This window comes from Arvicanthis niloticus, chromosome 14 (assembly GCF_011762505.2).
Source record: "Arvicanthis niloticus isolate mArvNil1 chromosome 14, mArvNil1.pat.X, whole genome shotgun sequence".
Lineage (NCBI taxonomy): Eukaryota > Metazoa > Chordata > Mammalia > Rodentia > Muridae > Arvicanthis > Arvicanthis niloticus.
The window spans coordinates 28129957-28256095 of NC_047671.1; the positions used below are offsets into that span (position 1 = coordinate 28129957).

The 126139-nt window shown below is 49.0% G+C and overlaps 2 protein-coding genes across 14 annotated transcripts; one reads left to right on the forward strand and one right to left on the reverse strand.

Annotated features, from left to right (window-relative positions):
- Positions 1 to 17045: 17045 nt before the first annotated feature.
- On the reverse strand, positions 17046 to 49583 carry Rps14 (ribosomal protein S14). Of its 2 annotated transcripts, none has more exons than XM_076912597.1 (5): positions 49448 to 49583; positions 19632 to 19782; positions 19034 to 19195; positions 17727 to 17803; positions 17046 to 17163 (listed from the first exon to the last, which is right to left on the reverse strand). In XM_076912597.1, exons 2-5 carry the CDS (start codon positions 19778 to 19780, stop codon positions 17096 to 17098), a joined length of 456 nt encoding a protein of 151 aa, XP_076768712.1. In that variant the 5' UTR covers positions 19781 to 19782; positions 49448 to 49583; the 3' UTR covers positions 17046 to 17095. The 2 variants fall into 2 exon arrangements, with proteins under 2 accessions (XP_076768712.1, XP_034374553.1); XM_034518662.2 differs by lacking the exon at positions 49448 to 49583 and adding an exon at positions 21549 to 21699.
- Ndst1 (N-deacetylase and N-sulfotransferase 1) lies at positions 47994 to 109580 on the forward strand. Of its 12 annotated transcripts, none has more exons than XM_076912586.1 (15): positions 47994 to 48142; positions 82293 to 83190; positions 87875 to 88369; positions 90724 to 90811; positions 92004 to 92162; positions 92884 to 93131; positions 94243 to 94371; positions 95025 to 95207; positions 96233 to 96329; positions 97583 to 97706; positions 99325 to 99499; positions 102263 to 102433; positions 102900 to 103009; positions 104116 to 104218; positions 104863 to 109580. In XM_076912586.1, the coding sequence occupies exons 2-15, from the start codon at positions 82678 to 82680 to the stop codon at positions 104980 to 104982; spliced, it is 2715 nt and encodes a 904-aa protein (XP_076768701.1). In that variant the 5' UTR covers positions 47994 to 48142; positions 82293 to 82677; the 3' UTR covers positions 104983 to 109580. The 12 variants fall into 12 exon arrangements, with proteins under 12 accessions (XP_076768701.1, XP_076768702.1, XP_076768704.1 ...); XM_076912587.1 differs by having other exon boundaries at positions 47998 to 48142; positions 82290 to 83190; XM_076912589.1 differs by lacking the exon at positions 47994 to 48142 and adding an exon at positions 48189 to 48338.
- Positions 109581 to 126139: the final 16559 nt, after the last annotated feature.

Genomic DNA, 126139 nt, shown 5'->3' on the forward strand with positions numbered 1-126139 from the left:
AAATAAATAAAACTTTTTTTTTGAAAGGCATGTATTAATCAACAATCATAAGGATTTTCCCCCAATTTCCAGGAAAGTAGTTTGAGAAAGATAAAAGAAAAAAAATCAGAGGGAAAAGGTTAAAAAAAAAAATTAATGACCAATCTAGGAAGGCCAACAGCCATATGCCAGAGTTCTAAAAACAGAGAACAGAGAAAATAGAGGTGGATAAATTACCAGTGATGTAATTCAATGCAATTCCCAGAAGTCAAGAACTTAAATTTCCAAACTGAAAGGACCCAGTGAGTACCAAGTACAAGATAAAAAATAATAATAATTTCACAGTGGAGCGGTGGTAGCACATGCCTTTGATCCCAGCACTCCAGAAGCAGAAGCAGGCAGATCTCTAAGTTTGAGGTCAGCCTGGTCTACTGAGCAAGTTTCTGGATAACCAGGGCTACACAGGGAAACCCTGTCTAAAAAAAAAAAACATCATCATCATCATCATCATCATTTCACACTAAGGCATGAAGTTTCAGAAAAGTAAAGACTAAGAATATTCTGTGAATTTTCAGAAAGATAAAATAAGGCACACACAAAGATTCTGACATCAAAATGCCTTTAGGCTTCTTAACTGTGACTCTGGAAACACAGGTAATGGAATAATGCCTTCAAATCCTATGGAAAAAAAAGAATCTCTTCTTTTTTTTTTTTTTTTTTTTTTTTGTTGTTGTTGTTGTTTTGTTTTTTTCGAGACAGGGTTTTTCTGTGTAGTCCTGGCTATCCTGGAACTCACTCTGTAGACCAGGCTGGCCTCAAACTCAGAAATCTGCCTGCCTCTGCCTCCCAAGTGCTGGGATTAAAGGCGTGCGACACCACCACCCAGCACCCACATAATGGTTTCTATTCTATTTCTATTCTAAAATTTCTATTCTAAAATCTTCATGGATACAAATCATCACAGAGTATATTAGCTTACCAATATTGTGACAAAATGCCTGATGAAAGTAACTTAAGAAACTGTTAACAGGGCTGGAGAGCTGGCTCAGCAGTTAAGAGCACTGGCTGCTCTTCCAGGGGACCTGGTTTCAATTCCCAGCACCCACATGACAGCTCAAAGTTGTAATTCCAGTTTTAGGAGATCAGACACTTCATTCAGACAAACATGCAGGCAAAACAGAAATGCACATAAAGAAAGAAAGTGTGCTGGGCGGTGGTGGCGCACGCCTTTAATCCCAGCACTTGGGAGGCAGAGGCAGGCGGATTTCTGAGTTCGAGGCCAGCCTGGTCTACAGAGTGAGTTCCAGGACAGTCAGGGCCACCACTGCAGAATTAAACTAGGTAAACTTTGATACAAAGTAAAACTAAATTTAAAATGAAGACAAAATGTATCAAAGTCAACAGAGTCTGGGCTGATCGTGGTAAGATGCAACACAAACCCTTCTCTCTGTGAAGGAACTTTGACCCCAAGGTCAAATGAGTCCAGTCAGGAGATTGGGTTCCAGCACCCCTCCAAGATTCCTAACAGGATCAGAGGTCACAGACCTCCAGGGGTCATACAGAATTATCGCCCAGTGTGGTATCCCTACTTCAGAGGCTCCCGCCTACATGGAAGGCGGGAAGACTTGGATGTCACACCCTCATGGGGAGACAGGCAGAATCCAGTTCTCCAATGTTGTAGGAAAGCATCTGATTCAAAAGGGGAAAAACCACTGACTCCTGTCACACTGCAAGATCCATAGAGCAGGGAATGGCCTCCACAGTGTGTGGGGTGGGAAGCACACAGGAGCTCTGTCAGAGTCCCTGGACCACAGCCAGGACTGGCTGGACAAGAGAAAATGCAGCACCCTGCACCATCTATGTTCCCCACAAACCCCCAAATGCTCAAGCTCCCGGGTCTTATCGAAAGGACCTAGGACCACCCTGAAGGGCCACCTGCCAGTCACATACAGAGTAATAGCATACCCCAGTAGAATAACTTGCCTGCTTCTGTGGACAGAGTTATGGCTCCATCCAGTTGACCAGGGAAAGCTCTTTATGGAGACAAGGAAGGAGAGGGAAAGGTAGACTGTGAGGACCCACCGGAGCTCAGCTACCACAGCATTTGTCTCGTGTGCATGAAGCTTGGCAGCATTTGACCCCAGTACCCCATAAATAACCAACATGGTGGCACATTCCTGTAATTCCAGAATTCAGGAGATAGAGGCAGAGAGTCAGAAGTTCAAAGCAGCCACCAGGTGTGGAGCCACATGCCTTTAAATCCTAGTACTGGAGAGGCAGAGGTAGGTGGATCTCTGAGTCCAAGGCTGATCTGGTGTACAGAGGGAGTTCCAGGACAGCCAGGGCCACACAAAGAAACTATGCCTCAAAGAAACCAAAAATACAGAAGAAGGAGGAGGAGGAGGAAAAAGAGGAGGGGGGAGAAGGAGGAGGAGGGGGAGGAGAGGAAAGAGAAGGAGGAAGAGAAAAAGGAGGAGGGAGAGGAGAAGGAGGAGGAGGAGGAGGAGGAGAAGGAGAAGGAGAAGGAGAAGGAGAAGGAGAAGGAGAAGAAGAAGAAGAAGAAGAAGAAGAAGAAGAAGAAGAAGAAGAAGAAGAAGAAGAAGAAGAAGAGGGAGAAGAGAAGAAAGAAGAAGAGGAGGAGGAAGAGAAGGAGAAAGAGGAGGAAGAAAGGAGGAGGAGGAAGAAAAGAAAGAAGAGGAAAAAGGAAGAAGAGGGGGAAGGAGAGGGGAGGGGAGGAGGAGAAAGAGGAGGGAAATAACAAGATTAAAGCCGTCCTCAGCTAAATAACAATTTTTAAATTTTAATTTTTTAAAGCAAGGTCTTCCCCACATGGTCCTGACTGACCTGGAACTCTGTGTAGACCACTCTGGCCTTAGACTCATAGAAATCTGCCTGCCTCTCTCTTCTCAGTGCTGGGATTAAAGGTGTGTTACCACGCCCATATCATAGTTATACTGATATGTGAGACAGTGCTCTGCCACAGCATAGGCAGAAGTTGTGTGCTTTAACCCTCAGAGAAATTCTCAGTAACCATCAGCTTTTCTTTTGGCAGAAAACAGCCTCAGCTCCATCATCTATAGATACAGGACTTGGAACAGGAACGTCAACCCCTCTGTGCCTTGGTTTGGTTTCCCTACCAGTAAAACAGGCGTGCTAAGACCTATGTCATTGGGCTGCTGCACAGGTTGAACACACATGTGTCTGACATGGAGAAAGCATGCCCTAAGACTTAGTCTGCTCAGTGATGCAATTTTCTTCCTGCAGATTTGTAAACACTACTCAGCAGAGAGAGAGAGGGAACCTTCCTCTTCCTCTCTGGACCTTCCTAGAGTCTGGTCCTGTGCTCCGCAATAGTGTGAATGTCTTCTTGATGTGCCTGTCTTCCCAAGTGCATCTGGACACTTGGGCTCCTGGAAGTATGGCTTCCCTCCAGTGTACTTTGGGTAGGTTTAGCAGTTGGCATGTCCTATGACACCTCTCTCTCTCTCTCTCTCTCTCTCTCTCTCTCTCTCTCTCTCTCTCTCTCTCTCCTCTCTCCCTCCCTCTCCCTGTGCTTTGGTTAAGGGGTTAAGGTTTCTATTGCTGTAACAAAACAGCACAACCAAAAAAGCAAGTTGGGGAGAAAAGGGTTTATTTGTCTTACACTTCCATATTGCTGTTCTTTATTGAAGAAGTCAGGTCAGGAACTCAAACAGGGCAGTATCCTGGAGGCGGGTGCTGCTTACTGGCTTGCTTTATTGCTCAGCCTGCTTTCTTATAGAACCCAGAACCACCACCCTGGGGATGGCACCCCACAATGGGCTGTGCCCTCTCCAGTTGATCACTAATTGAGAAAATGCTTTACAGCTGGATCTCATGGGGGCATTACCTCAGTGAGGCTCCTTCCTCACTGATGACTCTAGCCTGTGTCAAATTGACACAAAACCAGTCAGTACACCCCGTATCTGATATATCTGCCCCAGACAAGGGAACATCTCTCCTTTGGTCATTTGTTCAATAACTATTGAGTATCTTCTTTGTGCCTGACACCAATCCAGGTGCTTGGGATACACAGGAACATGGTGTTCCTATCCATACAGAGGCAGGAAAGCAAGCAAATTATATTATGTGTTACATAAGGGTAAGTGTCGGTGCAGAAAAAAATGCTGAAGAAGCAAGATTGGGCCAGGTTGCTGTATTCACAGGGAGTGAGTGGGCCTGGTTGACAAGGGTCAGATTCAAGCTCAGGCTTGAAGGAGCTAAGGCAGTTGCAGCCTGTCTGCAGAAAGCAAGTTCCAGGTGGATGTTTCAGCCAGAACAAGGGCTACATGTGATGCTGTGGTGTGATTGAGAGAAGAGTCAGGAGGCAGCGTGGCTGCACCGACCATCCACATTTCTTTGGCTTTACTCTGCAAGCAGCTGGGGGAGGCCATGAGCAGAGAAGAACGTTTTATCAGACTTGTACTTTAGACAAAGCTGGCCGTGTCTAAAGTTGCATTGAGAATCTGAGGTAGCTGAAAGGTCTCATGGGACAGCAATAATGGTCAACGGGGAGAACTGATTAGGGAGCCTCTGTAGCAAGGGGCCTCTAGGTAGCTATGCTGTTTCTGGGAGAGAGAGCTGTCTATTCCCATCCAACTGGAGGGGCTGGGCTGCTGAGTCCAGGTCACTGTTTGAATTTTCCCATAGCTGTATACTCTATATAAACAATTTACAACCTGGGAGTCCCCAACTTTTCCCCAGTGGGAGGTGCCATCTGGCAGGTAGGAAGGAAGAAGGCGCAATCCTCCAGACAACTCCTGAACCTCTGGGATTCATTCATTCAACTGGAGAGGCAGCAGTTCTATGCCAGCACTGAAATGGACCAGAAGCAGGGTCAGGAGGCCCCAGAGGCCCTTAGAGGCACAGGCATCCTGGTGGGGTAATACCTGAGTGTGTCCAGAAATTAAGTACTAGCTGTGGCTCAGGTTCCAGGGGCCAGAAATCAGAAATGGGCCTGGAAATCAGAAATCTGTCTGTGGCTCCTCAAAGCTAGGGAGCCTTCGGGAGGCCTTGGTGAGAGGCTTCCATTTGGAATGCAGAAGGGAGGGAGAGTCTAAGGTCAAGCAGACCGGCAACAGAGACAGAAAGTGGGATCTACACTCCACTGCGTCTTCTTGCTTGGGTGATGGAGAAGGTGATGTTTACGCAAGCCGAAAGTCCTCGCCATATTTGAGGAACAGAAAGCAGTGCTGTGGGTTTGTATGAAGCAAGCCACGCAGAGGAAAGTGGGGGGGGGGGATGTGAGGGGAAGTCTTGGGTATTACCAATCCAAATCTCAAGCCTTGAATCCCTGCTAGACTATTTCAAAAACAATTGTAGATAGAGGAGGTACTGGGCATAAAGGTTCTGGGTCTGCTTCGTGTGTGAAGTAGATAGATGTATGTGACAACATATAGTCCAAAGAGGGCTAGAGGGGGAGCCAGGCACTGGAGAGATGGTGCTGGATTCAGGTGGAGATGGAGAGACCTGGGGGAGGGGTGCATAGGGGAGAGTAAGGGAGGGGGAGGGGAGAATGGAGGTCCATGAGGTGGGGAGGACTGGGGCAGTGGTAATGGGTGGGACCCAGAGTTTTGCTCCATCAAGGTTCTGCTGCGACAGCTGTGTGCACTCTTACACTATGGATCAGACAATGGAGGGTAGATACCACGATGAAACTTGAGAAGAATGAGCAGATCCCTGCATGCTGTCACCCTGCAGATTGCCTCTGAAGCCATGAGAGAGGAGCCTCTCTGCCTTGAGATTGGAAAAGTAGACCTGAGCAGCGATGAGGGAGGGGACAGGGTATACTCGGGAGTCTTCACACAAGCCCCAAAGAGGAAATGGTCACCTGTGTCAAATACTGCCCAGAGGACAAGCCAGGCAAGCACAGGGAATGCCTATTGGACTTGGCCACTTGGTGACAATGATGAGGGCGTGTCTGAGAGCAGTGGTGAGGGATGGGAGGAGCAGGGATGAGGGATGGGAGGAGCAGGATGAGGGATGGGAGGAACAGGGATGAGGGATGGGAGGAACAGGGGTGAGAGATGGGAGGAGCAGGATGAGGGATGGTAGGAGCAGGGATGAGGGATGGGAGGAGCAGGGATGAGGGATGGGAGGAGCAGGGATGAGGGATGGGAGGAGCAGGGGTGAGGGATGGGAGGAGCAAGATGAGGGATGGGAGGAGCAGGGATGAGGGATGGGAGGAGGAGGTGTGTGATGTGCTCATCTGTTTGGAATGCATCAATGGACTAGATGGTGGCTGAAAGAGGGAGCTCACAGGTAGATCATAGGCTCTGCTGGGAGGGACCTGGAAGAGCTCTAGTTGGGCCCTGGGGTGTCTTTCCCAGCAGCCAAGCAAGATGTCTGCCACCCTCCACATTCCTGCTCCTAGGACTCAAAAATCTCTCCATGCCTCATTCCCCACGCTGCCCGGAAGGTTGGAGGGACAGGCTATGGGCTCACGCAGGCCAGCTCTGGCTGTCGTTTCTTTCTGGAGAGCTCATGCCTGCTCCTTGGCGGCACAAAAAATTACTCCCATGTGATCTTTTCCTTTCCCATCGCCACAGCCCTGTGGCTGTCAGTGGTACAGAGCTAAGCGCAGGAAGCAGTGAAGCAGGCATCATCGGAGGCAGGGATGAGGGATGGGAGGAGCAGGGGTGAGGGATGGGAGGAGCAGGGGTGAGGGATGGGGGTGGTGAGGAGCAGAGGTTCTGATTAAAATTGTCTTCATACTTGCACACCGAGCTCTCTCCCCAGCCCTAAGCTGTTATTTATCGCACAAGCATGATTTCCCTGAGATCATGATTCCTTCCTCACGGAGTCTCTGGTCGTCTGCCAGGCAAGCTCAACTTTGCCAGATACATGAGGTGGAGAAGGGCAGCTTCAAGGCCTCCTTCCTGCCTTCACAAGCCTGCCTGTCTGTTCCCAGCACCTGCAGTCCCTCCTTGGAATCTCTGCCAGCAGGCCCCATTGACTGCATACCCCAAGCAGCTACTGTCAGGGCCAAACTATGCTAGGATAATAATAAATAAAATTAAATAGCAAATTCAAAACTCAGCTTCACGTGGTAGTGCATGTCTTTAGTTGCACTTGGCAAGCAGAGGCAGGCAGATAACTGAGTCAGAAACCAACCTGATCTACACAGAGTTCCAGGATAATCAAGACTATAATAGCGAGACCCCCCCATATCTCTCTCTCTCTCTCTCTCTCTCTCTCTCTCTCTCTCTCTCTCTCACACACACACACACAATTTATTTATTTATTTTTGGTCACTACCGCCGGCCTCACACACATAATTTAAACTCAAAATAAGTCGGGCAGTGGTGGCACACACCTTTAATCCCAGCACTTGGGAGGCAAAGGCAGGCGGATTTCTGAGTTTGAGGCCAGCCTGGTCTACAGAGTGAGTTCCAGGACAGCCAGGGCTACACAGAGAAACCCTGTCTCGAAAAACCAAAAAAAGAAAGAAAGAAAAGGGGGGTGGTCACACCTTTAATCTCAGCACTTGGGAGGCAGGGGCAGGTGGATTTCTGAGTTGGAGGCCAGCCTGATCTACAGAGTGACAGGACAGCCAGGGCTATACAGAAAAACCCTGTCTCGAAACACCAAAAAAAAATTTTTTTTTTAAAGATTCATTTCATTTTATGTGTATGAATGTTTTGCCTGAATGTATATCTGTGTGCCATATGCCAGCCTGGTGCCCTCAGAGGTCAGGAGAGAGGGTTGGATCCTGAATGGCTATGAGCTGCCATGTGGGTGCTGGGAATCAAACCCAGGTTCTCTGCAAGAATAAGTGCTCTTGATCCCTGAGGCATCGCTTCGCCAATCCCCTTTTCTTTCTTTTTTTTTTTCTTTTTTCTTTCTTTCTTTCTTTCTTTCTTTCTTTCTTTTTTTTTTTTTTTTTGTTTTTGTTTTTGGTATTTTGTTTTTGGTTTTTGGGTTTTGGTTTTTGTGTTTTGTGTTTTGTTTTTGTTTTTCAAGACAGGGTTTTCTGTGTAGCCCTGGCTGTCCTGTCACTCTGTAGACCAGACTGGCTTCAAACTCAGAAATCCACCTGCCCCTGCCTCCCAAGTGCTGAGATTAAAGGTGTGACCACCCCCCCCCCTTTTCTTTCTTTCTTTTTTTGGTTTTTCGAGACAGGGTTTCTCTGTGTAGCCCTGGCTGTCCTGGAACTCACTCTGTAGACCAGGCTGGCCTCGAACTCAGAAATCCGCCTGCCTCTGCCTCCCAAGTGCTGGGATTAAAGGCGTACGCCACCACCGCCCGGCATCCACCCCCCTTTTCAAAAAGATTTTATTTTATATTATGTGTATGAGTGATTTGCCTGTTTGTCAGTATGTGCACCACATGCACCCGTGGTAACTATAGAAGTCAGAAGAGGAAATTGAATTCCCTGGAACTGGAGTTATAGACAGATGTGAATTGCCGTGTGGGTGCTAGGTACAGCAAACTACTGAAGCATCTCTTCAAACCCTTCTCGCTACTTTTATAGCTCAACCAAAAGGGCTCTTTGGATATTACACAGCGCCAGCCTCCTCTCTGAAAAGACGGGAAACTGAGGCCCAGAGAAATGGCTATGCACCACAGAATCTGCGCCACGGTGCTGTCCAGCACTGCAGACTGTTTCCTGTTAGAACAATGCTGCCATCTGGTGGTCATCCACAGAAAACGGATAGATGCACAGAGCAAGGGCTCCTCCTTCAGACATAGAACTTCACTCCCTTTATCTCTCAAACCACTCAGATACTGGGTCACCAAAGGTCTCCCTCTTCCGTGAATTCCATGGCAGATTTTCCTCACTGAGCCCAAGCCTGCTAGAGATGAGCTAGTATGATCCGTATCTATGAACACAGAGGTTTGAATTCTGGCTTGCTCTATTTCTATTGGTCATATTTCTTTTTGTTTGTTTGTTTTGGGTTTCGTTTTGTTTGTCTAGTTTTTGGCTTGAGGTATTTTTGTTGTTTTGTTTTGAGGCAGAGTTTCTCTTAGCTGTCCTGGAACTTGCTTTGTAGACCAGGCTGGCCTCTGTCTCCCAAGTGCTGGAATTACTGTGGCACACCACTACTGCCTTGAAAAACAAAGAGAGAGAGAGAGAGAGAGAGAGAGAGAGAGAGAGAGAGAGAGAGAGAGAGAGAGAGAGAGAGAGAGAGAGAGAGAGAGAGAAAGGAAGGCACATCTTCAAGCCTTTCCCCCAGAGCTCTGAAGGCAGAAGCTATGGCCGAGACTCAGGGATCAGGACTGCAGATATGCTCACGAACAAGAAACACTGGTCTTAGTGAGACAGCCGTGTGTAGCAGGTAAGCTCACACACGGGTTTTTTTGTTTGTTTGTTTGGTTGGTTGGTTGGTTTTTTTGTGGGTTTTTTTTTTGGGGGGGGGTTCGAGACAGGGTTTCTCTGTATAGCCCTGGCTGTCCTGGAACTCACTCTGTAGACCAGGCTGTCCTGGAACTCAGAAATCCGCCTGCCTCTGCCTCCCAAGTGCTGGGATTAAAGGTGTGTGCCACCACTGCCCGGCTTACACACGGTTACACAGGCAAGATGATGGGTAAACTGCCTAGGAATGATGTGTGATGGTCAAGGAGATGCCTGCTAAAATGACAAGTTCAAAAGAAATCTGAAAGCAAAATGGCAAAGTGTGTGTGTGTGTGTGTGTGTGTGTGTGTGTGTAAGCAGACACAAGTATTTAGAGAACATCAGGTGTCCTGCTTCGCCACTCTCTGCCTTATTCTCCTTAAACAGGACCTCTCACTGGACCTAGAACTGGGCTGGCAGTCAGCAAAGCCCAGTGATTCTGTCTCTGCCCTGATCTGTACTGTGATTACAGGTGTTCATGGCCATGACCTGCTTACTCGGATGCTGGGGATTTGAACTTAGGTCTTCATGCTTGTGCAATACGCACTTTATCCATCTCCCTAGTCCAACAATGGCTTAGTTGGAGCTATACCTAGCTGCTTGGAGAGATTGAGAACAGCAGTCTTGGCATTTTGGCATTCGGAGAAGGGATGTAGTGATCAAACCCAGTGCTGTATAACTGAGCTCTACTCTAACCTGCGGTCTTTTGGATTAGTCATTGATCCAGTTAAAAATTGAGATTCTTGCCAGGCAGTGGTGGTGCACACCTTTAATTCCAGCACTTGGGAGGCAGAGGCAGGTGGGTTTCTGAGTTCGAGGCCAGCCTGGTCTACAGAGTCCAGGACAGCCAGGACTACACAGAGAAACCCTGTCTAAAAAAAAAAAAAAAAAAAAAAAAAAAAAAAGATTCTTGTCAGGGATAGTGGCATGTTTCTCTAATCCCAGCACACCAGAGACAGAGTTTGAGGCCAGTCTGGTTTATATCGTGAGATTCAGGCCAGCCAGGGCTACATAATGAGACCCTGTCTCAAAAAAAAAGGGGGGGGGAAGGATGGGCAGGAGAGAAAACAAGAAGGAGGGAGGAAGGGAGAGGGGGGGACAGGACCTATTTAAGATTTTGTATTTGACAAGTACACTGTAGCTGTCTTCAGACACCCCAGAAGAGAGCATCAGATCCCATTACAGATGGTTGTGAGCTACCATGTGGTTGCTGGGAATTGAATGAACTCAGGACCTCTGGAAGAGTCATTGCTCTCAACTACTGAGCCATCTCTACAGCCCAGGAAGGACCTATTTTCAATAGAAGATAAAGGATTGTCTCTGCCACACCACTATTTCTGAAGTCACTAGCCTTCGGTGACCTGGACTACCCTAGTATCACTGCAATAATGGTGACGTCACTGTCTCACAAAGTGATTTTCTTCCAAGAAATCAAGTCTATGCCTCTATAAACTCCTGTCTATGGCAGGTTTCTACCACTTTAGGTCCGCATGCTATCAGGCTGCTGTGTTTCTTTTAGGCTACCTGTTTCCATCGCACACTCATCCTGTGTAGAAAGACAGACAACTTTGATAGTGTTTCTCTGGATTACAGGGGGCCTTATGCACCTAGGGAACTGAGGCTGCGTGAAAGCCAGGTGCAGCCAGCATGCCTATTCCAATTCTATTGCAATCTTCTATTTTATTTCCAGTTAAGCAATTCTTCTTTCAGCTAGCTCTAATCTACCATTCAACTCATCCACTGTGTGTTTAATTTTTTGTATGTGTGTATATTTAATTTCAATCATATATTGTTCTGAGACTTTGCTTTGGTCTTTTTCAAATATACTTCATTTTTTTTCTCTTCTCTTCTTCCTCCTCCTCCTTCTGCCCTTCCTCCCTTTCTTCCCCTTCCTCTCCTTCTCCTCTCTCTCCTCCTCCTCCTCCTTCTTTTTCTTGAGGCAGGGTGTCACTGTGAAATTCTGTATGTTCTGGAACTCACTGAAATCTGCCTGCCTCTGCCTTCCAAGTGCTGAGATTAAAGGCATGCACCAACATGACTGGCTTAGATGTCCTTTTTCTCTGATTTCTTCAAAGTGCTTGAAGGTTTCCTTTACTTTTCGTGAGTTATGAAATGTATAGGTTTTTATGTTTGTCTGTTTTCTTTAATTTTACTGGAGATCTAGGGAAGTCCTTCATAGTACTGACTTGGCTGAGAACAAAGGTGGGAGCCCTTTCTTCTGTCCTTTCCACGGCTTACCAATCTCTGTCAAACCCCTACTTTGTGCAGACTAGGCTGGAAGCTGCAGTGACAAACATGGTGCGGGATCTATCCCTACTTCCAGAGACAACACAATAGTGGGTGAATGGGCTATTGCAATAAATAGGTGGTCAGTGGGCCACTCAGGAACAAAGAGGCATTGTGGGAATTCAAGAGAGGAGTACCCTGAGGAGCCTCTAGACCAGGGATCCTTAACCTTCCTAACGCTGTGACCATTTATTACAGTTCCTCATGATGTGCTGGGTGACCCCCAATCATAGAATTATTAGTGTTGCTGCTTCATGACTGTAATTGTTCTATGGCTATGAATTGTAATGTAAATATCTGATATGCTGGCTATCTGATAGGAGACCCTTGTGAAAAGGTCATTTGATTATTAATGGGGTCTCGACCTACAGGTTGAGAACCACTGCTCTGAACCCTGGCTTTGAACAATAAAGGAAGAAAGTAAGCATGCTAGACCATAGGCTGGAGCGGTTCCATGAAGAGACGAGATTCTACCCTGGAGAAAAGCCAAAGGGGATGACTCAGTGGGACAAAACAGTTTATTTTGCAGAGCTGGGAGATGAAGACTGGGGCTGTCGTCTTAAACCCTCCACTGAGCACCCCAACCCCTCGGTTTCGTTTCCATGGGTTACAGGGAAAATGGGGTGACTAACTAGGAGAGAGACCATTCCATGAAATCCAGTGAGCAGGAAGCCAGAAGCAGGAAAATGCTGGGTGGTGGTCATCTCCAGAGGGACGGTAGGGTTGCCAAGTTCAGGCTGAGCTTCTGGAGTTGGGCTCCCATGCTCTGTAGAGGTCAGGTCAATAATAGTGTGTCTCAACTCATCTGTTTCAGAATCCCACAGACTGCTAGGGTCCAAGCTGACCACAGCTTAGCTGTTCTTGAAAAAAAAAAAATACCAATTCAAAAACCAATCAAACCCCGAAAGAATTGCTCAGTGACCCAGCTGCCCGCATCCCCGGTTACCAGGGAACAGGACAAGTTGCAATGTTCCATCACAGGAAGTAAGGAGAATGCTCTGGGAACTGCCAGCATGTTTCCACCAGGCTCCCAGCCAGCTGTCCTTTATGTGCTCGGCACAAGAACTGAACAGGCTTAAGAATAGCAGCAGCTTGCCTGTGCTAAACACTTCATCCTGTGATCCCTTCCGAGGCACAGCGTCCCCAGCAGTTTTCACTAAAAGGCTGAGCTGAAGTTCTTAGTCCCAACATTGCAGACTGAAGCGGTGGAATGGCCACCTCTTGACTGCGTGTCACATAACAACACCTAGAAACCGGATCGTCGGATGGGATGAGACCACATCCCTTCAGTCATTTCATTTGGCAGTCGGTTAAAGATAACTTGAGTGTTCTCATATATGAGACTCCTGTCACTCCCATCTGTCGATGCTGTGATATATTCATCAAAAGAAATGACACCGGTACATGTCCTCAATCTCCTCCGGTCTTGTCTTTGATGTTCATGAATGTAACTACAATGCTCACGAGCATTTTGTAGAGCTAATTCAGTTTCAGGTTTGTCTTGTCTAGGTGGAGGCTATGAGTCCTCTGGAAGAATTCTGTGGCGAGTGAGGCACTCTTTTCATGTTGGTGCTCTCGTATCAGACCGGAGGACCCACCCATGCAGGACATGATTTCCCAGGTGCTATGGGCTTCCTTGGTTACTTCTAATTCCCCTCTGCCATATTCTATTTGCTGGGATGTGCATCAGCCAGCACAGCCTACTATGAGAGGGAAGAAGTTCTTCCCAGTGAACTGATTTTAAATTACTTTCAATTCTTTAATCAAGGAAGATTTGTGCCCACCCACTCCCACTTTTGGAAACTTAAGTTCAGCCCGGATTTATTTTATGACCTGGGTTTAGCCACACACTATTTTTGTAAATGTGCTATTACATTTATTTATGTGTGAATGTGTGGTAGTGCACATGTTCACAGTACTCTTCTGGAGGTCAGAGGACAATTTGTGGAAGCTGGGCTCTCTTTCCACCATGAGAGTCCCAGGGATTGAATTCAGTCAGCAGGACACCAGTGCCTTTACTTGCTGAGCCATCTTGCCAACCCACACCAAATTTAACATTTTTAAACATTTAACTATTCATTTATTTTTATTTTCATGTATGTGCCTACTTACATATCTATGTACTACTTACTATCCATGGAGAATAGAAGAGGGTTTCAAAAGGCCTTGACACTGTGAGCTGCCATGTGGATGCTAGAAATTGAACCTGGGTCCTTTCCAAGAGCAAGTGCTCTTAACTGCTTGGTCATTTCTTCAGTGGCCCCAACGTTCCCCAAATGTAAAAATTTTTATTTCCTGTGTGTCTGAATGCACATGTTTATGAGGGCATCAGGACTCTAGAGCGGGAGGTAAAATCAGAAAGGCTTCTGAGCCCCCACACTCTATGAAAACTGTGAACTTTGATTCTCCACAGGAACAACACATGTTCCTAACCTGAGCCATCTCTTTATCCCATTTGATTATTTTTCTCAAGTTTTATTTTGAAAATTTTTTAATGTGTGTTTTGCCTGAATTTATGTCTGTACTCCATGTGTGTACAATGCCGTTGGAGGCCAGAGAGGTATCAGATCCCCTGAAACTGAAGCTGCAGACAGTTGAGAGCCACCATGGCAGGGTTAGAACTGAACCTGTGTCTTCTGAAAGAGCAGCCAGTGCTCTTAACTACTGAGCCGCCGGGCGGTGGTGGCGCACGCCTTTAATCCCAGCACTTGGGAGGCAGAGGCAGGCGGATCTCTGAGTTCGAGGCCAGCCTGGTCTACAGAGTGAGTTCCAGGACAGCCAGGACTACACAGAGAAACCCTGTCTTGAAAAACAAACAAACAAACAAAAACTGAGCCATCCCCCACCCCCAGCTTCCATTTAAGCAAAATGTGTAGTAGTTTATGCATTCAGATAATTCTGTATTATCCAACAAAAGAATGGGGGGCATGCACACATCCCACCATATGGATGGATCTTTGAATACTATGTCATCAGGACACTCCAATAATCCCAGCACCGAGGGGCCAAGCAGGAAAATCCAGACCAGCCTGGGCTACATAGGGAATCCTGTCCCCCTACCCACCCACCTTTGTCCCCCCGCCCCCCAATCAAAACAAAATGAAGCACAACTCAGGAATCAAATATTTGGCAATGGGCTTGAGAGAACTCAGCAGTTACGAGTGCTTATTGCTCTTTAGAGAAACCTGAGTTCAGTCCCCAGCACCCAGGTTAGGTGGCTCACAACCACCTGCAGTTTCAGCTCCAGGCTAGCAACCAACACACACAGCAGATGAACATACACACACAAAGAAAACCAAAATGCCTTTGCCAATGTGCTAGAGGCTTTTATCTGTAACAGGGTCTCAGTATATAGACCTCAATACAGAGTTCTGCCTACTCTTTCCTCCCAGAGTGCTGGGCTTAAAGGCATGCTCCCACATCTGGCTTTTTTTTTTTTTTTTAATTTTATTTATTTATTTTGAGATAGGTTTCAAATTGTAACCCAGGATAGCCCCAATTGTGTGGCAACCCTAACTTTACTAGGATTACAGGTAAACAACCAAGAACAATTCCACCAAATTACTTTTTCATACTGGCTTTCTTAGCTAATAGGAATATGATCTTTAAGACTCAGTACATGGGGATGTTGGGAGAGATGGCTCAGTGGTTGAGCACTGGCTGCTCTTCCAAAGTACCTGGGTTCAATTCCCAGTAACCACATGGCAGCTCAAAACTGTGTCTAACTCCAGGCTCAGGGGATTCAGCACCCTCACATGGACAGGACATACATGCAGGCAAAACACCAATGCACATTAAAGACTCAGTGCATGGGCATGCATGGTGGCACACACCTTTAATCCCAGAACTAAGAAGGCAGAGGGAGGCAGTTGGATCTAAGTTGAGTTCCAGGCCAGCTAGGGATACGCAGTGAGACCATCTCAAAGAAATAAAAAAACAAACCCAGAACACTCAGTACCATCTGATAACACTGTGTCCTTGGAGCTGGATGAAAGCTTCTGGAAAGCAAGAACCGTTATCTGTTTTATTGCAGATGAAAATAGGACTTGGTATTTGTGGGGTGACTGATTCTTAGGTACTTTATGTACCAATGTGGAACAACCTCAAAAAACTGCTAAGGAAAGCAACAGAAGTACAAGCTACCCATCTTGCACAGCCGGTGGGGGGGGGAAGAAACACCCACACAGGTTTATATATGGCTCGGGTCTGGAAGGCTGCTCTTCAGCTCAGGCTACACTTGGATCAAGTTGCCCCTGCTCTGGCCCTTTTAAGAACAAAACAGAAAGCTTGGTGGTGGTACGTGCCTTTAATTTCCACCTATTGGTGGAGGCAGACAGGCAGATTTCTGTGGTCCAGCCTGGCCTATAGAATTTATTACAGGGCTGGAGAGATGGCTCAGCGGTTAAGAGCACTGACTCTTCCAGAGGTCCTGAGTTCAATTCCCAGCAACCACATGGTGGCTCACAACCATCTCTAATACAGTCTGGTGCCCTCTTCTGGTGTGTCTGAAGACAGCACAGTGTACTCATAAATAATAATCTTAAAAAAAAAAAAAGTATTACAGGAGTCAGAACTACATTGTAAGATCCTGTTTGAAAAAAACCAAATGGCTGCTAATTTACACCTGTAACTCCAACACTACAGTCAAGATAATTGAGTTTGGGGTCAGCCTGAAGCATGGTGAAATCAGTCAAGAGGCATGGTTCACATGTAGACCATCCAAAGAGCTCCACCTCTGGTGTCTTATTTTCCCATGTCACCTTGGCCTAGAGGTCCCTAGGTAGACCATACTGGCTTCCAACTTGAGACGCACTAGCCCCAGCTTGGGAGGGTTAGAAGGTGTCTCATGATGCCTGGGCTATGAACAGCAACAATCTGGAGACTGGCTGGCTAACACCACAGAGCTGCAGTCTCAGCATCTAATGTTCTCAGGTTCCCTTTCACAGAAAACCAGTCTATAAAACCTATGTTTGCTCAACCTACACCAGAAGCTGAGACAACCCCGCTGTACACTAGTCTTCAAGTCCTCCCAAATGATATACATTTGCCTTGCTCTGTACCCTGGTGACAAGAGACAACACCAGAACTGCCAGACATGGTGGCACACACCTTTAATCTCAGCTCTTGGAAGACAGAGGCAGCCAGATCTTTGGTTTGAGACCAGCCTCACCTACATAATTAGTTTAGTAATAGCCAGGGATATGTAGAAACCCGTCTCAAAAACAAACACCAGGGACTGGAGAGATGGCCCAGCAGTTAAGAATACCGGCTGCTCTTCCAGAGGACCCTGGTTCAATTCCAAGCACCCAGGACAGCTCACAATGGTCTGTAACTGCAGTTCCAGGCCCTTACATAGACATACACGCAGGTGAAACATCAGAGTGTATAAAATAAAAATAAATTATTAAAACAAACACCAGAACCAAAATAGCTTACACAAAGCAATTTATTAACAGAAAATAATCTGAGAAGTCCTGTTCACAGTCGGCGACCACGACGACCCCCCTTTCTTCGAGTGCTGTCAGAGGGGATGGGGGTGACATCCTCTGTGAGAAGAAAATAAAATGTCACTGTGTGTAGCCACAAGTCTCAACTAGCAGTAGACTTCATTCTTCCCCGAATGTATCTACAATGGTCAACAATAAGGGGCTGCCCCACCTGCCAATTCCTCATCCCAGCTCCATTTCAGAAGGGCACACAGGCTCTGGGAAGGTGCACAATCACAAGGGAAGGACACCAAGTTCCTAACTCAGAGCCCACTGACTCTAGTAAAGTGACCCCACACTGAGCAACTGTGGCTGGCTGTTCTTTACACCAGGTGTCAGGAGCAGCTCTGTTGTAAAGGCCAGCAGGAAGAGACCTGAGACAATCAATGGAGTCATCTGGTAAGAGACAGAAGGCTCTGAAATCAGAGTCAGAAATGTTTTAAGTCTTCCCAATATAGATAGGGAGAAAACTGTATCTGTTACAGAGATGAACTCTCATAATGTCTTTTACACACTCCTTAGCAAAAGTAACCAGACAAAGCTGACCCATTAGGCACATTGCACTGTTTGGAAGGGGTCAATGCTTCAAAGCAACCCCAAGTGTTAACCAGAGGGACACTCACCAATCCGCCCAATCTTCATCCCAGAGCGAGCAAGAGCTCTGAGGGCTGACTGGGCTCCAGGTCCAGGGGTCTTGGTCCTAGAAAAAAATCAAGGATTGTTGGCCTAGTCAGCAAGATTTTTTTGAATTTTAATCTCTTCTAATAGGGGAAACCAACAGCTAAATACTTGCATACTGTGAGGGAAGCTACTTTGTGGGCCATACTTAATCTCCAGCTTCACAACATAAAACCCTTTTCTAAATTGCTAAATGAGGGCTGGAGAGACGCTCAGTAGAACTGCCATTCTAGCAGGGGGCTGGACTCTGTAATTACAACCATCTGCAACACCAGCTTCAAGAGATTCAGTGCTTTTCTGACCTCCAAGGGCACCAGGTATGCACATGGTACACTCATGTAATTTTTTTCTACTTTATTTGGGGGAAGCAGACTGTCAGGAGGACAGGGCAGAAATATGCTGGGAATAAAGCTGTGTGCCACAACACCTGTAAATCCTTAAAAGAAAGGAAGGGGGCACACAAGACACCCTCACTGGGCCCGTGGTTAAACTCTTCCCCTGCCCTCTTCAATGCTGCATCTAAGATGCCACTTTCTCTTTCCTGTGCTAGTTTTCCCGCCACACCTTGCTCTGTCCCGTTAGGACCTAAGACCCAGTGAGACTATCCCATTCTTGGATCCAACCTGAAGCCACTCATTCCTCCAATGCCCAACTTCTTCCTCACCTCAGCAAGTTTCTCTCGTAGTTGTCTCTACTGGACATGACCCCACCTCATCATGTAAGCATCAGTGCTTAGCGCATGTCAGCCTCAAAATCATGCAGACAATAACTGACCCAACTCCTAACTCCCCTGCCTCCGTTTCCTGGTGTGCACCACCACACCCAGCCTATGTGGTGTTGGGGAAAGAACACTCTACACAGCTCTGTCCAAGTCACCCCTACCCCTATGCCATACTTCCTAGTATGTACCACAGACTCAAGTCATGCAACCTTCTGCATGTTGATTAAAGCCCGAGTTTCCTGCAAGGTAAGTTGCCACCCAAAGCCATCTCAGTCTTGCTCACTGCCTGGTATGCCGTGGTTATTCAATAAACACAAAAGGATAAACATAAAGGAACAAATTGCCCATTTTTTTTTTGAGGAACTGTGTGGCCCAGGCTAGCCCCAAACTCTAGTTCCTCCTATACCTGTTCTTCCACGACAGGATTACAGATTATGAGCTACTCCCTAACTAGGAACATATATACATACACGCCTAAAATAGTTAGCTCTCAGACAATCAGGTCTCAAATGCACCCCCAATCTTCCATACCTGTTTCCTCCTGTGGCCCGGAGTTTGATATGCAGGGCAGTGATGCCCAGCTCCTTGCACCTCTGGGCCACATCCTGGGCAGCCAACATGGCTGCATATGGAGAGGACTCATCTCGGTCAGCCTTTACCTTCATTCCGCCAGTCACTCGGCAGATGGTTTCCCTGGGGACAAAGGCAGGACCATGTTATTTTCCAACAAGGATGTACAGAGCACTCACTGAGCCCCAATGAGCATAGTGTAGCAGCATGTTTGTGACAAGGCTGGCTGACCTGAGCATGTATCATGGCTCTGAACAAATGATAGTTATGGGTTGTGTTTACAGGGGTTCAAAGATCCCTATATAGCCAACTTCTTTGTGCCAGCCAGCCCTGGGTTAAATCTCTATGGTTACATAAAATCACAGCAGGGGGTAGAGGAGACAGGAGCATCGTGAGTTCAAGTTGATCCTCAGCTCCCTGAAACACAACGTGCTTTCTTATAACTCATGGGAAATTAAGCAAAACAGTAATTCTTTAGGGCAAATCCCACCAACTGGTATACCCCCTTCTTTCCAGCTCAGCCCCTTCCTTTGAGGCCTGTTTTATGCCTAGTACTCACTTGCCAGAAAGATCTGTAACATGGACAAAGGTATCATTGAAGGATGCAAAGATGTGGCAGACACCAAATACATTCTCTCCTTCAGCCACCTGAGGTCCAAGGCTGATGACCTGTTCTTCCTTCTTTTCCTTCCCCTTGCGAGGTGCCATTTCTAGGTGGAAGAATCTCAATGTTAGCAAAAGGTCCCCAAAACATTTTCTTTACCCACAAAACTTAGGAAAACCTAAGTTTTGCTCCTAGTATCCTGTCTGTTCTTGACATCTATCAAGTCCTAACTTAAAAGGAAGGTGCTGTAAGAGACAATTTCTCAAAGGCGTCTTCAGGATAGATAAGCCTATGGTCCCAGCAGCGAACCACATGCACACATGTACAAGTAGCTATTCAAAACAGCATGCAAGCCAGGCACGAGCTTGAGTTAACAAACCCTTCCCTTATGCCCCCACTTTGAAGTTTCTTTGCGACCTATAGGCAGTTGAATAGCAGAAACCACAACCAAATTAGAGGGGTTCTCTGTCCAAACACAATACTTAAACCCAAGTTTCCTGGGCCCCAGATACCACTTACAGTTTAGAGTTGAGGCCCAAAGCAGCCTAAAACGTCAAAGAACTTTCCAGCTATCCTTGAAAACACAACTTTAACAGCCCACCAGGTGTCTCCAACACAAGCCCTTCAACAGCCTTTTTAGAAGCAAACCTTTCAACTTTTACTAGTACCAAGCATTAAAAGCAAAGTGTGGTGTGTGTAACTTTAACTCCAGCACTGGGGAGTCAGAGGCAGGAACAGCTACATAACAAGCCCTGCGACAGGCGGGGGCATGCCTTCCAGGAAGTCTAAAGGGCTACAGACCGGTGTTCCGATACCCTAACTCGAGACTATAATCAAAGCGCACTCATGGAACTATCGAAAAAACACAAACGAGGCTGATTATTTTTTTTCCTTGCCTAAGCCCCAGGGAGTCGTTTGGCAAACCCGAGGCGAAGTAGCACAACAAACTATCACCATTTTCAGAAGAACCTAGTTACTGAGTAGCACTCAAATGAAATTAGGCTATCTCCCTGCAGCTAAGAAAACTAAACAGGATAGTCTATCTAGGATGATACGGCGCCAAGGCCTGCCTTGTATTCTCTCCCTAGTATCAAGGTGCCCCCACTACACACACACACCCCGAAAAGCACCACAGGCCTTAGAAGTAGGTTTCAAGTGTCACTGGCATCTCCCTTGCGCCTTCCTCATACACTACTTGGGGTCCAATCGCCAGAAGCACAAGGGCTGGTCTCGAATGTACAGTCACCAATTCTCACCCTCAAATTAGGCTAACACGATTCTGCAAGGGTTCAAATCGTCTGGGCATGATGGCTACTCAAGGCAGCTTCGCTCTCCAGGGTGGGAATGATTGTCCAGAAGAATATAAACATATGGCCTCAGTGCTACTCCACCACGGAGGAACCCGACAGGCAACGTGTCCGACACGGGAGTAGCCGCCATAGATCAGGACCGAGGTTTTACGGCAGCCCTTTTAACCTCCGATTTACGGAGGGGATCGGTGCGAATCCTACTCATGGTTCTCCACGAGAGGAACGAGGTCAGGTGCAGGCCGGGGACTGCCCGTTTCAACCTAACAGGATACAGGCGACGGCCCACACGCGACCAGGGGCCCCCGCTCCCCGAACCACTCTGTGCGACGGCTGCGGCGAGAGGCCCAGGCTCAGGGCAGGACCCGCACCCACTCCCATCTCAGCCCAGAGGCCGCCACCGGGACACGGCGGAGCCCTGGGTCCGGATGGGTCGGGGCGGGCGGGCGCCTGCTCGTCTCTACCACGCACTTGGCTCGGCTACAGCACACAGACCCCGGCCCCGACCCCGCAGAGGGCCCTGATCGAAGGATGCCGCACGATTCTCACGGCCCGATCTCCCTACCTGAACGTCGTCTCCAGACTCCTCCACCGGAAAGAGAGAGGCGGAAGGGGCGGGCAGACGGGTCACTTCCGTGTTCCGGAAGTGTACCTCTGAGGTCACGGAGAGAGAGGCAGGCTCCCGGAAGAAGTCTCTATCACGGTTTCCAACGAAGCTAAAACCGCCGGTAAGGAAGATGGCCTATTAAGGATGCCGGTGCTACGTGTTGCTGTGACCGGATCTGCCTATGAGAACTTACGAAGCGGACACGCGTGGGAGAAGAGGCGGGCTCTACTCTAGGTCGCGGTTGCCGCAGGTAGACAGACTTCCGTCTTCAGAACCTCAGGCCAGGCAGCCTGGAAGCCACAGCGCCCCTCGTGGTATGGAGGTGAATAACAACAACAAACGACCTTATAATGCAACTTTACCCCATTTTGCACTCTACAGAGCAGCTTAGTAAAAAATTAGTCAAGACTTCTCTGCTACCCTGCACTATGCATTTTATATTCTGTGCTTCAGTTAATGCTCGCAACATAAACTAGATTGATTTTGATTTCCATTGTATAGACAGATGTATGAAATGAGACCATATGTGTGTGGCCGATTTGGGGTTATGACATAAAACTCCCATATCTAATAGTCATTTCATATAAGCCTCTAATAACAATATTGCAGCACATTGAATAATCGGGAAACTTTGTAGATGGTAACATGGAAGAAAGCACAGACATATACTTAGTAGAACTTGAAAAACATAGGTACAATATTCACACACATACTGGCTTGCACATACATCTCTAGAGTCATATTACATATATAATAGCATGTTTATATTTCAAAGCATGGCAAACAGTAGAGCTACATGTATATACTATATATTGCATATATCCATTCTGAAAGACTTAGATAAATTTAGGGAAATTTTATTCTTTGTTGTTAATTGGTTTTAGGTACAGGGTTTCACTGGCTAGCCCTGGCAGCCCAGGAACTCACTCTGGAGGTCAGACTGACCTTGTGGTTGGAGATCTGCCTGCCTCTACCTCCTCAGTGCTGGGATGAAAGGCATCATGCCTCACCACCTCCCAGCTAAATTTTTATATTTTTGAGACAGGGCTTCAGTGTGTCACCATTACTGGCCTGGGACTTGCTACGTAGACCAGGATGGCCTGGAACTCCCAGAGAGCCAAGCCACCTCTGCCCCTAGACCACTAGGATCAGAGGCTTGCCCGAAGGAAACCTTCCTTTTAAAGAAAGGATCGTTTTCTTTCTGCCTTATTTAGGTTTTCAGCTACAGAAACCTATGAAACAGACACACTAAAGGAACAGGAAAAGCAAAGCGAGGAAGCCAAGTGTGATGTAGTTCAGCACTTGGGAGGCAGAAGCAGACAGATTTCTTAAGGCCATCTTGGTCTACATAGTGAGTTCCAGGACAGACAGAAATATCCAGTCTCAGAAAAACAGAAGGAGAAGGAAAGAAGAAAGGAAGAAAGGAAAGAATAGTCTTACCCACTATTGTTAACTTATATTTTATATTTACCTGTCGTCCTTTCCTGTATCACTTAGGCATATACATATGGGGAAGGATTTGGGGGAGGGAGACAAGGTCTCCTGTTAGCTATGTAGCTGAAGATAACCTTGAGCTCCTGACTCTTTTGCCTCTGCCTCCTGAGTGCCTCCACCATGCATAGTTTTTTTTCTCTCCTTTCCTTCTTGTTCTTCTATTAAGATTTATTCTTCTATTAAGATCTATTGTTTAGCTGGGCATTGGTGGCACACGCCTTTAATCCCAACACTTGGGAGGCAGAGGCAGGCGGATTTCTGAGTTCGAGGCCAGCCTGGTCTACTGAGTGAGTTCCAGGACAGCCAAGGCTATACAGAGAAACCCTGTCTCAAAAAAAAAAAATCCCCAAAAGTTTAGATTTGTTACTTTATTTTACATATATGAATATTTTGTCTGCATGTGTGGCTGGTGTCTGTGAGAGTCAGAGGGGTGTCAGAGCCCATGGCACTGGAGTTATGGATGGTTGTGAGTTACCATCTGGGACTGGGAGCCAAACTGAGTTCTCTGACAGAGCAAGAACAAGAGCAAATGCACTAAGTGCTCTCAACCACCAAGCGGCTCTCCCGCTCCCCGGCCTGAGAATCTCAACATAGATTTAAATGAAGTCAATAGAAAGCAAGGAGTTCAGAAAAGGAAGAAGAGAGGACACAGCACAGAAAAGGAAGAAGAGAGGACACAGCATGTGTGTGTGGCTTCTCAGGAACAAGTCATTTGTACTTTGGTTTGGGTTGTGTTTTGTTGAGATGTTTGTTTAAGACAAGTTCTTTTTTCCCCATTTGTTTTTTGCTTGTTTGTTTGTTCTCTGAGTAGCCCTACCTGCCCTGGAACTCAGTTTGTAGACCAGGCTGGCCTTGAGAGTACTGGGATTAAAGGGTGTGCCATCACTGACAAGGTCTCTGAACTCCTCATTTTTCCTCTGGCTCCTGAGTGGAGTGTTGTAATTGTGGGTGTGTGCCACCCGGTGTGTAGCTGAGACTTCTCTTTAAAGATTGGTTTGTCTGTTTACCTGAGCTGTTCCTATTCTTTAAAAGTTCGGATTTTTGGTTCCCTGATAGTGTGTTGCTCCATAGAAGGAGGATGTTAGCAGAGTTGAGAGGTGGGGAGTGAGCTTCTGCTTTGAGCCCAAACTATATGAAAGTATGCTGTAAACATCAGGGAGAGACAGCTTCCTGGGGGGAGCAGCCTAGGCTTCCTGGGGGGAGCAGCCTACAAGGTCACCCAAACTGGCCCCCAACTCCCGAGTCTCCCTCCTCAGCTCCACGAGAGCTGGGAATACATGCATGCACCACTATGCTTGGTTCTTAACCTCTTCTCACTATCTTGCCATCTTGCCCACTGAGGCCACCCATTTACGTGTTGTCAACATTCATGACCTGTTGGTCTTCCCCAAACCAACATCATACTCTTAGGCCCTAGACCCCGATCAAAACCAACAGGCAGTGCATTGACTTTAACCATCCCTTGGTGAGTATTCCACTTAAACAAGTAATGTCTTCTTCCCACTCTCTCCATGCTGTCCCTCGTGCCCCTGACACTCCTCCAGCTTCCCAGCATGCTCAGTTACTCTTACTGTTTCCTTATTCTCACTTTCTGTTCCCTTGTCTCCTCTGAGAAAAACCATAGCCTCCAAAATCTATGAGTTGAGGAGATCCGCAGATCTGAGGGATACACTGCAGAGGGCCTGCCAGGGACTAGCATGTGGGCAGGTAAAGGTACCATGAGACTAGTGAGCATGCTCAGTAGTGGGACTGCCGAACCCCCGTCACAGCCAGTGACTTGCATGCTCACCTAACTAAACTTTCCCAGTGACCAGAGAGGCTGTGTGTTTCGGTTCCCTCATCTTACAACCTAAGAAACAAAAAAATGCAGTGAGGGTGTGGTGGCCTGGGCCTGTGCTCAAGTACTTGGAAGGCTGAGGGAAGAGGATCACTATGAGCCTCAGGCCAGTCTACCCTGCACAGTGAGCTCCAGGCTAGCTAGAACGACACAGCAGTCCCTGTCAGAACAATAAAAAACAAATGTCTTAGCTTCTTTCTGTGCTTCTGGGATTAAATATCCTGACAGGCCAGGCAGTGATAACACATGCCTTTACCTTTAATCCCAACACTCAGGAGACAGAAGCAGGTAAATCTCTGAGTTTGAGGCCAGCCTGGTCTATAGAGAGAGTTCCAGGACAGCCAGGGATACACAGAGAAACCCTGTGTCAAAACAACAACAACAACAAAACAAAAACAAAAACAAAAAAACCCACCAAACCAAGACAAAAACAAACAAAACAACAAAAACAAAACAAAAAGCAACCTAAGGAGGAAGGGTTTATTTCCTTCCACAGCCCACAGAGGTGTGGACGTCACGGCAGCAAGAACTGGAAATCACTGGTCACATCGCACCTATGTTGTAAGGAAGCAGAAAGCAGTAACTGAACACACACTGCCACCAATCTGCCCTCCACACTTATGGAGGCCGAGGTCCCCAAGCCCAGGTTCAGCACGTGGGAGGCAGAGGCAGGCAGACATTTGAGAGTTCAAGGCCAACCTGGTCTACATGTGAGTGTCAGGCCAACTAGAACTACACTACACAGTGAGATTCTATTCTTAAAAAGAAAGAAAAAAACAAAAACAAAAACAAAAAAACCCTTTATCAGTACACTCTCTGGCCGGCCTCTCTCTCAGGTGTGTCAAAATTGACGATTAAAACTAACCTAACTATCCTAACTCCATCCCTTATCAACCTGACACGCTACTGTATCACTTTAAAAAAAACAGCCCCTTTGTCCCCATATACTCATGGACAAAATACACCAGGCAAAGTTTTAAAGTTTAATAGTTTAATACCATAATCGTTAACAGTATTGTTGAAAAGTCCAACAGTGTTTACTTTAAAAGTCCAAAATTTCCCGAGTTTCTATAAAATCAAACCACAAGTTAAATCCTTCCAACATTATAATGGCACAGAGTACACATTTCTGCTCCTCAGTGAAAGAACCAGGATATAGGAACAATCACACCACAGCAAAGCCAGAGTCTGTAAGGCAAACACAAAGTCCTAAGGCTCTGTGTTCTGGATATGAGCCTTGTAATATAAACATCTGGGCTCTGAAAAGGCTTCCATTGCCTGGCTACTTCATCTCCTCTGCCCTTGGCACACACAGAGTTTCTCCTTAGTACTGTCACATGCAAATCTCAGCACATGGTCCAATGGTCCTGGCATCTCCAGTATTCTGGGGTTACCAATGTAGTCTTAGGCTTTAACTTAGGTTTCACACAATAGCTTCTTAGGGTCTCTCGCCAGAGCCACCATGGCCCACCCCCAAATCTTGCAGCTTTTATGCCTTTGAAACCAGTAACACTTGGACAACAGATATAACCCGGCTCCCTTGGACCATAGCTGCATCATCTTATGTGTGTTGACACCAAGGAAACACTTTCTTGTCTCCTTAAAAAGAAAATTACAGCCGGGTGGTGGTGGCGCACACCTTTAATCCCAGCACTTGGGAGGCAGAGGCAGGTGGATTTCTGAGTTCGAGGCCAGCCTGGTCTACAGAGTGAGTTCCAGGACAGCCAGGGCTGCACAGAGAAACCCTGTCTCGAAAAACCAAAAAAAAAAAAAAAAAAAAAAAAAAAAAAAAAATCACATGGGCTTGGTGGCACATGCCTTTAATCCCAGCACTTGGGAGGCAGAGGAATAAATCTGTGACTTTGATGACAACCAGGTCTTGATAGCAAGTTCAAGGACAGCCAATACTACATAGAGAAACCCTGTCTAAAAATTTTACATTGCTATACTTTGTTTGTGTGCATGTGTATATATGAGTGCAAATACTGTGTGCAGATGGGGTGATCAGAGAAGAGCTTGTGGGAGTTGGTTTAGTTCTCTCCTCTCACTGAGTGGATCCTAGGAAGTGAACTGAGGTAGTCTGGCTTTGACCTTGTCCCACTGAGCTCTCCTGTCAGCCCTAGGTTTCTCTTTAATGGTACTAACCTCCCTCCTCTCTCATTCCTCTCTGAGACAGATACTTATGTAGCCCTGGTTGGCCTGGAATTTGCTATGTAGATCAGGCCAGCCTCAAACTCACAGAGATCCGTCTGTCTTGCCCTCTTTTTTTTTTTTTTTTTTTTTTTTTTTTTGTTTTCTGAGACAGGGTTTCTCTGTGTAGCCCTGGCTGTCCTGGAACTCACACTGTAGACCAGGCTGGCCTCGAACTCAGAAATCTGCCTGCCTCTGCCTCCCAAGTGCTGGGATTAAAGGCATGCGCCACCACCACCCGGCTAATTTCTTATTTAATAGTTATAACTGTTTTGTTGTCTACACTTACCTTGTCTGAAATGTTGAACTTGCCTACACTACATCTCCTTTTGCTGAACAAATTAATTCATTATCTTTATATTCAAATTCACTCAATTCTAAGGATATAGGCAAAATGCAGTCACAGTCATCTCCAAAACATTACACACAAATCGCCTCTCACTTGGTTCCTGATGCCATCCACCCCTCTTCTCTTCTGAAACCTCATGAGCTAGGAACCCACTATCTGAATTTATGTCAGAGTTTTTAATGGGCATTGGTATTTTGCCTTAATGTCTATCTGTACGTAGGAGAATGTCAGGTCCCTTGGACCTGGCCTGTTAAGCTTTGCTTCTAGCATTCACTGCTTTTCTAGCCCACTGTTCCAAACTGATCCTCATTTCTCCCCCAACAGTTCCAAGGGCCCAAAAGCCCATGATTAGATTTATCACAATACCCACTCCTAGTAACAATTTCTGACTTTGTTTATTTTCCTGTTGCCATAATTAAATTCCCTGATAAAGGCAATGTAAGGGAGAACAGGTTTATTTCTTCTCACAGTTCAAGGTGTGGTGAAAATGTCAGGAAAGCAGGAGCTTAAAGCAACTGATCACACTAAATCTACAGCAGGAAGTAGAGGACAACGAATGTGTGTGGTCTGGTGCTTACCCCCCTCTACACTTATACAACCCCAAATCTTCAAGCCTAGGGAATGGTGCCACCCACAGTAGACGAGTCTTCCCAAATCAATTGGTTTAACTAAGCTATTCCCTTACAGACACTCTCAGAGGCCCTTCTTTTAAGTGACTCTAGATTGTGTCAAGTTGATGACTAAAATTAACCCCCATAAAAATAAAGCAAAGCAAAATACAAATAACTGTAAGTTGAGCACCAGGATCAGACCTTTCAGTGCTTGAAGATGTGAGGCCAATGATTGGAAGTCTCAAAGACACAGGAGCAGGGCTTCTTGCAGGGCCCTTAGCTGCAACTCTGAGAGCTGAAACTCAGAGCAGTGACTCTTATTGCTGTGTCCTGCCTAGTACCTAGCAGGTCCTGGGTTCAATTTCTGGCAACAAAACAAACAAAAACCCAAAGACATAGCAGGATGCACTTGTAATCTCAGCACTTGGGGAGCAGAGGAAAGGCCAGGGGAATCATCAGTTCAAGGCCTGTCTGAAATACATAGTGGTCAACCAAGGCTGCATGAGATCCTGTTTCAAACAAAACGAAAGATTGTCAGTGAGTACGACTGACATAAAGATTATAGATGAATGGAAGCTAGGACAGTGGGGTAGGAAATTCCCGTTATTACTCAAGCATCCACTAGATGGCGCCTGGCTCCACGATGCTGGTAGTAGGACCTGGTACTGGTCATAGCTCTGGAGTTTGTTTATCCATCGGGAACAGGGCACGCTTACGACACGTGACGTGACCAGGGCTATAGCGGAAACTGAAGAGTACCCAATTCCACTCACCCACTTCAGAGATGAGAAAGTGGAGATGTTTTTACATCCATGCCTTTGTGCACTGTCAAGTCACAGGCTAACTTGCAGAAGAACCAGCCTATACTCTTTCAAAGCGAAGAACCACACCCATTGGGCTGAATGTACTAGAATGTATTGCCAGGACCACGCACTCGACCTGCACATTCAGTGAACCCTCGTTATGTGATGAATGACAAAGCAGAGGATTGGGAAGTTGTATGTATCTCCCCCCATGGAAAGAGCTGTCTAATGTGATTGGTAACAGGGCATTGTGTAAGTAGCCTGGCCATAATCATTACAGACTGTGGGAAGTGCTGGGAGGGAAGATGACCAGACAGTTGTTGCCCGATATTGGAAAAGGGCAAGAACTGCGGGGGCCAGGGAAGCCTTGTAAAGGCTACGAGGAGGGAGACAGAGTTAGGGGAGGGGAGACCTAGGAGGGACAGGAGAGAGAATGCTAAGAAGTGAACCCAGGCACTGTGCAAGAGAAACAAGTGCTCTTAACCACTGGGCCATCTCTCCGCCCCCCCCCCCAAATGGTGTCTTTATAGGTCTGTCCTGGAGGCTGGAGATGAAGTTCGGTTGATAGAGTGAGTAGCTAGAATATATAAAACCTCGGGATCAGTCTCAAGTGGCAACATCATCCAACCACGATAGGGCAGGGCTGTAATCTCAGTCTTGGAAGGTGGAGGCTAGAAAAGTAGATCTAAAGTTCATGATCACTCCTAGCTAGTATGTTTCAAAGATAGATAGATAGATAGATAGATAGATAGATAGATAGATAGATAGATAATAAAGTAAATAAATCCTGGCTTTGTTTGGAGAATGAGTGTCAGTAGAAGGGGAACAGGAATGGAGCCAGAAGAGAAGATGAGCTGGAGAGCCCTGCCTGCTCTTCCAGAGGTCCTGAGTTCAATCCCCAGCAACCACAGGGTGGCTCACAACCATCTGTAATGGGATCTTCTTTCTGTAATGCCCTCTTCTTTCATGAAGACATACTTGCAAATAGAGTGCTTACATACATAAAATAAATTAACAAATCTTAAAAAGAAAAAGAAGACAAAGAGAAGGAGGAGAGAGGAAGATGGGAAGACAGCTGTATAAATGGGAGATCACAGTGGCTCAGACCGTGACAACAGCTACAGAGAGAAACAACGCAGATTTTAGGGGGAGGTAGAGGCGACATAGTGCTTGGAGCAAACCCAGAGCCTCAGAGGCAAGTGCTCTATCATGAAGCTACACCCCCATAGCAATATCCATATTTGAGACCAATTTTGGAAGCAGACTCTAACCTTTTAAGATTAGTTGGGCTAATCCAGGGCTGAGAGGATTCAGGCTTGAGGGATGGGTGAAGCTTGAGACCTTGTGCCAAGGCGAGGAGGCCTAGGTGAGGTGCTCCCTGGGTAAAGATATGTATTGGCTAGGCCCTGCTATGTTTGGAGTATCACTGTGACACCCTAGCAAAAAGACAGTGGCCTAGCATTTGGAGGTTACTGGAAAGACTAAGGCTGCTGAAATGTATCAGCAGCCTTTAGATTATACTCCATACCAGGGTATTAGAGGAGACCTCTTTAAACACCCCATAATCTAGATACCCAAGGGGTAGGTGGGCAGTGAGGACCATTACTATAAGTAAGTAGCAGGGGATGGCTGATATTGGTCAAGGATGCTGGAGAGAGGAGGCTTCTTGGACAGGAAGTAGAAGAAAGCCACCCAAAGGATGTCAGAAACCCTGTGACTCTTGGGCAATGTGGAGGGGTTGGCCATACTTGCTCTATCTCTTTGTCTGGTTACATCTTCCTTCGGTGGTACCCTTCCCCCATTGCCATATGGCAGGGCCCAGCTGCTCACAATTCTGGGGAGGGATGGAGACAGGGCAGACTCAGGGACGGGGCTGTAATTTCAGCTGGAGACAAGGCTCCTACATTTCAGCCGTCTGGTTCATGTTCTTTCCAGCATTTCTCATGTGACTATCTGGGCTTCGAGACTCCCACCCCACCCCCACTACCCCAGAAGCTTCTTCACCTCTCTACAAGGAAGGCCCAGGGGGTGCCACCTGCTGACTCCCACCCGGAAAGGCATTGAGTCAGGTGGCACAGTATCCCTAGGGACCAGGGGATAATTGGAGGGGGCTGCCACGTTTAATTAGTGGTTATGAGGTGTTAGAACCTGCATCTGAAAGTCCCCACACAGTGTCTTTCATCTTCAAAACTTCCCCACCAGGCTGGATGAAAGGGGCCAAGCAGAGGCCAGGTATTAATAATAATAATTAGTTTCACTAATAAAGTAAAGAAGTGGGACTATCAGCAAGCTCCTTCCTTCTTTCTCCTCCTTGTCTTTTTTTCTCCTCTCTGTTGCTCCTCCTCCTCTCCCTCTTGTTTTTCTCAACACTTCAGTTTGTTCTTTCTGTTTCAGGGCCTGGGGCTCTAGCTCTTGGTCTCATTAGTATTGGGGTGCACTAGGACAAATGGAGACTATTCCTATGCTAGTCTGGGTGGTAGAGAGAACAAGAAAGTAGGAGATGTGAGGCAGAAGGGTGTATGCTTTTGAGTATCATGTTCCCTCACTCATCGGGTCCCATTACAGATGGTTGTGAGCCACCACATGGTTGCTAGGAATTGAACTCAGGACCTCTAAGGAAGAGCAGTCAGTGCTCTTAACTGCTGAGCCATCCCTCCAGCCCTCTTTACTTGGTGTTAATAGAGCTTATATGAGATAGTCCTGCTATGTGGGGCTGACTGTTACTATGCAACCTAGGTTGGCCTTGAACTTGCCCAGTCCTACTGCTCTGCCTCCTCAGTGCTGGGATTAGGTGTGTGCCAACAGGCTCAACAACCATCATTAAAGGAAGAGGATGCCAAGTGCAGAACAGATACAGACTTACTGTCACGACTGAATACTAGGGAGGGGGGCAATAAACAGGAACTGGCAGACACAAGTGATGTCATAGATCAGGATGCACCCTGTGAAGGGAATGAAGTGCCGGTTTTTGTGGCATGGTTTGATTTGGGGTGTTCTTTCATGTGGGGGCTTTTGGTTTTGTTTTTAATTGTTTTGGTCTGGTTTGGTTGGTTTGGCTTTTTTGAGACAGGGTTTCTCTGTGTAGCTCTGACTGTCCTGGAACTCATTCTGTAGACCAGGCTGGTCTTGAACTCAGAGATCTACCTGCCTCTGCCTCCTGAGGGCTGGGATTAAAGGTGTGTGCCATCACTGCCTGGCTTGTTTTTTTTTTTTTTCCCCCAGGGCTGAGACTTGAACTCAAGGTCTTAAGTGAATGTTAGGTAAGTGCGCTAATACTGAGCCAAACTCCAGGCTCTAAATAGAAATTCTGAGGAGAGCTATGTGGGTGGCTACTTTAAATTAGGGAACCGTGTTGGTGACATTTCGGCAGAGTCTTGAATGATAAGAAAGATCAGTTATTGTGGGGTGGGGGTGGTAATTGGAAAGATCGGTAGGCAAGTTCAGCACGAGGGTGTAAACCTTTGGCTCTCAACCTTCCTGTGCTGCGACCCTCTAATGCAGTTCCTCACGTCATGATGACTCCCCCTCCGGTCACAAAATTTTTGTTGTGACTTCATAACTGCAATTTGCTACTGTTATGAATCATAATGTAAATATTTTTGGAGATAGAGGTTTGCCAAACAGATGTCGACCCACAGGTTGAGAAGTGTCGCTGTGAAAGAAGGGGGAGGGCAGGAGAGGTGGCTCAGCAGTTAAGAGCCAGTACTGCTCTTTCAAAGGACCAGAGTTCAGTTCCCAGGAAGCCACACTGGGCGCTTGACAACTACTTGACTTTGGTTCTAGGGATGTGGTGCCCTCCTGTGGCTCTTCAGGTATCCTGAACAAATGTTCACACACACAAATAAAAAGAAAATGCTTCCTTTTTTATTTTAAGGATTTTTTAAAAAGTATTTGTTGGTGGAGGCTGGGTACAGTGTGTCTTCTAGCAGTTGTAGGTGGCTGAGTTTGTTCTAAACTTCTTAGTTTTTTTTTAGTAAGAAAAGGCCTTTTTTCTTTATTTTTTAGGAGTGACGACTTTGAGTTAGGGTCTCTCTAGGTAGCGCAGGTTAGCCTGGAGCTTGAGGTAATTTTCCTGCCGTTTTGTGCTTGGGTTTCTATACCTTATTATATATAGTTCCTGGCTTGAACTGGGCTCTGCAGATAACGGAGTTGGCCATAGTAGGAAAAGCTGGCAAAAGGAGTGGGTGTCCATGCATGGAAGTGTGTGGGCCAGTTGGCTGGTGTTTGATGAATGAATGAGCGAATACGTGGGTGTATACATCTAGGAGCATGCATGGGAAGCTTGGCTGGGAGACTGTCAGAGAGCCACATAGACCAGAGAATGAAGCCATGTGGAGACCTTCACAGGCAGACATGGCCCCCTTTCAGTAGCTCCCAACTCTGCAACAATGTTACATCCCCCCCCCCCAAGGACTATATAGACACTGCCTGAAGCAGTACAGTGGATAACTAACTAGTGGGGTTCAGGTTTGCCCTAGTTATTGTCTGAGAAATGGGGTAACCATTCACCATGGGTGATAGTGGCCATATCTTGGCTAAGAGGTCTGAGACTTTGGAGCTAAACAATCTTGACACCGTGTAGGTGATTTACTTCTCTAGGCCTTGGTTTCTCACCTGTGAGATGGGGCTCACTACGTACAACTAACTGTTGAGAGGATGAAGTAAGGTAACAAAAGGAAGGTGCTTGCAGTCAGAGCCTGCAAGACTTTTGTTAGTAACAAGATTCTTGTTTGAACAGCAGAGCTGACCCTGGTGGTGGAGGAGCAGGTAGGAGAGAGGGAGAGCTGGCCCCACTTGTCTGCTGTGAGGTGGGGTCAGTCTGGGAGTGATATTCTTCTTTCCCCACCCCTCATCCCCTGTGCCAGTCAGGATTGCTGACCCCCGGGGTCCTAAGAGTGGATGAGATGGTCCTGTCTCTAGCTGTCTGTAGCACATGGGAGAGTGGCGTTGATGGACAGAGTGTAGGTGAGCAAGCCCTGAGGGCAAGTGCACCAGAAAGCTGGCCCTGCCACTCCTCTGCCTTGAGGTGGTGTGGGGCCTGTTGGATTCCCTCCCCCTCTCCTTGCTTTCCACCTACGGTAGTCTGGAGAGCTGGCCCTAGGGCTTGAGATTAAGATCGGGAGACCTAGCCCTGCCCCCTCGGTGGTGGTGGCTGCAGCAGGTGCTGCACATTGCCTGGGCAACACAATGAAGCTGGCCCTGACAGCAAAGCCAGTGGCCCCATCCCAAGGGTGTGAGAGTGGGCAAGCTGGCATAGCCCCTGGCGAGCTGCAGCCCTGGGAAAGTGGGCTGGCGGCTGGCATTGGGTGGCCTAGCCTGAGCAGTGCTAGAGGACTTGTCCTTGGTGGTATGGATAAGGGAGAGGCGCCATGCTGACCAGCTACCACCCAGGCCCAGAGCCAGGGCTCTAAGTTGGCCCACACCAAAATCTATATCATCTTCGAACAGTTGAGACCCGTGAAAGGCCAGTCCTGCTGATCCAAAGCTGCAGGGTCTCCATGACACAGAACAACAGCAAGATAACCAAGAGGAATTTGGGTGAGGATCCAATGTTGATGGTGTTACAGAAGCCAGAGATCTCGAATCAGACTAGTGACTCCCTGCAATGAACATTCGCTAGTGAAGACGTGTGGACAGAGGGATATACTGTGGAACACACTGGGACACACTGCAGCTTCCATAATGTGATGTTTTCTATGTTTTGGTTTTTGGTCTCTCTCTGTCTCTCTGTCTCTGTCTCTGTCTCTGTCTCTGTGTGTGTGTGTGTGTGTGTGTGTGTTATTTTGGGGGGAGGTGGCAAGAGCAAAGGGTGGATATGAGGAGGCAGGGAGATGAGTGGGACTGGGGTGTATGGTGTGGAATTCACAAAGAATCAATAGAAATTTAAAAAAAAAAAAAAAAAAAAAAAAGATTCTTGCTAGAATGTGGCTCAGTTGCTAAAGATGAATTCGTGAAGCCCTGGCTCAGCAGATCCAAAACACTGAAGTGTGGCGGCACATGTCCATAATCCCAGCACTTGGGAGGAAAAAGCAGGAAGTTCAGGATCAAAACAACACAAACAAAATAAAACCACCAACAAACAAACAAACACCAGCTATCATTAGCCTCCAGTTTCTGGAGACTGGGCTGAACAGTAACGTTTATCCCTAAATGTCTGAGTAATTATGAAGAGGTCCCTTTGTCTTCCTGGTCTCACTTTCCTCTTGTGCTAGGTCAGGGTCATCACAATCTAACCCACATCGACTCTGGATGGCTGAATGATCCACCATCCTCACTATGAAAAGTCCACAAATTTTGAACATATGTGAGCTTCACATGTGCCAACAACCTCCACCCCTCCCTTTTGGGACAGGCCTTTTCCAGGTCTGTCCTCTCAGAAAGAAAGTGCCTTGCATTTCCTGTCAGCATCTAGAACTCACTCCCTCACTCTGAAAAGGGTGAGACTCAAGCACCAAGTCTAGAGTTGGGTGAGAAAGAGGAAGGTCCTGCAGTTGGGGGAGGGGAAAATCAAAGGTGGGGGGGTGGTAAGAAGTTGAAGCCAAAATCTCCAGTGGCTTTCTTCCTGCCTCTCTTTGGGGCAGGAAGCAGTGGAAAGCTGCAGAGAATTAGTCTGACAAAGGGCCTACTTTGTTTCCCACATCTGCTCCCCAGAGGCAGATTTTCAGCAGCCTTCAAAACTCTTGAAGCAGTGCCCACCATGGGCCTTGTTGGTGAGGAGGGCTCACAGGCGCTCAGAGCCAGCCTAGGGTGGAAAACATTAGCTTTGGGGTCAGGCTGTTTCAAGTGTGGTTTAGGCTGCCAAAAAGACCTCGGGGTTGCTCTCTTGTGTCTCAGTTTTACCATCTGAAACATGGGGACAACAGTCATGCCTTTCTCAGCCTGGGCGGTGGTGTCACATGCCTTTAATCACAGCACTCAGGAGGCAGAGGCAGGTGGATCTCTGTGAGTTTGAGGCTATCCTGGTCTAAAGAGCATGTTCTAGGACAGCCAGGGCTACACAGAGAAACCCTGTTTCAAAAACCAGACAAACAGCCATACATTCTCATAGCGCTATGGGAAGAAGCGGGTGTTCTCAATGCCCAGCAAAGCCTAATGCCGAGTGGATGCTGTGGGAAGGTGACTTAGTAGGGTGTTCTTGCAAAACTGATGCTATCCAGCAAGTTGGGAAGGAGTCTGCCTCATCTTACATACCAGGTCAAAGCCTCCCTGCCCCCTTCCTCCCTCCCTCCCTCCCTCCCTCCCTCCCTCCCTCCCTCCCTCCCTTCCTTCCTTCCTTCCTCCTTTCCTTCCTTTCTTTTTTTCTTTCTCTTATTTCCCCTACAGTTGTCTTGCAGCTCGAATGCATGCAGGCATGCATTTTGTTTGCTTATTTAACTGCATGTAGGAAGTATATGGTAGCATTGTGTGGCAGATGGTCTCTGACAGGTTCCTGGAAGGGTGTCAGAAGCCAGGGTCACTCTTCACTGCAAAGTGACTTTAAGAGCCATCAAGGGCTATATAAGACCTTGTCTCAAAAAAAAAAAAAAAAAAAAAAAAAAAAAAAAAAAAAAAAAAAAAAAAAAAGCTATTGTTATGTTAGACTCCAGTTTCTGGAGTCCTAGGCAAACAACAGCTTCTGCCTCTAATTGTCTATATAGTCATGAACAAGTCACTCACATTTACTTACTGTCTGTGGGTCTAGCTCCGAGAACTTAGATTCTTGCTACCCTGGACACAGGCACTGCAGTTAGAGGAGGGAGTGGGGCAACTGAGCACCCCAGACCATACAGCTCTGCCAGAAATTCCGAGTACTTGATGCTACACCCCTCCTCTCTGCAGCGTTTGTACTCCAAATCTAGATTTAAAGACTGCCTTCCTGCTGGACACCCCCCCCCCCACCGCGCGCCAGCTTTCTCCCACCTCTGCTTGGTCAGATCTTGATCTATTGAAGCCCCAAGCTGAGCTGTTTTCTGTTGCCTTACACAGGATTTTTGTCATTTCCTCCCTGATTGCTGATCACAAAGAACCATCCTGGGGGTTTCCTTGCATGGGAAAGCCCAACCTGGAGGCAGCCCATGGAACGTGCAGCTGTGGGCCACTCTGGACATTTGTCTCCTTAGTAACAGAGCACAGGGTGCCTGGGAATAGAGTGGTGAACCTCTTGGGATGGGTGCCTAGCCAAGGTCTTCTAGGTGCCTAGACAGTGTCACTGGCTCTGAGACAAGTTCTTTGCCTCAGGGGCTCAGTTTCCCTATCTGTCAGAAGAGGGGACATAATAAAACTCCAGAGCTGGTCCTCAGGCTGGGTTTTATCTGCAGATGACAAGTTGTCCTGCCTGCTTCTCCTCCTGGGTGTAGATGTGCACAAAGGGACTGTGGCTAGGAAACACCTTGGGCCAGAGATGGATACGGGGGCAGATGCAGAAGCTGGTTTCTGCTGCCAGAGAGCCTCCTGTTCAAGCAGTCACCTCTAGCTTCTTGCCTCTTCTAAGATGGTGACCAAGTCCTGCTGAAACTGAGCTCTGGGCTCAACAGGAGCCTAGATTAAGTCTTTAAAAACAAACATGTATTCATTTAATGTGAGTGTATTTGTATGCATGTATGTGTGTGAGGTGTTGGGAATTTACCTCAGGTAGTCTGGCCTGGAGTCAAGCCTTTATATGTAGACTAGCACCTCTCACCCCTACCCCTTTTAGGTCTAGGGCCTCACAGCAATAGGTAAGGACTTTCCTCCTCCTTCTTTTTAATGGTTTCAGCCTGTTACAAAGTATTCCAGGCTGGCCTTAACCTTGCTGTGTAGCCACACCTTGAACTCAGGTTTACAGGTGTGTGCCACCATACCCAATGCATACCATGTTGGGACTCGACTCTAGAGTGTCATGCATGATTGGCTGACATTTTGCCAAGTGAGCTACATCCCCAACCATTTATAAACTTGGAGGGGCTGAAGAGACAGCTCAGTGGTTAAGAGCACTGGCTGATCTTCCAGAGGGCATAGGTTTGATTCCCAGCACCCACATGGCTACTCACAGCCATCTGTAACTCTAATTCCATGGGGTCTCAAGGCCCTCTTCTGGTCACCACAGGTACCAGGCACACTAAGTCATGACATACACATAAAACAAAAAATTCATACACAGAAAAAGAAAAACAGTCTTCTTTGGGGAGAGGCATTCAAGACAGGGTTTCTCTGTGTAGCCCTGGCTGTCCTGGAACTCTCTCTGTAAACCAGGCTGGCTTGGAACTCAGAGATCCACCTGTCTCTGCCTCTCGAGTGCTGGGATTAAAGGCCTCTTGAACTTCGTTTCTTCCTGTGGTTTCAGAAGGACATTTCTGGGCCTCATCTGAGCATCCTGCTGTGGCCCCCAAATCCACATGTTGAAATCCTAACCCCAAGCTGATGGTATTATGAGGTGTGAGCACCTACTTGTGGGATATGGATAGGTCTTGAAAACTGAGCTTCACCACTGGAGTTAATGCCCTTATAAAATAGGCCCAAGGAACTCATATATCTTTTCCACCATGTGAAGGCACAGCAGGGAGTCATCTATGAAACAGGAAGTGGCTTGCCTCAGACTCAGAATCTGCCAGAGCCTTGCTCTTAGATATCCTGGCCTCTAAAATTGGGAGACAGATTTCTGTAGTTCACAAGCCCTCCATCCATGAGATTTGTTCTGGCAGCCCAGACAAAGAAACACCCCAAAGCCAAGAAGGCGCTACCAGACAGCAATGTGTGTGGCCTCCCACAGCATCCTCGACATCCAGCCTTGCCCAGCTTGCTCCTTGTCCTCCCCCACAGGAAAGTGGTGATTAGGATGAGGAGCTTGGGGGCAGAGGAGACTGGTTGCTAAGCAGATGTTCCTTTGGGCACAGTGCAACCCTCACCTTGTGTCTAACTTAGGAAAGCCCTTCTGTTCTTAGGCCTGTTTCCCCATCTTCGGTGAAAGACACAGATCCTGTAACCCTCAGAGACTTCTGACTCTGCAAGCTCCAAGGTATGGGCCCCTGACTTCTGTCCTCCCAGGTCCCCAGACTCCAACCTTGAGCAAATGGAAGCCTAGCTCACGGTTGGGGAATTCTATCCGGGCTTAACTGACCCCAGATGCTACTCTGAGTAGGGAGAACCCAAGGGAGGGAGGCATGGGCATGCCTGTTTCCCACAAAGACTCAGGGTAAGAGCCTCACTTGCAGACTTATTATGCACACGGATGGAGAAATGAAGAGCTCCAGGGATGGTGAAGAAGCAAGGTCCCCCACGTGGAGAGGCACACCCATCCCCTCTCCCACAGGCTGGGCCAGATGGTACAGGCAGCTGAGGGGAGGCTCTTAGCTCCCACCTTCCCCCATTGGCTCTGTAGGAAGCTGGATTTATTTCCACACGAGAGACATGTGGAGAAAAGCCTTCTTCACAGGCAGTCCTGGGGCTCAGGAAACATTTTTAATCCAGTAGAATATCACAGTTGTAGCATTATGGAGCCTTTAGCAGGCTGCCGGATACCAGACTCTCAGAGGCCCAGCATCCTGGAAAAGTGAGTCACAGGATTTTAGGTTTTGAAATCATGCTCTCCAACACTGTAGCCATAGGCACATGTGGCTTCAGAGTATTTGGAATGTGACTAGCTCATGTGTTCTAGGGGTAGAACACATAGGATTCTGAAGACTTTATATAAAGACTTTAAAACAGCTCACTGATTGTGTGTATATGTGTTTGTGTGTGTGTGTGTGTGGGGGGGTATTTCCTTTTTTCCCCCAACCTAATGCTTCTCAAATCCAGAATCCAGAAAAGATTTTTGTTTATGTATCCCATCTGGAGCATCTGGAGTGTTTTGTGTGTGTGTGTGTGTTTTTAATGTACCTTTTTGAGACAAACCATCTCTCCCAGCTCTTTCTTTATAATAGCCCCCCCCCCCCCAATGTTTGAAATCCTGGGTCCATGAATCCCTCTGTGAGTGACATGTCTTCCAGATGGTTCATCTGTGCACCTACTCACCTTCCACTGCAAAGTCTCAGATGGCTCTCTGTGAGCATCAGAGACGGTCAGAACCTGACCTTATGCTAGGTTTCCAAATCTTTCCATCATACTGAATCTCGGACACTTCATGCCTCTCATTCACAGGCCCAGTCAGCCTACTCTCCAGGGACCACTGACCTCCATGCTCCAGGACATTCCCTCAACACATGTCCCCAATGGTGGGCTTCAGGGAGCCCCCACTTGGGCCTTCTGCTTCTGGTGAACCTCTCTACTGTTCTTTTCTAAATAGAACTGGTCCTGGGATGCCAGGAAGAGGCTGGGGTCCTTCAGGCCTCTTCATTCACCCATAGTCTTATTTTTTCTTCTTGGCAACCAGCTGGTTCTTTGGAATCTCTAGAGCCTACTGGCTGCTGGGCTCCAGGAAGGCCTGTGAAGACAGGTGAAACTGGGTAAAAATAAGATTCATAAGGATAGCTATGGCAGACAAGGTGCTGAATGGTTTCCTTTTTTTTTTTTTTTTTTAATTTATTTACTTTTATGTATATGAATACACTGTAGCTGTCTTCAGACACACCAGAAGAGGGCATCAGATCTCATTATGGATGGTTGTGAGCCACCATGTGGTTGCTGGGAATTGAACTCAGGACCTCTGGAAGAACAGTCAGTGCTCTTAACCACTGAGCCATCTCTCCAGCCCGCTGAATGGTTTCCTAATATCTCATTTAATCTCCTTAGTGGTGCTATGAAGGAAACCATCACCCTGGTTCTACCAATAAACAGCTGGAACCAAGGCAAATGCTTGTAGTTGAGGGCTGGCCCTGGATTCAAAAAAAAAAAAAAAAATTCAGCCTCAGAGCTAAGACCTAGCTGGAGGGCAATTTGCAGGAAAGGGGCTAAAACTATGGGGAATATGTACCTTGAGTGTGACTGCATCTGCCCCGTGTGCTCTGTGTGGACATCCTTGTCACATCTCTCACTTTCCCCTACCTAGTCTCCAACTCTTACTCCATCTCACACCAACCCTGAGAGGTGGACATGTAGAGGATCTTGGAATGATAAGAACACTTACATTGATGCAGGTAGGCTGAAACAGGACTAACCATATTGCTGGCCCCAGGGCCAACTCTCCATCAGGGTCCACACTGCTTCCTTTATATCTTTCCAAGGACCCATAAATAGCATCCATACTTGACACTAGTTAGTCATGCGAGAGGAAGGAGCCTCAGCTAACAAAGTGCCTCCATGAGATCCAGCTGTAAGGCATTTTCTCAATTAGTGATCAGTGCGGGAAGGCCCAGCTCAGGGTGAGTGGTGCCATCCCTGGGCTGGTATCCTGAGTTCTATAAGAAAGTAGGCTGAGCAAGCCATGGGAAGCAAGGTAGTAGCAGTAAGTCCCCTCCATGGCCTCTGCATCAGCTCATGCCTCCAGGTTCTAGCCCTGCTTGAGTTCCTGTCCTGACACTTCCCCCAGTAATGAACTATAATCTGGAAGTGCAAGCCAAATAAACTCTTTCCTCCCCATCTTGCATTTTGGCCATGGTCTTTTATCACAGCAATAGAAACCCTAAGCCCTAAGACCCTTGGTCTAAGTTCTACTTTATGCCAATGGTGCTCTAACAGATTCCTATCCTCCCTGGGTCTTAGTTTCTCTATTTTTCTTAAACAAACAAACAAACAAACAAACAAAAATTATGCCTTTAATCCCGGCACTCAAGAGGCAGAGGCAGCCGGGCGGTGGTGGCGCACGCCTTTAATCCCAGCACTTGGGAGGCAGAGGCAGACAGATTTCTGAGTTCGAGGCCAGCCTGGTCTACAGAGTGAGTTCCAGGACAGCCAGGGCTACACAGAGAAACCCTGTCTCGAAAAACAAAAACAAACAAACAAACAAACAAAAAAAGAGGCAGAGGCAAGCCTGGTCTACAGATTGAGTTCCAAGATAGCTGGGGCTATACAGTGAAACCATGTCTCAAAAACTAGAAAACCTCCCACCCACAAAACCTTCAGTAAAAATTGTGTGAAGTCTACAAGATGTACAGGGACAAAGATGGAGCAGAGACAGAGGTAATGGCCAACCAATGAGATACATCCCATGAGCAAGAACCAATCCCTGACAAATGATACTGTTATGCTTGCAGACAGGATCTTAGCATAACTGTCCTCTGGGAGGCTCCACCCAGCGGAGACTCACAGCCATCATTAGATGGAGCTTAGGTAGTCTTGGAGAGGACAGGGACTCTACAGGAAGACAACAGAGTCAACTAACCTGGACCCTTGGGCTCCCAGAGACTAAATCACCAACCAAAGAGCATGGGCTGGACCTAGACCCCCAACCCTGAACATATATAATAGCAGATGTGCAGCTTGGTCTTCATGCAAGTTCCCCAACAACTGGAGCAGGGGCTGACCCTGACTCTGTTGTCTACTTGTCTGTGGATTCTGTTCCCCTAACTGGGCTGTTTGTCTGGCCTCAGTGGGAGAGGATGTGCCAGAGTGGGATGATATCCGAGGGTGGGGGTGGGGGCTCTTCCTCAGAGCAGAAGGGAAAGGGGGCATGGGGAGGAGGAACCGTGTGAGTGGGGGACTGGGAGGCGGATACTGGAATGTAAAGTGAATAAGTAAGTTAATGAAACAAAACCAAAAACCAAACCAAGCCAAAAGCCAACAAGGAGTTTATTTTACATTATGAATGTTTTGCCTGCATATGTATCTATGTGCCCATGAAAACCCGAAGAGGGTTGGTTTAGGATCCATGGGTACTGGGAACTGAACTGAACTCCAGACCTCTGCAAGAGCAGCAAGTGCTCAAGTGCTCCTAACAGCAGAGCTGTCTCTCCAGCCTTCTCTGTTTCTTTAAGGAGAGTTGGAGTACTTCAGAAGTCAGAAACTCAGCCACCAATAGGCTCAAAGGGAATAATGCCAAGCAATGATTTGAGCTGGGATGGGGGTGTGGCTTAGTGGCCTGTCTAGTATGTGTGAGGCCTGGTATCCCACCACTAGCACCCACTGTACAACAAAATGAAAGCCGAGCTAAGGGCTGGAATGTTAACTCAGTTGGTAGGGTGCTTGCCTAGCATGCGTAAAGCTGGGGTTCCAGGGGATTTGATTGTTCAGTAAGGCATAAAAACAAGTGTGGTGGCATAGGCCACTTTAGAGGTAGAGGAAGGAGAACCAGAAGTTCAAAGTTATTCTAGACCACACAATTAGTTTGAGGCCAGCCTTGACTACATCTGCCCTGCCTTAAAAAAAAAAAGAAAAGAAAAGAAAAGAAAAGAAAAGAAAAGAAAAGAAAAGAAAAAGTCAAAGGTCCTGGCAGCCTGCTCCTGGGTCTGCAGCTTAGATAGAGGCTGGGCTCCTCCACCTGGCCCTGTCCTCAGGGAACCTTGAGCCACTTGCTGATAATAGTCTCTTAGAAACCACTGGCCCCTGAGAGTGTTTTTCTTTGTCAGATTGTAATTGGAGCATAACAATAGCACTGTTAAAAGGGGGAATTACTGGATTTTCGGAGGCTGGCTTTCTTGCTTGATGCCTCTCTTCTTTTCTTCCCTCCCCTCATCTTCCACCTCAAAACAAACTTTGGTTTCCAAAACATTTCATTCTATATCCATTCTCCATTGGACTACCTGCCCATTTTACAGGTTGTCTCCATTTGCTTAGTAGGTATCAAGTTCTTCCAGTCCTTGTCACTAAACAGTTATCCTCTCCCTCTCCCTCTCCCTCTCCCTCTCCCTCTCCCTCTCCCTCTCCCTCTCCCTCTCCCTCTCCCTCTCCCTCTCCCTCTCCCTGGGGTGGGGTGGGGGAGGGGAACTGTTGCGCCATGTGCCCTGTGGTCAATGTTGTAATTATGGTGACCATGTTCTCCAAACCACAGATCAGGTCACATGGTCCGACACAGTCTATTTTCTGCCTCCACTGCAGTCCAAACATGAAATCATATGTAGTTATACATTCATCAAACCACCTTTAATTTCTTTTTAAAAGGCAAATGACATGACATTTGGATTATCCTTGACAAATCCCACTATCCACAGAAAATCATTAAAACCGTGATCAGGGCCTGCACAGGCCTCTGGGCAGAACAAGGTTTCCTGGATGAGGTGCTGTGGATCTTAGAGTTAGGAGGCTGAACAAGTTTGCAGAGGGAGAAAGAAGGTGGCCAGAGTCTATTATGGACCAGATCTACCCTTAGAGAAACCCAGCTTTGGGTCTGGGGAAGCTGACTGAAAAGGCAAGGGTGCTTGCTTGTTTACGTGAATTTTGTTTCACTTACATGAGTCCAAGGACTCTTCCTAGCTCACAGACATTGCTCTGTATCTTCCTATGTATTTGCATTCCTCTCTTTGCAGTAATACAGGAGGTCTTACCTTCTTGCTCATCCATCCTCCCTGCCAGTCAGTACCTTGTGAGGAGGACTCTAAAGAAGTCTATGTGAACAAAGGCGTGGACTGGCATCAGTGGGCATTCTGCAGGTAGACAGGGTACTGGCCATGTGCCTAGTACTAAACAGGGCACTGAGCCTCAGCAGGGTTCCAAAGTCAGTCCGACCTCCAGCGACCTGGGTAGGAGAGCTGGGCAGCTGGCAGACACCGGGACGACACAAGGAAGGGACAGGACATGTATACCAGAAGGTCTGTGCCGTGTCAAGGATTTAGGAAAAGCCCAATAAAGTCAACCCGAGGATCGCCATTATTCAGCCTGCATTTATACAGTGCTTAACATAGGACAGATACCACACAAAGGGCTTCCCATATTTAATTCTCACACAGCTCTCAAAAGCACCCACACTTATTACCTACACTGCAGAGATGAGAAAACAGTCGAGACAAGACAGGTCGAGAAGATAACCTTGGCCACATAGTTTAGATGTGTCAGAGCCCAGAAAGACTGGCCTTGGGACATTCCTTTAACTAAAATCAGCAGCCTGGGGGCTAGGCTTTATGGTGAATGCCTTTGATCCCAGCACTCTGAAGGCATAAACCAGCCCGGGCTATATAGCACATCCCAGGCCAGCTACACAATGAGTCTGGATCTCAAAGTGGAAGGTGGGGCTGTGTTCACTGAGGACAAGTAGGTATTGAACAGACACACCCAGGCAAGATACTTCTCCTCCTCGGAGGGTGGGAAACTAAGCTGGTGGTTGTTTTCAACGGGAATTGGGCTTGATGAAGAGGGAAGGGTGGGGCAAGCTAAGGAAGCTCTGCTTCAGGTAGAGCTGATGAAGGAAAGAAAAACCTGTTTGAAGGCAGGAGGAATGGGAGGGCTCATAGATGAGAGATGTGGGGTAGAGCCTGAGGGAGCGATGAGTGTACCTCTGCCTTGCTAAGATGGAGCAGATGAGAAGCCGGGACAGCAAGGAGGTCTCAAGTCTGCAGTGGGGGGTGGGGGTGTCACTAGGCCTGAGGAGTGGTCATGAGGGTAGAAAGGGGTAGAATCTTAGACACTGTTAGAATGTAGATCCTGGGGCTGGAGAGATGGCTCAGTAGTTAAGAGCACTAGCTTCTCTTCTAGAGGACCTGGTTTCAAATCCCAACACCCACAGTACAGCTAACAGCTGTCTGTAGTTTCTGTTCCAGATAACGTGACACTTTCACACAGACATACATACAGACAAAATGACAACGATGCACAAAGAGGAAGGAAGGAAGAAGGAAGGAAGGAAGAAAACACGAAGAATGTAGGTCTTCAAAGCGGGTGGCTGTGGCTCATGCCTTTAGGCCCAGCACTCAGGATGGAGGCAGAGGTTGATCTCTGAGTTCAAGGCCAGCTCTGGTTATAGAGACACACAGAAAAACAACAAAACCAAAACCAAACCAAAACAAACCCTACAGATCCTCACAGGACATCCAGCAGGCTGGAAGGCTTCTGGCTCAGTTTAGGAAGCAGAAGTTTTGAAGATTCAGAAATGTTTTCAGAGACATGGTGTTACCGAACTCACAGGCTAGCCCTCCAAGTCTGCTTTGGATATGCCCTTGACCTGCCTGGCTGCCTCCCACCTGCCTCATTTCCCATGAGAAGACTTCTCTTTACAGCAGGTCCTCAGGATTATTACAGTTCAGTCCAGGCTGCACTCAGCAGCTCCTGACACCCTTCAGACTTCTCTGAGTCAGCCTTTCCTTCCTGCTTCCTCTGCCATGCTCCACGCAGCTTTTCCAGAACCACTTCCACATGGCGAATTGTCCCTCACTTTAGAAAAGTCCATCTTCCTTCCCCAAGCTCACCCTAGCTGCTGTTCTTCTGATCCAGCTGAAAGGCTCACTTCCTGGAGGTGCCCCTCTCCTTGCTCCTTCAACAACCCCCCACTTTCCCAGTGTTCTCTGTGTAGCCCTGGCTGTCCTGGAGCTCACTCTGTAAACCAGTAGGCTGGCCTCGAACTCAAGAGATTTATCTGCCTCTGCTTCCTGAGTGCTGGGATTAAATACTTGTGCCACCACTGACCAATATTCCTTCAATCTTGAGGATAGCCCTTGCTCCTCATGGGGGTCTGGGGTTGCTCATGTCCACTTAAGCCTCTTTCAACACCTAGATAACACCTTGATCCTACTGCCTCTACTTCCTGAGTGCCGTGGAATTCTAGGCATGCACCATATATAAGCAATGCTGGGGATTGAACCCTGGGTATCTTGGCTGCTAGGCAACAACCCTACTGACTGAGCTGAATCCTCAGATCCGAGCTTGAGCATAAACTTCTGTCCTTTTCAACCCTGGCCCTCCCACACAGTTTCTAGAATGCAGATCTTGTTCACAGGGCTGCATGCTGACGGAGTGGACCTTCTTGACCCACCCAAGCCTCAGCCTATTTTCAAGAACTTTACACTGGCTGCTATGGAAACTCAAGATTGCCAAGAATTTGCTGGTCTATGCTGTTTTCCCTGGCCAAACTGGTAGTGGCTGCAGTATGTACTGGGGTCACATCCTGTCCATACATGGCCTGCGGTAGTGGACTGTGTCCCTATCTTCAAGTTCAGTCGCATTTGACTACATTCCTTCCAGAGGCGTAACATGGGCACAATACAGAAGGCAGAAGCCTGGTAGTTTCTTAGCTCCTAGGCCAACATCTCTTTGTGTCTAGGCCTCAGCATCTCAACCTCTTGGGAGACAGAAGTAGACTAACCGAGGAGGATACCTGATCCCATTGGGGAAATTTGATGGGTCTGTCCTGATCCCAGTGCCAGCTGCCTTCTCTGAACAGTCCACTCTGTTCTGACTGCTGTTTTGTTTTTCAGTTTTGTTCCTATAGTTAACAGTCCTGAGCCTCTGATGGTGCCGAAGAGTTCAGGCTGCTGTTTTCTGTGGTTTCAGTTTGCCTGGTAACTTTCAGGATCTTTAAGGGCTGTTACAACATTACAAACCTTTCCTACCTTTCTCTTTTCCCTGCAGTTTACTGGCTGGCTGAGGGATAGCAGACCTCTCTGGGCTGAGAATAAATCTTAGCACCAGCTGTTAAGGGCTCTCAGTACAGCATAGTAGACTCAGTGTTCCCATCTGCTTAACGGGAGGGAACCTTGTCCAACTTGCAGGGTCTTTGAGATGGATGAAGTGTTGAGGGTGAAGGACAGGCCAGGTGGGAGAAACTTTTGCACAAGGCCGTGTAGCTCTTTGTCTGCCTGCTCTAGGCCACAGAGGGGACTGATTTAAGCTGGGGACAACTTGTTGAGGGAGATGACATTCGAGGAAACAATAAAATCAGTACAGATTCACACAGTAAGGGGAATGCAAGAGTGTTCCAGTCAGAGTGAGGGCGTGAGGGTGTGGGTGTGAAGTCCTGCCCTGGAGGGGGTCACACAGACAGGTACCTGTTGTCGCTAGCCATCTGAGGAGGCCCTGGAGGGTTGTCACGGGCCAGTGGGGCAGAACCCGCAGCCCCGGGGCCCAGCCAGAGAGATTCCAGGCCCGTGTAAGTCTCAGCGACAGCGAGTCTTTGTCCCCCCCCTCCTTCCCTCTGCCGCCTCTCCGACCCCCAGCGCCGGTCCCTCCCTGACCCCAAATAACTTGTTGGCTTCCCCAGGGCTTTGTTTGCTCGGGGTCATCGCCTCCGGGACCCTGGCGGCGACGCACCGCCCTCGCGGGTCCCGCGCCTGACACCCCTCGGGCCGGGGCCCCCGCCCCCTACCCGCTCCGAGACCGGGGTCAAAGGCAGCCCGCGTCACGTGGTCGCCGAGCAGCACCGAATCGGCCGGGAGAGCCGAGGGAGAATCCGGGTGGAAGCGAGAGATCCAGCTCGGCTCGCGGCGCCCGGTCCCGCCCCGGCGCCCGCCGGGCCCCCGCAGCGTGCGCGCCCCGCGCCGCCGGATCGAGCCCCGCGCACGGCCACGGCGGGGGAGGTAGGCGCGGGCCGAGGGAGGCGGGCGGCCCGGCAGCCTTGTGCGCGCTCCCCACGGGCGGGGGCGCGGGCGCGGGCGCGGACGCCGCGCGGCCAGCAAGGGGTTAAGCCGGCCCGCAGCCCGCCTCGCGCACGCCCGGGACCGGCGGCCGCGCGGCCACCCGCGCCGCTTCCCCCTGGCGTCCCGGCCGAGGCAGGTAAGAGGCCGGAGGGCCGGGCGGCCGGCGTCCCGGGGCCGAGCGCTCGCCACCGGGGCACGGCGTGCAGGCCGCGCGGGGGCCCGAGCGGCCCCGGTGCAAGTTTGGTGCGCGCGGGCGCCGGGCGGGTGGTGGGAGGACAAAGGGGTGGGGGCCTCGCGGGGCCGGGCGGGCCGGGGTGCGGGCCGGGCAGCGCGGCAGCTGTAGGTCACGGATAATGTCACCCACGAGGAATGCCCCCTCCCCCTCCCCGGCTCCCGAACAGGGGAAACTTTTGTCTAGCATGGGAGGGGGCTAGAGGCCGGGTCCCAGCTTCGGGAAGCGGGGAAGGCGGCCGGACCGGTTTTCTCCGGGGCCCTGAGCGGCCTGGTCCCTAACTCCCCTCCTCCCTCAGCTTCTCGGAACCGGGACTCTAGCATTTGACCAGCATGAGGAGGGGACGCCTGTAGGACGTGGGGGTCTGAGGGCTGCCAAGAAGCTGAGGACTCATCCATCACCTGGCTCTTGCGTGCCAGGATCCCTACAGATCCTACATCCCACTGTTGGTCCTCCGTCCTGCCCCTAGGCGAGCTTGGGGGGACATTCTGGAGCAATATTACCCTCTGGACTGAGGGTTAGACAGACCGCGGTGTTCGTTGCTGCCTAGCTATGTGACCTTGAGCAGGTTCCTTACTTTCCCCAGCCTCTGTTTCCTCACCTGTAAAATGGGTGTATCTGTCAGAGTTGGGCTGAAGCCAGGGTGTGGGACCTCGGGAAATGTTGGCATGCTTATATTCAACAAGTGTTCAGTTGCATGTTTTGCTGTGTGTGCCAGGCACTGGGCTAATTCACTGCTTTACATAGTTTCGCTTACAGAGTTTCCCCACATTACTTTAAGGCACATTTTACAAAAGGGGAAACTGAGGCACTGAATGGAAAAAGGTCAGGAAGGTAAGAAGTGGGATCTGGGATTTGTCCCCTCTCTCAGTCCTTCCATATCAACTACAGGGCACTACTAGGGCCTTCGATGTGACTGGGTTTATAGTTTCAGTTTTAGTTGAATCATAGGAGCCAACTCCTTGCCCCATCACCCTTCCCCCAGGTGAGGCACCCTTTTATCCGGCACTTGCCTGGGTGAGGTCTTGTGCCCTTGTTCTGTTAGGCTGGGCAGCTGGAGCTGGAGGGGAGGTCAGTCGGAGCCTGTGATCTGAGCTTCGAGATGGTCCAAGTTCCGTTGCTGGCTAGGTCCTCGTAGGAAAGGTCTCCCTGTGTGGGTGGTGGTTCAGGAAGGAGGAGTCTGTCTCCCTGGCTCCAACTGGGGACAGCTGGTGGCTTTGTCAACAGACTTTCCCCAGCACCCAGGAGACCTGCAGAGCTTTTTTATCTCCCTCTAGACTTGCCACTTTCAGATCGACAGGGGTTAAGAGGTTGGGTTCAAGAGTAAAACCCTTGGGCAGATATAGACCTAAGGTCAAGGATTTATGTCCTAAATGTCTTAGCTACAGGGTCCACTGCCAAAGTGAGAGGCAGGCCTTGTGACACCTTAGCCTTAAAGGTCCTTGGAGCTAGTATGAAGATGACCTTTGAGCCAATATCAAGATTGCAGAATCCTCATGGAGATACCCGTCTTTGTGTGTTCTGGAGTCCAGTTAGCCCAGTACTGGGCACCTTTTTAGCCTCTCAGGAAAGACCCTACTAGTGACTATGAAGACTGGCTCAGATTCCCACTGGTTTTCCCATGCTAGGCAGGCCCAGTCTTTTGGGGTGTTGGGGAGTAGGGTGGGGAGGGATGATATCATATGATTACCAATCAAGCTCTGACTGGGGATTTTGAGTTCTTAAAAGATGGGATACGAATTGTTAATTAATGACATCTTGAAACATGGGCTGAGGGCTAGGCTAGTGTGATGGGCGCGGTGGGTTCCTGGGGGTGGGCGGTTCTAACTGCTCCAAGGCCCTCCAGCCCAGAGTGTGGGATTTACACGATTCACAGACTTTCCTTAGGCCCTGGGAATAGAGAGCTCTCCCGGGCTGACATCACTGTCAGCTTGTAGGAACAAGAATGGAAATTCCGCTACTTAGCCACTTAGCTCTGAAAAGCGAGGGATTAAAAAGAGGGTTGGAAGTCCTGGAAAGGGTCCTGGGGGCTGGGGCTGTCCCTTGTTATGTGGTCAGACTTACTTGTTTGTCATTGTGATCAGAGCAGAGGCTTCTGGGAGAGTCAACAGGTAAAGGAAGAAAGTCAGCTACAGAGAGATGGAGAGGGAGAGCCTCTTGTCACAGGGAGTGTGCAAGGAAGAATCTTCAGATTGAGAGGTGTGGTCAGGAAGCCAAGAGAGAATGTGAAAGAGACAGTCTCAGCAGCCCAGAGCTCTCTGTGCCCGGGCCTTGGGGACCTGCTTTGCCTGTGCTTTGGACCCACGTGTCTGTACTTTAGAACCAGAGCCAGACTTAGAAATCTCTAGGGCTTTCTCAGACTTCTACTAGGTTGGAATTTGTTTTGGGTATGGCTTGAAATAACAGGACTATTTGGAGGGCTTGGATATTCTTTACTTGAGATGAGGAGTTTGGGTAATTTTTAAAATTCATATGGAAAATTTCTGTGGCCAGGGGTGACAGGGGACATGAAATAGGGGTGAAGTGCTTGCTGGATTTCGACTAGAGAGGACAGACATGGATCAGAGGAGGGGAGGCTGTGAAGCAGGGTGTCCTCAGGTGATCGGTGGTAGAGGATGGCCGCAGGACAGTGAAGGAAGAGCCTCCTGGTTGGTGATGTTAGTGAGGGATCCTGGAGGAAGAAGTATGAGGATTCAGGCCCTCAGACAGGACAGTGGGCACCAGACTGGATTGTGGGGCCTTATAGCACCCTGCTCCTGAGTTTGGGTTTTATGCTGTGGCGGAGAAGACAGAAGGTTGTAAGCGGCTTGTTGAGATGGTGCCTGTTACTGTGCTCTGTGTCCGGCCTGGTGCCAGGCTCCTTACAGACACCCCATTGACTCCTCACAATACCCTGCAGAATATCGACTGCTGGTCACCCCACCCTGCCCTGTTTGAAAGTGGGGGAGATGGAGGCCCCGAGGGGTAGTCACTTAACAGTGGCAGGATTCGAACCCAAACTGTTGTGGTTTTGTGCCACCGAGTCGTCCTTCCCAGGGTTGTTTGTCCAAAGATGGTGGCAAGAGTGACACACAGGGTCGGGACCAGAAGACTCATGGCTTGTGTGTGACCCAGCAGAGTCAACCTAGTCAGCTTAGGCAGCTCGGACTGAGGCTGATGGTAGGAGGGAGGCTGTAGGATTTGTAGCTGCCTTGGGGTTGGCCAAGGTTTGGGGAAGGGTCCCAGCAAATTCACTTTCCTTGGAAAGCTTCCTAGAGGCAGATGCCGTAGGCTGGTTGGTCCTGTAGGGTTTTTTGAGGTCTGAGACAGCAGAAAGGTCAGGTCCAGGGCATCTAAGCTGGAAAGAGACTGCCTGAGGACAAGGAGAGGACTTCATTGCTAAGAGTCTACAGGAGACAGCCTGCTGAGGATGTACCCACAGGGTCGGGATTGGGTGGCTGCTTTCAGTTCCCCTTTTGCCTGAGAACCCAGAAGTATGGTAGTACTCAGCCCATTCCAGCCCACTGTTCTCATAGCTCTTGAAGTGGCCTTTCCTGTGCAGCTGAGGAAGCCCCAATACCCACAGGCCGCAAGGCTCCTCCTAGAGTTCCTGTACTCTGAGGACACCCAGCCCAGCTTCTTCCAATACACTGCTTTTCCTTGCTCTTTTCTTTCCTTTCCTTTCCTTTTCTTTCCTTTTCTTCCTTTCCTTTCTTTTCCTTTCCTTTCCTCTTTCCTTTCTTTCTTTCTTGCTTTCTTTCTAGAATTCTTTTTTCTTTCTTTGTGTCTTTTTCTTTTCTTTCTTTTTTTAAAAATGTTTTCTAACTTTTGTTTCTGTTTCATGTGTGTGGGTGTTCTGCCTGACTGTATGTCTGTGTACCACATGTGTGTCAGTCTTCTGGGATGGGAGTTACAGAGAGTTATCTCTGGAACCAACCAGAGCCTGGCCTGCTGAAGGTTTGGTTTCCACTTCCACAGTGGGATCAGCTTCTCCATGGTCTCCATCTGTGGAGAGCAGGTACTTTTCCTGGATCATGAGCTGGGGAAGGAGTTCCTGGGTCTGTGGGCTTAAAGGTGAAGAGTAGGGAGGGGTGAGGGTGTGTGGCAAGGTTGTTCCCCTCCTTCCCTGTAGAGGTTCAAGGAGGGTATCCCAATCCCGAGGGCTCTAGAGACTGCCTTCTCCTTCCCTGGGGCCTGTTCTAGTGTCTAATGGGGCCTGTTTGGGACTCAGTAGAAGAGTAGACGTGCCTTGGAGCGTGCAGCCACAGAGCTAGAGACAGTATACTCCCAAAGCTCTTTCCTCTAGTTGGAAGAGACCATGTTAAGTTGCTTTATGGCTTGTTACTTTGATATGGGCTAGGCTAATCAAAATTGAAAGTGTACAAGGTGAACAACACTTGCTGAGGTATGGAGGGGGCTCCACTATGTAGTGGCGGTGCCCTGTGTCCCATGTCCCTCAACCACCAAGCAGAGCCCATTCTTTTTCCTTTCTCCAGCTGTGCCTCTCATCCCTCCCCTCGCCTCTGCTCACGGTGAGGAGGCTGTGAGGAGGCTGCGTCTCCGGTCTTTCTCCTTCCCAGCCTCCAAACTCTCCCTGGTGAGCGGCTCTGAGGTCTCACTTCTCCCGTGTGGACGTCCTGATGCTCACAGCTGCCATTGCCTGTGCTTGCCACATCCATGGACCTGTTGGCTCCCCGGCTCTTTTATCCCTGCTTTGAACTCTAACATACAGAGGCGCCCAATCTTTTGACTCTGTGTTCCAGAAGCAGAAGCTGACTGAGGCCTCTTTCCAGAGAGGTGAGCAGCTTTCTGGAGTAGAATTCAGAGTTGTGGGTTCAGATCCCAGTTCTTTCATGACTAGATTTAGCAATTAGCTAATTTCTAAATCTAAGCATTGGTTTCCCCAACTGCAGAACAGTGATCAGGATATTCCTGTTGGGCCTGTGAAATTGCTCAACTGAGTAAAAGCACTTCGCTACCATTCTTGATGATATGAATTAGATCCCTGGGGTCCCACATGGTAGAAGGAGAAGACCAACTCCTACAAGTTGTCACCTGACCTCCGCACATGCCACAAACATACACACACTCCCTCACACCCACTCTCACAGATTCTAAATGTAAAACAAAACCAGAAATAAAACCCCAAACTCCTCTTTTGGAAAGGATGGTTGATTTACAGCATCCAGCAGGCAGGAGCTGTTCAGAGTAGCAGGAGTAGCTTTTTACTGTAGAAGACTGGGAAGTGCAGGTAAGGAAACTGAGTCCAGAGGGCTAGGGTGTTTGCATGGCCTACAGTGGCTGTGGTTGTATCTTGGAAGCTGGACAGAATTTCCTCCCCATGTTAATGCCTCTGCTTTCTCTCTTCCATCCTGTCATCCTCGTTAAGGGACTCAAATCCCATCTCCTCTCTGGTAACCATGTTGAGTCCTGTCTTAAGCTTGTGCCAGGTGAGTTGGGCAGGTAGCCTTAATTATGGTGGCTCTCATGACCAGGGACCCATCTCTAACTGTCTGGACTGTGGTCTTGGAGCTTCTAGGAGGAAAGGATGAATCCATGGCAGGGAGAAGTGATGGACAGGACAGGACTTAAAAGGCAGTAATGAGGTCCACACAAGTCAAGGCTGAAGATAAGACTGAATACCAGACAGCCTGCGGCCAGGTTCCTGCTGTCACTTCTGCTTACAGAGCCTTGGGCCAGGAGTTTAGTTCTTCACCTGTATAAAGGGACAGCAGTTGTCCTTTGAAGCATTTTAACTGTAGACAAGTTTTGGTTACATATGGTTATTGAGACTGGCGTATGTATGTATGTATGTATGTTTTTTTTGTTTGTTTGTTTGTTTTTTTTGATATGGTCTCTCTGCGGCTTTGCTGGTTGGCCTATAACTAATTGTTACTGAGCTGGAATTTTCAGTGATCCTCCTGCCTTTCTAGCCATCATACCTAGCTTGTGTGTGTGTATGTGTGTGTGTGGTGGGAGGCAGGGTTTCAAGTAGCCCCCCTTTGCCCTCAAACTTGCTATATAGCTAAGGATGACCTTGATTTTCTGACTGCCCTGCCCTTCCTTCTGCTCGGATTAGAGGCTTATGCCGTCACACCTGATTCATATGTGCTGGGAACTGAACCCAGGGTTTTGTGTGTGCTAGACAAGCACTTTTCCTTCTTACTGTATTACCTCTCCCTGATTTCTGGGGTAGCTAGTGGGTCTGATTTAGTCTGGGATGACCTTAAATTCACTGTGTAGCAGGAGCTGGCTTTAGACTCCTGATCATCCTGTCTCCACCTTCTAACTGCTGGCACGGCTGGCATACATCACCATGCTGGCATACATCACCATGCTCAGCTCGATGTCTGACTTTGAGAGTTTATCAGACACAAGCAGGGTCTTACTGTGTTTCCCTTGCTGGCCTCTAACTCACTATATAGACCAGTCTGGCCTCCAGCTCTGCCTCCCGTGTGCCACAAGTCTGATAGCTACTCCTGTCCGAGGTGCTCACTTCGTTCTTATAACAGAGGTGGGAAATGGAGTTGGCATTCCCTTCTTTAAGCAGATAGGGCAACAAAAGCCTAGGGGGACCAGTGGCTCCTCATGGAACTTAGATTCAGGGATTACAGCCAGTGCTGATTTCTAAAGGGCTCCTTTGGCCACCTCCTTGTCTGTGAAGCATTGATAGATAGGTTGAAGGGTTGATCTACCTACCAGAGGGGACCGATCTCAACTATGTGATAAGAAAACAACATATCACAGCAGGCCAAGATGGCAGTATTTGTTTCTGGAGGGAGCAAGCACCATATTTCTGGAAGTGGATCTCAGGGCTGGAGAGATGGCTCAGCAGGTAAGAGCACTGGCTGTTCTTCCAGAGGACCCGGGTTCAAGCTCTGTCAGCCACGTGGTGGCTCACAGCTGTAACTCTAGTTCCAGGGGACCTGATACAGTTTTCTGACCTTCCTGTGGGCAGTGCACACAAGTAGTACAGACATACATTCAAGTAAACACTCATGCACATAAAATAAAAATTAAAAAAAAAATCCCTAGAGCTCATGTGATTCTGGTTTTTCAGACCTGAAGTCTGACCCTGTGAGGGAAGGCCTGGATTCTCAGCACCCTCAGGCTGGCCAAGGACTGGCTTGTCTGAACAGGTCTCCAGGTGGTGTAGGGTGGAGGCTTGCTGTAGTCTTTGCTTAGTGGCAGACATCTTGGTCTGTACCCTCCGCTTTGCTTGCACAAAGCTACCTGCCCAGGCAGATGCCAGGCAAGAAGTGAGTGTTGTCCTAGCAGGCCCTGTACTCAAGCTGTGTCCTGCCTGTGTGCCCTTCCTCCTGACTGTTGTGACACCCTGGCTTGTGCTTTTATGGGAATGGAAGCAGTTGGTGGCTTCCTTGCCTCTCCTGCAGTTTTAGCTGGAACATCTCAAAGTTGAGCTGTGGATCGTTGGCATCTGTATCACCTGGGAACTGATGGGACTGATGTGCAGACAGTGTCTCTGTACCCAGACCACCTGGGTCAGGTGCTGAGGTGGGGCCCAGCAGTGTGCGTGTGTGCGTGTGCGTGTGTGCTCAGTTGTTCTCCAAGTTGTTCTCATGCACAAGGACCACAGAACTAGGTCATAAAAAAGTCAGGGCCACTTTCCTGTTTCCAGTCAAATTGCCAGCACCAGGAGAAACCCAGGAAAGCCCAGTTCCTTTCTATCCTAGGTCATTTAAAAAAGAAATGTCTCTTCTTTGTACTCCTGTTTTAGCATTTTCAGATATGAACAACTATAGGGACACTCCAGAAAGCCTGTTTTCTCTCTACTTTTTCTTTTTTTCTCTTTTTCTTTTTTCTTTTTTAGTTTTTTTTTGAAACAGGGTTTCTCTGTGTAGCCCTGGCTGTCCTGGAACTCACTCTGTAGACCAGGCTGGCCTCAAACTCAGAAATCCACCTGCCTCTGCCTCCCAAGTTCTGGGATTAAAGGCATGTGCCACCATTGCCTGGCGCTCTCTCTCTCTCTCTCTCTCTCTCTCCCTCTCTCTCTCTCTCTCTCTCTTTCTCTCTCCTTTCTTCTTTCTTTCTTTCTTTCTTTCTTTCTTTCTTTCTTTCTTTCTTTCTTTCTTTCTTTCTTTCGAGAGTCCAGCTGTGCTTGATATGAAGCCCTGGCTAGTCTGATACTGTGTAGACCAGGCTGACCTTGAGTTTATAGAGATCCACCCCCTTTGCTTCCTGACTACTGGGATTAAAGGCACACACTACCATGCCCACTCTCTACCCTGTTTCGAAAGAGCTGCCATTTGTGACTAATGCCCTGTACCCCAAGAACCAATCTTATAATAGCCTTAGGGTACTGTCAAACTGTGATTATAAGAAAGAACATTGGGACAAGTTGAGGAAGACAATAGTGGGAGGAGGAAGAGCGAGGGAGGGATTGTGTTGGCAAGAATAAGTGCCAGGAGTTGGGGCAGGGTGGCACGCCTTTAATCCCAGTACTCCGGAGACAGAGGAAGAGTTTCTGTGAGATCAAGGCTGGCCTGGTCTACATATTGAGCTCCAGGACTGTTAGAATAACACAGACACTATCTGAACGAGGAAACAGACAAATGGGAGCCAGGAATAAGCCAGCTGTGTTCTGGGCCTGGCCCAGGGCTGGGGTCGGAGACTATGGGTCCTGCTTTAGCGAATGGCTGTGTTAGGGATGAGTGGGTGGGCACATGCGTGGACCACTGGCCGGATGTGCTCTGAGAAGCCTTTGCTGTCCGCAGTCAGTGGTTGTAAACATCTCAGTGATCCTAATCATGATCACAATTGCTACTCATGTCTATTGACAGTTTATCAGTGCTTGCTAGACATTTCCCAGTCATGTTCTCAGAAGCAATTTCCAGAATAATCCTCTAAATTAGGGAGGCACTGGAGTCCTTTGTGTTTATAGATGAAAGCGCCGAGGCTGTGCATAGCTGCGAGGGACTAGATTTAGGAATGTTTGTGGAGTCTCACTATGTAGCACTGGCTGACCTGGAGCTCTCTCTGTAGACCAGGCTGGCCTTGAAATCGCAGAGATCTGCCTGCCTCTGCCTTTGATCAAAGACATACTCCACCGAGCTCATCTTATTTGTTTTGAAACGTGATCTCACGTGGTCCAGGCTGGCCAAAGACTTTCATTCCCCTCTTTCTCTACTCTCCAGTGCTGGGAATACAGGCATGCACCTCCATTACCTGTTCATATGGTGCTAAGGATCGAAGCTGGGGTTTTGCTTGAGCTAGGCATCACTACAAACTGAGCTGAAGTCCCAGCCTTTGTTTTTGTTTGTTTATTTGATATACAGTCTAATATATGTAGCCCAGGCTGGCCTTAGCTGGTTTTGAACTCCTAATCCTCTTGCCTCTACCTCCCAAGTGCTGGGCTTGCAGATGGGTACGCCATCTGCAAGATAACTAAGATAACTAAGCCACTAATGAGCACTTACTGTTTTATTAGAGGCCCAGACTGGATCTCAGCACCCTCAAACATCTGTAACTTCAGTTCTAAAGGGTCTGAAGTCTGCTCCTGGTCTCTACACCAAGTCTGTAGTAGATGGAGGAGCTCTGAACATCCGCAGGGTTAGGGTCTCGGGAGAATGGGTAGAGGTTGCCTGGGAGTGTTTGTGTAGCACAGTTACACTGGAGCCCTAGATAGACTTAATTCTTGTAAATGAGTAAGAGAACCCTGAGAAGATCGTATTGGGTAATTGGGGTTCAAGGTCCCAGCTTGGGGTGAGAGGTTAAATTTGAGAGATAAAGTGGGGCTTTTGTTTGTTTGGTTTTGTTGTTGTTGTTTGTTTTTCTTTTGGTTTTGTTTGGAGAAGTGGGAGGGTTAAAAATCTGTTTACAGGGGCTGGAGAGATAACTAAGCCACTAATGAGCACTTACTGTTTTATTAGAGGCCCAGACTGGATCTCAGCACCCTCAAACATCTGTAACTTCAGTTCTAAAGGGTCTGAAGTCTGCTCCTGGTCTCTCTGTTTGAGGGCACGCATTCGTACCCATGCACGCACACACATGAATAAAAATTATTAAGTCTGTTTACCACCTCCTCTGTATTTCCTTGCCTGTGTTCCCAGTGTACTTTCTAGGAGCCCCAGGAATTCCCCTGGTGATACAAAAACTCTTAATCTCACAGTTGAAGGGCTAAGAGCAGGAGCAAGGGGCTTACTCAGGCTGCATAGGGTGTCAGAGTCACTGTGAGGACCAGAGCTCAGTGTTGTCACTGTTCTTCTTAACCAGGGAAAGGTTTTCTCCCTTAAACGGTCCCATTCCCACAGACAATGTAGCCATATCCTCCGGGTGGCCCAGGGCAATTCTGGGAAGAGAGATGAAGGTGCTTTGGGAGACAGCTGCCAAGAAGGGGTGGGACAGTTTCCATGAGGAAGATCACCAAGAAGCCCAAACCCCAGACGGAAACCAAATGTGTTTTCTAGGTCCTGAGAGGATATTTGGAACAATAGTGATAGAAGGGGCAGGCTGTGTTGGAAAAGAATTTCTTGACATCCTTAAACAAAGTTGAGTCTGCAGGTTTGACTTTTGTTTCTCTGAAGGATGTTTATGTAGTTTCCCAAAGGCAAGATCCAGAGCTCTGTGAAGTTGTCAGGCCTGTTGTTTATATATCCAGCAAGGCTTCCATTAGGGAACTGCCCCATCTGACTAGAAGACTGAGAGGTGGGATGGGGCTGTCAGAAGTCACTCGATGGGAGGCAGCAGAGAACTTGGGATTGAATGGGGTCTTGTTGGCCTTGCCACCTTCAGACCTCTGATTTGTTGGAAATAGCAAGGGGCATGGGGAGGTGGGGGCCTTTGGAAACTCACTGCTTGCTACCAGGATTGGGGAAGGCCAACAAGGCGTCTTCAACAAGACGGTGAGCAAAAGGCTGGATGGAGTCCTGGGAGAGAGTATTCTGTCCAGATGCTGGGCCTAGCTGTACACCGCCTACCCAGCAGCAAGGAACTGTGAGTCACACTCAGTGGGGGCCCAGAGTCACAGGCCATTGTGTGTCCTGATTCATTCTGTTCTCCCAGTCTTGCAGGGATGACTAGGCCCTGGCCCCGATTGTGCCCATAACTGTGGGTGAAGGGCTCTATAGCTACAAATTTGAGAGACCTAGAAGGCCTGCCTGTGAGCATCCTTCCCTCTGCTCCTTGTCTCCTTTCTATAGGGTACTCTGTGGGCATGGCCCACCTGTTCTCCCCAATGTATAGGTTTGTGAGCCCCTGACATTAGAGGTGCCATTTTGACGGCATTTCTGTGTACTGCTTCCCCCGCTTTCCATTTTTTAAATTAAAAAATTTTAAATCTATTTTATGTGTATTGGTGCTTTGCTTGCATGCATGTCTGTACACCATATGCATGCCTGGTATTTGTGGAATGCAGATCCACTGGAACTGAAGCTATGGATAGTTGTGAGCCACTGTGTGGATGCCAAGAATTGAACTGGGTCCTCTACAGGAGCAAATGCTTTTAGTCTCTAAGCCACCTCTCTAGGCTTTAATTTCTAAGCTACCCCTATTGTGTTTCTTTAAAAAAAAAAAAAAAAGGAAAGAAAAAAAGATTATTTTATTTATGTGGATATTTTATCTGTGTATACATTTATCTGTATACCAGTAAAGGTCATCTAGTCTTATGATACAGTTATAGATGGTTGTGAGCCACTATGTGGGTACTGGGAGCTGAACTCAGGTCCTCTAAAAGAATAGCTAGTGCTTTTAACAGCTGAGCTATGTCTCCAGCCCTCTGTACTGTATTCAAGAAAGAGTCCGGTCAGTTCGTCAGATTGACAGAGTGATGAGTAAGGGCCCTATGCACTGTAGGCTAGAGAGAAAGGGCCATGTCACACTGATCTTTCAAGTACGGTCACAGAGGCTGCTGTCAGTTTTGAAGCCAGCTCCTCCACATAGGATTTGTATGACCTTGGTGACTTTGTGTTTCAGGTTCCTGGTGTATAAAACGAGGATGTTTATCTGTTCAATCTGAAGGTACATGTGGGGGACTCCCCCATTGCCTGCTATACAACTGTCACTTGAGAAGCGTTTGGTACATGGCTGTCCTTGCTCTGCTCTGTGGTTTGGCCTGTGTGCCTGCCCTAGCTCTGGGTCCCTATCCCTGGGCTCACTTGGCTCCTGGGAGCTACAGGACCAGGTTGTAGAGCTGCCGTGGGTAGGCAGTACGTGTAGCCCTCCCTCTGCCTTCTGGGACTCTCAGACCAGGCCTCCCATGCTTTGTCCTGAGGCAGGCTTATGTAACAGCCTAGCCTGGCCAGGCAGGACCGGACTCTCAATCTCATTTTGTACCCCCATTGTGTCTTCCTCTCCCTTCCCCCATGGAGCTGTTGTTGGCCGGCTTCCTCAAGCTGCAGGTCTGAAATCGGACCCCTGCTATTCTCCCACCAATTGATTTAGTCTGATTGATTTAGTCTGCAGGTCTGTGAGGCGGGCAGCCCCTCCCACCACCCAGAGCCTGGGCTTGCATTGGAGGCTGGCAGGCACCTTGGATTTTTGAGGAAATGTTGGCTGCTAGGCGTCGTCATAGGCTCCTGGCGTGACCTGTTAGCCTGAAGGCTGAGAGGTTCATGTTCCCTGTGGTCCCAGTCCTGTATCTATACCTCTCCTAAGCATCCCTCCTGCTCCCACCTCACTTCTCAGCCCAGTCCCTCTCCCAGGCAGCTGGAAGGAATGGTACAGAGACTACAGAGATGCTGTCTTCCTAACTGGTCTCCACAGTGCTGGTCACACCTCCTGCGCTGAACTCAACACCGTGTTTTCTGTCCTTTTTAAGAAAACAGAAGCTAGAGGTTGGCAGGCCACATCTGCCCCATAGGCAGATTTTGTTTGCCCCATGCCAGATAATTGAGCTAGTAGTCAGCAGGAGATTTTACAGTATAAAACACTTCTGGCTTTACCAGAAAACAACGGAACATCAAGCTGGACATAGTGGTATATATGTGCTATTAATCCCAGAATTTGGGAGGTAGAGGTAGGATCAGGAGTTGAGCCAGCCTTGGTTACATGAGACCCCGTCTCTCAGCTTGCCCTGTTCCTCATTGGATGATTGAAAGCCTCAAGCCTATGTTCTCCAGTGGCTCATGCTAGGTATGAGGCATATGCCCTTTACTGACCCCTGCCTTCACTTCATCTGCTTCATAATTTTGGACCCTAGAGACATTGTTGTTTGCCACCCTGTCCTTAAGGCAGGGGCTGCTTTCTCTCCTGCTTGGGAATGTGCTGCCTGCCTGTCTCCTGTGGCTCTTCATGGGCAGCGAGGATATAGACTTCTTGTATCTGTGTCCTGGAAAAGTGTGCAGGACTGTGTATACAGAAGGAACATAATAAATATATCCTGTGGGAATGAAGGCTGTCCTTTTGCAAGCTGTGAACCAGCCTGCCCTGGGCCCTGGGGTTCTCCCTCCAGACAGACTGGAGCTGCTGTGTGTTTGTTTCTTTGTTTTGAGATAGGATCTCACTAGGTAGCCCAGGCTGCCCTGAAACTCACAGTGATCTTTTTGACAGGCCTTCCTAGTGAGTTATAAGCATGAACCATGTCTGGCTTTCTGATGTAGGGAGCAGCCTCTGAGAGTGCTACTTTGCACAGTCACAGCACATAGTGGGAGTCTTTTCCTTGCAGTAGTCCATCACATGCTCACAGAAGCTTGTGAGGCTCAGCTGTACCATGTAGAAGTCTGTCCCTGTGCATCCCTGGGCAAAGGGAAGGGTGGCAACCAGTGTGCACAGTTCAATGTGCACAGTTTTGGCGTTTACATCACTAGGCTTTCCTAGTTGCTTCATGGTGCTTTATTTATCCTTCAGCTCCTGTCTGTCTGTCCATTCAAGGTTTATTGGACTTGTTTTTCCTTTATTCTTTAAAAAAAGATTTATTTATTTATTTTATGTATATAAGTACAGCGTTATCTTCAGACACAGTAGAAGAGAGCTCCATCACAGATGGTTGTGAACTACCATGTGCTTGCTGAGAATTGAACTCTCGACATTTGGGAGAGTTTAACCTCTGAGCCATCTCTCCAGCCCCCTGGCTTTGTTTGTTTGTTTGTTTTTGTTTTTTCTGAGACAAGGTCTTAATTGTATAGCCCTGGATAGCTAGAACTTGCTATATAGATCAGGCTGGCCTTGAACTCACAGAGATCCACTTGCCTCTGCTCCAAAGAACTGGGATTAAGGTGTGGTCCTCCATGCCAATGAAGATGACACTTTTTGAAAGTGGTCTTTGCTAACCAATCACAATTATTCTGTGGATATGAAAACGCTAGGAAACTTAGAAAAACTGCCTATAGATTTCTGTTCCCTGCCTCTGTCTAGGATATAGTCTTTCCCTCCCCAGAATATCCAGCCATAGAGAGCACTTTGAGCTCAGACTACGTGTTGAGCATTCACTGTGTCATCGTACACAGAACCCAGGGCTGGTAGAAGACCTCAGAGTAAGTTTAACAGGAACGCCTCCTCTACCCCCACCACTGGCTTCTCTTTCACCCTCTGGGCCAGCATGTAGGGCTCCTCCCTGTCTCTGTGGCTCTTCATGCTTCTTGAGCAACTCTTCAAGGAGAGCACATTAGGCAGGTTTTTACCTCTGGGGTAAAGGCCCAGAGGGTTCCCCTTCACATGGGCTGGCAGCTCAGGAGACAGGTACACTAAGAGACGTGTGCTTTGTTTGATCCAGAGCTGGCAGCTCGTCTCTTATCAGATAGGTGCTTGGCCTCTGCTCTCAGGCCTTGTGAGAAATGACTGGTCTGCTGAGGTCCTGTGGCACATAGGCTGAGACATTAAGTACAAAACAGAACAAGCCATTGACAGCTGAGAGAACTGAGGCTCTAAAGGGAGGAGGCTCTGTAACCGTTAGTCTCTTTGCAAATCTGGGCTGGAACCTCAGGTCTTCTTACTCCAAGCCAGGCTTTGCTTCTGTCTTCATCTCTCTCTACACAGTTAGTGGCACATCACCCAGTGGAGACAATCAGCTGATTGTCTGAGGAGGAGAAGGTTGGGGCCTGGAAGACTGAGTGGGACCACGGTATCCTGGAGGCATGAAAGAGGCTGGGTATGTGAGTGACCCCTTAAATACTCTGCATCCTGTTTCTTGGGTTTCCCTTGCATGTCTCCGATGGGCCAGCTGTCTTTGTGCCCACTTCTGCCTGGCACTGCCTTTGTGCTTTCTTTTGAGAACAACACTAATTTCTGATAGTTTTCCTGCTGACAGAGAAGGAGGGCAGACAAGGCCCTGGCTTCCCGCTCCACCTGCTGAGAGCGTTTGTGGGCTGTAGGGGAGACCAGCAGCATGTGAAGACTGAAGACTCCTGGCAGTCCAGGTGTCAGGACCTAGAGCCCCCAGGGGCCCAAAGGCTGTAGGCAGAGAGAAATGGAACATAGAATCCAGTGGTCACCATTGGGAATTTGGCCAGAACTGGTCACATGAAAGCCTAGAGATTTTGCTAAGGCCCAGGTGTGGTATCACCTTCAGGGCTCAGGGACTAGATGTGTCTGCCTAAGGGAGGCAGTAGTCACATTCAACACATTTTACAAACATGTGCCTTGTTTAGGCCTTTTCTAGGAACTGACACAGTACACAGACTAGACCAAGTCTCTGTTTTCATGTCACACCACCAATGGGGCAGCGCCAGCAAATCAGCACACACACTGTATGTGCTGAGTGGTGAGAAGTACCTAGGAGAAGAGCAAAGCTGGCCTGGGGATAGCAGGTGGGTATCTCAGGAGGCAGGAGCATGCCAGGCAGAGGGAGCACCAAGGCAGGGGTGGGGGTGGCATGGGCATATGTGAGGAGCAGTAAGGCACCTGGGCAGGCAGCCGGTGGGAGGGAGGGTGGGAAGGGCTTCTTGTCTTTTAGGAGGGAGGACTGTGTTGTTTAAGTCTGAGTAAAGGGGGAGCTGCCAGAGGGCTTGGGGTGGAGGACTCACCTGCTTAGATTTTCATGCAGAAGGGGATCATGTGGCTATCTCCTGAAGAGGACAGGGGAAGGGCAGGGGCTGTGCAGGATGAACTGCCAGGAGGTAACCTAACCCCCCCCCCCCATGAATGATGGTGGCTCAGTGGCAGGGAGGTGGGGCACCAGGAGTTGCCTCTGGATTTATCTTGCAGGATGAGCTGACAGATTTGCTGAGGGATTAGCTGTGGGGGTGAGAGGAGAGTGTGGCTGGCTGGCGGCACCGGAAGGACATTGTTGACACTAACTGAGAAGGCAGGGAGGGCTCAGAGCAAGCAGGCTTGGAGAGAGAATTGCGATTTCTGGTCAGTTTTGTTGGAGTGTGGCACATACTGGTGGAAAGTACCTGGGGGCCTTAAGTGCTGTCAGGTTGTAAGATGTGCCCTGTCTTCCCCAGCTCCAAGAATCTGCTCTGAGACAAGTGGTTTATCTCCCTCAGCTCTGTCTTCTCTTGACAAACCTGCCCTATCCTTCCTCCTGACAGTGGGCAACAGATCCTGGTCGAGGTCTCAAACCCTCTGTCTGGCATGCCTCATGGGAAGGAATTTTGATTTTGGTGGGCCTAGGGGCTTGGGGGGTGGGGGCCTCAGGCTCTGGCTTTCTGCATTGCTTTACCCTCCTCTGCACAGCAGTGTTGTCCTGGCCTCTAGTTCTCAGGGTAGCAGGAACGATTGAGGAGATAGCATAGTACCGTGATTAAGAATCTGGGCTTTAGCCGGGCAGTGGTGGCGCACGCCTTTAATCCTAGCACTTGGGAGGCAGAGGCAGGTGGATCTCTGAGTTCGAGGCCAGCCTGGTCTACAGAGTGAGTTCCAGGACAGCCAGGGCTATACCGAGAAACCCTGTCTCGAAAAACCAAAAAAAAAAAAAAAAAATCTAGGTTTACTCAGTCAAATGGACATCGAATACATCTTCTGCTGCTGGGCTGTGAGATTCTGGGCAAATGAAAGAACCTCTCTGATCCTCTATTTTCTCACCTGTGTAAATGGGCCCATCCTAACACCTGCTTCATGAAGGGTTACTTTGAAAGTTCCTGATAGACGTGCAGAAAATACTTCACAGAGATTTGACACCACGCCCAGTTAGAAGGAGCTGTTAGCAGCAATGACCCGTGTGGTCCATCAGAATGAGAGGTTTTGCCTGCTAGGTTAGGGGTGCTGTGGCAGTTTTTCAAGCAAGAACACATTTACTTGTTTAATGGGGGCAGCTGTTAGGTGTTGAGCTCTGGGATAGTGGGGTTCTGGGGTGTGCCAGGGATTCCCTTTAGTAGCTAAGTAAAGTGAGGAATGGGGAGGCAGGATGTTTAGGCAGGGTCCAGAAGACCCCTAAGCTTGTCATCTCCTTTTGTTCCATGAGTCTTGCTCAGAATCTTAGCAACTTCCTGTTAACTTCTGCGAGACCAGGGCTGGCCTTGGCTCGATACCTTCCCTAGCTGAGAGTTTTTGTGGCGTTGGCAGCACAGGTCTCAAAGGGGGAGGGTGGTAATTTTCCTTTTCCTAGAGTCTCTTTGTTTCTGCAATTCAGTGCCAGCCTTAGGGAAATGTGGGCAGGAGGCTTGGAGGGACAGGTGTCACTGAGGTGGCTTAAGGGCATTCCAGACATTGAGTTAGGTGTGCTGGTGCATACCTGTCATACCTGTAGTGCTAAGTACTTTAGAGGCTGAGACAGGAGCACCACTTGATCTTAGGAGTCCAGATGTGGGTATCACAGCATTTGAGATCTACCTATGATACATAATAAGACCTTGACCACCACCACCACCAACAACAGTCAGGGCTGTAAACAGGGCTGGCTGTGGGGCAGGCTGGGCTGGAGTGACATTCCTCTGTGTGCTTGGATGTGGCTGGCCTTGGCTCCTGGTCTGGGTCCAGGCAGGGTGGTGCCTGCTTCAGTGGAGCCATGGAGAGGCTGACAATGAATGGAATGTGGCCCCCTAAGGACCCACACACACACTTCACTGGCCCTGGCATGCCAGTTGAACCCTGTGGTTCTGTAAGCCTTTTCCAGCAGTCACACTGTGCCAGGACAGCCAAGGACATTGATACCGGGCAGTGCTTGTTTTCTCAGGGTCCAGGGGTCTTTAGGTACGTGGGAAAGGGTCTGGAGATACTCCAGCCACTTTCCTTAGTACATGAGTAAATTGACATCCAGAGAAAGCAAGGCACTTGACCAAGATCTCACATAGCCTTCCCCTCATGTCTGTCACCTCCTTCTGTCCCTGTGTCCCTTGCTCAGACTCTTGGCCTACTGCCCAGACAGACGTTTACATCAGCCTCCCTCTTGTGGCTCCCCACGAGCTTTGTTTGTCCTCCTGTTATCATAATTTTGCCATGCCCTGCCAGGCACTCACACTACTTGATATGTCTGACCTCTTGTCCCCTTCTAGTGTCTGCTAGCTATGGAGCCTCCTAGACAGTACAGAGGTCTAGGCCTCAGGCTCTGGAGCCATACAGCCTGGCTTTGGACCATTCAGCTCCTTAGTTTGTGTGTAGCACAGCGAGCCTGGGAATAACAGCCCACCGGATGCCTCAGCATCCCTCTGCACAGTGAGATCAGGAGAGGCATGAGTGTGCAGGGTTGTTGGGGGATGGTCTGCTGAGATGACAGGTGCTGTGCTGGCAAGACATGAGCTCTCACATGTGCTCATGGCTGTCACAAAAGCTGGTTGGCTTGTTGGCTTGGCGAGTTGAGCATCTGGTGGACTCAACTGCACAGGGAGGCAGAGGAGTGTGCTTTGAGTTTACCATTTCCTGAGTGCCTTTAGGGGAAGATGTGTCTTTGGGAGTCCAGCTTCCTCTGGGAATGGATTTTTTGGGAATTGTATTTTTTTTTTTTTCAAAGCTGTCATGTAGTATTAAAGCAGTGGTGTAAAGAAGTGTTGCCTGTGTGTATATGGTTTTAAAATGGCCAGTGGTGGTTGGTGGCAATGAGGACATCAGCTATAGTGGTAGACAGGTGGCTAGGTAGCAGACTGGCCCATCTGCAGAGTTCTCAGTGCCCACATAGACTCTTCACCCACCACACTCTTCCCAGCCACCTTGCACTTTAGTTTCAATATTATGTACTAGGAAATATGTGAAGTGCAAAGATCCATAGCATTTTCTAGGACCTGGTAGGGTTGGGTTAACCTGTGGCCAGTGCCACAGTCAGGAATTAAGACCCAAGACGGGCACCAGTTTGAATGTCAGCTAAGTCTTTCGCCCACTGGGAGTTTGATCAATACTTAACCTCTGTGAGCCACAGTCTCCTCCTTTGTGAAGTTAGGCCCTGAAGATACAGAGGCTGGTGTAGAGGGAACAGTAGGGTTTTGGGCAATGGTGAGCTGGGCCATTGTGTCTTTTGGGGGACTAGGTGTAGGGTAGTTGTGCCTGTGCTTGAATCCCACAGTAGGTGGTCAAGAGTTCATGAGACCATCCAGCACAATTTCTTTTAACAGATGAACAAAGAAAACCCAGAGAGAGGAGGTACTTGCCTGAGGCCCCAGGCCGGTTATTTCAAAGTGGGCCTCCAGTGAGGCAGGGAGATAGTGTGTGGGCATGGAGGAACCACCCTTACCACGGAGCCTGTGCCAGGTGTCAACTGTTCCCACACCTTGCTTGCTTCACTGAGCAGAGCCCTGGGAGTACTGTGTGGTATGGGAATCAGCTTCAGCTCTCCTGATCTCAAGAGTCTTTGGGATACTTGGTGACACCGAGTGCCCTGATCCCTTTCAAATGGATCCTGTCTGAAGTAGGTCAGGTTCACCCTTTGTTCCTGTCTCTGCTCCTCTACTGGCCTGTCCTACCCTCTCTGCTAGCTGTGCCTCCTAGTGACTGCACGGAGCCCCTCAAGCCCCAGGTGTATTGGCAGCAGGCTCTTGTCATGGTGACAAGCTCCAGCAAGTCTGAAGGGACAGACTGCTTTCATGTGGGCCTTCAGGAAACATCCTCTGTCTCAGCAGGCCCCATGTTGTGCCCACCAGGCCTTTAGAAGATTAGGGGCTTCTGCCAGAATCATTGTAGCCTCTGGCTTTTCTTTGTACTTGCCTTAGGGCCTGCAGGCTTTTAGTGTCCCCAGGACTCTGCCATCTTTTAGGCTGACTGGTTTTAGGGCACTCTTCTGCTTCACTGCTGCCCAGGTGGCTTTTTTTTTTTTTTTTTTTTTCTTGTAATATAGGATGGTATCCACCTCTCTCTCATCTTCCCCCAGCCTTCCAACTGCTGGCTCTGCAGATGACTTCTTAAGAGGTGGCTAAAGCTGTTCCTTCCATGTATGTGTTTCCAGGGTTTATCTCCAACTGGCAGGGCCCCTGTCATGCTTGTGGTGTGACCTGAGAGACTATAAGGTTAGCCCAGTGTCCATCCTGTCACCCCAAGTGTGTGCACCCAGGTGTGTGTGCACAAGTATGCTCACACAAGTATGTGCACATTATCTTACTGTCTTTCTTCCACTGATGCTCTTGGGCCTGAGCTTCTGCCATTAGGGAAATGCTGTGGTCCTTTTCTTTTCTTTTTTTTTTTTTTTGGGGGGGGGGTGTCTTTTAGAAAGCAAGACTAAATCCCTTTTCTGGTGGACATGTCTGACTGTTGGCTGCCATTAAGCCATACCCGGCTGGCCTGACCTTTCCAAGCTTACTGTGTAACCAGAGCCAAGTTGCTGCTTCTCTCTGGGCCGTGGCTGTGTGAAAGAAAGCTCTGCACCTCTAGCCTGTGTACACTCAAAGGGACTCTGACACCCTCCTCTGTGGGGCGGGACAATGGGAAGTGTCTGTCAGCTCAGCTAGGGCGGGGTCAGGAGCCAAACACCACCGTCATGGATACTTTGACTTCCAGATGGTACCAAGACGGAATATCAGTCTTTCCTCCTTTTCTCAGGACAGGTAGGAAAACTGAGGCTGGGTGGGGAGGTGACACGGTAAGTTAGGTGCAGCAGGAACTTGGTTACACTTGTTGACTGTAAGGTCTCCTGCTCCTCTCTGCCGTCTTTCCTGAGAGGGACCAGAGAAGCCAGACACTCCCAGGGTTGGGGACATGCCTTTTCATTTTGTATGGAAGGTACCTCCAGGTAGCTTCTACTTGCTTTTGGGGGGTACCTGTGCTTTGGGAGACCTCAGAGGCCCAGGAGTCCTGGCTGGCTGGCCCGCAAGAGAGGTGAGTGAGCAGGAGGCTTCCTGGAAGTAAGTTGTTGGTTCTGGGTGCCCTGGGGCCATCTCCTTTTCTCCTTCCTTCCCTTCCTCTTTTCCAGAAGGAAACTAGGCAGACAGTAATGCCATTTGTCCTGGCTCTCAGATTAGGTGCAGCTAGCTGTGTGAAGTAAGTATGGAGTCCTTGAGAGATGCAGCCAGATGCAGAGTTTCTGAGAAGCCACTGCCTCAACACCTGAAGCTCTGGGGCCCTGTCACTCCCACCCTGGTTCCCCTGTCTGTGATGGCCTTCTTGGCCCTCTTAACTATTGTCTTCAGTCCCCTGCCCTGTGTAGCTGTCTAGTCTGAATGTGTGTTAATGTGCAGTGTGTGTGTGTGTGTGTGTGTGTGTGTGTGTGTGTGTAGACCCACACATCTGGGGCCTGTGTACAGCAGGCTCCTGAGCCTGGCTTGGGGTTCTGCCTGTCAAAATAGTCAGGAGGAGAAACAGGTTACATGAGTGTCCTGGCAACATGGGCTGCTATAGAGGGGAGGGTGGATTGTTGAGGGGGATGAGAAAGAAGAGATGGCATTTGAGAGATGTAAAGGGGAAGGATTTTGCTCTACAGCTTCCTGGGATAGCTGGGGGTAGGAGGGTCAACAGTAACAACTGAGCAGGCAGACTCAGGCACTGAAGATCTCCTTCAGGGCAGTGGGGACCCTGGAGTGCTGAGTTATAAAGCACCAGCCGTTACACATGCAGCTTTAGTTCCCTCACACCAGAGTTCGGTGTCTTAGTCATTGTTCTCTTGCTAGGAAGGGACTCCATGACCAAGGCAACTCTTTCTTTTTTTTAAATTTTGAGTCAGGGTTTCTCTGTATAGCCCTGGCTGTCCTCTGTACACACTAGGCTGGCTTCAGACTCAGAGATCTATTTGCCTGCCTCTGTCTGGGATTAAAGGTGTGTGCAACCATCAGCTAAAGGCAGCTCTTACCAAGGAAAACACTTAATGGGGCTTTGCTTACAGTTTGAGAGCTTAGTCCATTATCACTCTGGTGGGGAGCATGGTGGCACACATGGCCCTGGAGAAGCAGGTGAGAGCTTTAGATCCTGATCCATGGATAGCAGGCAGAGAGGGGAGGGGACAGACACAGACAGACAGACACTGGGACTGGCATTGGCTTTTAAAACCTCAGAGTCCATCCTCCAGTGACACACTGCCTCTAATAAGGCCACGCCTCCAGCAAGGCCCACCACCTACTCTTAATCCTCTCAGTTCCTCACCCTGGTAACTAAACATTCAAATATATTATTAATCTTGAGATTTGTCAGAGAAGAAAAACAGTTTCACCTTTTTTGGGGCCAAATTTAAAGCAGGCTTTATTAAATGGTAAGTACTGAGCAAGAGGTGGACTTTGGTCAGGACCATTCCTTAGATTCTCTCAGCCGAAATGCCCCCAAAACACGTTGTGGTTTGAATAGGAATTACCCCCATAAATTCATGTGTTTAGATGTTTAGCTATAGGGAGTGGCACTGTTAGGAGGCATGGCCTGCCTGGAGTTGGAGTAGGTGTGGCCTTGGAGAAATTAAGTCATTGTGGAGGTAGGCGTTGAGGCGTTGCTCAAGCTGCACTCAGTGTGACACACAGTCTTTCCTGGCTGCCTTTGAATTAAGATCTAGAACTCTCAGCTCAGTTTCCAGCACCATGTCTGCTTGTACACTGCTGTGTTTCCCGCCATGATGATAACGGACTAGACCTCTGAACCTGTAAGCCATCCTCAATTAAATGTTATCCTTTATAAGACTTACCTTAGTAGTGTTGTCCCTTCATATCAATGAAACCTTAACTAAGACACATGTGCTACAGGAATTTATAAACAAACCTATAGGCCACCATACTTTCCACTGAGGCTTTTGTTACATTCCAAGAACTACAACTCCCATCATTCCAGGAAGTTATGTAGTCCTTAGGCAGATGGGGCTTACAGGTTAATTTTGGTAGGGACTGGTCATGACCACCCAGAATTTGTGAATCTGGGGAGAGTCTGCTAGTCATAGCTTCTCAAAAAATGTCCTAAATCCTCTTGCTCTGGTGCACACACCACGTCACTGGTGTGCAGCTGGGGAAACAGGCTCAGCAGAAGGGATTACCCAGATGTCTTCCTGCTTTGCTGTTCTTAGCTCTGACCTTCTGGTTGGTGGAGGGGAGTGTGCCCTCTTATCCCCTAGTCTAACACCTGGGGAGGGCTGGGTGCTGATGTGACTCACACATCGGTGTGTATGCTGTTTCTCAAAGCTTTGGGGAATGCTTGTCAGCCTGGAGTGGAGAAACAGGAGGGGATGGCATTTCCGTCTTCCATGAAAGGAAGACAGAACAGAGAAGTTCAAGGCTTAGATTGATCTCTACTGGGAACACATGACACGGTGTCCTGCTTTGACATGTGTTCTTTTCCCTTCTGGTCTTTAGCATGAGGCCTCTGACTAGACAGTGTGTGTGCATTCCATGTTTCTCAGTAGGGTCCCTACCGAGGCAGGGAAGGCAAGACTCCTCTGGTTGTGGCCCTGGCTGAAGAATGGTATGGAATGCTGAACGGGGGCTCTAAGGAGTTCATGAGTGGACACATAAGTGGGCTGGAAGGGTCATTCTAGCCCCATGTCCACTCAGCTGTGTGATCTTTAAGTCAGTCACTTGGCCTCTTTTGAGTCTGCACTTTGTTTCTGTAAAGTACACACCCAGTGACCCCAGTAGTGTGATGGGCACAGCAGGGGTACTCACCACAGCTCTGATAAGTTCCATCCGGGTTAGTGGCTGTGAGTGGGGGTGAGAGTGGGGGGTTGTGTTATACTTGTAAATAAATGTTTTTTTTTCCTTTAAGATCAGATCTTTTCCTGTGATCAGAACCTAGGGAAAATAATTGGGATGGATTTCATGGTTTTAGTCATACTGGAGTGAGCAGAGAGCCCTGTTTTTGGGAAGGTGTCTCTGGAGCATGGCTTGTCCTGCCTTGGCTTGTTAGCCACAGAGCCCATCCCCCACCCGCTGTTTGTTTGCTTGGTAAACCTTTTTTTCAGAGCTGGTACAGAGATAAATTTTCAACTCAGGCCCTGCTGGGAGTAAGACATTAGCCACCCACAGTCTTGGGCCTGCCTTTGCCTGCCAGGAGGAGACCCAGAACAGATTCCCAAGCTAAGTAGCAGGGTGAGCAGTGTTGTTTGGTGTGCTTGCTGATGGAGGGAGGGTTTGTGCAGAAAGAGCAGAGCCATCGTGTCGGGCACTGGGCAAGCAGTAGTTGTCTCTGGTGAATTAGGCCACAGAGGAAGAGCCTGGGCTTGGCGCTGAGAACCTCTTGGGCCTCAGTTCCTCATGTAAACCGTCAGGGGAGTAGAGGTCACCAGTGTGAGGGTAATCTCACCATGTGGTTGTCCAGGAAAGGGAAGTGGCTGTAGTTGGTGTAGCTGGCTGAGACTGCTGCCTCAGACTGAAGAGGAAGGTAAGGATTCCTTGCCTTGAGCACCTGCTGGAGCCATGGAAGCTCTTTACCTTGGGAGGCTTGTGGAAAAGTAGAGGAATCTTCATCCATGTGCCCCTGAAACCCACCGCAGCCAGTCTGGCGCCCAGCAGGACCTGGCTTTATAAGAGGTGGGCAAGGCTTTAATGGATAAGAAAAGGGGTCGGGGTAGGTGGGAGCAGGGCGTTCCTGGTTGGTACAGTTCCAAGAGTGCCTTCCTTTTCCTCTCTCAGGTCCTCAGAGCCCTGTGTACTCACTGCAGAGTGGACTATGCCCTTGTGGCCCTGTGAGTCCAAGCTACAGGAATGGCTACAGTCTTTGGCTAATGGTGGCTGTGGTAGTGGTGGAGTGACTGATAGGCATGTCACAGCTTGGCCACAGGCCAGTCAGCACTGTGGGATCATGGGGGATGGGAGCACCACAAATTCTACCAGGAAGGGATCATTCCTAGTCTTGGCCTCCTGGGAGAACTTAGAAGGGAATAACTCTCCCACAGCTGGGAAGCAAATGTGGAGGGTGGGGCAGACCAGGCTGGGTGGCTGTGGCTCAGCAGTAGGGTGTGTCTGGGTGGTGGGTGGTAGTGTGACTGGCTTGAGGGGTGTAATGTCTTCGAGGAACTGGGCCAGCTGTGGGGCATGGCTCTAGGTGCATGTGAGACTAGCGTCTGGGCCTACAGATGCCACCAGTCTGTCTTCCCAAGTCCTTGGTCAAGTCCTATCACGAAGACTGTTGGAACTGCCTGCTGGGTTCCTGATCTCTCCATGTCTGTGTTGGTGGATGCCCACAATGATGTCTTTTAATGCGGCTAAGTGTGAGTGTGTCTGTGAGTCCACGGGAGCTGGGATGTGTGTATTGGAAGGTGGGTGCCCAGCATTATCAGGAATGGCTCAGATCGGAAATAAAATATGTGCTGGGCTATGAGGACCTTCCCTCAGTCTCTTAAAGTAGCATTACACTGGAGACCTAAGACTCCTGAAGCTCCTAAAACATCTTCCCTGAAGCTCTGGGTCACCACTGCCTCATCAGTGCTGTGCCTGGCACCTCATGGTATGTGACAGACTGGCAGGTCACCTGCCTGCTTGCAGCTCCTAGGGTGATGTCACAGTGACACTCGTTTACTCCTTCCTGAAGCTTCTCTTCCTGCTTTTCCTTTCTGGCTTCATCCTCTTATCTTCTAGACCACAGATCCTGTTTCATTATGAGTCAAGGTATTACTCTGTTGCCATAGTTGACTTGAAAATTCTTGTAGACCAGTCTGGCCTGGAAGTTACAGAGATTCACACGCCTCTGTCTCCTGAATGCTAAGATTAAAGGTGTGTGCCACTGTGTCTGGCTTTGTTTTTTTAAAAAGCTAATTTGGAGTTATTGTCTTTAATTTAAAAATTATTTTTTGATGTTTTAATTGTTAATTTTTAAATTTATGTGAACAGTATTTTCCCTGCACAAATGTCTGTGTATCATGTGTGCGCCTGGTGTTTGTGGAGTCCAGAAGAGGGTGCCAGAGGCTCTGGAACTAAACTTACAGGCAGTTGTAAGCTGCCATGTGGGTGTTGGGAACTGAACCTGGGTCCTCTGCCAGAGCTGCCAGTGCTTTTAGCTGCTAATCCATCTCTCTAGCCCATAAGATGCTTTTGAAATGCATTGTCTAAGATTAAAAAAATACAGGTAAAATGACCAAAAGAATCCATTACAAAGTTCACAGGAAAGTTAAGGATCGTGTTTTGATGACTGTGAGTATGCTTTGTAAGAGCCTGTGAGAGTTTTAGTTTTCTTGCTCTTTATTTTTAAGGTAGGGCCTGGGGTTGGAGAGATGGCTCAGTGGTTAAGAGTACTGAATTTAGAGCCTTGGAACTCATGTCAGAAGCAGGTATGGCCAACAGCCAGGCATAGCTACATGTATTGGAGAGCAGGGATAGAAACAGGAGGATTGCTGGAGCTTGCTAGGTGTCAGCCTAGCTGAAAAATGGCCGATTTCAGGTTCAGGGAGAGACTGTCTCTGGGGAGTCAGGTGCAAAGTGTAGAGAGCAGTGTTTTCCTTTGGCCTCTTCATGTCTTGATTGTGAGCATTGGCATCTGCACATTCCCATAAACTGACACACGCACACGCACACGCACACGCACACACACACACACCTTTAAAAAAGTCTCTCTAGAGCCCAAGGTAGCCTCAAACTCTCAGCAGTCCTCCTGCCTCAGCCTCTTGTGTGCTGATATTACAGGTGTAAGACACTACACTCAGCCATCATGTAATAGAAAAGAGTTCGGCACAATTACATTTTTTTTTTTCCAGCAGAGGAAGGGAAACTGAGGTTCAGAGAAGTTGGGAGACTTGTCTAAAGGTCACAGACTGGTAAATAATGAAGCCAAGATTCCAGCCTGGCAGGCTGCCTTCAGCCGGAGCCCGACTGCGGCTAGCAGCCACTTTACTTCTGTTTCTGATGGTGTTGGGAAGATGAGCACAGAGTGCTTTTCAGGACCCGCTGGCACATGGTGACACACTTCACCCTCAAATCTACAGCTCACCCAGTCTGTTCTGGGGGCTCTCAGCCTCAACCCTGGAGGCCTCTTTCATCTGAGCCAAGTTGCTTGCCCCCTCTCCTGCTGCCATCTTCTGAACAGCTTGCGCTTTAAGAAATCTTTAGTTTCCTATGGGTTCCAAGGAGGGGTGTAGAGAAACTTTGAGCTAGGGATGTAAGGAGGAGAGTGACTTTCAACTCTAGAGCAGTGGCCACATTTCCCGAAAGTGCTGGGTTGCCATGGTGTCTCCATGACAACCAGAGCATCTCATTCATTATCTCCAGCACTTTGGCAGGGAAAGCTAAGGCTAGGATTGGGAGAGTGCAGTGGAAGTTAGGCTGAGGGTGGAGGCCTCTGTGGCTGTGGTCCCTCTCAAGCTGCACAGCTAAGGGTCCCGTGTGACTCTAGAGCACTCCTTTTCATGGGGTCTGGGTTCAAATAGCAGCTGTGCAGGGGTCTAGTTTTGTGATTTGGGGAAAACAACAGTGTCTAGGCTTCATTTTTCTCATCTGTAAATGAGGATATTGACACATTACTGTAAGGATTACGTGAGATAAGGTACAAAAGATGGTAAACACAGTAAGAGCTCATAGTAAATGCTTCATGTGTGGTGACAGTGCCAGTCATGATGACGATTATAATTGTAACTTGTTGTGATTTTATTAAAGGAATGAAAGACTAACTCAAAGTCAGAAAGAATCAAAATTTAGTGGTTTTCCTGGGACTGTAATGGAACCTTGCCTGGAGCTAGTCTTCATATCTGGAGGCATGAGGATCTGAGAGAGCGGGCGTTTCCATGATGACTGAGACCTTGGTGCTCACCTTTGTGTGACACTCAGGGCAGAAGCAAAGTTTATTTTCTAGGGCTCTTAGAAGCCAGTCAGGTGGACAGGGTCTCAGTGGACGGCAGATGTAGGGATGCACACCTTGTTGTTACTGGAACACGCTGTGTGCTGTGTGTGTGTGGTGTGGGTATAGGTGTGCAGGCATATGTGTGGGCACATGAGTGAGTGTACATGTTGGCTATGGAGGCCAGAGACTGAGGGCAAATGTCTTTTCTCTTACTGTCTTCCTTGTACACTGAAGCAAGGTCTCACTGGAACCCAGAACTCTCCAGTTTGGCTAGTCAAGCTAGATACCCTGCTGGGGGACTCCCATCTTCGCCTCCTGAGTACTGGGGTTACAGGTAGTCTGCCGTGCCCACCTGGCATTGTGTGGGAGCTGAGGATCTAAACTCACTGGTACGTGACAGCGCTTTACACTGAGGCGTCTCCCTAGTTCTGGTGTGCCCTTTTGAAAGAGAACTTAGAAAGGTACAGACCATTAGGAGAAATCTCCTAAATGAAAAAAAAAATGTTGTGTAAACCAGAGAACACACATCTACTTTCTGGTTCCAGGATTGTATTATCCTCCAGCAAGGGGTGGGAGGCACTAAGGGTTAGGCTTGGGGTGGGAATGGGGTAGTTGGGAATGACTTCAGAGAGGCCACGGCATTGGATCTGGGATGTGAAGGATGACTGTCTCAGGAGGATGGGGGATGGGGACATTGGGAGCTAATATGGTGACTGGCTGGGCAAGGCTCTGGTTTACAGGAAAGCCCAGCTGGCCTCAGCTGGCCTCAGCTGGCCCGAAGCCTTGGTGATTCTGGAGAAAGTAGATGCTCCCCAGGTCTTTGCCCCATGGGCCCTGGTGCTCTGTAATGGAGAAGGTGAGAAAGGCTTTCAGTAGCTACTGGTGGATCATGGATAGTCTGTGCAAAGGTCTCTTACCAGAAAGCTGGGAAGTCTGTCTTGTCTACAAGGGAGCGGGTTATTTTCTCCTCAGTCCGGTCTGAACTTTGCCAAGGCCTTGTCCCTCTCCTGCTGGGGAATCCTAGCCACAACTTCCAAAGATAGGAGTTTTTGGAGGAGGAGGATAAGGAAGAAGAGGAAGAGGATGAGGAAGAAGATGAGAAGACAGCTGCAACAACTGCATTTGCTAGGCAAGGCCCACTAGTGTACGGAACAGGCATCCTGCTTCTGCACTTATTCTTCCCCTGTGAACTCAGGGCTTGCCCCAGCCAGATTCCAGGGCTGCCAGAGAGATGAGCTCTGCAGTGCCGTGTGAACTTAGCTCCTGTCCATGTTGTGTGGATCATTGTGAGCGTGCTAAGGAGGCTGTGGGAGCGGATGCTAATGGCAGTGGACAGCTCAGTGCAGCGTGCCGGGTTCCTCTCAGCCCACTTCATGCTCATGGGCCTGAGAGATAGGATGTGATCGCTCTGGCTTAGAGGTAGGAAACTGAGGCATTGAGTAGTGAAGTGAACTGTCCAGGATTCCACAGCTCCTGGGCGATGGGGCTTGATGTGGCCTGAAGCTACCTGGCTGCAGCCCACATGTGGAATCTGAAGGTTTCTTAATGTAGGATTCTGGGTTCATGCTTGGACTTGGGGCATCTGGTCTGAGTTCTTTGGTATTGTTGCATTTACATGTACATGTATATATTTTCAGAGTTAAAATTGTTTTTATTTTGTATTTGAGTGTGTGGGAGTGCTCCTGGGTACTAGAAGAGAGTGTCGGACCTCCAGGAGCTGGAGTTACAGGGTGTTGTGAGCTACCTCCCATGGGTGGGTGGAGGGAATGAATTCAGGTCCTCTGGAAGAGCTTTTCTCCGTTGAACTGGCTCTCCTTTTCCTAAAGAACATTTTTGCTTTCACAGTAAAACTGATAGGAGAGTCCTGTTCCTTGCTGCACACAGAGTGTCCCCCATATCAGTGACCCCCACTGCAGCAGTGCAGTGTTACAACTTGTAAGTCTGTGTGAAGCCCCGGTTTCACTCACAGCTGGGCTCACTCCTGATGTTACACATTCTGTGGGTTGCATGTGTAAGGGTAGGATTACAACATTGACAGAACCATCTCACTGTGGAAGAGTCACCTGTGCTCACCAGTCAGCCTTCCAGCCCTCACTCAGCCTCTGGCAGCCATGCACAGTTTTCAAATGTGTACTTTTTTTATATCTGAAAAATGTCAGATTCCCACCGGGGCCCTTGACACTCAGATGCCCGGGGCCATGAACTGCATTATTAACAAGCAGAAGGGCTGTTAATGGCACAGACAGGTCACCCACACACACTTGAGCTCACTACCTCCTCTTCTGTATGGCCAGATGAATGGTGTGGGCAGCACCACTAGGACTCCCCTCCCCCTGTGCCCCCATGCCCCTGTGCCCCTGTGCCCCCGTGCCTCCGTGCCCTCATGCCCCCCGCTTTGTGTTCCTGTATTGACATGGTATGGGGTCAGGCCTGGCCACGGTTCTGGCCGTAGATGGCCTTTATCATTGGTAAGTGAGATGCTGGTCATGTTAGCCTTCCTGGCTCTGTCAGGACACCTGGCCTTTCCTCCTCTGGTCTCTAGCACTGCATGGAGTCCTGGAAAGCCTTGTACATGGTTCCTCACCTCCAGGCTGCTGTCTATGCCCTTCCTTCTTCCATTCTTGGTTCCTCCTTCGGGCCTGCTCAGGTACCACTAACCCCATGAAGCCTTCCTCTTTCCTCCCCGTCTCCATAGAGGCTGAATGCTACTCACTTCTAGACACCACGTTTCTCTCCCACCAGCCACACTTGCTTGCTCCCTGGTGTCGCAGATGTCTGCTTTCTGATAGGCAGCTTCTTTCCCAGAGCTGTACCTAGTGCAGAGCATCAGAGGCCGAAGCCTCCTTCAACAGGCAGGAAGCTCAGAGGAGGATAGGTGGATGCATCATAGCATACTGCGTGACAAAACAACATGGAAATCATCAGAGATGCCAGAGTTAGCATGAGTTTGTGTGCCTATCCTGTATGTAAAAACACTTACCAAAAGTAAGGATATTCATATGGATTGTTTCAATAGTATACTATGGCAAGGGGCTGGGGAGAGCTCAGTCATCGAGGTGTACACCTTGTAAGCATAAGCATCTGACTTCCCTCCTAACAATACATGCGGAAAGGTAGCGTGTGCTTGTAATCCCAGCACCAGGGAGGTGGAAACAGGCAGCTCTCTCGGGTTCATTGGCCAGGCAGCCTAGACTACCTGGTGAGTTCCAGGTCAGTAAGAGATCTTACCTCAGGAAAAAGACATTATCTGAGGAATGACACCCGAGGTCTTCTACTTCTACATACACATACACGCACGCACACACATACACGCACACACACACTCACGCACACTCTTGCACCTGCACCCCACCCCCTAAGTCTGGCAGATGTTTGTGTCCCATGTGCTGTTTGTTTGCCTAGGATCCTCTTGTCCCATTAGGATTTTCTGTTTGTTTTTACAATTTGTTTGTCTTTGAGACAGGGCCTAGCTAGGTAGGCTTGAACTCACTACATGCAGAAGGTTGGCATCAGACTTGTACTGGTCATTCCCACCCCACCCCCCATGCCCTCTTGGGTGCTAAGATTTCACAAGTGCCACCATGCCTGGCCTGCACTATGGTTTCGAGAGCCTACCCCCATGTTGGACACTGGCTGTCATAAGCTGCATTGGGATTTGGATTCTTGTAGAGAAATCTTTTTTTAAAGTATATTTTTCTTTTTTTAGAAATTCCATCCTGTGTTTGTATAATGGTGTGTGTGTGTATGATAATGTGTGTGTGTGTGATAATGTGTGTGCATATTGGCCTGTTCGTGCCAGAGCATCCACATGGAGGTCAGAGAACAGCTTCCCACAGTTGCCTCTCGTCTGCCATCTTTCATTTTTTGTGGAATTGTTCAGTGTTTCTCTGGTTGTTTCTGCTGCTTTGCTGCGTCCTTGAGGATAGCTGCTGCACAAGCTTCCTGGGGCTTCTCCTGCCTCAGCCTCCTACCGTGATGTGGGAGTGCTGAGATTACAGATCCTATTGCATCTGCCTTCTTCTGTGGATTGTAGAGATCCAACTCAGGTGAACTTAGCAAACACGTCAATGCATTGAGCCACCCCCCTGGCACTTTATATGAGTTTTAAGTTTGTATACAAAAATGATGGCTTTCTTTATGGTATTGTATGTAAATCTTTAAATTTTTATTTAAAAATTTATGATTTGTATTATGGGTATGGGTGTCTTGCCTATATGTATGCTTTTGTACCACATGTCTACCTGGTGCCCACAGAGAGGCCAGAAAAGGTACAGGACTCCCTGGAGCTGAAGTTACAGATGGTTGTGAGTGTTGAAAGATGGTTGTGGGCGTTGAAAGTAGAGCACTGGTCCTCTGGTAGAGCAGCTACGCTCGTAACTGCTGAGCCATCTTTCCAGCCCTTGCACTTTATTTATTTATTTATTTATTTATTTTATTTGTCTCCCTGTTTCCTTCCCCCATCTCCCACCCTGCCTTGCTCCTCCCATGGGGAAATCTTTACATGCTTCTGCAGTGATTACATCCAGGATGAATTCCTAGAAGTACAGCTCTTGGCTGTCTATCATGTGGTTCCATGCTGGACCTGGGAGGAGATTAGAGATCTTTACCCATAAGGCCAACCCCAAAGTCCCAGTTTTCTCATCTCGGTCTAGTCTGTCTCACTTCCGTGATTTCTGGCATGGGGGAACTCTGGCTGGCTCTGTAGGGGTGCCCCATGTGAAGTCTCTGGTTTTCACTCACATAACAAGGGTTGGTGGGGGGTGGGGGGGAGGCAGGAGGGTGGCGGCATCCAGGCCTGCTGTGGGAACATGGGAATTGGAGCTGTTGCACAGTGTGTGTGGTCTCTGCTCACTCTTTCCAGAGAGAGATGGGTGTTCTGGCTTGGATACCCTGGTGGGGCTCAGGCTGGGGAAAGGGCTAGAACCTAGAGTTCTGGCTGTCTGAGTGAGTAAGGCCCGGTGTAGGGGAGGCCCTTGCCTGTCTCATCATTCCTTAGGCAGGCATTGGTGGTCACCTGATGACCAGGGTTGCCAAGCATGTATGTGAGGGAGAGATTTCATGGTTGCATCTGGGCAAGCCACCCGTTTCTGAGTGTCCTTATGTGAGGCCCCTTAGACACATTTGTTCTATCAGCCATCAGCCACACCCCAGTGTGGAAAGACTCTCACGGAGAGAGTTCACTGATACTTCAGAGGTAGTAACTTCCTGTGGGCTTTTGTACATAGCTCTGGGTTGGATTCCTGCTCTGGCTGCTTCTGTTCTTGAAGGGGGTTGCTGGGGTCATTCAGAGGAAAGGCTGGCAAAGAAAGGAAAAGGAGCAGACGGTAGGAAGGTTAGTGGACGGGAGGATGTGCTGCTTGGTCCTGATACAGAATTTTTCCTCTTCCTCCTAGGTCTTGGAATTGTTCAGTGTCCTAGTTTGCTTCTGGAGTGTTGTTGTTTTTTTTTTCTGTAATTGTTTTTATTGTTTGTATTATTTGTAGCCTGTCTGCACATACGTATATATACCATGTACTTGCCTTGTGCCTATGGAAGTCAGAAAAGGTCACTGAATTCCTTGGAATTGGAGTTTTAGATAGTGGTGAGCCTCTGTGTGGGTGGTGGGAACTGTACCTGGGTCCTCTGCAAGAATGGCTAGTGCTCCTAACCCGCGAGCCATCTCTCTAGCCCTGGATTTTTCTTGGCCTCATCTTGGCCTATTACTAATGAAAGGCAACAGTCACCCTGATAGATGCGTCATGATTCCTATGCACTGTTGGCCTTCATTTTCTGACTCCTTCTGGCATGGCTACTTTTGTTGCTTGCTCCATCTCACATGTGAGCCTGAGGCTCAGAGAGAGAAGGAGAACCAGCTTGGGCAGCAGTTTGTGAGTGTGAGCCCACCTTGTCAAGACCTGTGTGTCTGTGGTCAGCTGACTCTGAAAGCCCACTCTAACTCTCTGCTTTTCTCAGCAGCTCCTCAGCTTTTACCCTGTGGGCCCAACGTGAAGAGCGGCATGCGGCGCCCCCTGGCTGGCCCTGTGTCTTTTGACCTGCTGGTGACTGCTCCCAGGAGGCCCTGACGCCCTGGGGCACTTTTGCTCTGCACAGGACCACGCTGGGGTTTGCCATGGTGACATAAAGGGGTGCAGAGGAAGGAAGGAAGACCAGCCTGTAGACTGTGCCCCTGGCTGGACGAAAGGGCCAGGGGCCCGGAGCCTTCTCTCCACTGCCCTTGAACGTCTCACTTCCTAAGTCTCTGCATTTCTCAGTCAGTGGACAACTTTTGGGACTCCTGTGTGAGGACTTTGGGGGACCAGGCCAGGCTGGGCCTCTGCTGGTTGAGATCTTGGGGGCCAGAATGCCTGCCCTGGCGTGCCTCCGGAGGCTGTGTCGGCACCTGTCCCCACAGGCTGTCCTGTTCCTGCTGTTCGTCTTTTGCCTGTTCAGCGTCTTTGTCTCTGCCTACTACCTATATGGTTGGAACCGGGGCCTCGAGCCCTCGGCAGATGCTTCTGAGTCCGACTGTGGGGACCCACCACCTGTCGCCCCTAGCCGTCTCCTGCCAATCAAACCTGTGCAGGCGGTTGTCCCTTCCCGAACAGACCCACTGGTGCTGGTATTTGTGGAGAGCCTCTATTCACAGCTGGGCCAGGAGGTGGTGGCAATCCTGGAATCCAGTCGCTTCAAGTACCGAACAGAGATTGCACCGGGGAAGGGGGACATGCCCACACTCACTGACAAGGGCCGTGGCCGCTTTGCCCTCATCATCTATGAGAACATCCTCAAGTATGTCAACCTGGATGCCTGGAACCGGGAGCTGCTGGACAAGTACTGTGTGGCCTACGGCGTGGGCATCATTGGCTTCTTCAAGGTATTCAGGGAGCAGGTTTCCGAGCAGTTCCCGGCACTGTCTCTACACTTGCCAGCCAATCACATGTCACTTGGCACTGTGAATGAGTGTGGTGGTAGCACTTAGCCCCCTTGTCATGAAGGGTAAATGGTTGTCTGCCTGCTGCTGGGCAATCGCTTACTAAGCATTTGGAGGCTCTGCCCACTATATATGGGGCTCAGTGTGCAGTAGGCACTTGCCTGAAGACTTGGGTCTGGGTGCAAGGTAGGAAAGGCATACTCTGCTAGGCACTCTGAACCCTGCTCTGGCAGTCATCTCAGAGGATGGCCAAGTAAAGGCACATGAAGGTCAAGTTACTCATCTGAGGCAGTTTGATTTTTCTATGTTGTCTTCCTCCTGGAGACAGTGGAGGGTGGAGTTTGTGCAGAATGTGCTCCTAAACCAGAGCCATTTGCACAAAGAGAAAGGAGAAAGAAAAGCCAGTGTGCAGGCGAGCCACTGTTCTGGGCTTGTGAATCCCAGAACCACCCATGGGATTGGGGTCATTGCTGAAAGCTTGTCATGGAGGAACTGCCCTTGAGGAGGGGACAGGAATAATGGTTATATGGTCATGCAAGATGAATGCAGGCACCAGCTAGAGACTTGACTTGGGGGCTTTGGGGTACATTTGTTTACTGGATGCTTCTAGTGTCCTGGGCCTTGTGCTAGGTTCCAGAGTAATGAACGGAAACAGACAAGTCACAGCTGAGATTTAGCTTAGTAGGGGTGGAGTGGGCGTCGGGTCACACAGAGGCTGTGGAGGTGTGATCAGTCTCTAACGCAGGGGACAGAGGAGGGTACCCAAGAGTGGGTATGGGGGACAACGTTGGCTTCTGTGGGCAGCCAGGAAAGTTGTCCTCTATGAAGTGGCCTGAAGGGGCTGGAAAGGGCACAAGGCTGAGGGCAGCTATTGCATGGTGTGAGTACAGACCTGGAGTCGAATCCAGGCAGAAGGTGCCCATGTCCCAAGCCTCCCTGCCCATTGTTCCTTTGTTCAGTGCCGGGAGAGGCTGCTTTAGCCCAGGCTTCCCACAGCACGCTCTTTCATGCACTAATACAGCAGGAGGCTCTGTGGCTGAAAAGGGAGAGTGAGTCAAAAAACCAAAGGCCCTTAGAAATCCTGCAGTGGGGCGGCCCAGTGTGATTTGTTTCTCAGCCAGCTTGATCTCTTTCACAGAGCACCCTCTGGGGAACACTGGCCTGGTTTACGGCTTCACAGAAGCAGAAAGTTGGGCTGGCTCCATTGTCTCTGTGCTTTTTTTCTTTTCTCCTGCACTCTATACCCTTCGCTGCCATGAACTTCATTAAGGTTGACTTAGAGCCCCAGGCCTGAGAATCATCAGCACGGCAGACAGTTATTGAGAGCTCATTCAGAGCCATGTGCTGCTGCCTGCTTCACACAAATTAACTTACTTCACACTAATAAGCCATTCTCCAAGGCAAGCAGAAGGTATACTGATTTAAGAGGGGGTAAACTGAGGCAGCAACAGTTAAGAAATGTATCCAAGCGCACAAGCTCACACTCCTACCAAGTGTTATCCGGGATTCGAGTCCAAAAAGCCCCAAGCCGTACAGGCCTGGTCTTTCTGAGGTTTGAGTCCAGGAGCTGAGTTAGTTGGCTTTACTCAGTGGAACTCTGTGCCAGAAGCTCAGTGTCGTGTTCTAGACTCTAGGCCTGGGGTGTGGACATGGAGCTTAAAACAACAGAGCATGGACCCTATGCAATGCCAACTCCTTGTTGAAGGTGAACGTGAATGGGGCCCATTGAAAAGTGGGGACATGCTCAGTCTCAGTGGCAAAGGCGGCCCTCCCTGCTCTGGTGCCTCTGAGCTGAGGCTTGTGACTGGTCTGTTAGGATGTGCGCCGCCTGGTGGCTGAGGCGCATCATTGCTCTTTCTGCAGAGTCTGGCTTCTGTGCTGCTCCTTGGACTTGTCAGACTCAAGTGCCTATGCCAGGGCTCAAGTTCCAGATTTTCAAGTCAGGGTGAGATCACAAGCTTAAAAGTCCAGACTCTGGGCCACATCTTTCTGAAACTTAAAAGCAGTGTGACCTTGGTTAGGATGTCCAGCTAATGGCGCAAGTGACAGCTTCTGCTTCTAGACCATGCTAGAAGAAAGACTGTGGAGGGAAGCGAGGACAAGGGCCAGCACCTGGAGTTGCTGCATCAGCGGCAGCTGGGGTGGTATGCCTACTCCCTGTGTAGTAAACACAGTGTGGCTCTTGGCACGTGCCTCTGACACTGTGCCTCCGAGAGAAGTCCTTGAGATAGGTCCTCATCTGTGCCCATTCCTAGCACTGTTGTGTGTCAGCCTCACAGAGTAGATAGATGCCCTGCATCTGGAGGTACCAGGGTTGGTGAAGGTCATGTTCAGTGCCCAGCACGTTGCTTTGCTTGCTCTGTCACATAGAGTAGGCACTTTGTTTTCAGATAACATGACAAAAGATTAAGTGGTTTTACCAGAGTGACATAGTTAGTATGCCACCCAGCCAAGATTTGACAACCTAGCTTATTACTTCTAACTGGATGACCTCAGATGCTACATAGGAACAAACTGACTAGAGACTCAGAGAACGGATGTAGGGTTTCTCAGGGCCGATTGCCTGCTCGTCAGGAAGTCTGTGCTAGGCCTCTGTCCTCTGTCCTACTCCTCACGCTGGCTTTTCCTTATGTCAGGGAGACCCCTTTGGGAGAGTGGCTGTCTCCTTAGTGCTGAGGGGTAGGAAGAAGGTCTAGTCTAGAGGGACCCTGTGATAGAACCAGAGTCTCCAGTGCCTGAGCCTTCTGTTCCCTTCCCTGGCTGGATCCTTTCGTGGCTGCCTGTGGTAGCTGTCGTGGCCTGGCTTTTTTGTTTCTAGACAAGCCACTGGCACCTCTCAGCAAGCTCAGGACCAGGACTTTGAAATGGGATCCCTGAGCAGTAGTATCTCAGTGGCTTCCCAGGCCTGAGCAGCGGGAGACAGAGGACCTGACGTGTCTCAGTCCCCCACATAGGTCACACTCTGGGCTAGTGCTGACTTAGGGTGGTGAGCATCTGGGAGCCTGGAGAGGTTGTTTCTGTGGATGGGTCTCAGTCTCTTGCACCTCAGTACTGAAGCTGCCTCAGGATGGGGACTCAGCAAGCATTCCATGCATCTGGAGATCCAGTGTGGTTCTTTATCACAGTTTACAAAAGCAGGCTCCTGCAGAGGCTTTGTGGGACTAGAAGAAGCCTCACTGTTAAGATTAGTAACCGACTTTCTCTGGGCAGGCTGAGCTCTGCCCCAGGCACGAGGCTCAGACTGAAACCTACTCTCTTCAGCATGTGCCCAGGCATGGTGCTCACCAGGGCAGCCCCACAGGTGTCCTGTGGGTAGCCCTTCTTCCTTCTCTGGATGCTGCGAATGAACCTGTGACCTCATCATAATCCTTGACAGCTGCAGGGACCTGGGTCTACCCCTCCTGCCTCTTCTCCTTTCTTGATCTCTTTATGGCTCCTTGTTGTTCCTTGACCCTGCTGTGCTGTCTCCTGCCTCAGGGCCTTTTCACTTGCTATTCTTAGGACTTGACCTCTACCTCCTGCTAGTTGATCACTCATCGGGTAGTGTGCTCCAGAGGCCCTTTCTCCAGGAGCCTCCTGAGCCAGCCTTCTGCCCAGCATGTGCTGGTCTGCAGCCCTGACCTTTTCCATGGATGTGAACCATGTTTTATTCTTATTTAGTGGTTTTGATGGTTGTCTCTCCTTTCTGCTTGACTCTAAGGGGAGGACCACATCTGCTTTTCTCAGTTTACACTGTTTCCTGTCTGTCTTTTTTCTCACTATATCTCATTAAATACTTAATGTCTGGTACAGTATGTAGCTGCAGACTGATAAATTAGCCCCGGAATCCACAACTATCAGGTGTTAGGTATTGGCAGTTGTCTGTTCCTCTTTCATTGTTAAAAATAGTTACTTATCAAATGAATATGCGTCCCTATTGGGTGTCAGGGATCCAAAGTAAGAAATATAGCCTTGTTCCCAAGTAGCTCAGGCTGGTAGGAGGGAGGCTCTGAACCCAGTGCAGCATTTGAGGCGTTGCCATGATGGTCTTAGGGAGGCCGTTGGAGGGAGCAGCTATACGTGTTGGCTTTTGAAGGATAAACAGGAGTTTACCAGTCCCAGGGGACATAATTGAACCAGTATAGGAACAAGGGCACATGTACCATATTTAGAGGCAGATGTTTGGAAGGTGAGGGAGAGCATGAAGGAGTAGTGAGACCAGGGAAGAGGAGAGGATGTACGGGGAATGGGGGTAGCAGCAAATCCCCTGAGGAAAAGGGAGTGGTAAAGATGGTATTGCTCTCGGTGGTGACTAGTGGGCAAGAGAGCTGACTTTCCGTGTGGGAGGGTGGCTTTTTTGTTAGGTATATGTATGTGTGTGTCTGTGTGTGTGCATGCATGCACATGTGTCTGTATGTGTCTGTGTATGTCTGTGTATATCTGCATATTGTATGTGTATCTGTGTGCATGTGTCTGCATGTTGATGTTTATCTGTGTCTATTTGTGCATGTGTGTATTGTGTATGTGTGTCTGTATGTCTCTGTGTGTATGTATTCAGGGATATGGTAGCTCTTGTGAAGTTGTAAATATTGCTGACGATACTGTTATCAGCTATGCCTGACAGCTGTTCTCCCCCACACTGCTGTAGGCTAATGAGAACAGCCTGCTGAGTGCACAGCTCAAAGGCTTCCCTCTTTTCCTGCATTCGAACCTGGGCTTGAAAGACTGCAGCATCAACCCCAAGTCCCCACTGCTCTATGTGACACGGCCCAGTGAGGTAGAGAAAGGCGTGCTGCCTGGAGAGGATTGGACTGTGTTCCAGTCCAACCACTCTACCTATGAACCAGTGCTGCTGGCCAAGACACGCTCCTCCGAGTCCATCCCACACCTGGGTGCAGATGCTGGCCTGCATGCTGCACTGCATGCTACTGTGGTCCAGGACCTGGGCCTCCACGACGGCATCCAGCGTGTGCTGTTTGGCAACAACCTCAACTTTTGGCTGCATAAGCTTGTCTTCGTGGATGCTGTGGCCTTCCTCACAGGGAAGCGCCTCTCACTGCCTTTGGACCGGTACATCCTGGTGGACATTGATGACATTTTTGTGGGCAAGGAGGGCACACGCATGAAGGTAGAGGATGTGAAGGTAAGGAGAGACTTGGAGTGTGTCATGGGCCACACCCCATCCACACCTCCTATGCTGTTATTTGTAGACTGATTGATTCCTACTTCAGCCAGTTGCTGTCTTACTATGTGCAAGAGGCATCTAACATTTTGTTAAAGTGTTAAATATGGAGGGATTTTGCATGTGTATTCTGGAGTTCAGGAGGAAGAGACCCAGGCAGAAACAAAAATGAATCTGGCAAGGGTTGTAATCTGCCTTTTAACCCACATGCAACTTTTAACTCTTAAAAATGTTTGTTATTGTCAAAGCCCCCACAAGATTCTTCAGAATAATATCCCAAGTCACATGCACAGTGTGTTTTAACAGCTGTTTACCAGTAGTGGAAATGCTTATGTTAAATTCCGAAGCAATTTACCAAACTGTTTGCGTGGGCTCTTTGCAAACACGGGGTTGCACACACACGTGCGCTATCACCAAGAAAGAAGCCAGCTAGAGGAGAGTCTAAGATGTAGTTGTCTCCGGTCATTGGTCTTACTGGAGACTCTGCAGAGGACAGCATGCTGGTGTAAGGCACCAGGGTAGGTTGCCACCACAGAGGGCAAACAACAATAAAGCAGATGGAGACAAAACAGGGGATTAAGTCCCCAGAGCTGCTGCCTGCTGACTGGGTGTCCTCTCTCAGGAGATTAACAGAGCTAGAGATGCATTAGCACAGACAGAGACCTCTTTGATGCTACCAGGGGCTTTAGACTGTGTGGCAGGCACTTTCCCTGAGCAGTGCAGATCCTTGGGTGTTGTCTTCCAGAACTTGAAAGCTCTGGCAGGGCTGGCCCAAAGTCTGGAAGGTCCTGGGGTTGTGGCCCTGTCCTGCTCAGAAGTGAACTCTGCAAAGAGAGAGGGGCATGGTGGATGGTCTCGGGAGTGAAGACACAATTTTAGTCAAGTCCCAGTGTGACTCTGACTAGATGACTTGGAGAAGTCCCTTCCTGTCATTGAGCCTAAAGTCAGGGGGAATGCCAGGGAGGGCCTCTGGCTGTTCCTGCACTAGGCTTACAGAGTGCTGCCTGACTTAGGTGGGAGAGAGGCATGACCTCATGGTCAGGCTCCTCCCTCCCCTACTCCCACAGCAGGCTTGGGCAGTGCTGATCTGCTTTTATGGAAAATGCCACTCCTGACTTTTCTCTAGTGCTCTCCTGTTGAGGCTTTTAAGTTCACTCCAGTTGAGCCCTCCTGCCAACACAATCATGCAATGCCCTTACCAACCAGCAGTTGGCAGTGTAGTTCTGGCCACACAGTACTGGTTCTGTAGTGTAGAGAGAACTTGGGTAGCTAGGGTTGGGTGAGTGCTAGGCTCTGTGCTCAGCTGTCTGCGTGCATCACCTCATTGGATCTTCACAGCAGAGGGAGCAGAGATCTGACTGCCATCTTACAGGGGAGGTCACCGTGGCTCAGAGAGATGGAGAGGCTTACTCAAGGTTCCATGGCTGGATCACGTGACTGACAGACAGTGATTAACCTTGGTCAGAAGCCCGAGGTAACAGTGCTGCCTGAAAGCAGGCTCTTGCAGGTGTCGAAGCCTTGTGAACAGTACAGTCCTAACCTAGAGGTCAGCCCCTTCCATGGACTGGCAGGGTGCTAGTTGCATTCACACGGGGAACAGTGGCACACAGAGCACAGAGTATGTCCTTGGAAGGGTCAGGATCGTTTGATCTAGTCTCGCATTCATCTGAGGAGGAGAAGTCCTTAATGTGAAGATATTGCTTCTTATGGTATCAGTGACTTCACCTCAAGCTCTCCTTTTTATGATGTTGCTACTACAAGTCAGGCAGTGTCACAGGCCGAATATCCCTGCTCTGAAGAGCCTCACGAGGACAGAGATCTTCTGGTCCCCTTTGCGATTAAGGCCTAGAGAAGTTCAAAAGCTTCTCAGGCACATGTTGCTGAGCCAGGCTGGAGCTTAGGTCTCTTCGAGCCAGATAGAGTCTGGTGTAGGAGGTGGCATGGTGCTGGCTTCTTAGGTGTGCAGCCTGTGCTCCCCCTCAAAGCTTATGCTGAGAAGGTGCCTATGTGGCCGAGCCCTGCTGGCAACTGAGAGGGTCCCTATGTGGCCGAGCCCTGCTGGCATCTGCTTCATGTTCAAAGCATCGGAACAAGGGCCCACCATTTGCATCTTGGGGCCATGCTGAAAATGGAACCCAGGCCTCAGGTGTGAGGTGAGGCAAATGCTACATCACAGAGATACACGGTTGGCCGTGTGTTGGGTCCTATGAGTCTTGTGGGTGGACCTGTCCTGCAGGATACCCCTCAGATGCTCAGTGGGAGGAGTCTGGCCTCCTGACCTCCCCTCACTGCTGTCTTTCCTCTGTCTGTCCTAGGCCCTGTTTGATACACAGAATGAACTTCGCACACATATCCCAAACTTCACCTTCAACCTGGGCTACTCAGGGAAATTCTTCCACACAGGTATGTGGTGGACTACCCATACAACCACACAGCCTCTTGGGCTTCTCCCAAACTGCCCCTTCAGATTGTTGTTACGAGAGCACCAGATGCACACTGGATTGGGGGATGGGTGACTCCAGAACTCATGGTCCACAAGAGAGATCCAAGCACAGGGCATTTGGGGACAATAACAGCAGTAAGGTTTGCATATGGCCTGGCAGCCTGTGCAGTCATAGGTGACATGTCTTCCTTCTATCTCCTCGCCCTTACCTTTCAAAGTGATTTCAATTTATAAAAGATAACAGATGAATTAAAACGCTTTTATTACATTCTTATTTACTGTGTGTATACATATGTTTGTGTTCATGTGTCACAACATGTGTGGAAGTCAGAGGACAACTTGGGGGTTGGTTTTCTTCTTCCACTGTGTGGGTCCCGGGGATTAAACTCAGGTTGTCAGGCTTGGCTGTTTCATTGCTGAAGTAGCACTGCTGAGCTTTTTCAGTGGCTAGAAGTACATAGCATAGAAATTGAAAGCACAAATAGCTGTCCCACCCCAGCATGGCCACTCTTATCCTGTGCTTTGTTTGTTGTAGCAGGACCGAGGTTGAGGGTTCTTCCAAGTTCCTTACATGCTGGGCAAATGAAAGAGAACCAGTCCTGAACTGATGGTCCGCAGTCCTCAGTGAGGTTAGCCTCTGGAGTGCTAGCCAGGGCCACCATGGTCAGCGATAGGTAGAGACTGAAAATGTGCAGAAAGGCCCAGAGGGACCTAGAATACTGCTGGTGCTGTCTGCACTTTTGTGTTCTTAGCCCCGAGCAGATCAGAGGTGGTTGTAGTTGTATCTCTGAGCCAGAGGTGTAAGCACCCTGTATTCACTCAGAAGTTGAATAGGTTAGTGGGTGAGAAGGAATGTGGCCCAGTTTGGACCTTTGGACTAAGATGAGAGTAGGCATAATGAGAAGCACAAGAAACACTTGGCATTGTTGACTTCGAACACCAAGAGCCTGCAGAGGAGATGATGTGGCCAAGGCACTTACTGAGGGAAGGACAATGTAGACTAGGCTTGTGCTTCCCCTGTGCCAAAGCTTAGTTGACTCTTCCACACAGCTCCTGGGTGGTCCATGGCTGAATATTCCATCTGCAGTCAGGGGCCGGTTGGAGGCTGTATGGCCAGCCAGCCTTGCTGAACACTCTGTGCCACTGCCGTAGGTACTGATGCCGAGGATGCTGGGGACGATCTGCTGCTGTCCTACGTGAAAGAGTTCTGGTGGTTCCCCCACATGTGGAGCCACATGCAACCCCACCTCTTCCACAACCAGTCTGTGCTGGCTGAGCAGATGGCCCTGAACAAGAAGTTCGCTGTCGTGAGTAAGATTCCCTATGGGACAGAACTGGAGGGGAGCAGGGTTTGGGCTGGGATTCATTGACCTCTCAGTGGTGTTGTGGTTCAGTTTGATAGATCTGTTTCTGTGTCAGGGCCGGGGGTGAGCTGCCTTGATAGCCACTGTCTCCTAGACACTGCAAGAGGGCAGTCTCACTTTATAAACAAGAAACTAAAGTTCACGGGCCTGGTGGTACATGCCTGGAATCCCAGCATTTGGGAGGCAGAGGTAGGGGGATCAGTTATGGCCAACCTGGTCTACATGAGACCCTGTCTCAAAATTAGACAACAACAAAATCCCAAAACCCAAATAAAAGAAACTGAGGCTCAGGAGATCACCTCAGGACTCATGCTGAGGCCTGTTCATTTCCTGGACCCAAACTTTCAACTTCAGGCACCGTAGAAGAACCTGTGAGGAACTGGCAGAGGTACTTAAGAAAAGAGAGAGTCAGAAGACAAGGTTGGACCACATTAGCCAAGCCAAGGCAGGAGATAGCAGGAACAAGAGTCCTCTGAGCTAGGTTCCAGGCTTATGTACTGAATGAGAGTCAGGAGACCCAAGGTCTAGGCTTATATCCGTCAGTCACTCTTGAGATTCCATCCCTTCCCTTTCCATGTCAGGCCTCAGTTTCCCCATTTGCACCTATGGGCTTAGACCACATGCCCCGTCATTCCAGCCTTTGTTTTTTTTCTTGTGTTCTAAAAAAGAGAAACAAGATGCAAAGGGAAAGACTCCCATTCTCATCCTGCCCGGGTCACCCTCTCCCCAGGAGCACGGCATCCCCACAGATATGGGGTATGCGGTGGCACCCCACCACTCTGGTGTGTACCCTGTGCATGTGCAGCTGTATGAGGCCTGGAAGCAAGTGTGGAGCATCCGTGTGACCAGCACAGAGGAATACCCGCATCTGAAGCCTGCCCGTTACCGCCGGGGCTTCATCCACAATGGCATCATGGCAAGTGGCTGGGGAAGGGCACGGTGGGCATTAACACTGTGGGGCTGTACACAGTGCTAGAAGGCATGGCTGCCACTGGATGACTGAGAGGTTTGGGGCCAGTTTCTGCTGCTGTTCTGCCTCAGAGGCTTCATCACGGGGAGGGCAGATTGCCAGACCTTAGCTTCTGTGATGGGATTGGGAAAGCTTGCTTGATTTTTTAAAATTTATTTTAAGTGTGTGTGTGTGTGTGTGTGTGTGTGTGTGTGTGTGTGTGTGTGTGTGTAGGTAGGTCTGAGGACAACTTGTCAGCTTGTAGGAGTCATTTTTCTCCTTCTACCAGCGGGATTGAACTGAAGTCATGAGACTTGGTGACCAGCGCCCTGGCCTGCTGAGGCTTCTTGCTGCCTCCACCTCCTTTTAAAATTTTTATTTATTTATTTTATTTTTTAAAGAATTATTTATTTTATGTATATGAGTACACTGCAGCTATCTTCAGACACACCAGAAGAGGGCATCAGATCCCATTACAGATGGTTGTGAGCCACCATGTGGTTGCTGGGAATTGAACTCAGGACCTCTGGAAGAGCAGTCAGTGCTTTTAACCGCTGGGCCATCTCTCCAATCCCTTTATTTTTTATTTTAAGGCAGGGTCTCATAGCTCAGGCTGGTTATGATTCATGTTAACTTTGGGCATGAGATAGTTACGAGACATGTTCATTCCCTGTTCTTGGAGCATGGTTTCTAGAAGGAAGACAGACAGCATGAGGTTACATGAGTTCATAACTATTAGCATGAGTAGCTGAGGCGCTGACATTGCCTGCAGTGCTGTGTTAGAGGGTCAGAGATCCTCACCGCAAGTGGTCCAAGTTTCTAGAAACCTCTATGCTACTTTTGGGCCGGTTTATTTTGTATAGAGAATAGCAGCAAAGTATAAGGCAAGGGCGGTGGTTCACCTGGGCAGCACTGCAGGCTGCAGAGCCCGTGGGATGAAGGATGCTCAGGAGTACGGGCTGCATGGCCTTATAGGAGAGCATCTTCCCGAGGAGGCCCCAGCCCTTCTCCTGAGAAGCAGCCTTCCCTTGTTGACCATGGCTGGAGATACCATGGCCTCTCTCCTGCCTCCTCTCAGGTCCTCCCTCGGCAGACCTGTGGCCTCTTTACACACACCATCTTCTACAACGAGTACCCGGGAGGCTCCAGTGAGCTGGACAAGATCATCAATGGGGGCGAGCTCTTCCTCACCGTGCTCCTCAATCCTGTGAGTGCTCGGCAGCCCAGAGCTGGTAGGAGGAGGACTACTGACTGTAAGTTAGGAGGCTGGCTTGGGGACCTGGAAACCAGGAGGCCCACTGTTTACTTGTGGTACTGGTGTCCTCTGCTGTGTGACACAGACAAAGAAAGCATTGGTATTCCTCTTTGGTAATTGTGAATTCTTTTGCTCATGTTTCCTTTCCATTCTTTGTGTGTGTATACACACACACACACACACACACACACACACACACACACACACACACGTACGTACATCATACACATTTTACCTGAAGCTTTTGGTCTTTCTTTTCTGATTTATAAGGTAGAAGCAAGTCTTCTTACTCTAACAATATGAAGTAAGCCATGTGTGTATTATCCTCCAGTCTTATGAGCTGCGTTCCTCTCAGAGTCTGTGTATACCCTTGTCATGGTTCATAAAACAATACTAATAGCTCCTGCCCCGGGCCAGCTTCGTGCCCTAGGCCTGTAATGTTAGCAGTCAGTTAGACCTGGGTTTTCCTTGGCTGAATGCAGCCCAAGGTCCCACGGTTTGTTGATAGTCACAGTGTACCTTGCTATGGGTGTTAGTGGCCAGTAACAGGTGGGAGTAAGGGTGTCCTAGAAGCTGACCCTGCCCTACCCACTTCCCCGGAACAGATCAGCATCTTCATGACGCACTTATCCAACTATGGAAATGACCGCCTGGGACTATACACCTTCAAGCACCTGGTGCGCTTCCTGCACTCTTGGACCAACCTGAGGCTGCAGACACTGCCCCCTGTGCAGCTGGCCCAGAAGTACTTCCAGATCTTTTCTGAGGAGAAGGACCCACTTTGGCAGGTGGGCAGAGCGGGAAGGTGCCTCGCTACCACAACATGCCTTCCAAGGCATGTACTCCAGGCATGGGCTCAAGGCTCAGCCATCACACTTCATACTCCCTCAGGAGTGTGGTCACACATGGGTGCAATGTATGCACCTGCTGTATATGCCCCCGCCCCATCTGTAAATGTGTGTGCATGCACTTATATACAACCTTAGAAAAAAGCCTTAAAGAACTGGGGTGAGACTCATGTAGACAAAGTGTAGAGGGTGTCTGCCCGCCAAGTGGCCACTCACGCCTTCTCCTTCAACTGGTAAAGGGGCCGAGGGAAGGTTTGGTACAGTCCTTGGGAAAATCTATACCAGGACTACTAAAAACTGAAAGCAGAAGCTAAACTCAGGCCTAGAATCCACACACTTACTCCTGGGCCTGGCTTGTGGTCTGTCTCCGTAATGAAAGTTTTGTTGGCACCCAGTCACACTTTGTGTGTCTGTCTGTGCCATTCTTGTGTCAGTGCATTAGAGACCAGAAGAGTACTGTACGCCTACCATGTTTACTAAACACTTCCCAGGACGTTTATCTCACTCCGAGGGCAAGTTTGCTGAACCCTTGGGTTCAGGCATAGTTTACACAGTTAAAGTCAACAAGTTCTTATGAGTTCCTGTTAGTGGTGAGAACATAGCTGGCCATTTGCCAGCCTCACTGGAATTATAACATTAACCAGAAATGGTTCCTGTCTGTCACAGAGTGTCATCTGGAGGTGAGGATGTGGTCAGAACACAGGGTAGATAAGAGTCATGTAATTGTGGGGTGTGGTCATGCACACCTTTAATATCAGCACTTGGGGGCAGAGTCAGGTAGATCTTTGAGTCTGAGTCCAGGCTGGTCTGCAGAATGACTTCTAGGCCAGCTAGGTTTCTATAATGAGACTCTGATTTAAAACAAACAAACAGACAGACAGACAGACAGACAGACAGGCCCACATGTGGAGGGGTTCACTCATAGGCCTTAGGCCTCCCTCACATTTTTTCCATTGCTGTTTTAGGATCCCTGTGAGGACAAACGGCACAAAGACATCTGGTCTAAGGAGAAGACATGTGACCGCTTCCCAAAGCTTCTCATCATTGGCCCCCAGAAAACAGGCAGGTCTCTCGACCCTTGACCCAGCTTTCCCCACTTCCTGTTATCTCAGCCACAGAATTCTGGAGACCGTCTTGCTTAGGTCTCAATCTTAAATATTGTTTCCTCTTACCAGAAATGGAAGCAACATGGGAGCAAATATGAATTGTCTGTCTCTGAGGGGGTAGAAAGCAGAGGAGACGTAGCATTTATTTTGAATCACAGTAGCCTCAGAAAACACCCCCTATGCCCTCCTAGGAGTCTCTGAGACAAGCCAGGAAGGATCCCTAGATCACCTACTCCACAAATTTGATCAGTGCCAGACAAAACTGGGTCAGTGCAAAGTGGACTGTGATCAATTAGTCATGTCTGTCAGAAGCACTGGCAGACGAGAATGCTAAGCATTTGCCGTCCACTCAGTTCTGTAAAGATAGATAGGTATTCCTTTTTTATAGACAAGAGCAGAGGCCGCCAGAAGTTAAGAGACTTTCTGTAACATAGTTGGGAAGTGATGGTTCCAGCTCTTAAGACCTGACTTCTATGACCCTGAAGCTTATATTGATTATCACCAAACGTCAGTCTCTCTAGGTGTGCTGGCTGCACAGACACCCAGAGAATGAAGAAAGGTCCTCTAAAAGAGGAGGAAGGGACCATGACAGGAAGGCACCAGCAAGAAGGGATAGCGGACCTGGGCTTCCTGGCTTCTGGAGATTTTGATGTTGGACAGGCATGGTGTCACAGCTGAGGCGGGAGGACCATGCGTTTGAAGTAGCCTGAGTTACATAACAGAGCACCATCAAAAAGTAAAGCCAGCAAACAAAGGCAGCAATAGAGTAAAGAGAAGAAGAGCTTCCCACGGACAGACCGGGAGGGTTGGTGCTCCTCATCCCCGGGCTGTGCCAAGGTTCCCTGTGGACAGAGGCTCAGAGCTAGAAAAGACCAGCAGGAAGCACCTAGTGCTGAGATTCTGAGGGGACAACAATTAACTGGGCTTGGAGTGTAGTGGCGAGAAAGACTCTGAGTTCAAGTTCTTGTTTGGTGGTGAAGAATGCTATAATAGATTAATGGTATCTGGAAGGTTATAGGACATGACTGTGTGTAGACCTCACAGCCTGCACTTAGGGCATCCTTTATTATACTCATGGGAGAACTAAGACTCCAGACGGGAAGGGGTTTTCCCAGGCCCTCCCAGCAAATATGGAAGACAGGTCTAGAACCTGTTCTTGCCTTGTTGTTGGGGTCGGGCTGAGGTCTCAGCTGCCCTCTCCTCTCATAGGCACCACGGCCCTCTACCTGTTCCTGGGCATGCACCCGGACCTCAGCAGCAACTACCCCAGCTCTGAGACCTTTGAGGAAATCCAGTTTTTTAATGGCCACAACTATCACAAAGGCATCGACTGGTAAGTAGCCTTCTGTCCCCAGCCAGACAGGGAGGCCATCATGGAGCCAGCTGGAGTGACCACTGTGGCCACAGCAGGAAGCAGCTGGGGCTTGCTCACACTCAGCTGAAATTCCTGTAAACAGGGACAAGGCACAGTGACTGTTGAGTCATGGTGCAACAGTGTCATGACAAACAGAACACTGGATGAGGAGGCCCTTTGCCCAGGGTCAGAGATAGCTGCCAGCCCCTCCCTGACTGCCACAGAGTCCTCAAGGAGTATGGGTTACACCTCTGTGACAAGTGGCAGCAGGGTGAAAATTCAGGCGTTCTTACTGCCCATTTCTGTGTAGCCAGCTGCAGGGAAAGGAGTCCTTGTGGGCTTCTAGGATTCTCTGGGCACGGTAGAATCCCACTTCCCATCAGAACTTCCAAAGAAGGCACTGTGAAGGGGTTTTTTCCCTGTCCTTTCTTTTATAAGCCTGTGAGGACATGCTCCATTGTGACACAAAGTTAATGGGCTACCAGGGTGCAGGGAGTATGGCCCTGTGTTTGCCTTTTGCTATTTTTTCCACGTTATTTTCTTTCATTTGCCATATCATATGGCCATGTTTATCCATCCTTCAGTCTATATTTTTAACAAGTGTATCCTCATACCTAAAGCCTTGTGGCCAGATGTGTTAGTGCAAGTCAGTGTGTTTAAAGAGAGGAAATGTGGATAAACTGTCCTTGCAGCAATACACCCCCCTTCTGCCTGGGTTGCAGGGTACCCAGCTGTACACTCACATGTAGGTAGTGGGCAACTGTGGAGGTAGTGCTGCCAGGAAGGTTAAGGAGTTGGGTATTGTTACTGCACACTCCAAGCTTAGGAAATGAGTCTTCTGTTTTATGAGCTTTCTTGGGTCAGGTATTACAGATGAAGAAAGTCAGTCTAAAATAAGAGAGGCTGACTTCTTGATGCCATTCCCAAGACTTTGGTTTTGTAGGTAGGTCTGGGATGAGGCATGAAGGACTGGTAGGTCCGAGGGCTCTGTTTAGAGGTCCTGTGAACCACTGAAGAAGTATGTACTTTTTAATTAGGGTGTGCTTTGTTTCCTTTTTGGTATTGCCAAGATGATCGGTACTGTTTGGGTGGGAGGTGGGGCATTAATGGAAAGTTAGGCCATCCATAGTGGTCCAGAGTGAGCGCTCTGGGTGGCAGAAGGTAACTGGGAAACACTGTCATAAGCCCAGAAGTGGAGGACATCCCTCTTCCTGGACTTGTCCTTCCTGGATGGGAGTCATTCTGAGCCTAGCTTGTCCCGAGAGACAGAGGAGTCAGGGCTAGCAGGTCGTCTGTGGAGCTGCAGAGTCTTCTCTCCTACAGCCCACATCACACTTTTTAGAATCTCCAGAGTTCCGACTCCATGACACTCACTGAAAAGAAGCGACTTTGGAATAGGAGACTGCCAAGGGGCAGTTTCTCCCAGAGTCCCCTTCAGAGCTAAGTCCTTGCTGGCTAGGGCAGTGTAGCATGCCTTGCTTGATTTTTGAGGAAAGTCCACCTACAGTGACCATCAGTCACCCTATCACACTGTATTTCTGGTGTCCTCTGGCTTGTGAGACTTTGGTCTTGAGCCCTGTCTCTGGGCTTCCTGCAGGTACATGGAGTTCTTCCCGATTCCCTCCAACACCACCTCTGATTTCTACTTTGAGAAAAGTGCCAACTACTTTGACTCAGAAGTGGCACCACGGCGGGCAGCTGCCCTGTTGCCCAAGGCCAAGATTCTCACCATCCTCATCAATCCAGCCGACCGGGCTTACTCTTGGTACCAGGTGAGTGGGCTGGGCTGAGTCCCTGAGCAGGGTGTGGCTCTGTGTGTTTACTCAGGCAGCACTGATCGAGAAGCACCGTGTTGGGCCCTGGGTGCATTGCCTGCGGTGTGATGGCTGAGAATGGTCTTGCCTCTGTGGTGCTTCTGGTCTGGTAGTGGTGCCAGGCAGATTGATGTTGACTGTCAGCCACCATCGATCTACCTGCCCTCTCTAGGCTTCACATGCTTCCTGCCTTGGACTCCGATAGACATAAGAGCAGAGGGTGAGTAGATGTAGATTCCAGAAGCAGCCGTCTAGTTTATGCTTGTTGTGGTTTCCTACCCTTGATGGGTAGCTTGGAGTGGGGACCCAGGGTGGGATGAATCCCTCCTAGGGGGATCATCTGCGTAGTCTGCGGTGGTCTAGTAGTGACTGTCTGAGAAGGCAGCTCCCACCTGGCCTGCAGTGTGAGGTCCAGACAGAAGCCTTCTTGTTGCCATTCCTGGTGTGTATGTTCCAGTTTCCTGAGTCTCTGCCTGGCTTGACTTCTCCGTGCACTCCACTGGGCTCACAGACACTTCTCACCCTGGCATGGGGCTAGAAGGGGGTTTCCCTCTCCTGTCTTCTCACTCTTTCTTGGGAGTATGCAACACTGCCAGGCACTGTGATGGAGTGACCCTGGTGCCTGAGGCTACTTCCTGGCCATCTGCATCAGGCCATCACACTGGGTCTGACCTTCCTGCTTCGGAACACCTGGGCCTCAGCCTGTGGTTACCTGAGAGGTACATGCTGTCCTGGCTGGGGAGGTTTCTTTCCTCCTAGCCACTCACAGTGGCTCTGCCACCTTCTGAATCTTCTCACCTAATGCTGTAGTGGCTGCTTCCTGGGGCCTTGCAAATCCTGTGTAGTGTTCAAGGCTTGTCTCTTCTTTCCTGGTCCCTCAGAACTCCCATTCTTAGCTGTGGTAGTAGGGAGCCCTTTTTTTCTCATTCTCCAGGATGCTGGTTTATACGTTGTCTTGCCTTTCCTGGGGTCTTTGTTGTTATGGGAATGCCAGAGTGCAGCAAGCAGCTTCGCTTTCCTCTGTGTGTTCACCTGCTCCAGCAAGGCAGGCATGGCCAGAGGGCTGCTCATATGGGGACATGTAGGGACTGAGGGGGCTCTGTGGGTCCAGTCAGTGGGGTCTGGTACCAGAGATAAAACAGCTTGTTGTGGGTCTTGAACTCCACAACAGTTTTCTAGAAAGCAGACAAGGGTGTATGTGTGTATGTGTGTGTATGTGTGTGTTCTTTACATAGGTTTCATGTGGCAGTGTAGTAGAGGTCTGTAAAGGAACAGAACCTATTGGATTGGCTTAGAGTCTGAAGAGTCTAGTCTGCGTAATCTAGTAGTGACTGTTTCACACTGGAGTGGCTGAGAACTCAGCAATCCCAGTCTGTCACTGAAGGCCTGCAGGATTCATGGAGAGCTGCTGGTCTTCACTTGACATTTGGAAGCTGGAAGAAGTTGAATTCTGATATAAGGGAAGGACCACAACTATAGTAACAGTAGATAAACATGCCAGTGAGAGTCAAGACAGACATTCAGAAGCCTCCCCTTCTTTCTACCCACCAGGAGACCCACCAGGTCTTTCCACCTCAGATAACCTCATGAAGAAGATCCCTTGAGTATCCCTGTGGCTTAGGTGTTAGTTGATTATTGATTATATTAAGTTGACAACCAAGATTCACCATCACAGATGGCCTCATTCTCTCTCCTGTCTATGATCAGGGGAGTAGGTGCTGTCAGGAGAAAGAGGCTGCTCCATTCTGGGAGGAGAGGAAGGGAACTGTCTGTCTTTAAAAAGAGTCAGGAAGAACAGAGGTTATCATTGCATATATGTATATACATTATTACCCAGCCTGCCCTGCCCTGAGCTGTGTATGATCGTCAGTGGTGAGCAGAGTCAGTTAGCATGGGCAAGTCCTTGGCCTCTGACCTCTGAGATCTGCTGATTGATGGCTTACAGCGTTACAGGTTGGTCAACCTGGAATTTCCCCTTCTGTGAATCTGTCAGTCCATCCAATGTCTATCAAGGACTTTCTTGTCCTTTCTAAGAGGTAGCACTCTTTCAGCAAGGACAGGGCACTTTCACTGCAGGGCTTGGATCTAGTATTTCCATGTAGCTGATATTTGGGAATTATATTTATTTATCAATAGATATTTTCTATTTGTAGCAACTGACTCTAATTTCCCATTTTATAGAGGTTTTCTTGTTATTCGGGTTTTAGTAAATTGTTGTAAGAAGGAAATATGAGGGCTGGGGCTGGGGCTCAGTTGGTAGAATGTTTGCCTAGATGCTCAAGGCTCTGGATGTGATCTCTCACTGCACAAAACTAGATGTAGATCACATGCCTATAATCTTAGCACTGAATTAGAAGTTCAAGGTCACTGGACCATGGACTGCCAGCATGGACTGTGTAAGACTGTCTTAAGACAGAGAGGGGGAAGAGAGAGGAGAGAGAGAGAGAAAGAGACAGAGAGAGACAGAGACATGTCATGTTGACACATTGATGTTGGTACTTGCTGGTCTCTGAGACTGTATCGATGAAGAGCACTTGGGAAGCTGATGTAGTTTGGGAAGCTGATGTAGTGTTACCTCCTACCATGCAAAGATATGGAACTTGGCTCTGGGGTTGATGACTTCCTGAGGAGCAATGAGAGGTAGAAGCAGAACCTCAGCCTAGACCACCCACTTGCTTCTGCTCAGCCTGTGATGTCCCTATCCTTTCCCCTTGCCTGCAGCACCAGCGAGCCCATGATGACCCAGTGGCCCTAAAGTACACCTTCCATGAGGTGATCACAGCTGGCCCTGATGCATCCTCAAAGCTGCGTGCCCTCCAGAACCGATGCCTGGTCCCTGGCTGGTATGCCACTCATATTGAACGCTGGCTCAGCGCCTTTCATGCCAACCAGGTAGTTGCCTGCTCTGCATCTTGGAGAAAGGAGTGGCTTTAATTTAAAGGGATCTGGAAAGCCCTGTGGGGGATTAGGGCTGAGGAGGAGCTAGGGTGTGGTGGTGGAGGGGAACCCTGAATGGAGGGTTGGCAGGGTTAGATCACTGGAGGACTTTAGAGAAGCCTTGAAATCTGGAGCAGGAGAACAGCGTGGGCTGCAGGCTTTGCAGGAGGCTTCAGTAGGGGCATTGCAGGGATGTGGGGAGCAGGGACAGCTTTGCTGACAGCCTCGATTCTGGGAGAGTAAGATGGGGAGCTGGCAGTGAGCAGGGATACCCTTGACAGAGGATGAGGAGTAGGGGGTGAATTCTGGATGCACAGGGCCCTATGTTTACAGCCAGGCTATTCCTGCTGCAGTGGGCATGGGCATTTTGCCACTGGGATGAAAGCAAGTCAGATAATGCTTTTCCCTTTCTTGTCTCCAGATCCTGGTCTTGGATGGCAAACTGCTTCGAACAGAACCTGCCAAAGTGATGGACACGGTGCAGAAATTCCTCGGGGTGACCAGCACTGTTGACTACCATAAAACCTTGGCGTAAGTGTTGCCTTGGCCTTTTCATGGGGCGATTTCCCCGGCCCAGAGCCTGGGCCAAGGAAACAAAGGCTTGAATGGCTGGGAGAGACCAAGGGTTGATTCAAGTTAGTAAGAAAACATGCAGTTCTTCCCTCATGATGACTCTTTAGCAGAGAAGCGAGTGTTAGATGACTTGAGTCATGTTATTAAAGCCTTGGCCTTAGGAGAAGGGAGCAGTGGCTCCTCTGCTCTCCACCTTGGAGCATCCTCTTCAGTGCAAGCTGGGCTCTCGTCTAAATGAGGGAGCTACACAGTAAGTGTCAGCCTAGGCTTCACGGGCTTGGGTCTGAGGAGGCTGCCTCCCAGTGCTGTGCAGACAGGTAGCATGTGCATTCCAGGAGGGGTCCCAGGAGAAGGGAATACACTTATCCTCATCGGCTGCTTTCTTGGGAGTATTACCTTCTCACTGTCAAGGATATTGGAGCTGAAACGGAAGGTGGTATTTCTTATGGAGGCAGGAAGAAACCACAGCACCTGAGTGGAGGCTGTTCTGTTGCTGATATTTGGTTAGGACCAAGTAGGACCATTTTGTTTGGTTTTCTTCATTGCTGAGTTCTGTGACTTTTGGCACGGCATCCTCTGGGTTTTGGAGTCTCCACTTGTCATTCTGGAGGTGGGGATAAGGAGAATAACTTGTGCTTCTGAGGATTGCCTGGACTGAACGAGAAAGTGTATATGGTGCTCTCGGCTCCATGGCAACATGTAGCACATGTTCTCTTTGAGGCTGCTGCCATCTTGAAATTTGGGAGTTAAAGAAATCTTGGGGTTCAGCACAAAACAAAAAACCCTACCCTATATCAAGTTAGGGATTGCTTAGAAAATGTCTCCTGGGATTATGTGGCACTGGAAAGAGTGCACAGGCTTATAGCAGGAACGAGCTGCTAGTCCTGGACCGAGGTGCCTTTTCTGGGAGAAAGGCATGTGCTCAAGCCAACACGAGCTACAGATGGCATGTGCCAGCCAGCAGATTCACACAGCGTGAGTGGAGAAGACCACACACACTAGGACAAGAGTAGCCTTGAGGAGGAAGGGCAGATCACTCACCTACAGGCTTCCAACCTCTTCAGGTTTGACCCAAAGAAAGGATTTTGGTGCCAACTGCTTGAAGGAGGAAAAACCAAGTGTCTGGGGAAAAGCAAGGGACGGAAATATCCAGAGATGGACTTGGATGTAAGTGTGGTATAGTCCCAAGCCAGTGGGCTGAGCGGGAGAGCCCTGTATTTGGGGAGGCCTTTTCTCTTTACCCTTGATTATGGCAGTGGCCTTGGGACTCTTATACAGCAGTCATTCTCTAGAGAAGGAAATAGGGGTTGGGCTCTGGTGGTCAGTGTTGTTGTCATCAAACGAGTGTTCATAAATTCTAGCATGGGTGGCACTGTGGGTGCCATGAATAAAGCAGATGTGTGTGGCCTCCACACACTAGGAAGCGGAGTCTAAGGCAGGGGTGCACACCCATGCACTGGGCATTCTGAGGAAGGGGTATGGTTCTAGACTAGAGGGGTAGAGTTAAGGGCCATACCCCAGGATTTAAACCTGTGGAAGGGAGAGATGGCTCACCCTTGCAGGGTACATTGTAAGAAAGCACGTTCAGGGAAGGTCACAGCTTGATCTTGTTTTGATTTCCCTTTGCCGCTATCTGTGATGAATGCTCTCTTCTCCCCCATGTGTTTTGACCTTGGGCATTGTGTTTTGGTGCTCCACCTGTGTGAGCATTTTGTCTGGCGGCTTCTGTAGAGGACAGGCAGGACGTGGTGTTATGGAGGAGGTCATATATTGGCATGTCACCCCTGACCTGAGCTGTCTTCTCATCACAGTCTAGATCCTTCCTAAAGGATTACTACCGGGACCACAACATCGAGCTCTCTAAGCTGCTGTATAAGATGGGCCAGACACTGCCCACCTGGCTGCGGGAAGACCTCCAGAACACCAGGTAGCCTTGGCCACCACAGCCAGACAGAACGCTTGTGTTAGCAGGGATGTCCTGCCTCACACTGAGCCAGACTGACCTGCCGAGAAGGATGCTGGGCCCAGCCAGCCAAAAGCAACGAGCAATACTCTGCTAAGGCCCATCAGGGCCGGAAGCCCAGGCAGGTCTGCAAGCGCCTCAGAACATCCGCTGCTGGATGTGTGGCCTGTGGGACCTCTGTGGTACCAGAGGTCCATTCCGTTCCTTTGCAGCCTCCCTGCCTGGGGAGAGCACTTCCTGTTGGTGGAAGGTCATTTTCTGGTAGGAGGAGTCCTGGAGACTCTCTCCTGTCCCTCACTGTGTTCTACCACTCCTGTCCTGTCCTTTGTCACACCACCCCCCGCTCCAGCAGGTGTCCCCTCAGTATTAGCTGCCGTATTTCTCTGTCCTCCAGACAGTAAGGGAGAAGAGTGCAGCTGGGCCTTTCACCCAGTGAGGGAGAAAGACTGGGCATGTCCCTGAGGGTTTGAGCCAGGCCCTGCCAGGGTTTAGCTGGGCACCCAGATGTACTCTTGAGATAGAATGTGAGGGTGGCCATCTTGAGAGGACATACGACTCTGTATTTGGGTTATCACTATCAAGTCTCATCTCCCCTGTGGGGGAAGGACTTTCTGGTCCCTGCAGCATCCACCTAGTGCTCACGGTCTCTCTAGGCCCTAGGCCACTGCCATGCCACTGGGCCTTGGCCCTGTCCTGCTCACCTGGATGTGACATGTGGTGTTTCCTGTGGTAAAGGCTGAGGCGAGTCAGGAGTCTGCCAGTGTTCATACTCCCATGTACATACATTGTCTCATGGCCACCGTCTCGGCCCAGCAGCCATGGCAGAGTCGGCAAGCAGTACTGTCCACTGCTTTGCCTGGCAACCTGTGGCTGAGGGTTCCCAGAGACCCCCTAACCTCCCAAATACTAAGAAGCTAAAGTATTTTAATATTTTGTGTTTTTTTTTTCTTGGTGCCAGAGTTTATACCCTGGGTGCTGGGTCGCACTGTGTTTTATATATATATATATAATGTGTATATATATATATATTATATTTTTTTTGGTTGGGTTTGTTTTTAATTCAGTCATACACAATGGTGGCAAGCCCTAGCCTCAAAGAATGTTGTATCTCAATGCTAGAGAATGAGGTGGAAGGGAAGGGTGAGTGTGTCTGTGAGTGCCAGGCCTCAGGGCGAAGTCTTGAAGGGTCCCTCTTCTCTCTTCTGCGGAGGGAATAGAGATGCTAAGGTGAAAGGGAAGACCAACTCTCCCAAAATAGTATGGCTTTACAAAGCCTAGTGGCTGTGGGGTGTTTGGGACACAGGGAAAGGCTGGCCTGGGCTGGGAGACCTGGGGCCCTGAGCTGGCCTCTCCCTCCCCTGTCACATGGTGCTAGGTTGGGGTCTGCCTTGGAGTGAGGTGTCCACAGGGACCCACAGAACTGTCTCCAGTCCCTGCAGACACAGGGTCTTTGGCTCTTCTCTGTTTGGATTCTGTTTCTGTCCCCCTTTTAACAATGTGAAGTGACTGAGGTTGGGTTTCCTCTTCCTGCTTCCCCAACCTATGCATCCCTTCAACTGCCAGTCCAGTGTCCACCAGCATCCATTCTGGCATCCTGGGCATGGAAGGGTCCCAAGATGGGCACAAAGTGGGTCCAGGAATGGGAGGTGGCCTTGGTCAACATCACAGAGCTGTTAGAAGCAATGCCAAGCGTTAAATTCAGGCCCCCGATTCAGAGCCCGTGCTCTTCCAGTACCACACTGCCTCTGAGCCTGCCTTCGGGACCCTACTGTGTTCCAGGTTCTGTCTTCCCTTAGTCACATAGCTGTGTTCATTCCGGGACATGGGGACAAACCACTCTTTCCCAGCCAGGTGCCTTTGAGCCTTCCCTTCCAAGACCTGCACTTTCCCTGATGTGTTCTCTTGTTTCCAGAGTCCATCCATCCCGCTAGCTGGGCAGTCGTCATCATGAGCTATTCTCTTGGAGTTTGCCACTGTGGTGGAGAGTGTGGGATGCTCAGAGGGACCTGCATGCATGGTTGTGGTGTGCAGAGAGCCATGTCACATCGTTTCTCACTGGGGTCTTGGAACCTGTGGATCCTAGTCACTACACAGTGGCTATGTGATATGCTCAAATGCCCTGCCAGCAAGCTAGAATCAGACTCAGGGTTAGGTCAGAGTGCATGCCCTTAGCCTCATTTCCCAGATGTCAGTTTTGATAGCTCCTGTATTCTGAAAGCTACTCTCTGTATGAGACCCTGTGAGAGCTGAGTTAGGATAGTTGGAGTGGCCTTGGTATAGCAAGCAGATCTGTTAGTCTCTGGCCTCCTGTGGAAGCAGGTTTGAGACCCTGGCAGAGCAGGGGAATGTCCACAGATTGACTAGAAACATTTGGAAAAACACAAAAAATAAGTTCGAGGGAAATGACTTCAGTCGTCCAGGCCCTCTGTCCCTTCTGCAGTCTCTACTAACAGCCTTTGCCTTATGGGTGCAGCTCACCTGCAGCTGCCTCATTCATTCCAGGTTCTAGAGCTTTCTACAGGGCAGGCACCTCGGAGAGCACAGGGGATGAAGACGAAGCTAAAATGGACCTTTCAAACCCTCATGTATGAGCAGTGGGTGCTTCTGAGTCTGCTCATTTCCAGAGGAGGAAAAGTGCTGGCCCGTCCCGCCCTCGAGCCTCCTGGTGTGTTAGTGGCAAGAGCAAGCTCAGAACTGTCTCACGGTTGGGCTGTGACTGCCAGCCACCCTTCTTCTAGACTGAAGGACATTAGCATTTGTCAGTTTGTTTTCCCTCTCTCTACATGTAAGTGTGTTTTAAAGTTGCAGTATCATGAGACTGTTTATCCCTAGTGTTGCCCTAAGAGGTAGGGCCTTCTACCAAACCAGCCAGTGCCACAGCCAAGACAGTAGTCCTGGCCCACTAACAGCCGCTGTCCAGTCTGTACCTAAAGTTGTCCCCCAAGCCCCCATTATACTTGGTTTTAGTATTGGATCCAGTCAGGGCAAGAACATTCATTGTATTTTATTAAAAAGTTCCTTTGAAAGCTAAAAAGTTTTCCTTCTGCCCATTTGATTTAAAAAAAAAAAAAAAGTTTGGTTTTTGTTTGTTTGAGACAAGGTCTCATTATATAGCCCTGGCTAGCCTGGAATTTGTTATATAGACCAGGCTAGCCCTGGAACTCATAGAGATCCACTTGACTCTCAAAAGCTGAGATTAAATGTCTGCACTTACCAGGCCCAGTTCAAAATGGTATTTTGTTTGTGTTTTTGAGACATGGTCTCATCTTGTAAATCTAGCTGTCCTGGAAAATGTTATGTGAGCCAGGCTGGCTTCGAACTTGGAGATCCACTTGCCTCTGCCTCCCGAATTCTGGCATTAAATGTGTGTGCTACTTCTCCCATCCTCCAAATGGTATTTTTAAGGCCAGAGGGTGTGTCGTCATATAGAAGACCCACATTCCACATCTGATTTTTCCTCCTTTAGCCCACATGCTTTCAAGGGTACTGTTTCTTCTTGTGCCGATGTGGCATTTCCTCTCACCTATAGTGTGCTTCCTTCCACTGCCCCCTAAGTGAGGACCAAACCAGCTTGGGGGAGAGGAAGGGTCTCCCCGAAGAGGCAACATCACCTTGGGTAGGGGTTGAGGGCTCTGTGGGTTGGGATGGCCTGCTAGACTGACCCTGGGGGTCCAGGCTGAGCCCTGAGTTGTCAGAAGAAATGTGCACAGCTCAGAGGAGCCGGGCTGCCCCATACTAAGTGCAGCGTTTGTCTTTCTCCATCTCTTTCCTTTTCTTTGTTTTGGTTTCCCTGCTTCTCTTCCGTGGTTCTGGGGTCTTCATTCTCTAGATGGTCAGTGTGCACTGGAGCAGAGATAAGTAAGACCTCAAGCTATGACAGGGAGGGCCTAGATGGAGAAGAGCACTGGGCATAGTAGGTGGCCACGTGACGGTCACATGACAGTCTTCCTCCCAAGGCCTCAGCGTCCCCTCCATAAAATGAGGAGATGGAGGCTTCAGCAAGGGTTTTCACAGCCATGCAAGAGACAGCCATGCTCTGTGTGATCTGAGGCTAGGTGTCTGTCCTCACCCCTCCTCAGGCCTTCCATGCAGTGCTGGGGTTAGGGTTGTCTGGCTGTGGGCTTGATGCCCTTGCCAGCTCTGAGTAGCCGGGCAATGGCTGAGGGCCAGCAGGAAGGCCAGGGGAGACTCCCTGCAATGTTTCACCTAAGAAGCCCCCTCAGCCTCTCTCCCTGGCCTGGAGGAGGATCCCAGAGGAAAGGGTTTTCTATGACTGAGCTAGCTTTTCTTATGGGCAAGAGGGCTCTTTTTGTAATTTGTGCATGAAATTCATGTTATTTCCTGGGGAGAGAAGAGGGCCAACTGAGTGGGTGGGGGGCACGTGTGGGAAGCAGGCAGAGGTTTCCTTCCCTGCAGGGGTGGGAAGGGGTCGCAGAGGGCATGCTACCCAGCTCACCTGAAGAGGGCTCTTGAACCAGCCGTTTTGGGTTGTGTTAAATGTGGGAACTTTCCTCCGTTAATGTACAATCTTGAACTAACTGCTAATAAAATGGGATTCTGTTTGTACATGTGGGTCCTGGTCTTGTGTCTGACCTTTGCCTGCAAGGGAAGATGGAGATCGGAGGTTTGTGTCATGGCCGGAATTTGCTCAACTTACATCCTGATTTGGTCAAGACAGACCATTTCCCCTGGGCTCTAAATTGATGCCTTTTCAAATACTGTAGAGGCCTGCCCCAGGCAGCCTCAGGCTCTCAGATGATCAAGAGCTTTTGGGCACAGGGTTCTCAGAGTGCTTGGGTGCGGCCATTGTCCCCAAAGGACCCTCAGAGGCTAGACTGGGGACATGCTGCTTTTACTCTGTGATCAGTAATTCCCTTGTCTTTTAGGATATAGAATAAGTTGGACTTAGTGGCCTCACCTAGAGGGTGTGTCTGAAATGCAGATTCCCAGGCCCTGGTTTTAGAGAGTAACCTACAGCAGGCATGGACAAGGCATTGAACATATCTTCTGTACACTGAAGGCACTGCTTCTAGGGACCCAGGCTCAGGCAGAAGGTTCCATCGGTTCCTCACTACCCAAGAAACTTTCAGGTAAAATGAGTGATTATCCAGCCCCCCACCCCACCCCCACCAACTCACTAAGGACCTGTCTCGAGACTATCCTAGTGAGGACCAGAGGCTTCCCAGCAGAGAGATTCTGTCCTGATGTCTTCTGGGCAGGATGCTAGGCCCAATCCCAGAATCCTCTTGGGTAGTGGTTATTCTAGGTGCCTTGTCCAAACCCACTCACCCAGAACTTCTGGGAGTAAGATGGAGCAGTGTGTATTCAAGAAAGACTGATGCTCAGAAAGCTTTGGGAACCAAGCTCCCAAGTGTATGCCAGAGAAGAACTCCCCCCTCCTCACCTTGAAAAGAGGAGAACAGGGGTTCTGAGCACACTTGGGAGAAGAGAGCCTAGGTTCCATGTGGGCATGCCAAGCTCACCATGTGTAGAACCCAGCAACCATGGGTTGGCCAGCAGCAAGTGTCATAAGGCATCACAGCAGAACAGCTGGAGGTGTGGCTTCACAGCAGAACAGCTGGAGGTGTGGCCTCACAGCAGAACAGCTGGAGGTGTGGCCTCACAGCAGAACAGCTGGAGGTTTGCTACCAGGAACAGACAGAAGGCTTGGTGCAGATGGAGTGCCGAGCCTGTGGAGACACTGAGGAAGCTTTCTGAGTCATGGAATAGGAAGGCAACTAAGGCAGATGTGCTCTAGTTGGGAGTGAGAATGAGCAGCTCAGCTTATTCTCGTCTGTCTGTCTGTCTGTCAATCCATTCACCCATCTATCTTATCATCTCTCTGTACCTATCTATCCTCAAACTATTCTGGAATTCTAAGAAATGGAAAACCCTAGCCCAGCTGTTTGCTGTGTTCTCAAGAGTTGCGCAGTGCTAACAGCACAGTGACAGAAGTCCCTCAGACCCTCCAGCCCCGACTATGAAGCATCCACTCAGGATCCTAGTTAACCAAATGCTCCAAGCTTCTGGAAGACAACACAGTTCCTGGAAAAGCCTTAGGGGAGTGCTCTAGTGTAGTTTCTTTTGCTTCGACAAACACCATGACCAAAAACAACCCGGAAGGAAATGGTTTATGTCAGTGCACACTCTACAGCTCATCACTGAGGGAAGCAGAGATGATGGTAGAGCCTTGTTGCTTCCTGGCTTGCTCAGTCTACTTGTATGCCCCAGGATCCTGGCCTAGCGTCAGTGCCTAGAGCAGGCTTCATCAAGGCTTAAACTCAGGTCCCAGTGCTTGACGTCATATAGATCCCCTTCTTCATCAAGCATTAAGAAAAGGTTCCACAGGCTGGCCTCCGGACCACTCTGATTGGGACAGTTTCTCAGTCGAGGTTCCCTTTTCTCAGGTGACTCTGACTTGTGTCAGGTTGACAAGAGAACGCACACAGCTGACCCCTTTTAAACTGTTAATGTAAATACAGCACTTTTAAATCACGACCTCTTCTTTCTTGTTCCCTAAGATGTCATGTTAATACCGCAGCATCAAACTTCCTAATGTTTAAAAGTCTCAGAATCTTTAAAAGTTCGGTCTCTTTAAGATATCCAGAGTCTCTTAAAAAAGAGGTTCCGTCTCCTCAGATGACTCTAGCTTGTGTCAAGTTGACAAAAAAAAAAAAAAAAAAAAAGAAGAAGAAGAAGAAGTAACAAAGTAACAGCACAGGTAATGTGTTTCATAAGAACAAAGTACCAGAACAGTTCTTGAGAGGGGATCTATATGACGTCAAGCACTGGGACCTGAGTTTAAGCCTCAGAACCTACACACACACACACACACACACACACACACACACACACACAATTGGTGTATTGGTGGCATATGCTTACAATTCCAGTGATGAGGAAGAGACATCTGGGGCTGGCTGGCCAGTCATTCTAGCCTGCTTGGCCATCAGACTAATGAGAGAAGAGCGACTAACAGCTACGAAACAACACCCGACAGTGTGTCTGGTCTCCATACTTGTGTGCACCTGCATACACATCTGCTCACATGTGCACTAATTACCGCAGTCTCCAAATCTTGGGCAGTTTCTTTGTGACTCCTCCACACAGTGTGACCATTTGTGTAATGAGAGTGTTAGAGTATGTTTTCATTGGAAATACAAAGGTGTCCTCCATCAGACCCACTGCCCTGGCTGTTTCCTGGAGAAGGCACTTAGGAGAGCTTTCTATGGGGCCTTTAACCTCTGCTGAGACAACGATCGCAGAATCAGAACTCTAGAAGAAGCAGAAAAGGGAGCTTAAGACAGCTTGACTTGCATCAGGGATGCAGGGGGGGGGGGCCAGTGCTGCCCCCACCCAGCCCTCAGGCTCCTTCTAGGAAGGGTTCTGAGCTGGCCCAGGAAGCTGGTGGAAGACTTTGTCATTTGTCCAGAACATTTGCCAAGACCCCCCAGGCTGAGAGCCTGACAGACTTCAGCAAGCCAGCTTCCCTTGGTGTTGGTCTCTGTCATGGGTGTGGGGTGGGGCGGGTGGGTACGGGTGGTGGCGGTGATGGTCGTGGGGATTAGAGTTGTAATTCCCAATATTGGAAAGACTGACATCACGTAGCCCCTGATGAAATGCCCTGAGGACCTAGCTTTCCACCTGTGAAATCACCATCCAAGGGGAAGAGACATTCCCATCAAGACATTTTACCAAGCAACTATCTGAAACTCCAACAACAGCAAGGCCAAGTAATGGCTCGGGACTGAAGAATGCTGACCTGGCATTCATTTGCCACAGACAATCTCAGAAACAAACCTAGGCCATTAAATAATTTAGCTATGAAGGTCAATTGGTGAATCTGCACTATACCATCTAGGAAATAGTGTTCTCTCAAAAATCACACTCTGATTTAGCTATTATCCTGGTATTTAGGAGTTGGTCATTGTTAAGGGTATACACTGAAGCTGGGCCCAGTGACTCACCTATCACACCTGCGCTTAGGCAGGAGGATTGCCACAAGTGTGAGGTCAGCCTGATCTACATAGTCAGTACACACTGAAATATTTAGGGGCAACAGGGAAGAAAGCAAGTTGAATTTTGGTGTGTATAAGGTACAGTCTAGGATGTGTCCACCAGAGGGCGCACTCAGCCCAGTTTCTCTAAGATAATTATCTGCTCAGCTCCAGACTGGACTTGTAGTTAATAATGTGAGGCAGCATGACACTAAGGCCGGAGGACATTAAACACATAGGAAAAAGGTGTCCCCTGCATGTTGGCCAGGCACTATCTGCTTCTGACAGCTGTCCTCTCAGTATTTGTAACTAGTCCCTGAGGTAGACGGTCACAGATCCAAAATCTGAAGTCCAGAGATCTTAGAGAATGGTCAGTGTGGCTGACAGGAGTCCAAAGTCCCTTCTGTGGTTCTGCCTCCTGGGGCTGAGGCTGGGAAATGGCTCTGGCCTTCAGAGAAGAAATGTAAAATGTCCTTGGGGACAGAGTGGGACAACTCCCTGTGCTTGACTCTATTCTTCCAGGGCCAGCCAGGCAGCCTGGGATGGGCCACCTTACATCCTTAGAAGTATGTATCTTCAGCAACCCAAAACAAAGCCAGCAAAAGTTGAGCAGGGTGAACTATGCGCATCACCAGAGCACTGTTGGCTTTCTAGGTCTTCCCAGAATAATTTTACTTACGTGAAGAGGCAAGTAAACAGACGCCCCCCCCCCCCATTTGTTTTCTTCCTGTTATTCTCTGTTGTTTTTCACAGAGCCTCTGGGCATCAGGGCAGGGTGATCTGCCACCTTGCATGGGGGCAGAGAGAGAAGCTCCTGTGTCATGGGGCACAGAGAAGACGGAGCCTGCCCTTCTCAGCCTTTGCCCCACCTAGGGCGTACTAACTCATCCTGTGAAGGGTAAGCTGCTAGCACAGACATCAAAACATTTCAACAGGATAGATCCAGTCTCAAATCTGGGCAGATACTGGCCATGTGGTTTGGAGCAGGTGACTTGGTTTCCCCATTTGTAAAATGTGACTGGTGTAACTGAAGCCAAACAGAAGCCTTCTGGGAGTTGTGAGACTTCTGAATCAGAAGAGCTCATTGTAGAAGCCTGTTGTGTAGGAAGTGTGCCGGGGAATCTTCTCTAGTTCTTGGTGTCCAGTCCACATGGCCCCATCTCTGTGCCTGAAGCAGCACTACCACATTAGTCTCGAGGGCCCATCCTGCATAGAAACGCCACATTGGACAGCTTTTCCTGGACCCTTGGAATTGAAGGGTTTGGTGATATGGGACTCTGAAAAATGATCCTTAAAATACAGATGCAGCTGCTGACCAGCACAGAAACAAGGAGCCTGGGAGACCACAGGGACAGCTGGACAGCAACACACTGGAGAGCTTAGGTGAAGGGGACACATTCCTAGAGATGTCCAGAAGCCATGGGTCATCTAGTAGATGGAGCCAGGAAAGGGAGCCGGAGATCAAAACATTCCCAGCAAGATCCTGGTATGCTGGTACACACTCCAGAGATGGAGGCAGAAAAATTATCACGAGTTTGAGGCCCACTTGGGCTAGCTAGCAAGACCTCTCCCTCCAAATCAGTCAACCAGCTAGCTACTGACCAACCAATCTGACAAACACTTGATCTTAGACACAAGGTGTTTTGTGTTTTTTTTTTTTAGACAAACTCTCATGATTCCAGGCTGTCCTTGAGGCAACCAGCTGAGGATGATGTCCCTGTGATCTCCCTGCCTCCACCTCTCAAGCTCTGAGATCACAGGCATGCCCATCACGCTCAGATTTTGCAGTTCTGAGGAATAAAGCCAGGGCTGCATGCTACAGGCACACTCTACCAACTGAGCTACATGCCCAGCCCACACTCAAACCCAGCAAATCAAAACATCCTAATTAGCAGAGTGCTAATTCTCACCCATCTTGCTGTCTTCAGACACACCAGAAGAGGGCATCGGATCCCATTATAGATGGTTGTGAGTCACCATGTGGTTGGCTGGGAATTGAACTCAGGACCTCTGGAAGAGCAGTCAGTGCTGAGCCATCTTTCCAGCCCTCCTACCAAACTATTAAAAAGCTGGAAGAGGGAGGAACACCACTGCCATTTGCATAGGTCTGCACCGCTTTAATAGTGACTAGTGGGGATGGGAATGTAGCTCAGACATTAAATAAAGAATGTTGCTCAGTGATGCTTACCCAGCATGCACAAAGAGGCATGTACTGTCATCGCCAACTGTCATTTCATGTTACTTCTCTCTTCCCGACATTACACCATTCCTTCCCTTCCCTCCCCTCCCTTCCTCCCTCCTCCTTCTTTCCTTTCGATTCTCTCCTGGAGACAGGGTCTGTCCATGTAGTCCAGGTGGACTTTGAACTTGTGATCCTGCCTGAGCCTCCAGAGAGCCGAGATAAGGAATGTGCCACGGTGGCTAGCACTTTCTGTGTCTGTGGGTTGCTGACACTGGGCGATTCACATGAATGGAATTCTGTATGATAGAGCTTTTGTGCCTGGTTTCTTTCACTTAGCTTTTTTGTTTTTTTGTTTTTTTTTTGTTTTTTGTTTTTGTTTTTGTTTGTTTTTGTTTTTGTTTTTGTTTTTGTTTTTCGAGACAGGGTTTCTCTGTGTAGTCCTGGCTGTCCTGGAACTCACTCTGTAGACCAGGCTGGCCTCAAACTCAGAAATCTGCCTGCCTCTGCCTCCCAAGTGCTGAGATTAAAGGCGTGCACCACCACTGCCTGGCTTTCGCTTAGCTTTTAAAAAAAACTTATGCCTTTGTGAGTGTGTGCATGTTGTATGTAAGTGCAGGGTACTTACATTTGTTACTTACATTGTTACATTTCTACATATACTGTTACATTTCTACTTACATTGTTACAGTTGTACTTACATTGTTATATTTGTTACTTACAATGTTACATTTGTTACTTACATTGTTACATTTGTTACTTACAATGTTACATTTGTTACTTACATTGTTACACTTCTACATACATTGTTACAGTTGTACTTACATTGTTACAGTTGTACTTCCATTGTTACATTTGTTACTTACAATGTTACAATTGTTACTTCCATTGTTACATTTGTTACTTACAGTTTTACTCCACAGCATGGATGTGGAGATCAAAGTGCAACCTTGTGAAGTTGGTTCTCTGCTTCCTTAGGTTCCAGGGATCAGACTCGGGTCATCGGGCTTGTGTGACAGTCACCTTGAGCCATCTTGCTAGCCCCCAGCATGGTGTTTATAAAGTTTAGTTATTTTGTAGCATCTACCAAAACTTTATTTTAATATAGTTTTAAGAATAAAGGGGTTTTGTTGTTGTTGTCCTTGCTTTTTGGCAGGCACGGTGGCACACATCTTAAACACTACACTTGTAAGCCAAAGGCAGGGGATCTCTGTGAGTTCGAGGCCAGCCTGGTCCACATGGAGAGTTTCCAGCTAGCCAGAGATACAGAGTGAGGCCATACAGAGTGAGGCCATATCTATATCTATATCTCTATATATTTTAATTTTAGTATGTGTGTATACACGTGTACACATGCATAAACATGCATGTCACAGAGATCAGAGGACAACTTTCTCAAATTGGTTTTTTGCTTCCATCTGTAGGTTCCAGGGGTCAAACATGGGTCACCTGGCTGGTCGGCAAGAACCTTTATCAGCTCGGCCATCTTGCTGGCCCATGTTAATGTATTTTTTACTTTTTATTTTATCTATTTTTAAAAACAGGATCATGCTATGTAACTCATGTTGGCTTCACACTGAACCTTACTGAGTATAGGGATTACAGGCCTGGATTAACATGCCTAGCTAAAACTTCATGTAAACATTTTTTAATACATTTATTTGTATAATGATTATGTATTCATGAGTACCACAGAGCATGTGTGGGGATTAGAGGACAATTTGAAGGACTCAGTCCTCTCATTCCACCATGTAGGACCTGGGGATTGAACTCAGATTTTCAGGCTTGGCAGCAAGCACCTTTACCAACGGACCCATCTCATCAGTCCTAAAACAACACCCCACCACCTCTCCATTGGTTTTGTAGGGTTTCACTATGTAGCTATGGCTGGCTTGGAGTGTGCTGACCAGGCTGCCCTCCAACTCACAGAGATCCGCCTGCTTCTACCTCCCAAGTGCTGGGATTACACCACCAGGCTTTAAAACTTCATTTTTGGTGCCTGAGTAATATTAAATTACCCAGCACATTCTGCTTATCTGCTCACCAGCTGACGGGCATCTGTGGTCTTTTTCTCATTGGCTATTGTATATGGATCTGTGAGGATCTGAGTGGTGGCTTGTGTCGGAAGCCCCTTTAGGTCCAAGCTTTGGAGGGGATTGCTGGGATAAGATAATTCCAGGTTTACTCTTTGCACAGCAATTGGCCTCTTATGCCAGGCATAAGCACAAGGATTCTCGGTCTTCTGCATCCTCATCAAAGCAATTTCCCTTTTGTGAGCTACAGATATCCTAAGGATGTGAAATGGGCTCTCACTGTAGTTTGATTTGCATTTTTGATGCTCAGACTTTTATTCTTTGTTTGTTTTTCAAAACTGGGTCTCTATGTAGCCCTGGATGTCCCGGAACTCACTCTGTAGACCAGGCTTGCCTCAAACTCAAGAGATCTTTCTGTCTCTGCCTCCCAGAGTGTTGAGATGAAAGGTGCATGTCCCCATGGCCCAGCTCAAAATTTCATTCTTTAAAATGTTTTTAGCTGGACGGTGGTAGGACATGCCTGTAATTCCAGCATTTGGGAGGCAGAAGCAGATGTATCTCTGAGTTCAAGGCCAGCCTGGTCTACAGAGTGAGTCCTAGGACAGCCAGGGCTACACAGAGAAACCCTGTCTTGAAAAATAAACACACACACACACACACACACACACACACACACACACACACAAATAATAATAATAATAATTTTCACTTATTTGTGTGCATGTGTGTGCTCATGCATGCATGCATGGATGCCACAGCCCATGTGAGGTCAGAAAAAACTCATAGGAGTCCCCAGTCCCCAGTCCCCAGTCCCCAGTCCCCAGTCCTTTCACCATTTGGGTCTCTGGGATTGAACTCGATTGTTCAGTTTGGCTGCCAAGTGCCCAGCTCTGTTGCTCAGAAATTCTCACAGGGCATAACAAAGAGCATAGGTCGAATGCCAGTGGGCAGTGAATTGGCTTGTCGAGTTGTGACCTCATTTAAGATTTTCGTGGCCTCAGGCCCATCTAGAAAAGGAGATTTTGATCTTGAAGACAAGACAGGAATGTGCCACTCACTCCTGCCTACACCCGCCCTGTAGGATTTAGAGGGAGGAACTGGGGAGATCACATGGGCAGACTTGGGGGGGGGGAGGTGTCTACAGGCAGGCCAGGGGAGGTTCAGGATGGGCTCTGCTGTTGGAGCCCAGGTCAGCTGTCTGATGTGGGCAGTAGAGAGGGCTCCTGCCATACACTGGGCGAGAGCATGGCCCCACCTGGGCAGTTCCTGGCCTGTTCCCTGAATGAATCTTTTCTACCCTTCAGGGCACCTTCTCTGCAATGGCTTCTGTGTGGGTTTTTGCTGTTGTTGATTCTGTTTGACTTCACTCCAAGGTTGGAACGCAGAGCCTCGTGCTTCTGGGTGAACACTGCATCTTTGACTCCACCTGGGCCCCCAGCTGCCTCTGCTCTGAGAGCCTTTGTACCCACTCTTGGGCTGAGCGGTCTAGAAGCTTTCAGAAGTTTCCAGCACAGAACTCAGAATATTGAGATGGGGGGAGGGGCGGGCAGTATGAGATACTATGTTTGTGGGGGTAGGGTATCCTGGAACCTTGGCTACCTAATGAGCTTCCCAAAGACTCCCAGCTCTGTCAGGCCCCAAACATGGGATGATGTCCAGCTGCCTGACAGTGACTGTTTTCTGTGGTCAGATGATTTATTTGACTTGGGCAGGAATCATGGGTCGTCCTCTACCTCACAAGCCTTCCACAGAGCAGAGGTTCCCAAATGCCCACCAGGCCAGATGGCTCACATCAGAACTCATCCGGCAATTGTTACAACACAGTCAGAGACTCAGGTGCTGCTGGCCTGCCTCAGATGCAAGCCAGTTAGGTTTTCCCTTGATCCCCAGGGACTCTGTTGTATAGACAGGATGAGGAGCTCAAGGGCTGGTGAGTCTTGGTCATTTTAGTCCAGAGTACTTGATGCACCTCCCCCCAGCAGTCCTAGGAACCCCTTAACCCTCAGATCTCCCCATTATCTGCCACTAAAGCTTTTGGAGGCTTCATTTGCCTGTCACTCATAGGCCTTCTATCCCCCTTCCTACAGGAAGTCCCTCTGGCTTGTTTTTACAAGCCCTCTCCCATCACAGATACCCAGCGATGCTTCTTCTATCAACATAAAAAATTAATAAGAGCAAGCAGGGTGTGATGCTGCATGCCTGTAGCTTCAGTACTTGGAAGGTGGAGGCAAGAAGACCAGGGCTTAGGACCAACCTGCATGAGATACTGTTTCAAAAAAACCAATTAGCTTATTATGGCATATGTTTATGTTACCAAGTTCTCGTATATACCTAGTATAGTATAGACAAATAAATTGTGACAATTTATGCTTAGGGCATTGACTTATGAATTAGTCACAGTGTACTAGATCTTGTGGCTGGTCTGTTACTTCCTCTCTCCCTCATTTTATAGACAGGTAAATTGAGGACCCAGTACATAGGTAATGCACCTCAAATGGCTGAGAGTCTTTGGCTTCCACGTCCTTACTCTCTTGAATGTGATTTCACCCTGTTTAGTCCTCCCTGCAAGTCTGTAACTCTGGGTAGTTCATGGTCTGCGGAGGAAGCAGAGGGCATTCCTCATGGCCAGCCAGTCCCCTCTGGTCCTGGTGTGAATGAGGGCCAGGGCCCATCTGCACAGCTGGAGTCACTTACCCAGATGTTTATGGGCCTCTGCCTGTGGTGTTTATAGTTCTGTCTTTGGATCTGCTTTGAGTCTCCAGTAATTGGAACAGTACCCAAGGAGGTGATGTGGGGTGGTGGTGGGCGCCCAATGAATAGGAACACTGGATTGGGCCCAAGCCCTGGCTTCTGCCTTGTCTGGTTCCAACACAGACTTCAGATCTTTTATGAAGGACTTGGGAAGGACAGCAAGATGGCGCAAATTGGAAGCAGGTGTGAAAGTATGTGTGGGGATGAGAGTGGCGGCGAGGAAAAGCCTGGAAGTCCGGTCGGCCGTAACTGAGTGCTTTTAGCACAGGCAACAACTTCGAGCCAAACCTTTCCCTTTAAGGATATACATGCTCATGTATGTACATGTTAATCCCCAAAGTTATAAATATCCATTGTGAAAAATGTACAACATACAGGCGATTTTTGCCAATGTCCTAGTTCCACATTCCTAAAATGACCACTGTTCACCTCGGTCTTCATCAGAGAATTGTTTTCGTAACATATACTCTATTTTTTTTAAATAAAGCTTTAAAAGGGTTGCTTATTATTATTTATTTCTTTCTCTGTGCGTATGGATACATCTCTGCTGGTGCCTGAGGAAGTCAGAAAAGGTCACTGGATCCCCTGGCGGGGGAGTTACAGGGCTAGAACTCAGGTTGCCAGGCATGGCAGCAAGTGCCGTTACCTGCTGAACCTTCTCGCTGGCCCCTTCTGTACTTTGCAAGCTTCCTTTTAATCAGAATAGTTATCAAAATCTTTATATGATATTAAATATTTTTCTACTACATCAAATTATGTGATTCCCATTTCATTGTGATACAAGCTCATAAAAGAACCACATCAATTCTCAATCTAAAGCATAAAGGGGGCTGGAAAGATGTCTTAGGGGGTAAAGTGCTTGCTACTACAAAGCATGAAGGCCTGTTTGGATCCCCGGCACCCATGTACAAGCTGGGCGTGGCTCTATGACCTGGAATCCCAGTGGAAACAGAGGGGTTGCTGGGGCTTTTGGCCAACCAGCTCCGCGGAACGGGTGAATCCCAGAATCAGTGAGCAACTGTGTAACACAAACGAACACAAACACAGATGTGCAGAGTGACTGAGGAAGACACCTGTTGTCAACCTTTAGTCTGCACACACACACACACACACACACACACACTCACGTGCAGTCACGTAAGTGTGCACGTTCGTAAATGAACACTTTACACAAGTGACACACATTCATTGCAGATAATTCTGGAAGTCCAAGCACACGAACAAGGAGATAAAAATGACCCAGCGTGTGGGATCAAGCACTGTTCACAGTACTGTGCAAATTGGGTTAGTCTGTGCTTCCCACGGTGTTTTGTGTGGCTGGTGTACATGCACCAACAGATACCAGCTCTCTTCCCATTTTGCGATCCCTCAGCTTTTATGTCTGCTAGATCTCCCATAGTCCCTGGCCATGAGGTAGCAGATCTGCCTGTAAACCCCAGCACCTCCGCAACGCCCCCCCACTCCTATCCTTATCCTCTGCTTCCTTTGCAGAGTTGCCTGGAGTCAGCTTTTCCCATGAATTTTATGTTCTGCCTCCGTCCGTGGTCCCTGAGATACTTTTCAACCATTTCTTGGTGTTGTCTACTCTCCTCTCTGTGGGATTAGGCTTTGTGGAGACCTCAGGCTTTAACTAGTGACTGTGTGAGTTACTTTAGATTGTTCTGGATTGTAAACAAAGGCATGCTGAGCATTCTTGTGGTCAAGCCCTTGAACATGTCCACACCAGAGATACTTTTCTTCCTGGCTGACCAATAGCATCAAGAGCCAGGCAAGCTGAGGGTAACTCTGGGCCCCTGAAGAGATGTATGTGCCCCGTTCTTACAGAAATACCAGGACTAGAGGGATGTCCCAAGCCACGTAGAAGAGAGTGACACATTTTATTCTTGAAGTAGTTTTCTCATTGAGCTTGGAGAGCCCTGAGAGCCTAAGAGCTAACTGGCACTCAAGGGACATGAGCATGTCACCCACAGCTTGGCTGCTGCTGGGTCAGAATAGGTAGAAGAGAGGCCAGTCTGTAAAGATGGCGTCTTCTCTCTGCTGGCTAGACCAGCTTCTGCAGAAGTGGGTTCTGAAGTCAGAGTGACTCCCTGGAGCCCTGGGCTCTGCTACTGAACCAGAAACCTGTGGGGCACAGAGGAGCCTCCTGCAGTCAGATCATCAGGTATCGCATTGCAATGGGTGCCTGGCTGGCCTCAAAGGGCAGTTAGCAGGGGTGGAAGAGGAAGGAGCTAGTGGGTCCCACTGAGCCAAGCTGGAGGTGTGACTAGGCCTCACAGTTAGCCAGAACAGTGGTAATTGTGGGAAGACAGAGGGGGAAGCAAGGAACTGGGGACTTTGTTGCAGCTGTGGGGTGTGAGGGGAATGGAGCCTATACTTTCTGTCCCCACTCTGGCCCAGTAAGGAGTCATCAGTGAGATTTGAGTCTCCCAGAGCCTTTCCCTCCCATCTCCCCACTCCTGTCCACCTCAAGTACTCAGGATCCCCTTTTCTGCTGGGCTCCGGGGTTCTTGGATGAGGTGGGAAGAAAGCTACAAATCCTTAGCCCTTGGCCTTGACGTGAGAAGTCCTGTGCACAGAAGGAGGCTGGGTAAGGGTGTCAGGGAGTAAAACAACCTGTCATTGGAGGCAAAAAGGCATCCTCAGCTCTCTGAAGAACCCCACCCTCACCCCCCCAGGAGGATGTGGGGATGGAGAGAGGGGGCCTGATGTTCCTTGAGTAGTTGGGGGAGGTCTGCAGCTATCTTCCAGTCAATAACCAGGTTTCTTACCTTTTCCTGTCATATGCAAGAAGGGCCAATGGTCAAGAATCTAAGATGACCCAAGACACGGGCATAATGTGGGTCTTGGTTCAGAATCTTTTGAAGTGATAAAACGTCATGACCAAATCCAACACCAGGAGGAAATTCCGCTTACCTTTCCCAGTTCATTCCACTTACATATCCCAGGTCACAATGCGCTGAGAGAAGCCAAGGCAGGACCTCAAGACAGGAACCTGGTGGCAGGAACTAAAGCAGAGATCGTTTGGGAGGCTCAGAGGAATTACTACTGATCAGCTCCATCTGTGGTTTGCTATGTTTGCTTTCTTGAACAGCCCAGGACTATCTGCCTAGGAGTGGCGCTGCCCACAGTGGGCTGGGCTCTCCCGAATCAGTCAATAATCAGGAAAATGCCCCACAGGCTTGCAAAGCCAATCTGATGGAGGCTTTTTCTTAATTGAGGTCCCTCTTCCCAGGTCACTCCAGCTTGTGTCAAGCCAACTAAAGAGAACAGGGACAACATGGGTAAAGGGTACCTCACCCAGCGGTGTTGACAGATGATGACAGTGTTCCTGTCATCTAAGCTCTGGCTGCAGCAGAAGTGGGTAGCTGGCCTGTCACCGGCTGAGGTCTCTTTTGACCAGGCTCAAGTGAATTCCTTTGGAAATGAACAGGGAGCTTGAGGGGAAGGTGCCCTGGAGCCAACGGGACCATAGATGCAACCAGAGCCCCTCTACTCACAAACTGCCACTCCATCTTTCTGACCTTGCTCTGAGCACACGCCCCCTTAGTTCATCACATTTGTGAGTCCCCTGTTCCTGTCCCCCAACAAGTTGGCCTGGGCATGGGAAGTGCTTGCTGTGGGCTGAGTGTCGCTTCTCAGAGTCCTCACTTTCAATCTTCTGTGCCAAGGTAGGGCTAAGGCTTAGAGGTTTCCTGATCTGCCCAGACGCAGACTGTGGGTGGCAGGGCTGGAGCTTCTCCCCTCTGTCTGAACACAGGCCCTGGCTCGTCCCTGTTGTGTTGAACTGTGGCATTGCCCCAGTCCCCCTCCCAGCTGAGGTCTCTTTGCACTCCACCCTCGTGAGGCTGCCTACCTGGCCTGCCCCACCACGGAGGTGAGCCCTGTGGTGCTTGCACAAGGCACTATTCATTCAAGCAGGCTACTGATTAAAACCATGTGTGGTATGGCTGGCCCTGCTGGCTGGCGGCAGCTCCGGAAACCAGGCCTGGCCTGGGGCCTGTGACTATAAGGGCTGGGAGGGGGGAGGTAAAGGGTGGGGGGAGAAGGAGCTGGTGACCCATAGGCCTGTCAGGACTGTGCACTGGAACAGGACTGGGACTCTTACCCCAATTTAACACATACCAGAAGTACCCTGAGCCAGGCTCTTGGGTTCGGGCTGGGTTGTGGGAGACGAGGTTCCTCTCCAGGTGAAGGTGGGGACCTTGGCTTAGAATACCTCAGGACCTTGCAGAGGCCTCCCCAAAGCTGTCTGAAAAAGGCAGACTGTGGGCAGGCTTTGGTTCCCAGGAATGGGTGTGTATGTGTATGCTGAGATCGCCACACAGCCCTGGAGCCCTTGACCTCATGATGCCTTCAGGACTTTAAAGGGTATTTTGGTGCAGTGGTTAATCCCGTGGGCTCTGGGAGCTACCCTGGCTGAGAGGAAGGCTGGCCAGGGTAGCTCCTTTGTTCAGCCACTTTGAACAGGCTCCAGTCATGCAGGTGAGTGCTGAGAGAGAACTCTAAGATGAGCAGCTTGCCTCTTGTCAAACAGCCTGAAAGCATCCCAACCAGAAACAAGGCCAGATCCCTGTGCACCCCTGGCCCTGACCCGTGTGTTGTGTCAGAGAGCTCAGAGGCGCTGAGTGTGTGGCATCTGGGTTGTTTGGGGGCAGAAGATGTGAACTGTGGGGGTAAGCGGGGGAGCGGTGTAAGGTGTAGCTGAATTAGCCAAGAACAGAGTGAGACATTGTTCACAGAGTCACTTCCCCAGGCGCTGAGGCCCCCACCGGAAAGGGTGGGTGGTTACGCCAGACCACAGCCTTCCCTGACCACAGGCCCGGTGCTTTGCCTCAGAAGTTGCTCTGGTTTCCCAGGCATGCAGATCCTACTAAGTGACCTCCAGGCTCTGCAGCTTGAGGATAGGCTCACAAAGTGATTTTGGATCCTGACCAAGCAGGATCAGCACCGTCTATGGATGGGACTAGCCCACAATAGGAGTTCTCTAGAACAAGGGATCTTGCATGTTACATCGTGCCCCCGAGCCAGGCTCTTCGGTGTCAAATCCAGCAGAGGAGTGCCCTTCCTTACCCAAGGCAAGGCTGAGGATGGGAGGAAGGCTGTGTGTCATCCAGGGGAGGGATTTTGTGTGGTGCTTTCCTATGATGAGCTGCTGAGGTGAAGCGGAAGGCAGATGGCTCTGGTGAGGCAGGAACAGGTGTGAACAGGACTCCTTCTCTCTGCTGAGTAACCAGGGTGGCCACCTACCCTCTGCAAGACTTCATATCCTCTAAAGCCAGCTAGAGCATCCTGCCACAGGGGGTGGTATGATTAGAAAATGAGTCAGTGGCCCTGGAGTTGACCTGAGTTCTTATCCAGCTCTTTTCCGAAATAGCCATGTGATCCTGGACAACACAGATTCTTCTAGAACAAAGAGCTGGATAAATCTTCCTTGTGGGGTTGGCACCATACTAACACATGGTATGTTTCTGGCTCCCCCGGATTGCATCAGACACTGATGCTGATGTTGCTATGGGGTCCTTTTGTGGATGTGATTAGATCCAGAATGAGTTTGCATTAGGTGAGAGATAACTCCACATGATAGGCATGGGCCTGTCTTCATCTCTGTGTAAAGCTGAGGTTTCCTTCAAGAAGCCAGTTTGCTTGTGCATGCCAGCCTGCCTGTGCTGTACCCAGCAGTCCTTGTCTGCCCTTCCTGAGAGCCTACCCCTCTGTGTTAGGTAGGCGTCTCCAGAAACAGAACCAGCAGGCTGTGTGTATATGAACATCTATGTACACAGGGCGAGTGTGTCTATGTGTTTGCATATTTATACACATAAGAAAGGATTTATTATTATACAAAGAACTGGCTCATGTGTTTATGGAGGCTGACCATTTCCCCAGATCAGCAAGCTGGAAACTGAGACACAGAATGTTTTGGCTCAAATCTGAAGGTATGAAGGAACAGATAACACAGTTCCAAGACAGCTGGGCAGGAAGCACTCCTCTTTACTCCTGGGATGCTTAGTCTTTTTCCTCTCTTTATTTCTGACTGGCTGGATGAACTGCTGCCCACCCCAACCCTCGATGGTGAGGCCATGTGCTTTAGTCATCCCATTGATTCAAATGTGAATCCCATCCAACCAGAGCCCCGTGTAAAGAACGATGTTTAGCAAAATATCCAGG

Coding starts and splice junctions, on each gene's coding strand:
- Rps14 (XM_076912597.1), bottom strand. CDS start 19,780: ATGGCACCTCGCAAGGGGAAGGAAAAGAAGGAAGAACAGGTCATCAGC. Junction 17,804..19,033: donor CGGGCCACAGGAGGAAACAG/GTATGGAAGATT, acceptor ATTTTTTTCTAG/GACCAAGACCCCTGGACCTG. Junction 17,164..17,726: donor GATGAAGATTGGGCGGATTG/GTGAGTGTCCCT, acceptor TTCTTCTCACAG/AGGATGTCACCCCCATCCCC.
- Ndst1 (XM_076912586.1), top strand. CDS start 82,678: ATGCCTGCCCTGGCGTGCCTCCGGAGGCTGTGTCGGCACCTGTCCCCA. Junction 88,370..90,723: donor TGAAGGTAGAGGATGTGAAG/GTAAGGAGAGAC, acceptor TGTCTGTCCTAG/GCCCTGTTTGATACACAGAA. Junction 103,010..104,115: donor GACTACCATAAAACCTTGGC/GTAAGTGTTGCC, acceptor CAACCTCTTCAG/GTTTGACCCAAAGAAAGGAT.